Here is a 134,283-nt window from a genome sequence, read left to right on the forward strand (position 1 = left end):
TATGATTTTTCTATGAAGCTGCCTTCAGAAAGGTATTGGAAATGCTGGCACTTAGGCTGGAAAGCCTACGTACTGCCTTCCTTAAGGACACCTTACTCCTTAGCTTTTGTCCTTAGACCAGACAGTTGTTTTCAGATGTTGACCAGATTCATACTTCTGTAGTGCTGCACTGGAATTCTGTATAGGAATACGGCTGGAGGGATTGACAGCCTTAGGAAAACATGAGGTGAAGACATAGACCCAGTTATAGATCAGTGGGGAAAGGAGCAAATACAGAACATTTCAAAGCATTTAGTTCTAGCTAGAGTCCCTCCCCAGCTTTCCTGCAGGCCCCCTTTAAGTGCCAGAAAGTTGCTAGAAGATCTCCCTGGAGCCTTCTCTCTTATCCAGGCCCAACAACCCCAACTCTCTCAGCCTGTCCTCACAGGGGAGGTACTCCTCTGATCATCTTCATGGCCCTCCTCTGGACCCACTCAAGCAGCTCCATGTCATTCTTGTGCTGGGGACTCCAGACCTGGATGCAGCACTGCAGGGACAGAATCTCCTCCCTCGACCTGCTGGCCATGCTGCTTTTGATGCAGCCCAGCATGCAGTTGGCTTTCTGGGCTAGGAGTGCAACACTGCTGGCTTATCTTCAGCTTTTCATCTGCCACCACCCCCAAGTCCTCCGCAGGGCTGTTCTCCACCCATTCTCCGCCCAGTCTGTATCTGTGCTTGGGATTGCCCCGACCCGGATGCAGAACCTTGCACTTGGCCTCATTGAACTTCATGAGGTTTGCATGGGCCCACCTCTCCAGCCTGTCAAGGTCCCTCTGGATGGCCTCCCTTCCCTCCAGCGTGTTGACTGCACCACACAGCTTGGTGTCGTTGGCAAACTTGCTGAGGGTGCACTCAATCCCGCTGTCCGTGTCGCTGACAGATGTTAGATAGCCCTGGTCCCAGTACCGATCCTTGAGGAACACCACTTGTCACTGGTCTCCACTTGGGATTCAAGCCATTGACCGTGACTTTTTGGGTGCAACCGTCCAGCCAATTCCTGATCCACCGAGTGGTCCATCCATCAAATCCATGTCTCTCCAGTTTTTAGACAAGGATGTCACATGGGACAGTGTCAAAAGCCTTGCACAACTCCAGGCAGATGATGTCGGTTGCTTTTCCTTTACCCCCCATCGCTGTGACCCCATCATAGAAGGCCACCACATTTGTCAGGCACGACTTGCCCTTGGTGAAGCCATGTTGGCTGTCACCAATCGCCTCCTTATTTTTCATGTGTACTAGCATAGTTTCCAGGAGGATCTGCTCCATGATCTTGCCAGGCACAGAGGTGAGACTGACTGGCCTGTAGTTCCCAGGGTCTTCCTTTTTTCCCTTTTTAAATATGGGGGTTATGTTTCCTCTTTTCCAATTGGAAGGAACTTCACCAGACTGCCACAACACTTCTCAAATATGATGTGCCTTAGCAATTACATCCGCCAGTTCCCTCAGGATCCGCGGACGCATCACACCAGGTCCCATGGACTTATGCACCTTCAGGTTCCCTAGATGGTCTCGAACCTGATGTTCTCCTACAGCAGGCAGTTCTTCGTTCTGCCAGCCCCTGCCTGTTCCCTCTTTGACTGGGGAGGTGTGGCTGGAGCACTTGCCAGTGAAGATTGAGGTGAAAAAGTCATTGAGTACCCCAGCCTTCTCCATATCCTGGGTCTTCTTTCGTATCTGGACATTTTTTCTTCTTTTTTTCTCTAAATATCTGACTTGAGTAACATTCCACTTGAATGGAAGAACAGTCCTTTTAGGGAGGAACATGCTGCTGTACCTCTCCCTTTTCACTCTTTACCATCCCATCACCATGGTGAATTTTGTAGACCGTTTTCTATTACAAGCCTATGCTCAAAGGCTTGGCTAAACAGAGCATCTGCTCCAAGGTCTAAAATGGAGATAGTCAAGACCCATCCATTTCCTGCTGGGTGACAAATCAATGATTTGCCTCTAGTGCCTGTTTCTGCCCGTTGTGAGGTGCCGCCTGTATGTATATGTTGTGAAACTGTAGCAGAAACAGCTGTTTTGTGGTACTGTCGGATAGGAACAATGCAGGATGAAAAGCTCATTTAGGGCACACATTCACGTTGTCAACCAGCACTCCAGAATATTTAAGTTTAGGTCAAGCCTGCAAGCTCCCTCTGAGGAGATTATATTCAACTTGATTCACTACAAAGAAAGTGCACGCTTTTGTGTCACTTGAGTCTGCTCTCAAGTGTTTTTTCTTTCTAGAGAATACCGTTTCAAGGTCTAAATTTCTAGTATCAGCTGATCTCAAGCAATGCTTGTTTGTGTCCTGTCTCCCCATGAGTAAAAGCTGACGACTTGCTCCAATTCCTGTCTGGCCCTCCCTTCTCAGAAGGCTTCTCTATGCTTTCAGTTTAGGGAGGTTTGTAATATTACAAGCAGGTCAGGGCAGCAGTCATTTCAGCTTAACCACATTCTGCAGCTTGTCTAGCAGCCTGTTTAGATGATTCCAAAAAGTGAGGCCATTCCCTTCTGAAAAATCTCTTGAGTGGGTATTAGGTAGGATTTCAAAGTACAGGGCCAGAATCCTGTCTGGGGTAAGCAGGCATAGCTCCACTAATTTCTAATGGATCTACATTGAATTGCATCAGCTGAACATCTGGTCCACATTTCACAGAACCAAAGCCATTAACCCATCCTGTGTCAAACACGTTGGCCTGAGCATTAGGCATCTGAAAATGCAAATGCCTCGGGCTGGAGTTAAGCTGAATTCTTTTTCTGAAACCATGTTTGCTTTGTGTTTCTGTTAATAGTGATTTTATTTTGTGGGAAGATGCTCATTTGTGCATTTTTATGCATCAGGCTGTGTTGCCCTTTCAGAGAGAGCTTCCTCTGAAAGAGTTAATAATTTCAACCTGTTTTCAGCTGGAATGAAGAAACTGATTCCTCTGTGTCCCTGCTTTCTATTCTTTTGTTGGCCTACTTCCCTCTGCTTGCATTTTGTATTCCTAATGCCATGAATAAATAAGGACCCAAGGATTTAGAAGGTGGTACAGCTGTAGCCACTCAGAAAACTGAACCTCTGAGGCTTGTTCTGCAGCTCTAACAACTGCCAATATGTGTGCTCCTGAACTCTTCTAATAACATTTAACTGGTACCAAAATAAAATTCACTTTGCCTTTTTTATATAATGTTTAAGTTTTTTGTGCCTCTGCCCAGTGTCTCTTCACTTGGCTGCCTTTGTCTTTTAAAGCTCAGTTATAAGCCCTTTAGGGCAGGGCGATCGCCTCCCGGCTGGTGGAATAAAATGGTTTGTTACAAATTTTTGCACAGAGGAGAAAAAAATAAGGGAAACAGGGATCTGACCTGGCTAAGGGTTCGTCTTCGCTAAAGAATTGCAGCACAGTGAAACTCCTGTCTGGCTGTGATCCTAGATCCTCTGATGACTTGTCATTAATAATGCACACTAGACTTTTATTTGTAGCGCTGTGACTCCTGAGGGTGTGTGAGGGAGCTCTTTATGTGCTTTTTTAGTCGGAGAATACATCCAGTCTGGGTGAAGAACAACAGGCATTGGTAACAAGCTTGCTCTGGAGGATGAATATCTTGAAAGAACAAAGTCTCCAAGTATTCTCTTCCAGGAAAGATGATTTATGTTGTACCCATGGCCTTCCCTCGTTATGGCTCTGCTTTTTAGAATAAAAGTAATGATTTTGTTCTGATGATGGTTTCATTTCACCAAACTTGCTTTTGACTTAGAAGGTCTTTTATTACCTTCTTAGCATATGGGGTGACGTGGTTTTTTGCACAGGATTCCTGCGATTTGTATCTGGCTGTTAGACCTGCCCAAATAATTTCCAATTAATTATAGTTGGCAAGGGAGGTATTGAGGTACATAAATAATGTCTGGTAAAGAGCATATCTCGTGATGCTGCTTCATTTCTCTGCTTCTCAGTTTCCTGTCTTGTAGGAGTAAAAAAGTCTGCATAGCAGAGGGTAAGATTTTTTAAAATGCCTTAATTTGGCATCTAATTTTCATTTTCAGGCTCACTACAGTCTTGCACAAACGTAGAAACTGAAACAGTTGGTCTTCAAAAAAAGCTGCAGGTACCTTACACTGGTCCTAAATACTATTTTAGCCTTGACAGCGTTTAGAAACCTGTAGGCTCAGACATGATCCCATTTTGCAGCTTAACGAGTGAACATGGATCAGGCAAGCTTTGGTACCTGCCAGAAATGTCACACCAAATGGACTGTTCTAGTACAGGCTAGGTGACGTGATAGTAAGTCACTGTAACGTGGCTGAGCTCCTGAACCGCAGGTGCTGGGCTTAGGTGCAAATTGCAACAGATTCTTTTGAAAATTTCATTCCCTGCCTAAATCATTTGGGCTCTTCCTTTAAAGAATTCAGTGATAAGCTTCTTGTGTATATCTGTATTTTTATATGCAGCTGTATCCCCATGCAGTTTGACTCCCTCTCCTCCAGTATCTGTGCTGCCTGCAAGTCTCGAGTGTGATCTCTGCAGGCAGAGGCTGCTCTCCGCAGGGTTTCTCCCAGCCCTCTCTCTAGTCTCTAGGCCTGTAACATTCCCATCATGGTTTGTTGTACACGGATCACTAAGCAGTTTCCTTTCTCTTAGGGCACCTCTGTTCTGTGTCGAAGTGAATCTTTGGCAGCTCCTGTGTGGTTGCTTTCCTGCTCCTTTGTGTGCACAGCCCAGTAAATAAAGAGGGGGATGGAAAGCACGTTGTAAACGTGTTGACAGCTTTTGAAGAACAAAATGGCCCCTGAAAACCGCCTGTCTGCCTTCCCCTTCTTGTGCATGTTTTGGCTTTCTTTTCTACCATTTTCTCCTTTCTCTTTTTTTTTCTCTGTCTCTCCACACAATTTTTTTACACTCGTTTGACACTCACTCCTCGTTCTTTTAGTGCTTGCTGCTCTGAAAAGATCTCCTTTCTCCCCTATAGTCCTTCTCATTTCTCATGCAGGGGGAACGGTTTCAACTCCTATGCAGGAATAAACGAAAAAGGGATGCATTCTGTTTCTGAGTGTATGTCAGCTGTCTGCTTGTATTAGTTCTCTACCCATTCTTCTCTCTCACTCTAGGTACCGTGCTTTTAGAAAGTATGCCAGTGTTTTTCTAGATGCTTTTGGCTGGGTAGAATCTGTACCTGGAAGATTTTTGTGCTTACTGATGCTAGCAAAGGAGGTGCAGTTATTTATTTGACATCAGTTATTCAAACAAAAAAAAGGAACAGAATGGTGCAATATCTGGGCAACTCTTCTTACATTCTTTTCAAGCTGAATTTAGGGCCCCTAATTCTAGTTTTATTCCTTCTTGTTGAAAAGAGGCTCTCTGTGTTGTACTTACAAGTACACGTGCCTATCTGATTTACTGGAATTGATAGGCAGGTCTGTCCCTTTGTATGAGATCTGTCCTTCTGGCTTTCCCTTTGCAGGTAGGCACAGCATAACCACTGAGATCAATGATCCTGCATCAAAACTGAATTACCGTTGTTTTGATATGGATGGCTGTGCGAGAACTCGGTCTCATCTGTTACTTCAGTTAGGAGGAGACCCAGAGGAGGGAGCCCTGTGTCTCAGGAAAACAGGGATTCGTAGGCTGTTGGAGAGGAATAGGATTTCCATAAGGGACATTGTCCTGGCTCACAAGCCTTTCACCAAACCCTTCTTCAGCAGCTGGATCCGCAAGGGCACTGTTTGTATATGACTAGGGAAAGTGCTCTTTTTCTCTCTCTTCCTATATTCTCCTTTTAGTAAGGATGTGCTCTCATATATTCTCAGTCCATGTTTAGGTCTGTACTTTGTTTGGGGTTTGGAGGTTGTTAGGATATCTATGACTTGTTCCTGCATGTAGGAATTTCACAGCCTCCAACAGCTTCTCCAGCACTAGTCTGGGATCAAGCTCATCAGGCTCCACTAGCTGCTTCTCTGCTCAAAATGCCACATGGGTTCCTCACCAGAGCTTGCTTGACACAATGCCTCAGCACTTTGTGCAAGGTGTATGAAGATGCTCTACCTACTGCCTTCCTTGCTGCTGCTGTGTCATGCTCCCTGAAGCCTTTCTTCACTTTGCGTTCTCTGTGTGTGTTCTTGGTAGTGCTCTATATGAGGGATCTTTGAGAATTTATTCTGCAGGGGTAAATTGTAATCTTCCTTGCATAATCTGTGTTCTAAGTTCCTAGGTAAAGCATCATTCTCTAAAATACTTCGATTGGGATAAATTAATAAATTTTAGCTTTGCTTGGAAAGGGAAAGAAGCTAGCAAAGTTTCCAATGGATGGTAACAACACTTCTGTGCACGGGGGAAGATGATCCTCCTCTTTCAGGAGATGTGAGATTTCAAAGGAGGGAAGTTGCAGTATTTGAAGAGGAGAGAGAGAGTGCGGATTTTGGAAAACAATTCTCTGCAACAAGGGCTATTTTAGAAGAGGAAGTTAATCGGTGGGAGGTCATGGGAAGCAAAAAAGTAGAAGTAATCGCCTTTAACTGTATCAACACCTGAAGTATCGTGTTGAAAACGCGAATGCTAGAATTTTAGTTAATGTTTTTACTGGTTGGTAATGCAAGATACTTAGTGTTATGGAAGTTCCAGCTTATGAGTGGTTTGGCCAAATTAATATTGACTTTGAATAAAGTAAGAGAGACTTTAGAGTCAGGCCAGACACTGCCCTTACTTCTAGCTTTTTACAATTTTCTAACTAAAAATACTGTTATTGTATCTCCATATAGCACAGTTTTCACCAGTCATTTTCAGCAACTGCATTTTGTATTCAGGATATTTGCATTTTGTGACTTTGTATGTTTAGTCAGCATGGCTGATTCTGATTTCACAAGTGTAAACTGGAATCTGTTTCAATGATGTAAATCGATTTAAACTCCAGTGTTTTAAAGGGAGAGATTCTGCTGTAAATCAGAATCTGATTTCAATTTCATGTTCATACCTTATAAAACCTGGCTTGATTTTTTTCTATTGTATGTCTGTACACTGTGTCTAGCATTGTGCGTGTTGAGAGGTCCCTGTTAGGTAGGTGGAGATTCTTAGTTTTGCTAGCAAGGTATGCATTTGCAATTTAGTAAGACTTAAAATGTCTGAAACGTTTTGTTAGGGAAAGGCATACGGTAGGTATCACTGTGTCTTCTGGAAATTAGGTTCTTGCAGTTCCTTGTGAGATTTTTTTGGATTCCGTTCTGTTCAGAACTCAAAGCACACCAAATTTAGCATCTTGTCTCATAAACCTTCCCATACATTTATAAAAGTTGTAGTGCTTATGTGAAAGGCTATGTTTATGACAAATCTGAGTTTGTCTCCCTGAGTGCCTTTGAGTTATGAATTGCTCGGCTGTTTGTCCTAATTGTAGCCTTAAAACAGAAGGTATTGGGGGACTTAGGAAGATGCTCCCAGCCATGGAAGGAACACTTTCACTGGGGATTCTGATTTCTCTCAAAATTTAAGCTAAACTGACACAAGAGATTTTTCTCCTGCTGCCGAAACTATCAATAATTTAGGATGCATGTACTGCAAAGCACCTTGTTTTTGTGGTTTGTGCTTTCTCTTAATGTCTCTGTGCTGCTGTCTGTCTTGTGGGCATGTGTAACTTGGCTTGATATGTACTTTGTTTATCCATGTTGTCACGTCCCGTATAGATACCGTTGGTGATGGATGGATGCTGCGGTTGGATTTGCTCATGTCTTTCTGTAGAATGGTGTGTTTGGAGTTGTCTGGATAGCCCTTCCAGTACTCTGTTGTTTTTTTCCCCCTCACTCTCCTTACTTAACCCAAGAGTTATTATTTGTTTGTGTGTACACATGCACAAAAACACCCCAGCAGAGACTCAGCTCATTTCTTTCTCCCTATCCATATCTTTTTTTTTTGGTCTAAATACAGCTTTTCAGAATAAATTTTGTTGCATCAGTACAGCTGTTGTGGAAGCAGAAACTATTGAAGAAGCTTTTAAAAGTAGGTGTGTGGAGTGAGTATGTATTCTTGGGTTGGTACTCGAAGTATTCAGTGTTGCTCCTTTTGGAACCAACTATAAGGAGGTTGCTATTTAAAAATCTCCTCCTTTCAGTGTAGTTACATGAGGTTTCTGTGCCTCATACCTCTCTATGTGCTGATGGGCTCTGCACCTGACTCCTGGTTCACCTACCTAGGATAAAAGGAGAGGTTCCTCGGGGTCAGCCACTCACCTGCTGGAGGTTCTAGCGGGTGCCACCATGAGGAGCATACTGGTTTCTTGAGGACCCTCTCAAATGTATTTTACTGAAGATCAACTATATTTTGACTGCCTTCTCCAGTTTAAATTGGTGACCTAGAAAAAGCTTTTGATCCATTCACATCCACCTTCTAACAACAGTGTGGGATTAGAAAGTTCTGTTCTTAGGGTCCCCAAACTGGCTGAAAGGCAGACTTGGCCTCCCCACCACGCTGGTCACAGCAGTGGGCAGCTGAGGCAGGTTGGGCACTGTTGCTCTATGCAACAGCAGTTCCCGACCAATGTTCCTCAACGCACAGCCCACGGGAAGCCCCGTGCCACTGCAATTAGTTTGCCAGTTGAGTTTTCCATGTGCTGTGAGAGAGGTGTCTTGGCCAGAAATCATTTTCAGAAATCTAGTGGAATTGTGGAGCTGTCGTTACTTACCCATTCGCTGCGTCTGAATGAGCCAAGTGAACCTGCAGTTTGAGGTACACCCAACCTACCATTTGTGAGGAATAAATACACGAAAATGGGCAACCTTTTTAAACAGCAGTGATATTTCTGTAGAACGTGACTGTATGAGTAGAAAATTAACATCTTTAGTCTGTCAGCTCTGGGAAAACAAGAGCTAAGGCTCATTAAAAGTTGTTCTCACAAGGACCAGGAAGATCGTGTTTCCCAAGCTTTCATTTTCCCAGGGAGAGGCTGAGACAGGCTAGTGACCAAAGCACAAGGCTGGGATTAGATTTGAATCTGCTTTCCAACCAAGTAATTTAACTCTGGGCTTTTTTGTGTAATATGGAATAACATCTCGAGCAGTTTGAAATTGTTGGGTGGAATGATCGAATAACTGCAAAATATTTGTTATGTACAGAGTGAAACCCCAACTCCAGATCTGCTTGTGTCCTCAGCCAAGTCAGCAGCTCAAATCCTTCTGTTTCTCATGAGCTAAGACAAGATACCCTCACATTTAAAAAGTCTTGGATCGGGATTTCTCCCCAGCTTGGAGATCTGTTTCTTCCTTTACTTTTTTTTTTTTTTTTTTCTAAGAAGAATAGGAAGCATATCTGAAATCAAGTGATCATTCTATTTTTGCTCCTTAACTTTAATTTTAAAATAGGCTATTTTTAAGTTATTAGATCTTACGCCAGACACCCAAATTGTGGTTAAGAAAGGAGGTGAATGTCTGGCATTTTCCAGCACACACGTGGCCATATCTAACCTAAAATGAGAGTCACCAGTCCTGAAAGGCGGTGGGGAGATGTCGGCAAGCAGCAGGAACCGTGTCTGAGCCCAGCAGCTTGTGTCAGGTCTCCGGAGGTCAGACCACAGCGCTTTTTGTGCATTCGTCTTTCTCCCCCTCCCTTTTCTTTCTCCCTCTCCATGTGTATTTTGTCTCCTCCTCCTGTGCGTGATCTCCACTCTTCTTCCTCCCCTCCTCCAGATCGATCGCTCGATCGCTGGCCGAGACCTCCAAAGGGCCGGACACTTTGTGGGATCGTCCTTGTTCCTCCTGCGTGTACCGAGTCAAGGGTATCTCTTTGCAGGCTTGGAGGGATGCTGTTACTCCTGGTGATGTGATTGCATAGCAACACAGCAGCGCAGGGCGGTGGAGGAGGAGAGGCAGGGAGCGTGCAGACAGCAGCGCTCAGCCTCAGCATGCATCCCTGTCACAGGGACTCCTTTGCTGATTCACAGAGGCAGCCCCAGTCCCTGCTCCTGAAGCCTGCCGGCCGCTGGCCCCGCGTCTCAGACCTGGTGGACTCGGAAGGTAGGCCATGACAAAATTTGTTTCCTGCTCGGATCCTGGCTGGTCTGGAAAAGGGGAAAATATTGATGGATGGTTAACCTCGGAAATATGCTCTTTGGGCGTGTGTGTGTGTGTGTGTGTGTGTGTGTGTCCCTTCACAGCAACACGGTCCATGTATGTGCAGGTGAGGAAACTTGTAGAGATGAAAAGAGGGGTGTCAAGGGGGACACAGTGGGAACAAAAGAGGTGACCAAGACCGTTTCCACAAGGGAGAGGCTGGAAACCAGTAAGAGGTGCAAATTCCCAAGGCAAACAATAGTAGCCAGCATCCTGATTTCACCAGCTTTGATTCTTTGCACCCTGAAGGCTTATTTACCCCGGCAGTGGTTTTGCCTGAGCTGAAGGACTGCTTTAGACAGGTACATGGTGGCCTTCTAGCATCTTCCTGGGAGGATTAGACAGCAGGGCAAGGCAGGGACACAAACATTTCTCAAGTAGTAAGCTGGGATCAGACTCTAGCAGCAGCTCTGCCCTTTTTCTTCACTAGCTTACCCGGTCCAGCCTTGCTCCTTTATGTGTCCACCCTCCCCCAGCTTCTCCCAAATCCCTTTCACTCACTCCTCCTCCTCTCTCAAGGCCTTATATTGCCACCGCTGACCTTCCCCTTGATGTGGGCAGCCCGTACCGGCTGCAGAACCGGCCGCAGGAGGCACGGGACCTTTCCTGCTCCCCAGGGCTCAGCAGCCTGCCTCCCTCTCCATGCCAGACAGGGCAGCCTGGGCAGTGGTTCACCAAGATTTAGTGCCACTTTGCACAGCAGATTATTACCAGTCCCCAGTCCAGCCCATTCCCTTCAGTCTTTGCTCTGGCATGGCATTGCAGGCATAGAGCTCTGCTGGTGGAATTGCCAGCATCGTATTCACGGGGTCTCAATGCTGAGATTGCCCGTGTGTGGTGACAGGGGTGTGGAGCAATTACTCCCACACTTTTAAATGCTGTGGTGTCTGTGGGAGAAACCGCTGTTTGTTTGGGTTTTGGTTTTTAGTGTTGAAAAAAAATGTCTAGTTAAATCTTTGTCAGTCTGTGTTTTACCTGCCCTAATCCAAGGTCCTTCACACCTTCTCTCCTTCTGTTGCTCACCGATCTCTCTGGAGCCATGAGAGTTCTTGCTTGATTATTCTCTCTAATGGCCTTTATTGCCTGCCCATCGTGCCCTACAGCAGCACGCCGTGCGAAGTTCCAGCCACAAGGCTCAGTCACTCAGGGAGGGTTTCTGTTTCTGGCAGCCACGTGCAGCGCGTGTGCCTGCCATGGCTCTGGTGCCATCTCACATCTTCCCCTGCCTGTTCCCCATGCTGAAAGCTGTTCTCTCTGCTGCTGCAGGAATTGCCCAGGCAGTGCTCTGGTGGCAACAAGCGTGTGATGGCACTCTGCAAAGGGACCAGGCTACAGACATGTAATTTCAAACTATCTTGTTTTGTACCACTGTGCCCAGGAACATGGGTGCCTGGAATGCTGGGATGGGAAGACATTGGAGTAGGCGCTGCAATACGATGCTGTGTTCAGGTCCTTTTTTTAACTGAAGAAATTAAGATAAGGACTATCTCTCTCTGGATTAATACCTGAGACAGATCAATCCTACTCACTAAAAATGGCCAGGACTTGTAACAGTGAATGGGGTTGCTCAGGTTGGAGTGACTCTTCTCAAAGCTAAACAAAGTGAGAAAGGGAAGGGATCAAATGAATCAGAAAAAAAGCCCTGAGTTCTGGAGATGTATGGTGAATTTCTGATTACAATACTATTTTCAGAAATATATTCAATGCTTCCACTTTAGGCTGGATGCCTATAATTAAATCACTGAAAAAGAATTGTTAAGTCTCATGAAACAAGACATACTGGCCAGAAAGAATTTAGTCTTCAAAAAACCATAATTTTCACATGTGTGTAAAGATCAAACTGAGCTTTTCAGAATTGAGCCAAAATAGCTCCATCCTGTTTTCCATTGCTGTTTCCCTTAGCATAAGAATAAGGTCGCTCTGATACATCTCGAGAAAGGAAATGAAATGTGACTTCATGTGGCACACAGCCTGCTTATAAAATGCCTGGTCTCAGAAGGCCAGAGAACCCTGTGTTTTGACTGGGAGTTTATAATAAAGACAAGCTTGTTGGGCGCAAGGCAGAATATTCAGTACAGAGAAATAGATATTAGTTTGACACTAAGAATGAGAAACAAAGCGTCAAGGAAGTCAGAAGTTAGCACAGCATTACCTTGGTTATTGCTGTGTGCTGGATGTGCTCTTCCCACTATTGCTGATGAGTTATATAGCATGGCAAATGGGTGATGTGTTTTTCACAATGCAGCAAGACTCATTTCCTGCCTCTAAGAGCAGGGAAGGGAAAGCTCAGGTTCTTAGAGGAGAAAGACAAAGACAAGACTTAGGATTTTTAGTGGGTTTAAATAGGCTGGTTTCAGGCCTACAGGACACGACTGAGTCTCTGAAGAATTGGGTTCAAATTTTATAGTTGTTGCAAACTTCTTTTGGTCATTGAGCAAGTTATTGCCCACACCTCCCCGCCGTGCTGACCGTTTTGGGAGGCTGGAGGATGTTTGCTGCTTCCCCTGCTCCTTTTGTCTGTCAGGTCTATCAGACAGCAACTTCTCTGTGTCCAGCACAGCGGGGCTGTGTGTTATAAGTTATTTTTAAGCAGAGAGAGAGGAGCATTCAGTTCTGCATGGTCATGTTGTGGGCATGCACCCACACTCACCTGGTTAGCTGGGGACATCATCGTCCCAGTTTCCTGGTGCAAGACTAACGGGTGAAATTTTTCAGCTTGAGTTTTTGTGTGCATGTGTGTATTCTTTTGCTTGGGAAAACGGAGAGCGAGCCATCAGAAGAGATGCTGCTTCTTTATCGGGACCCGTGGCACCTATTTGTCCATTGAATTAAAATAACATTTTGGTTATGAGCTCAAAGTCTAAGTAGTCATTTAAGAATGCATCTCATTAGGTAGAAGAATGCCCCACTTCACTCACCCTCAGTGAATAAGTATCTTCCACTTGCTGACTACCATATACAGCAAAGATTTTATGTTACTTCTTAAGGACAGCTGTTTAATTGAAAAACCCTTCACTCTAATTAATGAAAGGGACCTGGTACTTAGGTGGAAGTGCAGCGTGAAGCCCAGCTGCAGCGTTGGCATCTGGGTTTTTTAGCCCTTGGATTTTGGGGTTGTAAATGCCTGCTCATGTGGAAGACTGCTGATTGATAGTCCTTTTCCTCTTTCCTTGTACACAGGAGCAAGTGAGAACCAAGAGACTATTGGGGTGATTTTTTTTAAGGAGTGTGTTTGGGTATTTATTCCCGGTTTGTAAAGAGATGAAGACTAAGGGCCCATGCTCTAAGAGGCAGTTGCGTTGTTTGTACGCTTGATCCCAGTGGGACAAAGATTTCTTTTCCTTCTCTCTTGCCAAACCTTGAACTAGTGGGGTCTTGGGAGGTAGGTCTGATGGCCCTTGATCTCAGGCTTAAACTATTTACTTACACGTGCAGAAAACAATTTTTGCTGGGAAAGGATGTGATACTGTGCTGTCGAGGGAGTCCTGCTGTCTGCCAGCTTGGGAATGCTCCTTTTGTTAGCATCTACATGGGAGCTGAACTTTGAAATATCCACAAGCCTCCCACCTTTCTCCTTAAAGGACACTGAGCATGCTGAGCTAAAATGTTATTACTTCTCTTGTACAGTAAGTTAAACAACAACAAAGCCATTAACATTTCCAGCAGCAGGGAATGTGTTTGTATTTCCATTCTCCCCATGGGATAACGGCTGAGCTGCCTTGCCTCAAAATGTTGCCATATCTTTTCCTTATAGGCCAAGATCTGAAGTGGAAAGTTTCAGCCTGGAAAGAATGTTTTGGAGGAAATTCTCAATTCAAAGCATAAGCCTTGTGATCAAGAGACCTCTTGACCTACATGCTGTATTTGCTGCTTTTATATGTGGTAGAAAGCTGGAAATTCAACATCTGACATTGGACTCCAGCTTCCATGGCAGGTCCCTAATTCTGGGGGTTACCTTTAGTGATGCAGGTCAGCTGCAGTATGAATTCCCTTGATGTCTGGGAGAGTTTGGATCGGGGTTTATATCAAGAGGATTTTAAACAAATGCAGCAAAATGGCAGAAATACACTGTGCAGCATGTGCGCTCGGAGCAAGCTGTCATCTTACTGTTGGCTGGGATGGAGAACAGATGCTGCAGAAGATGGGGCATAGCCTGTGCACCCGAGCGCTGCCTCTCCAGCCAGCCAGTGTTGCTGCTGCAGCAGGTCTGTAAGTAGGAAGAGTGCAGAAATCAGTGAGCAGAGCAGTAAGTTACGTGGTAGAGCTGAAGCAGAACTGGTTGAGCAAAGACTATTGCAGCTGCGTTTGTCAGACTGCCTGGAAAGCAGTACAGTGAGCCAGGCTCTCCCGTGCTCAATTTGTAACAGGTACAGCTCATGCGGGAGGAGGAAAAAGGCAACTACTTTGTTTTGATGCCCAAGCATCCAACTGCTGAAATGTAACATCAAGATTTTTGACTTTCTTATTTTTCAACTAGAGGATCATCATGGTCTCCAACAAGACTAAACAGTTGTGGTTTGATTACTAAAATGTTTGGAAGCTGAAACACAGCACTGTGAAACATCCAATGCTTCGTTGCTTTGTGTACTAAGAGCAGAGGCAGGTGTTGGGTGCTTTTCATGTGGGAGGATGCAAAACAGCATCACATAACGACATGGTACCTGATCCTTCTGAGGAAGGGTCTGATCACCTTTGGGCCTGGAGTGAGGACCTCTAGCAAAGAACAGGTGAGACACACTAGTGGGAAAGGTTTCACTCCTTGCTCTCTCCACTCTATGGGTGCAGTGCCTCAGTGCCTGCTCTGCTGTGACTATAAGACTGATTCTTGCAATGTTCGCCTGAAGAAATTCTCACCTGCTTCTGCTCACATGGGCCTTGATGTTTTTCCTTCTTGCACAGAAATGTGCCCAGGGGATCAACTTTGCTTTAAATCTCGTTGGATTGCCTGAGCACATTGCTCCCTGAGTCCTCCAAAGGAGGATTTTTCAACTCCTTTTCAAGTAGAGGCTTGTAGTAGGCTGTGGAGCTGGCGGTTTTAGTTGCCAGCACTTAAATCTTTTTTGGTCGATGTTGTCCCTTGGCTGTAGCACACTGGGTTTCCAGCACCAACCTAGAGCAGAGTGCAGAGGGTGAACCCTGATGTGGAAGAGGCAAGGTGGATCACAGGTTCAGTTCTTGACAGGCATAGGCAGCTGGCAACAGACATTTAGCCACTAAGCATCTGTAAAACATCTACTCCACACGTTGCAGTGCCCAAACTCAGTGCCATTCTGAAGCACTAAAGTGCAAGAGTTGGAGCTGTTCTATGTGCCATGGCAGAGGAGCAGAGCAGATTAAGAGCATTTCTCCTTGCCTCGTTCCTGTAATAGCAGGGAATTTGGCAAGGGATCATATGTAGCTGTTGGTTTGCAGTCATGCCTCATCATCTGATTGTCTCTCTCTCCCACTGAACGCACTCCTTTGCACTGGCAGCTGTACAACTGAGTTATTTCCATGTTATCTTGGGTTCTCCACATTTGGGCTTTGTCTTTGCTATTGCAGAGTGGCAAAGAGCAGCTGAGCCATTGCCATCGAACCTGCAATAAGGTTCCTGTGTCAGCAAGATATTACACAGGACAACGCTTGAGGTGGTGGCCTTTGCTGGCACTTAGCTTTCCAGCTTGGTCTTGTTCTTTGACCGCTGCCTAAACAGACTTTAGTTCCCTTGTGCCATGGCCCTGTGTCCTGACAGACCTTGTTACCGCTGAAGCAGTTGAGGAACCCAGCACTCGGGAGGTCAGGCAAGGGCTGGTCTTATTTCCGTAATGCTGGCAGAGAGCATGGAGACACACCCCATCCTACACGTGGATACCCGTCGGACATGGCTCACCCGTCTCTGGCTCCAGAACTGCACCTACTCTGTGCATGGAGACTTGAGCAAAATGCAGTAAGACCAGAGCTAGTGACCTTCCCAGTATTTCTCCCGTTCTGCAGCGCAGGTGGAAGTAACAAGAGACCAGGCTGCACTGGGAGGACTGGGAACGGAGGGCCCCTGTGTGTGGTGTTGGAGGGCTGGCTGAACCCGCCTGGCTAGCACACATCACTGCAATTACATTGCACTGCGCTGCAGAACAACTGAGGCCTCAGGATGGCAGCTTCAATGAGACATCGCAGAACCTCATCGGCAAAAGCCATGGATTTCCCAGTGATGTGGTAAAGCTCAGTGGCATTCCCCTCTGATGGAGGCTTTGAGGAAAAAATAACTTTTCATGCCCTGAGACTGAGCCTCATCTAGAGGTCATTTCAAGGATCAAGGATAGCTCAGACCCCAAATAGCCCAAGCACTGGAGGAATAGGATGTAGTGTTACCTTCTGTCAAAGACAGAAATCATCCACTGTACCCTTGGAGTTACATGAGGTTAATTTGTCCTGTGAGGCTGGGGGACTTTGAAGACCCTGGAATTTGTAATTATTAACGTGTCCCAATAACCCTGCCTGCAAGGGTAAAGGTGCAGGGCAAGGGTGCTGCAACACACAGTCTGTGATGTGCATTTGTGCAAATAGGCAGGAGGGGCAGAGGACAGGACCTTGGATTTTCGGCATGTTGGAGAGCTCAGCACAGCCTGTTCTGATGGAGAGGGAGAGAATTATGGCTGTAGAAACTGCTAAGGGATTAAAAAAAACCATAACAGGATAAGCTGTTCTCTTAATATGTGTAATAGAGGGGGGGAGAGGCAGTGAAAGCTCAGGCAGGGGAGTAAGGGCTGTGAAAGTGTGAGAGATGGGCAGTGTGTACCAGGGCCTGGGGGCTTTCTCCTCGCCTGGCTGTCCAGCGTGATTGCTGGCTGTGCAGGTCGCACTGCCTCCTCCTGCCCTGCCAGGACCAGGCAGGAGGTTTCTCAGCTGGCCCAAGTGAGCTGGGTGTGAAGGAGCCAACAACCTTGTTCCAGCAGCGTTGCTCCCTCTGTACCTTGGAAGCAGCCCCATCTCCACTCGGACATGAGGTCTGGCTGCTGGAGCCAGATGACAGTTTCCTTCTAAACATAGGAAAGCAATCACCAAGGTAGGCAGCGGGTTGTGCAGGAGACAGCACAGTCCTTCAGCCTCTTGGCCCATCAGAGGCGGTATTCAAGCATCACTCTTGATTTGCTCATCTGACCTCAGATGTGCTGAGTCCGGTCTGGGCAAAGCCCTGCGTAGTGTTCACAGCTTTTGTACGTTAGGTCTCCACCCTGCTGTGAACATGTTGGTGCTCAGCTGCTTTCATGGCACTGCCATTGGCCAAATGCAGAGTTGTGGGGTTGTGCTTCAGTTCTAGAAATTTGCCAGACTAAGTAAATATTACCTTGTACTGTTTTCTCTGGGCTTTGTTTTCTCATGGCTTTCTGTAAAGCTGAGATGATGCTAGCAGTGGGATCAATCACTGATTTAGCTTATTCAGAGTCCAAGCAACAAAAAGAAGCAGTGTTGTGATGAGACGTTGCGTTTCCGATCTATAGGATTGAGGAGGGACCGCTGCTAACTGGCTTTATGGGTCATACAGTTTTAAAAACAAAATAAAAAAGGGAAATTTATAACTCATGAGTAAAAAGCCATAAAAAGATAGCTGATAGTGTGAGATGCATGTATGGGAGACTGAAGCTCTAGGTAATTTTCCTTCTGAACATAAAAGGAAAAAGTGTGTTTGAAAATGTTGACATATGAGGATATGTCTATTAAGTCTAAACACAAGTGGTGATGGCAATGAGATCCTCTCTCCCCTCTTCCTTTAAACTCTGGGCATCTCCTGTAGTTCAAGAAACCCAACCCTTTTGAAAAATGCAACATAATCTTTGGGACTCACTAACACAGGATATCGTTACAGCAAATTGTATAACTAGATGCAAAAAGAGTTGAGTGTTTAGATGAAAAAAAGATTGCAACATTAATACAAATATATACTTTTTAAAAAAGCATCCTTTTAGTCTTCAGCCCTCATGAAGGCAGCAGACTAGGCAGCTGGGAAGGGGGTCAGCTCCATAGTGAGGTGCAAGCTGACCGAGGGACTTTCATGCCGCTTTTCAGGTGCTCGTGCTCAGAGTTGCCTCCATCCCCATGAACATCGGTTCTGATGCAGCCCCTGGTGATGCAGGAATGGCCCTATGTCCTCCCACGATGTCCTGAGTGGCACGTCATAGACCAGGCACAGCACAGCAGCACTGCCCACCTGCCATCTCAGGTAAGAGCTGGGTCTGGGAGCCGTTCTCATGGCAGCTTTTTGCAGTGGTTGCAAATGTCTGTGGAGCAGACTGGGGCCTCTGTTCCTGGTGGCAGGTAAAGCTGTTAGCTCCAGCCCCCCAACAGCTTGAACTTAATGAAAGCATTAGCTATCCTCAAGCATTTTGGCTGCAAAGTGTTTCCCAAAGTAGAGCAAGAGAGAGAACCTGCAGAGCTGGATTTCAAGCTTCCTTCAAAATAAAGAGCAAGAGGCCACCATTAACAGCTCTTGTGTATTTAGTTTGTTTCACTTTTTCCCTGGAAACTTGGAAGAACCTCAGTTTTTGCTGAAAATGTAGGTTTCTAACCTTTCTGGTTGTAGAGAAGAGCTTGGAAATTAGCTCCTGGCAAATGTTGTAAGGCAGAGGAGTCTGATCTCTTTCAGACTAGTTGTCTTGAGGAACAGAGAGTGGGTGGCCACACTGTTGGTCTCCCTCCTCCTTCTCCCAGGGTCTCTGAGCTGACAGGCAAGGCTCCACACTGAAGCTGGGCAGAGAGTTGAAGGTCTCCAGAATCCCTGGGTAAATGACAGGGCAGAATGGAGGAGAACAGAAAGATGTGCTGGTGGCTGTCTGCAAAGCTGCCTGTGCTCTACGCCGAGCTGTCACAAGCTGGTTTAGCACCTTGCCGTGAGACACCCAGGACAGCATGGCTGGGGGAATGCTGCCTCGGCTCTGCTGGAGCATGGCTTCCCCTTTGCTGCCTGTAGCTGTTGGCCCCAGGGTACCTCTCACCTGACAAGAGACTGGTGGATGATGCCAAAGTTTTCCTTTGGTGCTGGCAGTATTGTTCTCAGGATGAACGAGGTCCCTGTCTCTGCCTTTTCCTTTTTCATCATGCTTCAAACATGAAGAGCAAAGCCTGAGCCTGGGGGTCCTGCCTGCCATGGTTTTCCATCAGCCTGGACCCATTCTGCCCCAGAGAGCCAGGGTCTGCAGGAGGAAGGTAGAGCTGTCTCCAGCATGCAAGCATGAGGCTTGTGGCTGGGCCAGGCTCTTGGTAGCCAAGTCAGGGCTTATTGGCCCTGCAGTGGCTGTTAGGTAGCTGCTACCAGGCCAGCACATGGTGGTTAATGAGCAGCGTGGCAATTGAAGGGAGGAGGGAGAGGGATAGGAAAAGATGAGCAGGCAAATACGCTCCTGAGCTGCCTCAGCAGTCCAAGCCTCTATGAGGGAGTCAGAGCCCTGTGGGGTTTTCTGGGAGAGGGGAGGTGAGCTGGGGCAGGATGCCCTGTGGGACCCACCACCGCTATAGCTGCAAGATAGCACACAGGGAGAGTGCAAACATTCTCAGCTCAGGTCATACCCACCACTAGTGGGTAGTCCTCGCCTGAGCCTACTTTTCTGCTGCATGGACACCAGTGTGTTGGGTGCTGTGTACCAGCTGGCTGCTGGGTCCTGCAACGTTAAGGACAGCCCGCCTCATTCAGAATGTCTGCTGTGCCCTCCTCACACGTGTGGGTGTTGCCACTTAGGAAACAGTCTTCCTCTCTTGTCCTTGCTCGTCCTGAAAGCTGTCAGGGCAGGCTGCAGACAACCCATACTTAGTTGTGCCCTGACCTTGCTGAAGCCCCCTCCTCCAGTCTGGGAACTGATCCTGCATCTGTCAGGCCTGGGAGGTGGTGGGCAGAGGAGGCTGGCTGTGCCGGTCCCAGAGGGAGAGACAGCAGCAGTCAGATGTGCAGGCAGGGAAGGAGGGGAAGAGAGGAAGAGAGACAGGGAGCTTTTCATTCCCTCCCTGTAGGTGGAGGAGAGCATGGAAACAATGCTGGGCAGCAGGACTGTGGGGGGCACAAGGAGCCAGCCCAAAGCTTTCTGGCAAAAACAAACTATTTGCACCCCGTCCAGGCAGGCAGGAACATCTGTACTGGCACCCAGCGCTGAGCTGGGACACGTGGGGGCAAGGAGGCATCTTTGGCTTCTTGGGTGTTAGGTCTCAAGGACCTGACTATTTACTTTCCGGGTGGCCAAAGCTTGCTGGGACCATTCCATGGGTAAATCTTTTGCCTGGCAAACACCCCTGTCTGCCCTGCATGTGCTCCAGCATCTGAGGGCAAAGTCTGCACTGATCACCCCATCCCAGCCCACCATCACCTTTGCCATGTCCTTGCAGAGATGAATCTTCCCCAGTGCCCAGAGCAATCCCTCTGTGCACAGCCAGCTTCCCGCAAGGGGCTTTCCCATGCCGGGGTGCCCTGGAGCTGTGATGGCACCACCGGGGTTAAGACAGGTTGGAGGCTGCTGGAATGCCACCGGACAAAGCTGGGATTGAGGCTAGCTGCGAGGCACTGCCGCCCCCCTCCAGATTCCTGGGGGGTCAGTGCTCAGGGTGCCCTGCTCTGCTAGGCACACGGCGCTTTCCTGCTTCCCTGCCGGGTGCTACCGGCAGCACCCGGAGGGGTGGGAGGCGATGCCCGCTCCTCCGGCAAAGCTGAGCGGCCCTGCGGTGGATCTGTGGCTAAGCACAGGTAGATGCGCCTGCCAGAGCCCTCGTGAGTGTTCTGCGCCTGAAAAATAGAGCTGTTCAAGGGTGGAGCGGGAATGCAGATCCAGGCTGCCGCTGCTGGGGCTCTGGGGAAGGAGCGCTTAGGGGATGCTCACAGGGAATGCGCTGCTTTTTCCCTCTGCTCGCTGGCAGGGATTTTGTCCTATGGGAGCAGATGTTCAACACCTGGGCCCTGCTTGGGCACTGTCACTGGCTCATCTGCTGGGCATGGTCTGTGAGTTGTAGGCTTGGTGGGCTTTTAACTTCTTAAACAAGGCTGGGAGGACTGTGTTGTCTGCTGATCTGTGCTGCAGTTGCACTTGCACCCAGGTAAAGCTGATCCCCTGGGATAGAGGGGTGGGCTGGAGTGTTCCTTGGCACCACTCTGAGGCTAACCTACTTCAGTGTCATGAGGATGAGTATTGATTTTTCTACATGCAAGCAGCAGTTTTAGCTTAAGCGGTTTATTGTTCATGGCCCCAAGACTCCTATGAACTCTGTTGGGTGATGGTTTTATCTGTTTTCTTGATGCTCCTGGAGCGGCAGGATGGGGAGGCAGAGAACAGCCTGGCATTAGATGGTTTTAGATTAAGCAAACTTAGCACCAGTCTTGGCCATCATTTGATTTGTCTCTGAGAACTGGTGTGGAGGGGGTATTGTTTTAGCTATGTGGCCAAATTCCTAGTCTGTTGGTTTCATCCTACCTATTCTCCTTGGCTTGGCTGGATCTGTCCCCTGGACACCTCTGGGAGCCCTTGGATAGGACAAGTGACAAGTGTTTCACGCTTCCCTTGGAAGAGCTGCTGCTTTCCCCCAAAGGTGGCTGCCCTTCTCTGTCAAAGGAGTGCCTGTTGTATGCACCGTTTGGATTGGTTGATTCATCACCTGGGGATAATTATCACAAATGTGCTCTAATATCAAAGCAGCATTAGATCAAAATGCTGCCATTTCCCCAACAAAGTGCATCAGCGTCTCACTTGAGGAAATGCGATGTGTCTGTGTGTTTTGCACAACAAACTATGTTTTTCAGAGAGGAAAGCCCCTCTTACTCACCGAGTCCTATGTGAGATGCTTCTAGTCCTGCTGGTGTGTGTTGCTACCACCAGGAAGTGCAACGATGCCTTTGCTGCCATCACAAGCAGGAGCATGATACAGTGCTAAAGGCTTAGGAGAGGATTCTTTCTTCCATCCATGGCAGATTTTTTGTCCAGGGATCAGCACCCAGTTTTCCAGGCTGTGCAGTGCAAAGAGTGCTTCCTTCATGTGGCTGGGTTAGGATTTGCTGTGTCTGCTACACAGCCTCTCAGAGCGTCCTTCCCACTACTGCTCATTCTGGAGAGGTGCAGAGAAGAAGCAGCACCTGTGGAGGAGAAGCGGCATCTCAGATTCGCTGTGCAGGCAGGGCATATCCTTGTGCTTCTGTAGAGGAGCAGGTGGCAGCTCCCAGCACTGGGGATGGCATAAAGGGGGTTGGCAGGTCCCCTTGGGCCCTAGGAACAGCAGTACCCATGGTGCTCGCCTCTCCTCAAAGCCCAGCAGCCCTGTGTTGGTGTGGAAAGAAATCACTGTTAGTCCTGCAGGGACAGTGACACAGAAGGGGCAGCTCTGATGTAACACCTAGCAGTGAGGTAAGTTCATTGTTGGATAACTGAGGAGCACAGAGATCTTGTAGAACAGGAGATGTGCAGTGGGCTGTTCCTTCAGTCTTTGCTTTTAGTGCTGCTGCAGTTGACACTGCATCCTTCCTCCAGGCACGGCCACGAGCTTCCCTGGAGATACTAACAGACCCCTCCAGGAGCAGGGCAGACCCCTTGCAAGTTGAAAAGCCAGACAGGGTCAGAACAGAGAAGAGTAGGTGTCCGCAGGCAAGTGCCATAAGCGCTGGGCAGCCATCTCTGGATGCAGTGTGGTTCTGTTTCTGCCCAGGTTGAAGCCTCACAGGATGGTGCAGGATCTTCGTGTGTAACCCCCAGGGCTCTGAGCGGTGCCACTGGGCCCCAGGCCCCTCTGGAGATGAATCTTTGCTGGAATGAGATCAAAAAGAAATCCCACAGCCTTCGGTAAGAGTCTCTGGCTGGAGCAAGCTCCGGGGTTGGCCTGGCCTTCCAGCCTTGCCTGCTGCATGTCCTTGTCATGGAGGTTTTTGAACTTGTTCGCTTGATGAACCACATGAATTCACGGTGACCTTGGCTCAGTTTCCACTCTTGTCCACAGACCTCCAAGCCTTTCCCCACTGTGCTGAAAAGCATCCCCTCCATTTCCACCCATCCCATCCTCCTCTCCCTCCCCTCCTTCACTCCTGCTTGCTTTCTGCTGCTTTCTCCATCCTCTGCCGCTGCTGTTGTGTCTCTTTTTGCCCCACAGCTTTGCCACCACCTCCTCTGCGCTTGTCCATTTGTTGGGAGCCTTCTCCACCACGTGGGGGGAAACACGCCTTCCAGACAGACCCTCAGAGGTTGCAGCTCCACAGCCAGCATGACAGAGAGCTTAACTGGGGCGTGCTAATTGTCTCCTGCCTTAATGCGAGGCTCCTGGAAGCTGCCCAGTCATGTTAAATGCTGAGCCAAGACCCTTGTGCTAGCCAGAGCACAGCCCCGACCCACAGGCAAATGCAGAGCGACTCTGTCCTCTGCTCCGGGCTCCATCGTGATGAGTAGTCTCGGAGTTCCCTCTCCCCAATGCCTCCATGCTTCACCCCACATGGCAGTGCAGTGCCTGTGCTGGCTGAGGGTCACCCACAGCCCATGCTGAGACATGCTGCCAGTCACCAGTGGGGGGAGGTTGGTTCTGTGGGTGCCCCAGGGGTTGCCACCCCTGCTGCGGTGCTGTGCCTCCCCTCACCAGGGAATCTGCTCCTCTCCTCTCCTTCTGGCCACCACCCTGCTGTCCTTGCTCTCCTGCCAGGGCTCGGCTGGAGGCCTTTTCTGACCACAGCGGGAAGCTGCAGGTGCCTCTCCAGGAGATCATAGACTGGCTCGGGCAGAAGGATGAGGAGCTCTCAGCACAGCTGCCCCTGCGGGGCGATGTCCTCCTGGTGCAGCAGGAAAAGGAGACGCACACGGTAGGTTCCCTTGTGCCTACCCTGCTGCTGTTCACTGCTAAGACTGAGCTGCAGGTGGGCAGCCCTGCCTGGGACCCCTGCCTCGTGTCACTGCCCATGCCCACAGCCTATCAGTGTACCAGTCCTTGCCCGTCTCCATCTCTACTTCCCATGGAAAGGCAGAACCACAGTCCCGTAGCAAATACCCTTGGCATGTGACAGGCAGCCCGTCTTGGTTTAGACAATAAACCTGCATTACAGCCTCGAGTCATCTGCAGGTGCTGCAGCTGGCAGTGGGGCCCATCACTTCTCTCCTAGTTTCTTCCTTATGTGCTATCTCTGCAACAGAGGAAGTTGCCTCTCACTGGCCTCTGCTTTTGGGATCCTGGGGCCTGAGGAGGTCAATTGGTCTAAAGGCGACCCGGTGGTCCGGACGTGAGTGATTCCTGCAGTAGCACACATTATTATGGTATCCGAAACTGGGGTAAACCCAGGCAGATCAGAGCTTCCTGCTTCCCTGATCAGAGCATTTCCTTCTCGCTGCCAGTGGCTGTTGGGCATTACCTGTTTTTACCTTGAAAACAAAACTAAATTGTTGCTTACTGTTGCTGTCCCTCATCCTTGCTGGAGCTAGCCTCTTCCCTGGCACACAACCTCTTCCCTGGCACACAAATAGTTGACCCAGCAAACAGCACCAGTGAGGGGCTGCAGCTGGAGGAGAGGAGAGGACATCCTAAACCAGCCTGCCTCCAAAGTCTGCCCTGGCAGATGTGCTGCTTTGGGGCATCCTGCTGTTCCCCTCCTTGCTCCTCCAGCAGCTGGACCTGTGGCTGAACAGCTGCTGGAAGGACTGTTTGCATGACCATGCTCTTGCTGCATGAGTGAGGAGCACCTCCAAGCAGTGCGTGTGAAACCATCATCAATAAAGCAGTTCCTTTTGCGCAGCCCTGGCTCTACAGACCCTTCTGGGCTCACTGATCTGCCTGCCCACTCCAGCAAAGCTGTAGTCCAGACTGCTACAGGAGCCACCTTCTTGCAGGTGGTCTTCCCTGAACTGCAAAAATATTTCTTTGTTAACTTCTCTGTGTGTCTCCAGGGAGGTTTGGGTCCTGAAGTGAATAAATCACTGCAGCCCTCGGCAAGGGGGGCGCAGGGGCATGATTCTCCAGCTCAGCCTGCTGTCTCATCTCTATGCTCTGCTCTCCAGGCTTTCATGGAAGAAGTGAAGTCTCGGGGACCATACATTTACTCTGTTCTGGAGTCAGCACAGGCTTTTCTTTCCCAGCATCCATTTGAGGAATTAGAAGAACCAGCTTCAGAAAGCAAAGGTCTGTGGAGATCCCCCTTCCCTGTTCTCCCATAGCACAGCTCCTCCTGGGCTGGACCACAGACAAAGGAGTGGAGGTGGTTGCATGGCACAAAGTGGCACATCAGTGCTCTGCCTCACACCATCACACACCAGGCTGTTTCCCATCCTTTGGCAAAGGCCAGACCGGCACGGAGCGGTGCTTCTGTCCCAGGTGAAGGCAGAGGCTGCTGGCACAGCCCATGACGGAGTGCATCTCATGAGATAGTGTCAGATGTGCTCTGGGGTAGGCTTTTAAAGAGCAGCAGGGCTTCTGTCTGTAAGGACAGCCAGAGAGCAGACAGGGGTCTGTGAGCAGGCTGGATACCTAGAGGAGCTGGTGCAGCCATGAGTACTACTATCACTTGGTTTCACTCCCTTTTTCCAGTTCTACCTACATTTTTTTTATGTCCCTTTTCCCTGCCCTCCCTCCATCTCTTGCCCACTCTCCTCTGGGCTGGGCTCTCATTTTTGCTCTCTGTTCTGCTTCTGCTTTGTCTTCACAGATGTTTCTCCCCGGCACCGAATCCAAAACATCAGCCGCTTTGTCTGGAAGCAGGCGAATGTGGCCAGTGAGCTGTGGGAGAAGCTCACAGCCCGATGTGTGGACCAGCACCGCCACATCGAACGAACGCTGGAGCAGCTGCTAGAGATTAAGGGGGCGATGGAGGAGCTCAGCACGACACTGGACCAGGCTGAAAGTATGCGTGAAACCTGGGAACCCATTGGGGACCTCTTCATTGACTCCTTGCCAGAGCACATCCAGTCGACCAAGGTACTTCTGGCTCTGAGAAGGTTCCAGCCTTGGCCCCAGAGGTGATGAGATGCTGTTTCCCGGAGGGCAGTGCTGTTTCTCCTGACTGCTTAGTCCAGTGCAGACTTGTTACTTGGGGTCTCAGGGGCCAAGTCCTCCTTCCGGCAGCCCCCTAGCTTTGTGAGGGTGGATTTGGCCCATAGTGTCCTGAGCAATTGGCTGTGCTGAGCATCTTTTCATGCACAGACCTTACACAGGTACAGCAGCTCAGCATAGGTGAGCCATTGTCCACGTCACACTTCTCAGGAGATTTGAGATTTGAGTACTCTCCAGCCTCCTTGTTTGTTTTGGTTTTTTCTCCCCTGCTAAGGCACCCTGTGGGAGGGTTAGTCAGCAGCGTCTTGCCAGCCACTAGCCCACCCTAACTTGTAGCAGAGGAATCAGATCCAAGTCCTGAATGCTCACCTGCTTCTTTTCCTTCTTCCTCTACCCTGTGCCTGTTCCCTCGGGCACTGGACTCCAGCTGTTCAAAGAGGAGCTCTCCCCCATGAAGGATGGAGTGAAAGTGGTCAATGACCTTGCGCACCAGCTTGCCATCTCAGACGTTCACCTGTCCATGGAGAACTCCCGTACCCTGGAGCAGATCAACACACGCTGGAAGCAGCTGCAGGTGGGAAGGAGTCAGGACCAACCTCTGCAAATAAACCACAGGTGGGAGGATGCTGGGGAAAGACTGCCACTGCTGAGCTTCAAGGATGATAAAGTAGGGCTTGGCATAGCAGAGATGGTATAGCTGGTGTTCCTGGAGGAGGAGAGCTCAGTTCAGTGTGAGGAAAGTGGCTGGTAAATCTGTAGAGGTCTTGAGCAGGAAAAAGCAATGGGAGGAGCAAAGGAAACTGTCTGAGGAGAGACAGGATCTGATGAGGGGGTCAGTGCTAGCTGTGGATATATGGATACAGGTGAGCTGGAGACATGGCCTGTGCTACCTCAGCCTGTGGGAGGAGGTGTAGAGGGCTGAGCAGACTGGTGAATGCAAATACCAAGGCAGGCGAGAAAGGAGGAGGACCTGTGTGCTGGGGCATGTCTGAGTCCATCCACAAGCCTTTCTGAATGTAGTGTCAGTCTGAAATGCCTGATAGGCTGCCATTGAATTCTTCTGTCCCATTCTCCAGACCTCCATAAATGACCGTCTGAAGCAGCTCCAAGATGCCCACCGGGACTTCGGACCAGGCTCCCAACACTTCCTCTCCTGTACGTGAGCAGGTCCTCCTGGCTTCCCGCCACGAGGCTGCCTCTGCAGAGCGGTTTAGCATGGGCTGTCACGCAGGAGAATGGGATGCAAAGGCCTGTTGCTGAGCCCAGAGCCATGCATGCAGCTAGAAAAGGGGCCAGGACAGTGCCTGGCGCACAGGAACCAGAGCAGGAGGCACCTCCCAAAGTTATCATTGTGCGACATCAGCTTGTGGGACCAAGGGTGGGACATAAATGTGGTTCCCCTTCAGAGCACAGAGCTGTGACACTCGCAGCAGCAACTCCTAGGTAATGCTGGGACTATGCCAGCCTCAGAGACTGGGTGGGCAAGACAACAGATGGCAGTCCTCCATATCCCATGTTAGTCATTCAGAGGCAAAAAATGTGCACGTTAAGGAGGTTTTCGTTCATGTGGTGAGGCAGAGGGATGCTGTTCCTACAGACCTGGGCTGCTGCTGGTTGATGGCCCTCAGGCCTGCAAAGGATGGGCAGCAGGATGTGCTCTAGAGTCTCAGGTCTGCCCTCAGTAATGCTGAGCCCTGCAGGGTCTCCGGATGTCAGTGGGGTTTGTTGGCCTGTTTCTCTGCAGAATGTGTCCTCCTATCTGAAAGGAAGAGCAACTTTTCCAGTTGCTGGCATTGATAAGCTGCCTGTGACAAGGGAAAATAGCTGAGGGTCATAAAAGGGCTTCAGGAAGTGTCTTCTCCTGAGTTCTGAGCTCAGCCAGATTCAGAACCCCTGCCTCTGGCAAGACCAGAGTCTTGTGTCTCTCCTATAGGCAGCATCTGCTTGCCTGCTCCAGCCCCCCCAGTTGGTGATTTGGGAAGGCACAGCCTCTTCAGAGGCCCCCACCTGCTGGCATAGTCCCACTGAGCTCTCATCAGAAACAGTATCAACCTAAAGGAGTGTTTGGTGTTGATTTGACAACTGTGTCTCTCTCCTTGCAGCCTCTGTCCAGGTCCCCTGGGAGCGAGCCATTTCCCCCAACAAAGTGCCATACTACATCAAGTGAGTGTGCTCCCAACCACAGCCCATAGTTTTCTCTTGGCCCAGTGGGAACAAGAATTTGGGACAAGTATGAGCAGGGTGCAACAAGCAGATTGGTCTGAGCATTGATCTCCAGTGAAGCGAGTTGCCCCACCTTTACTTGCCTGCTGAGATTCCCCAGATGAGGGGAGACACTGGCTGGAAGGAAGAGGGGCTGGCAGCAAGTTGGGGCATCCTTCTGTGAGCATCTTCTATGCTGCTGTGGCTGGGGAGTGTGCGTGCTCACTGGGGTGCAGCAGCCCCAGCATTTGCAGGCACTGGGAGACTCAGTCCCAGGGTTGGCCAGGTCCTTTCTTTAATCTCTCACGGCAGCTGCTTAATTCCCAGCTTGACTATTGGTTTCCTTCTGTTTTCCTTCCAGCCACCAGGCCCAGACAACATGTTGGGACCACCCAAAGATGACGGAGTTGTACCAGACGCTGGGTAAGGAGGCTGCCACAAAACCACTCGACAGGCATTTGCCTTTTCACAGCGTGGGGTGCTATGTGAGATCCCCCCAGCCCACCTGCTCCCCTCTGTGGCATGGGCGCCCCCAAAGCAATGGGGTGCAACCCCCTGCCAGGCTCTGCCCCTCCTCCTCCCCCATGCACTCTGCTTCAGCTGGTGGAGCTGGGTGTCTGGGAACTGCAAGTGCTGCTTCTTGCCCTGGAGATAAGTGTGTCAAGCTGTGGTTTTATTCTTCTTTTCTTGTGTTGTTGCAGCGGATTTGAACAACATCAAGTTCTCAGCATATCGGACAGCTATGAAACTACGACGGGTGCAAAAAGCCCTGCGGTGTGAGTGTGGGAAGTATTTCCCTCCTGCTGGCTCTCCCTCCATAAAGGCATTAAACTAACACAAGCTTTTATCAGCACATCAAAGGCAGGAGCCCACCAGGGGACAGGTAGCTGAGGGGAGAAGTGCTAGGAAGATGAGACTGGCTGGAAACTGAGCAAACCCACTGGTGAGGTGTCTGTGTCAGCACCTTTCTTTGTAGGCTTAGAGTGGAAATTCCTCAAGGGCAGGTGTTAGTCAAAGGAATTTGAGAACAAAGTGGTCCAGCTCAGGTTACAAAGCTGTGGAATCAGGCACAGGCTCACCCAGGAGCTCCAAGGGAACCCAGAGAAGCCGTGGATGCAACTGAGAGCAGAAACAGACTCGCTGGCAGGGGCAGAGAGGGCTGCACTACTTAAAGAGGAAGGGAGCCAATAAACCTGACTTCTGCACTGTTGGTAAAACTCCAGTTAAAAGGAAGTTTAGTAGCCAGGTGAATATGATGCAAGAGGAGTTCAACACGATGCGTGGCTATCTGAGAGGCAGCTGCTCCTTGGGGGAATTGGCAAGCAGGCAGGTGGGAATCTGATAGATGTGGCATCTGCAACTGCTGGAGCGGTTTGGGCAAGGCCTCCCGCCTAGGGCTCTGTCAAATTGAAGCAGCAGCAGGATGAGGGAAAGCCTCCTACTGAATTAATTGTTCCCGACAGGGAGGAGATACAGCCAGGTGACAGTGGGGTCCCAAGCAGACCTGTGTTACTTGATGTCTTGTGAAAGGCCTGGAAGAAGGCAATGAATGAGGATGAGAGGAGTTCAACCCTGGCTGCAGAGTAGTTTCATGACTGTCGTGGTTTAAGCCCACCCAACTGCAACAAAGCTCGCTTACTCCTACTCCCCCACCCATCTGTGGGATGGGGAGGAGAAAATAAAACAAAAGGCTCGAGGGTCAAGACAAGGACAGGGAGGGCTCACTCATGGGCAAAAGACAGACTCGACTTGGGGAAAACAACATCAGTTTAATCTATACACCACGAAGGATAACAAGAAATGCAGCCAGATCTTAAAAACACCTTGCCCACACCCCTCCCTTCTTCCTGGGCTCAGCTCTGCTCCTGGTTTCTCCAACTCCTGCCCCGTAGTGGCACAGGGGGATGGGGAATGGGGGTTGCAGTCAGTTCATGATGCATTGTCTCTGCTGCTCCTTCCTCCTCAGGGGGAGGACTCCTCACACTCTTCCCCTGCTCCAACGTGGGGTCCCTCCCAGAGGAGACAGTCCTCCATGAGCTTCTCCAACATGAGCCCTTCCTATGGCTCTGCAGCTCTTCATGAACTGCTCCACCGTGGGTCCCTTCCATGGGGTGCAGTCCTCCTAGCGACGGACTGCTCCAGTGCGGACTTCCCTTGGAGTCACGACCTTCTTCAGACACAGTCACCTCCTCCAGTATGGGGTCCTTCATGGACTGCAGGTGGGCATCTGCTCCACCGTTAACTTCCGTGTGCTGCAGGGGATCAGCCTGCCATCTCACCACAGGGTGCAGGGGAATCTCTGCTCTGGCACACCTCCCTCCATCCTTCTTCACTGACCTGGGTGTTTGCATAGTTGTTTCTCTCACATCTTCCTCCTCTCCTCTGCTCCCAAACAAAAACTTGCCCAACAGATTTTTCCCCTCTTAAATAGGTATATTCATAGAGGCGCTGATTGTCTTGGCCTTGACCTTGGCCAGAGACAGGTCCAAATTTGAGCTGGAGGAGCTTTTAGAAGCCTCTTACAGAAAGTTTGCTCCTCCCCCACTACCACCACCCCACCAGACACAAACCCAACACAATGACACTGTGGTGACCAAGCTGTTCCATACCTGATAACGTTCAGGGCTTACATAGTGTAAATGGGAGGAAGCAGCAGTTAGTTGCCACCCCACAATGATGTCCATGCAGCACAGAAATACCAGGCGTGGTGAGGAAAAGGGCAGAGAGCAAAGCAGAGCCCTTCCATGTGCTTGTGCATCTTTGGTTGCCCTTCTTTTGCATCTCAAATACTGCACTGACACCTTCTTCCCAGTCCAGAAATGACATGAAAGAGCATGAATAAGTGTTTCTTGTTCAAGACATACTTGAGAAGGGCAAGGAGGCTGCCAAGGCAGCTTGCCCGTGATGAGGGGTTTAGTGGAGTGAGTGGCCATATAGGAAAGAGGCAGTGTGGGACCCATCAGAGCCATATGCAGTTATGGTCAGTGGGGATGTGAGGATGAGTGGGAGTGGTACTCACTGGTGTGTGAATTAGGGGTCCCCAGCACACCTGTCAGCAGCTTTGGCGGGAGAAGGAAGGGCTTTTCCATAGAGTGAAGTTACAGTTTGGAAATGGCATGTGATCCCCTGAGCACTGAGACCGTAAATCGTCTCAGAAATTGAAAGACTTTCAGGAAAGAAAGATTGCTGGCTGCCAAACATAGTAGCACGTACAACCTGTGGCCATAGAAATCTGGAAGCAGGATAGCCAGGGTAGCTTATGCTGTCCTAGCCCCGTTCTAAGTTTGTGCTTCAACTCCTGCTGCCAGTCAGAGCTGGAGACAGGACTGCTCCACCTCTGGGCAGCTGCTTGTAGGGTCTGTGTGGCTCTGTGCCCCCTCACCTCCCCACGCCAGCCCTGCAGGGACCCAGCATGTGCAGAGGCCGCCTGCGGCTTCACACAGTGAAGGGTAGCCTTTCGTGGGCAGCGTTTTCGTGGCCATGGCTGGCCACAGCAGCAGGGAAAGAAGGTCACACAGAATGGTGGCTCAAGTTGACTATAGGTGGAGATGTGGGTGTTTTGGGAGGGGTTTATGGGTGGGAGAGCAATTCTGGGAGCTGTGCCCAACCTGCCAACATCTTCCCCACTGCAGTGGGGCTGAGACTGCTCCAGGGCAGGGCTGTGTCTCCCTCCTCTTGGTTTTAACCTCTCCCATTTTCCTCTCTGCCTCTGATCCCTTTGCCTGTGTTTTCTGCGCAGTGGACATGGTGACTCTGGCCACAGCCTTGGAAATCTTCAATGAGCACGACCTGCAGCCCAGCGACCGGGCGATGGACGTGGTGGAGGTCATCCACTGCCTGACCGCCCTCTATGAGAGGCTGGAGGAGGAGCGGGGCATCCTCGTGAATGTGCCACTCTGTGTGGACATGAGCCTCAACTGGCTGCTGAATGTCTTTGACAGGTACCAGTCCCTTGGCGTCCCCCTGAGCTGTGAGCCTGCCATGCCTGGAAGGAATCCTCCATGCTGCTTTTCCAGCTGGCAGTGCTGCAAAAAGGCCCTGGCCACTAGGGAGGGGGCTGCCTGGTGCAGGCTCGCCTTGCTGACCCCCTTGCATTAAAAAAACCTCCAAAACATTCGCAAACCTGTGCAATATCTCACCTTGCAGTGGCCGCAGCGGGAAGATGAGGGCTCTCTCCTTCAAGACTGGCATTGCATGTCTGTGTGGGACAGAGGTCAAGGAGAAGTTCCAGTGTGAGTCTCCCATCTCCATCCCCCAGAGCCTGGTGTGAAGTAACCTGGGGAAAGTGGGAATGCTTTTGTTTCCTGGCTTAGCCCTTCTTTGCCCCAGAAACAGCAGAGAAACAGCAGTGACTAATCTGCTTGCATTGCTACCTCTCCCTCCTTTGGTCTCCAGAACTACACCACCTAAATTAGGAGGCGTTTTTGTAGACCGACTGGTGCTGTGGTGATCTTGCTTGCACAGCACTGTAAGGAACAGTGCAGTAAAGGCAAACAGGAGATGGTTATCCAGTGCTTCCCAGAAGGAAAAAACCTGGGGGTGCATGTCTGGGAAGTAGGTTTCAGATCGATTAAATGAAACCCCTTTCCACACTGCGTTTTAACCATGGTACTCTGCCATGGGATACTGCAGAGGGGTTAGCATAGGAAGTACCAAGGGGTTAAATAAAGGGACTGGGCAGATTCATAGAGCATAGGCCAGCTGTGGCTTTTAAAGAAGTGATGTATATAACATCTGTCTCAAGAAGACTCTAAATTCCTGGTTATTGGGAGCTGGAAGGATACTGGTAAAGATTATTTAATCATAGCTCAGTTTTTCCTTCTGCTCAGTTTTTCTCTCTGCTGGAGACAGGCGGCGGGGCCTCTGGTCTGATCCACACACTGCTCCTTCATGCCTTCGTCCTGCCTGGTGTGTCAGGGGATCAGCTGTGTCTCTAACAGGACTATGTGTCTGTCCTGCTGGCAGATCTCTTCAGCCAAGTGGCGAATGCTGGGGGACTCTGTGACCAGCGGCACCTTGGCGTCCTCCTCCATGAGGCCATCCAGGTCCCACGCCAGCTGGGAGAGGTGGCGGCGTTTGGGGGCAGCAACGTGGAGCCCAGCATCCGCAGCTGCTTCCGCTTTGTGAGTTGGGTGCAGTGGCCCTCTGCAGCAGCCGTGCTGGGGAGAGGCTCCTGGAGGTGGCAAGGAGCTTGCACCCCATCACAGCTGGGTCCCAGCTCTGAGCAGCCCCTTCCTTTCCCCTCCCCAGAGCAATGGGAAGCCTGCCATTGAGGCATCCCAGTTCCTGGAGTGGGCCAACCTGGAGCCGCAGTCCATGGTGTGGCTGGCCGTGCTTCATCGGGTGACCATGGCTGAACAAGTGAAGCACCAGACCAAGTGCTCCGTCTGCAGGCAGTGCCCCATCAAGGGCTTCAGGTAAGGGTTGTGATATGGGACCTTGGCCCCCAAGGGAAGTGCATGATGTCCTGCAGGAGGGAGCTGAACTTGCTCTGTGCTGTTGGGGGAACCTAGAGCGCTGCAGAACCAGTGTTTCAGGCAGGTCAGACCAGGTGCCCCAGCAGAGGGGAAAGTGTAAGATGCTTTTCTGGGGACTTCCACCATCGGCACTGCGGGTTCAATGAGAGCAACACAGACCACCTCTGGCCCCTGCTAAGCTCTTCCTGGGCTCCCAAACAATGTGTTTTTGCAGATTCTCACTGCCTCCCTACGGCCTCTTGATCTCTCCAGGTATCGGAGCCTGAAGCAGTTCAATGTGGATATCTGCCAGACTTGCTTCCTCACTGGGCGAGCCAGCAAGGGCAACAAGCTGCACTACCCCATTATGGAGTACTACACCCCGGTATGAAGCTGGGATGGGCTGGGAGGGTCTTGGCTCAGAGCAGGTCCCTGTTGAGGCAGCAGCTTTGCTATGTTTAGGCTGATGCAGCTGCAGAAGTGGATCCCTTGTATGGTTTTTTTTTTCCCCCTCTGCATGCTGGAGGTTGCCTGTGTCCCTGCTGTTCTGGGGCTTGTGGTGAGCAGGTTGCATGGCACCCACCAATGCCTAGCTCAGCTTGTGCCAGGCCCTGTGACAGGCTGACAGAGCTGCTGTGTGCCCTCCTTGCTTCCTCAGTTGTGTCTGCCCCTCCCTCCACCGAGCTCATGCCCAGCCTCAAGGGACTTCTTTCCTGTGGATGTTGACCTGTGGCCCCTCACTTTCCATTGAGCAGCACCTCGGCAATGTTTGTGTCTCTGCAGACCACGTCCAGTGAGAACATGAGAGACTTTGCCACAACGTTGAAGAATAAGTTTCGGTCCAAGCAGTACTTCAGCAAGCACCCGCAGAGAGGTTACCTGCCCGTCCAGTCTGTACTCGAGGCTGACTTCTCCGAGACGTGAGTTGGCTGCGCCCTGGGCTGTGTCTTTCGACCCTGCCTTGATACGTGGGCTCCACAGATGGAAGCAGCAGCTCAGCTGCAAGACAGGGCTCCTGTGGGAGGGCTGGAGGGAGCACTTGCCCCGGGGTTGATATGGCACCTAGTACTTGGAGGAGCAGAGAATTTAGTCTCCCTTTCCAACCTGTCACTGGCTCTTCTCAGCCAAGGCGAGACCAGGGCAGCCTCTTCAAGTCCTAGCTTTGAGTGAGGACTGCCAAGCCTCGCTGACCGGTGTGTGTCTCTTCCAGACCAGCCTCCTCCCCGATGTTACCGCACGCCGACACCCACTCCCGGATCGAGCACTTTGCCAGCAGGTATCGCCATTGGGCATTGCTGTCACACCGGGGCACAGAGCGTGACTCCAGTGGGCGTGGAGGGGTGTGTGGGCAGAAGCACTGTGAGCTCCTGCTGCCTGCAGCCCCCTCCACACTTCCCAGCCTGCAGCCTGGCAGGCAGAGGCTGGCTGTGGAGGCTCAGGCTGCAGTGCTGTTGGGAAGAGGCAGCTGCCAGGGCCAGGCAAACCTGCCTGCACCACTTCGCTCCTGCATGGGACACAGCTGATGCCTTGCACATGGGCAGCAAACACCATGCATTTGACAGAAGATGTCTTAGATGACATGAAGGTATATGCCTCCGTGTACCTTCCTGGTCTTCCCAGTATGAGCTGCTTGGTTGGATTCTCACTAAGCAGATCCCTCAACGTCTTGTTCTGCCTGTGCACTCACCAGTGCTGCTTGCAGTCTTCCCATCGCTGCTACCTCGTGGTTTGTAACGCCTCTGCCCTCACCACGAGTCCAGGCAGAGTGGGGACCCAAGGAGCACAGGGAGCCTGTAGCTCAGACCCTAGGCTGGACCTGGTACACTTTCACCCCTTTTCTTTGCTTACACCAGAGGAGGCTGACACGGCTGCATGGCAGCAGCCCTTTATTCCAGAGACTGTCACCTCAGAGCAGCAGTGCATTTTGTTTTCTAAAAAGGCAAAACTCTCTAGAGCCTGTAAAGAGGGGCAGATTGGGGCAGATTGGCTGAGAGACGCTGCCACAGAGGGGTCTTGCAGGGGCTGCCGTAAGTAGGGTGCATTGAGCAGACATTCAGGGTCTCTCTGACCATATCTCAGTCTACTTCTCTTTCCTCCAGGCTTGCACAGATGGAAAGCCAGAACTGTCCCTTCTTCAATGACAGCCTGTCCCCTGATGATAGCCTGTGAGTTCTGCCTCATTTCCCCCTCTTCATCTCCTGCTAAGTCAGGGCTCCTGTGGCTCCATTCCTGCCTAGCCAGGGCACAGAAATTCTTTCCTTCTCCGCTCTTATGTGTCCGAGGCTCTTGGGCACCCACAGCTACCCAGGGTTGCTGAGCCGCTGCTAAGCTTTAAGCCTGGAGCAGCCAGAATGAGCTCCCATGTGAAACCACCACCCTCTGGGCTGTCCTTCCTCAAGGGCACACAAATCCCACGATACTAGTGTTCCTCACTAAGGTGTTTCTCCACCTGCTGCAACAGGGACGAGGACCAGTACCTGCTGCGCCATTCCAGCCCCATCACCGACAGAGAGCCTGGGGGCAGCCAGCAGGTCCAGGGAAGCCTCAACATGGATGACAAGGGAGAGCTGGAGCGAATCCTGGCCCACTTGGAGGATGAAAACAGGTAGAGGCATGGGCAACTCCAAAAGTGGAGTTTATAGCCTAAGGGAAAGGGACTGGAGAAGCGTGGCAGAGCTCGGAGTGGAGCCAGGTGATAGCTGCTGGGGCTGGAGGTAGAGATCAGAGGAGCTGAGTGGGCTGGCTTGGAGGGTGTCTTGGCTGAGCCCTAACACCTTTATAGCAACATTTGGTGAGGGTGTGGTCCCCAAGGAAGGGAGAAGACTCTGTTCTCTAAAATGTTCTTGCCCCTGTCCCCAGAACCTGTTCCCCTTCTGAACCCCAAACTGGTTGAAGTGAGCCCAGGACACTGCTGTCTCTTTTGTCTCTGACCCCCTTGCAAACAGTGGTGCTGCTGCTCTGGACCACACAAGGTGAGGTTCTAGCAGGGCAGATTGGCTCAGCAGGAGGTGATGCTTTCCCTGCCCATTCTCTCAGCCTTTTTGGAAGCAGTTGCATGTCTTTTTGTAAACCACCTGCGTGAGGTAGAGCTGCAGGCTGGCTGCCCTGAGGTGCAGGGACAGAGTCCCAGGAGCATGCTGATCTTCAGGCTTCACATGTGGCAAAGCCTCCAGGAGTGTTTTGTCTCTGAGTCATGGGCTATCCCCAGTGCACAGCTGCAGGGTGTTTCTAGCAGTCTAGAAAGGAGAGCGGTGATGCTGACCTAGGCTATCTTGCAGGATTCTCCAGGGAGAGCTGAGACGTTTGAAATGGCAACATGATGAGGCAGTGGATTCTCCAACCTTGGCTACAGGCTCCACTGAATCAGTGCAAGACCCACGTAACGATGAGCTCCTGGCAGAAGCACGAATCCTCCGGCAGCACAAGAGTCGCCTGGAGACCCGCATGCAGATCCTGGAGGACCACAACAAGCAGCTGGAGTCCCAGCTGCACCGGCTGAGGGAGCTGCTGCTGCAGGTACTGTCAGAGCAAGGATCCAGGAAAGTCCATCTCTGGGGTGGTCTTTGCCTAAGAGAGCTGGGGCAGTGGCAGAAAGGGATGGTCAGAAAGGGGGGAGGACAAGGACAGAGGATTGTGACAACTCCCCTTCTCTCTCCAGCCTCCGGCAGAGTCAGATGCCAATGGTTCAGCAGCCTCTTCCTTGGCTTCATCTCCACATCAATCTGAGGGCAGCCAGGCGAAGGAGAAAGAGCACAACACACCTGACACCGAAGCTGCAGGTGAGGACTGGGGCTGGGCTGAGCTCTAGGCCTGGCTCCCTTGGTTCAATGCTGCATCCTGGCATCCTGCAGAGGTGCTGGCTGGTGAGGCGGATGCCTAGAGAGCCTGCTCACTGCCCCCCTGCTCTCTTTCCTGCTGCAGACGAGGTGGAAGCCAAAACCCAGGAAGTCAGCGTGTGCCTGGAAGACATCATGGAGAAGCTGCGGAGCGCCTTCCCCAACTCTCGAGGTACTCGAGTGAAATCCCCCTCTCTGGCCTCTTACTGCTCCCTCAGATGAGGTATTCCCCATGGAGCCCCGCCCCGATCCCAGCTTCCCTGCGACAGCTGATCCCCCACAGCACCTACAGCCAAGAGCTGTGCTGCTGCGGCACTGCTGGGACTGGTGTGTGGCCTGGGCACAGAGAGGACGAGGAGGAGGTTTCATACCTGCAAGGAGAGGTGATCAGAGCTGCCAAGAGTACAGATCAACTAGATCCCCTCAGATGAGCTGCAAGGCATCCTGCAGCCTCCTGCCCTGCTCAGGATCCCACACCCCAGGGGTTTCCCCATTGCGAAGATGGACAGATCCGCCAGCATCAAGTTTGCTGCAATCACCTTGAGGCACCTCCTCTCTTCATCCCCGTCCGGACCTCTATCCAGGAAAGGTCAAGGCCCTAGTTACCTGGCGAGATGGAAGCAATGGTGCGAGCTCTCCTAGTTGCTCATGGATGGCTCTCCCTAGCAGGGATGGGGACTGGGGGATGCGTGTGTGGATGGTGCTCCACTCACCCAGCGGGTTTTGGTGTTGGTCTTTCTGCTGTCCCTCTGTGCTCCAGCCCAAAAGCAGCACTCGGTCCCTCACCCAAGCTGCCCATGCATGTGCTGGGGGGAGATGTTGCTTGGTGCCAGCACTAACACGATGTGGGGGAGAGCTCCCCTCTGCCATGCAGACATTTGCCTGCTTTCTGCCATCCCTGAGCAGGATCCTCCTGGCTCTGCAGCAGCCCCATTCTAACCAGGTGGCTCCAGGTCCTCTTTTCCTGACCTCTCCATTTCTCTTTCAGGTATGACCTCCCTTATCTAACACCTCCTATGAGCCAGAGGCTTCTCCTAACCAGATACCTGGCTGCTTTCCTCCCCCTCCTCTTCCTGCCATGCTCCCTGTGCTGCAGCAGACCTCACACGGACTCTGTCCGAGCCAATCGTGCAGGATGCTTGCCAGCCTCAGAAGATCTCAGGGGAACATAGGTTATGCAGGAGCAGGACTGTGGCCTCCCCAGGAGGCTGGATCAGTCACTCGGCGACAATGTCCAAGCCTGGGTGGAAAGGTTCAGAAGAAAGAACTGAAGTGGTGAAAGCTGCCTGTCTCCCCTGGTGCTCACAGGCTCTTGCCTTTGAGCGCAGCCCTCGGGGGATGCAGAGCTCAGCATCTGGCTCCTCTTCAGTTGTGCCCAGGAGCCACCCAGTTTTTAAAAGAACTCTTTCTAACAGCATCCAGTTGCCAGCCTTATGGATTGAACTCTCTCTGCCACCCAGGCACATACCATCTGGTGGGGAGAGTCTGCGAGGTTTATGGAGTTATGGAGTCCATGTTAGAGCTTCATCCCAGCTAGTAGCCTTATCTTGAGGGGGTCTTTCTAACGGAGCCTTATCATTTAATTTGCGTATATTTCTATATATATTATATATATATATATTCTGTACTTAAACAGTCTGATGGGCTCACTCCATTAAATTCCAACACTGTAAGTGCAGCTGCCCTTGACTTTCAGTCCAGCCCAACATCTGCTCCTGTGGGGACAAGCACCTTCCCTGTTGCTGGTGCTGCCTTGGAGCAGGGCTGCTGCAAGGGGAGCTTAGCGGAGGGCCTGATGGGCAGCAGGTACACTGTCTCGCCTGGTTTCCTGGGGAGCTGTGCCTTTGCTGTGGCACAGAGGGCCTGTCCTGCCTGGATCTGGCTCCATCCCTGAAGAGCCTTGGCTCCCGCAGCCACCCATCCCCACAGTGCTGCGGGAAAGGGTTTCTCCAGCCATAGCTCTAGCTCTGGGTCCACCAGGTTGTTGGGCTGCCATGCAGGACCATAGCGGTATGGCCGGGCAGCCCCGCAGACAGGGCACCTCCTTGATTCTCCCAAGGAGCAGCTGCCCTGCTGCTGTCCCCCAATTTGAGCTGGGCTGAGGGGCTGGAGACACTTGTTGGAAGCAGGCGGGTCCCTCTGGGCAGTGGAGGAGGCTGTTCTGCAAGCTGGCAGGGTAGCTCCTGGTCCCAAAGGCTCCTTCAGCCTGGCTGTCTCGTGTTATGTTGAGAAAGGTAGAGTCAGGTGCTGTTGGGTGCCCCAGAGTGGAGGCTGAGATGGCCCTGGTGCTCTGGGGCCACAGGCTGTGAACGGATGAGATGCCTGAGCCCTTGGGGCACGGCAGGGTGCAGGCAGGGCTGCACGCTGGTGTGAAGCGCCCTGCCCAAAACAGAGCTTGGTGTGAGGACAGGGACGGGGCTGTTGTTGCTGGCTGGGATGGGATGTGGTAGTGAGCTGTTTGGGGAGGTTGGGACCAAGGCAGCATGTGGGGGCGCAGGGCTGTGTGGCTGCCTTCAGTGTGCTGGCAGAGGTGCAGAGCAGTGCCCACACTGGGGATAAGGTGGTGCAAGCCTTATGGCCGGGTGTTGGCGGCCTTGTGCTGTCCAGTAGCAGTGGTGCAGGTTGCTGTTCACCCTCACCCCCGGGTGAGCGACAGGAGTGCAGTAGCAGTGGCATTGGTGTTAGGCTGGCTGTAAGCACGCTGTGTGTGTCAGGCTGCTTGATTGACCACATGCCAGCCTGCAAGACCTGGCTGGCCCCCCCCCCGTTATTCCAGTGGCAGGATGAGGGGAGCATGGGGAGGAGTGAAGTTTTGGCCTGAAGGTGAGGCCAGGAGTTCCCAGCCAGGGGGGGGAGCTGGAAGAAGGAAAAGGCAGGACGAAGGCAGAGCTGCTGGCCCCAGTGCTAGGTGTGGGGAGCAGCGGTGGCCAGACCGGGTGCTCGGGCTGTGTTTGGGAGCCAGGATGCAGCAGGGAGGGGAGCAGGCTGGCTAATGCTCTGGTAACCATGTACCGTGGTGCTGCTGTCCTCGCTGCTTTGCGCCATCTCTGCTCTGGAAAGAGAATAAATTTGTATTTATACTGAGACCCGGACTGATGCTCTGGTCTCTTCTATCCGTGCAGCTCGGCTGAGCCAGGGCAGCTCCTGGCACTGTGCCATCCTGGCACTGCTCCTGCAGGGCTGCTGGGACACAGATGTCCCTGTGCCCTGTGTCACCCTGGCTGTCCACACCATTCCAGGCAGAGCAGTAGCTGTGAGTAGAGCCCCAGGCTCTCAGTCACAGGTGCATCCCTCAGCCTTCCTTTGGCTTGTTCCAGCAAGGTCTGCTCAGGGCAGAGCAATGCAGCACCCTGAGGGCTGGGACTGGGGATGTGTGGACAGTCCCTCTTCCTCACTCAGGAACTTCTGCCGTAGGAAACCCTTCAGCCCCAGGAAGGATGTAGGCAGTAGTGGGATGCTGGGCAGGCAGTCCTCTCCCTCAGTGCTTTCTCTCTGGAGCCCCACTAACTCTCCAGTGCCCAGAGGTGTCTGGGTGCCTCTGCCTCAAGTGCTGCCCATGTCCCTCTGCTCTCCGTGGCACAGTGAAGGGCTCAGCTGAGGATTAGCCCAGGGCAAGGCTGGGGTGTCTCAGGCCCTCCCTGCCACACAGGGTGCAGCCCAGCCTCAGCTGATGGTGAAGCCTGCCCAGGACTGGTACTTGCAGGGCTGGACCTGCTCTCACCCCTGCCTGGAAGGGCTGGTGGTGCTGGGCAAAGGCCTGACACGGTGATACTGCATCTGAGTACGGTGACAGCTCTCACACAGGAGAGATTCAGGAACTTAAATGGGGGTGAAGTGCAGCCTCTTTAACTCCCCCTCACAAGGGTAGAGCAAAATACCCCCTCCCTCTGCCGCAGGCTCCAGGGCAAGGCAGGAGGTGAAGCTGGTCGCGCCCAGGAACAGATCCAGCACATGGTACCAGGGAAGAGCTTTTATTTCTCAGTCAGCAAAGCTCAGTGGGGCCCAGTTGTGTCGGGGCAGGAGGCAGCAGGTGCTGCTGCACAGCGGGGCTGGTGGTCCCGGTGGCAGCAGGGTGAGGACAGCATTGTTCCCGTGTCACCGCAGGGCCAGTCCTCAGCCCTGGGGCTCCCTCTCAGAGTACAGCAGCCCCACTGCCTGTGCTGCGCCACCTTGTCAGTGGTCCAGCAGCCTTTCCCCCATCCAGGGGTAACTGGCCCTGCTCAGGACTGGCCGTGCCCCAGGGTCATGGCCCCGAGCTCTCTGCTCTCACTTCACTGCCCTGCTGGATGTGTCACCCCTTCCCCGGCTGCTATGGGGCAGGGGGTTACTTCTGCCCCTCCACCCAGCTCCTCAACTGCTCTGAGTGCCCAGCCTAGAGCACTGCCCCAGGGGCAAAGCTGTCAGGGCGTGGGGGAGCGTTGCCTTCCCCAGCGTTTCATCGGCTGCTGCCTGCTTGCTGCTCCCCACAGCTCCCCTCTTCCAGCGCCTCCCCAGGTGTTTAGTCCTTCAGCTCCAGGGGCCCCAGCCCCTCAGTGGGGGTCCCCAGCTCTAGAGCTCTGCCTGCTTCAGTCCCAGCCATGCTCCCTGTGCCAGCTCCCTCTGCCCCACTGGCTCCCTGCCCGTCCCCCCCTGCCTCTGTCCCCATTGCTGCCTCACATTGCCCTAAAGTCAGCTTTTTAATCTCTGATGCTGGGTTCTCTTCCTCTTTGTCCTCCTCCACTTTCTCCTCCTCTATCTTCTCCTCCCACTCCTTTATTTCTTTCTCCTCCACTTTCTCCTCCTCTTCTTCCTCCTTCAATACTTCTTCCTCATCTTCCTCCTCTGCCCTCCTCTCTGCTCCCCAGCTCTCTGGCTCTGCCCCACAGTTGCCCAGGTTTGCTTCTTCCCTCAGACCTATCCCATCCCTTGCTTCCACCTCTGCAGGTTTCCTCTGCGCTGCTTCTCCTCTTGGTGCTGCCTCTTCACACCTGGCCCTGGGGTTCCCTTGTTCTGCTTGGTCAGCCCCTGGTTGTTCTAGTTCTTCGGTCCTTGCACCCCACTCCCCCTGCCCAGGGGTCTCCAGGAGCCCAGCCTCACCCTGGGGTACCTCTTCCTGCAGCATGGCCCCATTGCCCACCTCCTTACTTTCCTGCCGCTCGCTGGCCCGTGGCCTCTGGGGCAGCTGGAAGAGCCCCTGGTAGCGCTTCCGATCCTCCACGTGCTTCTTCCTCATCCTCTCACCCAGCTGCTTCAGCTCCTTCTTCACAGCGGCTGCCATAGAGGGGTCGAGGTGAGCCACCCGCAGGAAGTCTTCCCGTGCCTCCCGCTCATTCCAGACAGCAGCGTGGGCCTTTGCCCGCTTGAAATAGGCCTTGGCGTTGTCTGCCAGGAGAGGAGAGCCCCCGGCGGGGGTCCGGCAGCTCAGGGCCACCAGCCACAGGAGCTGGAGACCCTGGGAACCCAGGGGACATGGAGCACAGGTACCATCATAGGTAAGGGAACAGGAACGTGGGGTGGACACACTTCTTGTAGGTCGGGGTACCGTCATGGGCAGGGTGACCTGGGCTGTGCATGTGGCACCATGGGCCACAGGGGACATGGGGTGCAGGGATCATCATGGGCAAGGGGAACCATGGTAGGCAGGCGTATCTGGATGATGTGGGACATGATGGGCAGGGGGACCTAGGGTATATGGGGTACAGGTGCCACTGTGGGCAGGGGAAACCAGGGACATGGGCCCTGTCAAGGGCAAGGGGACCTGGGGCTCGGGTTCTGCAGCGGACATGGGGATCCAGATGACATAGGTACCATCACAGGCAGAGGGACATGGGATGATCATTGTCATGAATGAGGGATCCAGAGGACAGAGTCCCCAGGGGCTGCAGGCACAGCAGGGGGGGTAGGATGCAGGGCATGGGTACCATTGTGTTTCTGGAGGAGTTCCGTTGTGTGCTCCAACACCTCGTAGTATTCTCCCAGCTCCAGCTGGCACTGGCAGTAGTTGAGCACCAGCGGCGTGACCAGGCTCTCTAGCTTCAGCCACCCATCCTCCCATGGCTTCTCCTGCCCCGGGGAGCCACAGTGGGTGGTTCACAGCTGTGGTCAAACGTTCCAGGGCACCAAGGGCCCAGAGGGGAGTGCTTTGCTGAGAAAACCCAGGCAGGGATGACAGGAGGTGACCAGGTCCTGCTCACCTTGGCCTGGAGGTTCCTCAGGCAGATGACAGCCTCCTGGTACTTTGCCGCCGCCTGCCCAAACTCCTTGTGGAGGACGAGCCTGTTGCCCTCGCGGTGTAGCACGGGCACCGCTGCCAGCTTCTCCTCCTTGCTCATGGCCCAGGTGTCACGCTTGTACGCTGAGGGCTCCTCCACCTGCACAAGCAGTGGGAGCTGAACTGCCTGCCCTGGCTGTCCCCATGCTGGCAGCCCTTCCTGCCATCCCCCTTACCCGGAACAACTCCATGATGAAGATGAGGGGCTGCGGCGTCCGCTGCAGCTCATCCAGGTCATCATAGCCTGTGCTGTGGTAGTCAAACATGTTGCCCATGCCACAGCGGTGCTTCTGCCCTTCCAGGGGGTCCCGGCCTTCTGCAATCCTCCGCATGCCCCTGGAGACCAGGGCGTACATGCCTGTGTGCTGCAAGAAGGGGGAGCACCCCGCTCAACCGCATGGGGCCAGCCTGCACCCCCTTCCTCTGGGGCCAGCCCCCTCTGATGCCCCCCCGCCACCCTGCCCCGTGCCCCCTTGTGCTTGCACCAGGCAAGGCTGGAGCATCTCTGGGGTGCATGGTCCTGTGCCCTGGATCTGCAGAGAAGGAGGGGAGTGGGCGCTCACGGGCCCCTCACTCACGATGGCATCGCACCAGAACTCGGCCACCTCCCCAGCTCTCATGGAGCTGAGCAGCGTCTCCCAGATCTCCAGCTTGAACATCTTGCCCACGATGATCTCCATGGGGATGCCAGCTTCCCGGCTGTCATCAATCACTGTCCGCTCAAAGTCATCCTTCAGCGTCTGGAAGTGGAAGGTGATCTGCCCCAGAGAAAGCTCAGTGTTGAGCCAGTAAGGCACCGCAGCGAGAGATCGCTGTCCCCTTGCCAGCCCCGAATCCCTCTGCCACAGGGCCAGGATGCAGGGCCAAGCCTGCTCCTGGAGAAGTGCTGGTTTGATTGGCAGCTCTCCATCCGCAGCAGGAGATTGTGCCTCCTACCCACTTGTCTTAGACAGCAAGCAGATGGTGGAGTGTCTTAACACCCATCAATGCTGTATCTTGCTGCTCTATTTGGATCCCCCTTTATAACCCAGTACACAGAGCGCTCCCACAGCATGCACCAGGACCTGCTGGAACCCACACTGATCTGCCCAAACCCATGGCCTGGGGAATCTTGCAAACCCCCAAGAGCTTCATGTTGGCACCCCTCACTCATTTGACACAAATCAGGAGAAGCAGATTTCCAGCGACCCATCGTGGCCGCTGAGCTCCGACTGCCCCAGGACAGAGGGAGGAGGTTGGCAACAGCCCCAGTGCAAGGTGAAGGCAGTGGGCAACGTCCGCCATCACATGTGGCTGCCTGTGACCGAAACAGCCCTTCCTGCACCCCCCTCGCAAGGGATCTCCTGGAGATGGGATCTCCCTGTACCACAGACCTGGAGCTCAGCTTGTGAGCAGGGAATTTAACCCTAACGCGCAGGGATGGTGGTGTTGGACCACTTCCCTCTCCTAGGGCTTTGGGGCAACAACCAAGACGACTTACCTTGCTCCCATCCTGCAGCTTCGGCAGCTCCCCTCGGCCTCCATGCAGAATCTTCTTTTTGACCCCTTCTACATTCAGCAGGTAGGTTTCCTCCATCACCGCTCCTGCCGGCCCCCAGGGGCAGGTCACAGGCACATGCACACAGGTACACTCTGGCCTTTCCTGAGCTCCACGTCCTCCTCACACCATCTCCTTTTCTTCACTATCTGGAGACACACATCATCTCTCAGGGCTGCTGCTGGCCTTCTGCTCTCTGTGCTGGGGGCAGAGCTTGGAAGCCTTCTCCCCTTCCCCTGCCCTTCGGGCTGTGAGTGGGGCGTCCACAGTGCCCTCCGCTGCGTTCTGGAACTGCCTTTCTAATCCTCTTCCCACCCTGCCAGGTTAATCTGGGATTTGACTGCCTAGTCTGTGAGGAATTAAAGAAACTCCCTGATCAGGAGGGCCTCGTTCCTCCTACAGAGTGACAGCTCACGGGGTCCCCTTCGCATGCAGTCCCCCTTTGACCCAGCCACACAAGGAGCATTTCAGTGAAGAGCCCAGCAATGCTGGTGTGAGCCCGAGCCCGGGGCTGTGTGTGGTCAGGCGCAAGCTGGCAAGAGGCAGTGCTAGTCTGTGCTCAGGAAACCACAGAGGAACAGACCAGGGGTGGAAACAGTACTTTATTGAGTCTGGTTTGCAGACACAAGCATTCCTCAAACACAAGAACAACCTCCTACCAGGCTGCAGTCCATCAAGTCCAAGACTCAGTAAGATGCAGAGAGCCACACGCAACTGTCCCAGGGAGAACTAAACACCTCTGGGAAAATGGTGCTGAATATTTACAGTAAGTCCAGTGTTTTGGCTGCTCTCACAGGCACAGTCCAATTCTTTAGCTCCAACAGCCAAGCCCAGCAGAATGCATGAGAGCAGCTCTGGACACAGAACCTCTAGCACTGCCCAACAGGCAGCAGAGGTGTGTGACTAAGGCAAAGACTTCAGCGTGGCAGATGAACAACACTTCCAGCTCTGCTTGCAGGTACAAAGATCCAGGCCTGCTCCTCACTTCTCCATGAGTGACTCCAGCTGCTCCTGCAGGGACATCATCTGGGAAAGGGGAGCGAGGCATTACAGTAAGGCACAGCTGGGACTCCTGGCAGCTCCAGCCCAAGCACGTCTGTGTTTCTGCAGATCTTCCACCTACTCCAGTGGGGGCTTTGGCTGTACATCACAGGGAGCCACGCCTGGGCACCTCTGGGGCAGAATTCAGCACTGCCCACAAGGGGAAGCCACACAACAGGAAACTGGGAGTGGGAACCGCCTGCCTTGGTACCTGGTTGAAACCCAGCAGAGCTGCCCAGGCAGGAAATCTGCCAAGATTCTACAGCTACTGCCTTTCTTGTACACGGGTGCTCGTGGGTTTCTGTGTCATATTTTAACCCAGGCAGCAATCCTAGAAGCCTTGGACTGCTGACTAGACTCACTGCTGCAACCGACCCCTTTTCCTTCCACCAGCTGCTTTGAACCCCAGTGTTACAGGTCAGGTGTGGTTGTACCTCAACTGTAGTTGCACGCAACAGACGAGGTACAACCGCACCTGACCTGTAACACCCGAGTTCAAAGCAGCTGGTGTGGTACAAGATTCAGGAAACTGTCAGAGGCCAAGCCTAGAATCACGTTGTGCCCCAGTCCTTCCCACTCCACTGCAGGAGTTTCCTCACCTGCTGCTTCTCTCGCTCTTCCTGCTGCTTGAACTCATCCAGCACAGCCTGGAGACGGGTCTGCAGAGACAAACACGCCAGACCACAGTTATCAATGTGTCCTCAACTGAATGGGTGTGGGCACAACATGCCAAAAGGTGCAGCAAGCCCCAAGCTGCACTGACAACCAGCCCCCTTATCTCCTGCAGTTTCATAGATTGCTTTGCCTCCGTGGGGAAATGCTGGAGTATGTACAGTCACACCACAATTATTTTTAACTCAGCAGGCAAAAGCCCCTGGCTTTTCCAGGGCAGCAGCTGAATCAGTCTGCTGGATCTAATGGCAAGGCAGTGCTAAGCAGAAGATCCCAGGAGAGCTCTCACCTTGAGGGCTACGTTCTCCACTTTCATGATGAGATCTTCCTGGCGCTTCCTCCTGTCCTGGGTCTCCTGCAGTTTACTTTTCAAGTTGTCAATCTGTTTCTGGATCCCCATGACTGGAAGAGAGAGCGAGCTCAGACCCAGGGCACAGGCAGAGCTGGGCAGTGCAGCCTGCCTGGCACCCCGGTGATTCTGCTGCACTCTGCCACCCACTCACCTATCTGGTTGGACCCCTCATTCTCCTGTTGCTGCCCATCAGACTCATTCAGCTTGTCCTGCAGCTGCCTCTCCAAGTCCTCCTCAGTGTCCATGATGTTCAGGTCTTCGTCGTCATGATGATCCCTCTCATCTTCATCTTCACTGCTGCTGCTGATGTCATTAAATATCTCCCGCAGTTCATCATGTTCTAAGGGGGGTGCAAAAGGCGAGAGGAAAAACACAGCTGATGACCTTCCAGCACCCTTTGTCTGCCAGGGACCATGTCAGTACAGGGTGCCCGTCTCAGGGCCCTCTCTCCTTCGCTTTGGTTAGAGCTCACCCCAGAGAGAATGGGCCCAACTGATTACTGAGTGGGCAGAAAGAAAACAACAGCCGTCCCCACTGCACCTGAGGAGCCATGGCCTTGCTTATGTCCTGACATCCCTGGGGAGGAGATGTCCAGGCTGGTGAGTGAACCGTGGTTGTCTACTTCTTTTGTTTCATCTTCAGCAATGACTTCCCAGCCTGACAGCAGGAACAGATGAGTCAAGGGAAAAAAGAGGCACAGGAAAGATGCAGTATGACAAAAAAAATGCTAAAAACTGCAGGAGATCACTGCCCCTCCAAAAAGTCTGGCCTTGTAGCTATGGATATCCAGGATTAACCACCCCAGCCCCCTTTTTTGATGACTTCTCCTCTGCTGTTACATAAGTTTCTGCTCAATACAACAGTACTATCCACAAGGAAGGTCGCCATGAAGAAACAATGAGCTTTGAACAAGGCAAAGATGAAGACCCAGAACTTCAGTGCCTCTTGCGTGCTTATCTCCCAGTCTCTCACACCCAAGCAAAGCTGAACTTGTCTCTCCTTTCCACAACCCCCAGGTCACACAAAGTGTCCTGTACCCAGCTTGAGTTTTTGTTTTTTCCTAAAAGGATACGGACACTGACAGCTTCGGCATCTGTGCTCAGCAGACGCTTCACTTCTTTTTCAACATCAGGAGACTCAATGTACTGGGACAGAGAGGGGAAAGGGAACAGAGACACTGTTAAATGCCTTGTGCACACTGCTGGTGCCGGTCAACTCCAACCCTTCACCTCCAGACAGAATCCTATTTCAAGCCTCTCTTCTCTTATGCTTTCTGCTCATGCTCACCCTAAATATAATTTATGCACCTCCAGAAAGCAATCCATCTTTTTTGTACAGAGCTCCTTGGTGGGTTGTATGCTCTCACTTTTCTACTACTACTTATGAAATAAGACTTTCTGTGTGTATGCAGAAAGTCCTTGAGGAGCTGTTTCCTGATGGATGGTCAACTCAACTCCTTCCTGTCTCACTCAAAAGAAGGTTTAATTTTTCACTCTTAAATTACCCAGGAAACTTAACGCAGTGACATCAAATGTCTCCTGTGGGCTATAAGAATGTTTTAAGTAATTTGTTTCCCAAATGTCATGCAAAACAGCACTGTGTTCTGTTCTCAGAAACTGCAAAGCAAAGAACATGTCTTCCCAGCTTCAGGGTGCTGCATCTCCCCAACACCTTGCCTGGCTTGTGCATATGCACAGAGACAGTCCCTGAGCTCCATCTGTTGTCACTCCCCCAGCTGAAATGACAGTTATTCTATTTGCAGTGTTGCTTGTTGGGGAAGTGAACGGGCCATGCATAGAGAGAAGATTTCAGCTGGGGAAGCAGGAATGAGTGAAGCTGCATTTTGATGCGAGTCTTCCCTTCTTTATGAGCAGGAAGGGGTACGCAATGGCAAGGCAGCTGCAGGAATGGAGTCCAGCAGTTCTCTGCACAGAGGATTTTTCCCCTCAGGAGCATCTTAGAAAACACGGAGGAAGCACCCAAAGAAGTGTTTAAATCTGCTACCCTCCCGTCACCCTCACCTTGGGCAAGGAAACATGCGAAGCAATGTTAAGAAATCACATGTTTTCTGGACTAACAGATGGTTACAGCTCTGATGTCTCTGCCTTCCTACCCCTTGGTTATTGCATCTGCATCCGTGTGAGAAGCAACTCACCTTCTTCTTAGCTGTCTTTCGGAATCGTCTCTTCCGTACGTTTTTCAGGGGAAGAGTGACTGTGATAGAGGAAACAGATTGCACGTGTCAGGCAGATGGCCTAATGGGAGAGCTGTGTGCCAAAAGGGAGAAGGTCCCTTCAGGAACAGAGAGAGCACTGAGAATGAAGCAGCAGCACAGCCAGGACATGGCAGTGGTGAGTGCCCTCCCCAGCTGATGGGACACTGAGGTGGTGGGATGGAAGGGTTTTCCACTGCCTCTACTCACTGCCATGGTTCCAGATGAATTTCTTCTCTCTGTCCTTATCCTTCTTCTTGTTTGCCTTGGGGTCAGTACTCACAGTTTGCTCTTCCAAAGGGGGGTAGAGATCACCATCCACAGTGCAAACGAGCATCTGGAATACCCACATAAACATGAAGGGTGCTCATCATTACGCAAGGACAAAAGGATGTGAAACCTTTTCTGGAAAATGAACAGTGACTGCCCACTGTATGTTGTGAGCCAAAGAGATTCATGGGCATGGGACATGAGAAACACGGTTTCACACCCAGCTCAGTTCATATCTAAACACAGCAGTAGTTAACCTGTTACAAGGACAATCACATTTCACGCTTCAGAATGGGGATTTCTAAAGACCAAGCAGAGTGGGGAATTTTAAACTGCTAATACTGTGAGAATACAGAAATTTGCCACGTTACACTGGGTCCAGCTGCCACAGTGTACAAGGGTTTTCCTGGAGAGGGGAGCAAGGAATTAAGCTGTTGGGGTAGGCAAGAAGGACAGCCCATACCTGGCAAATATCCGCTGTCTTATAGAAGGTTTTCTTGTCAATGGTTTTTAAGCTCTCGATGATGCAGGGCAGATCTACCAGCTTGGCCGCCAGCGGCACCCGGTCTACGCGGACAATCCCATGGCGCCCATCCGCTGCGGAAAGCCACGGGACAGGTTAGTGCTGTCACTAAACAGCTAAACTGAGCAATACACTCACGGGAAGCAGAAATTTCAGGGGAAAACACATGCAAGTTGCACACCTTCACCAGTGGACAGTCAGAGGAGTTTTAAGATGGCCTGATCCTGCTCACTCACCGTGCAGCTCAATGGTGAGCCTGTCCTTCAAGTTGACATTCCCGGACTGTACCGCTCGCCGCACAGTGGAGGCATATTCCTGGGAAGGTTGGACAGACTTACATCAGGATTGGGTGTGCTTCCTCGGAGAATCACCAAAGTCTTCTGTCCAACCTATCCAGCTTTAAACACCTCGTCATGGTTTGAGCCCACCAGCCGGCAACAAAGCCCCACGCAGCCACTCACTCACCCCTACCTCGTCCCCTGAGGGATGGGTAGGAGAAAACACAACCAAAAGGCCCGAGGGTTGAGACAAAGGACAGGGAGGGCTCACTCACCTGTTATGGTCACGGGCAAGAGACAGACTCAACTTAGGGATAACAACATCCATTTAATCAACAACCACCACCACCAAGGCTAATAAGAAATACAATCAGGTCTCTAAAAAACACCTTCCACCCCACCCCTCCCTTCTTCCCAGGCTCAGCTCTGCTCCCTCTTCCCCCCCAGCAGCGCAGGGGCAGGGAATGGGGGTCACAGTCCGGCCGGCACAAGGTGTCTCCGCTGCTCCTTCCCCCTCAGGCAGAGGGGCCCTCGCAGCCCTCCCCTGCCCCACCGCGGGGTCCCTCTCCCGGCAGACATTCCTCCGCCAACTGCCCCAACGCGAGTCCTTCCCGCGGGGCCGCAGCTCCCCAGAACCCCCCAGCGCGGGTCCCTCCCGGGGCTGCCGCCCTCCCACCGACGGGCGGCTCCAGCGCGGGCTGCCTCGGAGCCACGGCTGCTCCGGGCCCGGGCCCTGCTCCTCCGGCCTGGGCTCCTCCGCGGGCTGCAGGGCGACCTCTGGGCCACTGCTGGGCTCCAGGGGCTGCAGGGGCTCAGCCGCCACCCCACCGCGGGCCGCAGGGGAACGTCTGCTCCGGCACAGCTCCCCCTCCCCTTCCTTACTGACCTGGGTGTCCGCAGGGCTGTCTCTCTCACATCCCCCTTCTCTCTCCTTCTTTCACTCTTAAACAGTTATTCCCAGAGGCGCCACTGGCCTGGCCTTGGCCAGAGACGGGTCCGAATTGGAGGCAGGGCAGGGCTTACAGATGCCTCTTACAGGAGCCACCTCTGCAGGCTCCCCCTCTGCTACCAAAACCCCACCAGACACCAAACCACCACACACCCCTGCCATCCTGACCCTGAAAAACAACTGCAAGAGCCACAATGGAAATTGCACCCTTCTAATACCATGCGTTAACCCTGTGGCTCTGCTATTCCCGGTGCCCTTCGCAGCCCCCAACAGGATACAGCTGTGCCAGTGGTGTCAGGCCCCCCGACAGAATACCACAGCTCCAGGGGAAGTTACAGCTCCCCTCACCAAGCTCTCGTGGTCTCAGCAGGACCCAGTCTCAGCTTTCCGCATCTAACAAACAGCATCAAGGGCACTGACAGCCACAGTCACTGAAGACCCAGCACTTGCTAAAGCTCTATCCTTAGAGAAATTTCCTCCCTAATCCTCTAAACTGCATACTGAGCCTCCTGCTCTGTGTCGCAGGAGCACCTCCCAAGAGGAAGCCATGGAAAATCTGTTCAAGGGAGTGGGAACGAGCTATCCAAGGCCAAAACCATCCTGCTTCCACGTCCCTCGCCAGGTCTGCACATTTCCCACTGACTCCACCCGCCTTGCTAAGCCCGCTCCCGAGGCCGGTGCTCGCCAAGCAAACGGGACTGAGCCGCCTGTGAAACGCGGTGGCAGCCGCCCCAGCTGTACCAGACCGATCGGCCTCTTACCGGCGGCAGCCGCAGCACGAACTGGCTCTCCAGCTCATGAGGAGCATCGTCCTTGCCCTTACTCATCCTTTCTTCTTCAGCTTGGAAGACAAGATGCAATCACCTCGTCGCCAACAAGGCTGCTACAAGGTAAGCCCAGGGCCAGCCTCTTGCCCAGCGGAACCGGGGGGAGCCGGGGCCTTGCCGGGGCTGCGCTGCCGTCGGGATGACACCCCCGGCAGGGCCTGTCCGGCGCCCACGGGCGCCCCCACCCCAAACCTCGCTGCCAGAACCTCCCCCGGCGCCGCTCAGCCGCTGTCCCGAGCGGAAGCCAGGCCCGGTGCGCCGACACAGGCTTCCCCCGCGCCGCCCCTTCCGTTCCGCCCGGCGCCGGGGGAAGGGTGTTGGCGGCGCACCAAGCGGCGGCCGGCGGCGGCGGCGGCGGCCGCGCTGCCATGGGGGCCGCGGGCGAGCGGGCTGGTTTCTACGTGGGGCTGGGCCTGGCCCTCGCCTCCAGCGCCTTCATCGGCGGCAGCTTCATCCTCAAGAAGAAGGGGCTGCTCCGGCTGTGCCGCCGCGGCCGCGCCAGGGCAGGTACCGCCGCCCCCGGGCCGGGGCCGCGGAGAGGGGCGGCGGGGGGTCTTAGGCTGGCGGCGGGGGCGGCGGGAGCGCGCCGCGGCCCGGTGCCTCCCCTGCGAGCGGCCTGTCGCCTCCGCCGCTGGCTCGTGGGCCGCCGGCTCCGGGGCTGCCATTGCAGCTGCTCTCCCGGGGACGCAGCCCCCGGCTCGGCAGGCCGCGACGGCTGCCGCCCGGACAGTCCGGCCAGCGCCGGGCCTCGGCCGCCCGCCTCTGCGTTTGGGGGCTTTTTGGCCTAAAGTGTACTTCTGCCGCGGGGGTAGCCAGCCACCCCGCTCACGCGTTCCTGAAACTGCTGTCTGTCAAACGTGGGAGGGCCAGGGGATAAGATCTTTGCGTCTGGGGTAGCAGAATCGCTGTTTGCCCATGTCTGGGTCAGGCAGACCCGAGGCAGCCTTGCACTTCGGGGAGATCAGGCTGCTCCCGCTGGCTTCTCCGAGGCGGTTCTGGCAGGATAATGAACCTTTTGTGTAGCTTCATCTGAGGTTTCTTGTTACTCTTTCTTCCTTACTTAGGGCAAGGAGGTCACGCCTACCTTCAAGAATGGCTTTGGTGGGCAGGGCTGCTGTGCAGTAAGTAGCCACACTGAACCTGTCGGATGGCACACTTACGAGTGTGTTTGTCATTGTTTCCAGTTGCTTTCATGTTTTATTATGATTGTTGTTTGACTGCTTGATTTTTATCTGAGTGTCTGAGGCTGTTGTTGATCTAATTATAACTCTAAAATATTCTGAAGTCTCATGTATTACCAGGTTCCTCTGCTAAATGGGAGTTAAGGAGCTGGTCTAACTGGGTTGGGTAAAGTGCTTCTGAAACGGGCTTCCCAGATGATGTAGTTATAACAGCATATCCAGCACCATGGGTTTAGTGCTACAGCGATTTCTGCAGCTCTATTTTACACTTTTCAGCGTTAATAACCAATTGTACTTGATTTACCCTTTAAAAAGCTGTAAAATCTGTTCCAGAAGAATATGACTTAGAAATATGAAACGAGTCAAAACTCCCTTCAGCTTTGAGGACATTATGGAAATATTTTTCTGTGGTTACTGCTCAGCTGCATAGCCCCGTGAGACTAAGGATCACCACATGTAACCACAAGCCTTCTCTTCCCAAGAGAACGTGTATCAGGCTTCTGCTTGTTCTTGTTGGTGCTGTTCTTTCCTGGTTGCGTGATATACCTTGGAGAAACACGGGATGCTCAGGTGGAAACTGAGGCGCTCTTCTGACTGCACTGAAACTTGTATTATGTTGAAATGTTCCTACTTGGATGCTTACCTGACAGAGTTTCTCTTGCAGTGGGAGTTGGAGAAGCAGCAAATTTTGCTGCCTATGCCTTTGCCCCTGCGATGCTGGTAACTCCGCTGGGTGCTCTAAGTGTCCTTGTTAGGTAAGCGGCCTCGGAAAGACCCTTTCCCCGCCTACCACCCCTTAGTGGTGAAAGCAGTTGCTCAGCTTTCCTCTGTCTCTTCCCTGAGGTACTCCATCTCTTGGCCTAATGGTTTTTGGCTTTTTTTACTACCTTTCAGTGCAGTTCTGTCTTCCACCTTCCTGAATGAGCAGCTGAACGTTCATGGGAAGATTGGCTGCATCCTGAGTATCCTGGGCTCCACAGTGATGGTGATCCATGCTCCACAGGAAGAAGAGGTTTGCAGCCTCGAGTCAATGGCAGAGAAGCTGAAAGATCCAGGTACTTAAATAAAAGGGGTCCTGTCAACTTCAGGCTTGGAAATGACAGTAGCAAGTAGGATACAACTTGGCTAGATTGGGAAGGACTGAACTAAAGGTTAATTGAGCTGCTTCTTGTTCCGCACACCAGTGAAGGAAACATCCCCCTGGGTCCAGGATAGCTTGTGAGTTGCCTTATGGGGTGGGAAGAGGCTGAGGTCTCCACGCTCTAAATGTGAAAGTTTGGTGACAGTCAAACAGCATTTAATGCACATGCTCAGAGTATTCACACCTTATTAACTAGCTCAGAACAAAGGGAGACAGGTCGGCTTCTGCATGGCTTTGTAGGACTGTTGAGTCCTTTTGACCCCAGATGAAAGCAGCAGACGGGAACCCCACTTTGCAGAGAGGGGTTCTGAGTGGTGCTCCCAAGTCACACGGTCTGTGCCGAAGCAAGAACGAGAACTTGGGTCACTAACAGTTACCAAGTGCGGTTTTATTGTACTGTCTGTGAGGTATTGGTGAAAAAAGTGAAGAGCATGGGAATTAGCTGCAGCCATCAGCCGAAGTGGTTGGCCCATGGCAGTGCCAGGATAGGGGAGGGAATTCCTGTACACTGGTGGGTGGCAGTGGTGTGGCTGAGGGAAGACGGCGGAGGAACTTCAGGCAATGATGAACAAGTGACTCAGAGTTATGCCTAAGATCAGGTAGTCCTGATATGTATGTTAGAGGATGAATCAGGTTGCAAGGATATGATTTGGGCAATAGCATGAATGGCAGAGTAAGCCACAGGAGATGGAAGAAGGAAACGGAGAAGATCAAAGCAGAGTAACAGGTAGATGCTGCTGCTCATAAGAGGGAGTGCTCTGGCAGGGCCTCGCCCTCCTGTGGTGTGGCACTTTCCTCTTCATCCCACCACAGCCTGCAGAGTTCAGCTAGGGCTTCCCAAGCTTTCTGCCACCCTCTTGGGCCTCCTGCAGAGCTGTGTCCCCTCATCTTCCTGGTCAACAAGCCCCCCACCTCCACTAGTGCTGTAGAGCCTGGCTGTGCCCCTAACCCTTCCAGCACGGGCAGCTGTGTCCCCTGACAGGATCGCTTGTGGGGCAGGGCTGTGATCGGCACCGTAAAGAGCTGCTGGTGTCTCTGCAAATTCGCTCGGGCTGGAGACCAACTCTGCTTCCTAAGCCCGGTCCCTGCAGGTGGAGGCTAAAAAGACAGACTGATGGGGCAGTGACCCACCTGTCCTTCACCTCTACTTGCCGTTCAGTTACATCTGTCACTGGTGCTACTGTCCTCAGATAGAGCTCTTTAATTCTTCTTTCCCCAAGGGTTCATTGTATTTGCCGTGTGTGTCCTGGTGAGCTGCCTTCTGCTTATCTTTGTGGCTGGACCCCGTTACGGACAGAGCAACGTCCTGGTTTATGTTCTGGTCTGCTCTGCCATCGGCTCACTTTCCGTGTCCTGCGTCAAAGGCTTGGGGATTGCCCTGAAAGAACTGTTCTCTGGGAAGCCAGTCCTGAAAGAACCACTGGGCTGGGTGCTCCTGGTGTGCCTGGTGATCTGCATCAGTGTCCAGATCAACTATCTGAACAAAGCCTTGGACATCTTTAACACATCTGTGGTCACACCCGTTTATTACGTGCTGTTCACCACAGCAGTCATGATGTGCTCTGCCGTCCTCTTCAAGGAGTGGCAACACATGGTGCTAGACAACATCATTGGCACCATCAGCGGCTTCCTCACCATCGTGTCTGGCATCTTCCTCCTGCACGCCTTTAGGGACATGCCCTTCACCCCCGATCTCCTGCCCCTCTTCCTGCAGCAAGGCAGGGCAGACCTGCATGCCTCGTGGAGGAGTGCGGACAGACATCAGTCATGTCAGCACCGGCCTCTTCTGCCCTCTGAGGACAAAAGCACAGAGGAGGAAGAGGAGGAGGAAGGTGAAAGCTTGTGAGGAAGCTTCTGAACTGCTAGCGTTCTGCTCCCACTGCTGAGGAGCTGCACTGCAAGGCAGAACACGCTGCCTCAGCTGATGCTAGCTCCTGCTGCGCTAGCAGGAGTTGGCAGTTACTGTCTGCTTGTGACCCGCGACTGCCGGGAGGCTGACAGGGACAGGAGCCTCCTGTGGCTACACACAGGAGCCCTGGGAGCTGCCCAGTTCCTGAGATCCAGTGCCTCTTCACTGTTCTTTCACGTGAAGGATTGATGCACCCTCGTCAGGACACAGGCTCCAGTTGCGCAGAGGCAGCACTAACACAGCGCTAACCCTTACTGAACGGGAAGACCACACGTTTGGGAAGGCCTCAAAGCATTTTTTAAAAATATACTGAGGTTAAGTTACAAAATAATCTAACATGGTGCTAAGATTACGCAGAGAGAAGATGGATATCTCGCCTTAAAGATGACATACTCAGAATATTAATTAAAAAATTCCTCTGTCAAGTACTTGTTTTGCTCACTCTGCTAGAATTTATTTACAGATTCACATCCAAAACTAGAAAACTTCAGTGGTGCTGCCATGTGCTGCCGTGGCTCTTGCGGAGGGACCAGCCTCTTCATGCAGTGTCTGCTGTGCAGGTTGATGGATCACCCGCGTACTGTGTTTGTCAAAACCCGATTTGCTCAGTTACTGAGTGGCTAGCGATACCTTTGTACGGAGAGCTGGGCCAGCGCTGAGGCATGAAGGATTACAGGGGCAGGAAGAACCATGTGTATGCTCAAGAGAAACTCAAGCTAGGGACAGGAGAGGGAATCACTTACTCTGGGAACAGGAGTGACCCAGGAGTCTTTAGCTATTGAGGTAAGTTTCTGAAACATAACTAGACAGCTGCGTCCTCACTTATGGGGGCTTCTGTCTGCATCACTCTGTTTAACACATCCCGAATTTGTTCCCAGGAAGGCTGCTGGCTACAAACCACCTGTGCTGGGAACTCACACGCCCTGCCCAGCCACGCACGGCAAATGGACGTGTGCAGAACTGCTTTACCAGCTTCCTGTAGAGCTCCAAGCCACTGTCAGTGAGTCACTCCCGGCTTCCCAGAGCCACGCTGTACAAAACCACTGCTGAAACGTTATGCTGCCTCTCCATGGAAAGAGAGCAGATCAGCACTTTGTTGTTTTTCCAGTTAGAAGCTCCTCTCTGTGTCCCGGGGGCAGAGTTCCAGAAGACGTAGCCATAGGCCTCCCTCCAGTGATCTCCACAGGTAAAGGTGCATGAGGTTATAAAGTCGCTGGTTACTTATTTCCTACGTTTAGTCTGTCTAAAGAAACTACTCCTTTACAGGACAGCAGGAGCTGTTAACCCATTGGGGAAGAGGAGGAAAGGCTACAGCCTCTCCCAGAAACGAGTTTGATTCATGAGACTAAATTAATGGAGCAACAAATCAGAATTCAGAGATCGTCTAGCCAGAAGACAATTGCGCCCCCTCCCTACTAATTTTGCAATAAATAGAATCACTGGCAAGGAGGGGAAGTGACAAGAAGGCCAGATTTTCCATTCTCAGTGGTCATCTACCTGAACAAAGAAGAATCTCATGTTGAAAATTGACCCAGTTAATATTTATTACATTGACATGGGGAAAGCAGTTAACGGAGCAAGTCAGTACTGACAGGGCTGTGCTGCAATTTGAAAATTTATCACCTGGCCACATGAATGATTTACGTATGGAAGCCTGAAAGAATTTTCCAGGAGTGACACTGCCTGGGATGCTCACTGTGCCCAACAAGCTCTTCTCACTGAAGGTACCTGTGCCAGCCTGCACAGCGATGGCACCTGCAGGACTCGTCAGCATCGACCCAGGAGGGCTCATTTCGCACAGCACCAGTTAAGGCAGCGGTCGCGGGCTGGCCTTGCCCAGAGCTGAGATTCCCGTCAGCGCTGGGAGCGACCCCCTGACACGAGCGTCACTGCCCCTCCGTCCAGCTGCGTGGGTGCATTCCAAATGCTCCCTGCACAGCACAAAGATGGCTGCTGGCCCACAGGGCTGGGAGCAGCACATCACCTTGAGGAGGAGTGACCATGCCTCTGTCGCGGGCTCTCATCTGGCTGCAACTTCCCCGAGACTCATATTTAATTAAATCCTAAACCCCAGAGCTTCTCCTGGTTCATTCAGGCGGCAGAGTGACCAGGAACTGGCGTGGCCGAGGGCCCAGCCTCGCAGGCGGGCCGGCCGGTGTCCCTCCGGGCACAGGTCCGGCTCAGTCAGACAGGCTCTCCGAGAAGGCCGACTTTGTCTTCTGCGTCTGCTCCAGCCGGTTCAGGATGAACTGGCTGGTGTCGATGAAGCGCTCCACGCAGTTCACAAAGCACGTCTCAGCCCGGCTGTCCAGCTTCGGGCCCGGCTTGTCCATACACTTCTCCTGCGCACAGCAAGGGACACGTGGGTCCCGCCGCCCCGCACGCCGGCGCCGTCCCTCCGGGTCTCTCTAGCCCGCGGCCACACCGGCGTCACCCCCCCTCGGGAACCCCATCCTCTCGGGCACACCTAGGCCGCCCCCTCCCACCCCCCCCCCCCCCCCAGGGCTCTTCCCGGCCCGGCCCCCCCTTCCCCGAGAGCCCCCCGGGGGCTCACCAGGGCTGGGGCTGCTCCCACGGCGGCTCCATTTTGTGCCCTTCTCCCTCCTCCCCCTGGGGGCAGGGGTCAGCGCGGCACCCCAGCCCGCCCGCCCGCCTGTCCCCGCACCGCGACCCGCCCCCCGTCCCCTCCCGCCTCCCCGGCCACCGGAGCCGGCGGGCCCGCCCGCGGGCCGCCCGTACCCAGCAGAGCTCGGTCATCTGGTGCACCAGCTGCTGGAAGCGCTGCTTCTGCGTCTCCACCTCGATGAAGCGCTGGAGCTGAGGGTCGGCGCCGCCCAGCCCGGCGGCGGACGGCGCGTCCATCTCCCTACCGGGACTGCCGGTGCCGCCGCGCCGCGACCTTCACGCGCCGCGCCACGCCGTCGCCGCGCATGCGCCGCGCCCGCCCCTTCCTCGCGCACCGCGCATGCTCACCCATCCGCCGCGCGCCCCCTGCCGGCGAGGCGGAGCGGGTGGCGGGCGGCAGCCAGGGAGGCCGGAGGCGCTGGGAACCGTTTATTGTGCACAGGCCCGGCCCGCCGCCGCCTGCGGAGCCCGCCGGGGCTGGCCGGCACCGGGGCTGGGCGGGACCGAGGCCGCCAGGGTCCCCGCCTCTGTCCTTGGCTGTGAGGGGGCCCCGCCGGTGACGGGGGCCGCGGTGGCAGCCGTGAGGGCCCCTCGGGCCCCTACGTGCCCAGGGAGTGGCCAGTGAGGTGTCCGTGACAGCGGTGCTGAGGCACCGTCCGGTGCGCAGGTCTGCCCTGGCGGGCGGCGGAGCAGCACTGGCCCAGCAGTACCGGCCACCGGCACCAGGCAGGGGTCAGCGGGCCGGGCCGGCCCAGCCCGGGGTCAGGGCTCCTCGTCCGTGATCTCGAGGATGCTGCCCAGCAGCGAGGTGAAGGTGGGGCGCTCCTCAGCCTTCTGCAGTGCGAGAGGGGAGAGCCCTGCTGGAGCCTGCTGCCTGCCCCCCCGCTCCCTGGGGAGCCACGCAGCCGTGTCAGCCCCCGCAGGGCAGCTGGGGGTGATCACGGGGGGGGGGGGGGGGGGGGGGGGGGGGAGAGCAATGTACCTCATGCCAGCAGCTGTACATGATGGCGTAGACCCGCTCTGAGGCCTGCTGCGGCCGGTAGAGGCGCAGGCCTTGGATGACGTGCTCTGTTGTCTCACTGTTATTAAACCTCTCATAAGGCATCTTTCCCAGAGAGTAAACTTCCCACATCAGAACGCCTGTTACAGGAAACAGCAGGGACGGTTCATGGCATGGGAGCACCCGTGCCTGAAGGTAGTTTGCAGGGGAGCTCACTGTTGTTGGGGCACCCTCTCTTCCCAACCCCCGAGTCATTAATGCTGTGCTCTTACCAAAAGCCCAGACGTCAGACTTGCTGCTGAACTTGCTGTACAGAAGCACTTCAGGGGGAGACCACCGCACAGGAAACTTTGACCCCATGGAGCTTGTGTATTCGTCATCTAGAACGTACCTGCAGCAGATAAATGGATCAGGGTGCCTGTCTTGGATTTCACATTTCGCTCCTCCACGCAACTGACCAAGCCCAAAAGGAATCGACAGCTCTCAGAGTGACCAGAGGTTGCACTCCAAATGGGTTTCAACAGGCAAACATGTCCCTTTGCAAACAAGTGTATGTTAGTCAAGACTGGGGAAAGGATAGAGTAATACAGAAGCATAGCAAAAAGGGGATATGCAGAGAAAGCTGCAGGCAGGAGACTTAGAGGTGGGGGAAAGAAGCAGCAAAGAGAGGGGTAAAAGGGACCGGAGAAGTAAGAAAGGGGTGGTGGAAAGTGGAGAGGCAGAAGGTTGAGCCAGATAGATGAAGCGGAAAGACAGGAGAAGACAGAGGAAAAGCAGAGCTGGAGGATGGTGGGGAGAAAGACTGAAGTGTAGAAAAGACTGAAGGAGATGGGGGATTGAGACAGGAAGGTGACACAAGACGTATCTACCAGACCTGGAAAGCCCAAAATCCGATACTTTCACAATTCCTTGGTCATTCACCAAACAGTTGCGAGCAGCCTGCGGATGGAGAGATGGAGGCAGTCACCCCTACCTGCTGCTGCCTCTTCCATCCCTCCGGAACTTCATCTCGCCCCCACCCACTTAACACTTTGCCTCACTTTGTCCTGCAGGTTCACCTGGATTGGGGCAAGCTACAAAGTCCTCAGCAAAGATAGCAAGAGAGGCCTCCAGGCATCCTGTTGATCTACGGAGAGGTGACTTCCCTGGTGGGATTTTGCCTGAACAAAGCTGCACCAGGGGGAGATCAGGTACGACACCTAGCAGGACTGCAAGCCGGCAATGCCAGCCCAAGGCCTGCCAAACAGCAGGCTCAGCTTTTCATGGGAGTCAAGAGGTCCCTTTTCATGTCTGAGCCAGCGATGCTGCCTGTGCTGCCTAATGCAAACCCTGCCCTAGCCAAAAATGCATTTTCCATCCCCTGCCCTTTCTGCAGTCTCTGCTAACTCCCTGCAGAGCAGCGACTTCAGAGCATCCTGCCCACCCTTATGTGGGCGGGGAAGCTTAGGGGGATGATCTGCAGAGAAGGCTGCAGAGCTGCCTCTCCTCATGTTGAGGAACTAGCTGGACCCTGTGCAGGACACGCTGTGGCTGTCACTGAGCTGGAGATGTGTCCTCCAGCCACAGCCCTACCAGGTCTCGGTGCAGAAACTGCTTGGATTCCAGGTACTCCATAGCTTCACAGACGTCCTTGCACATCTCCAGCAGCTCGGCTGGCTGGAACCGCCGCCGAATTTCCCTCAGGAAGTTCAGGAGGCAGCCGTTGGCCATGTACTCAGTGATGATGAAGATGGGACGCTGCTTGGTGCAGACTCCATAGAGCTGCACCAGCTTCTCATGAGACAGGTTCCTGTGTGGGGAACAAGAAGGGCAATTCTGAGCATCTAGAAGGCCAAGCAGCAAAAGAAGCATCTGGGAAGAAGGAGCTGGTGAAGGGAAAGTGCTCCTGGCCCAGCCAGCGGTGGAAAAGCTCACGGGGGAATCAGCACAAAGGCAGTAGGTTCTCACACGCATTTTGCAGAGCATGAGGCTGCTTGAGACTGTTCGTCCACACCACCCAGGAGAGCAGCCATTCTGGCAAGGCATATCCAGCACTGACCTGCAGGCTGCTCACCACTTACATCATGACTTTGGCTTCATCGATAAACTCATCCTCTGACATGGAGCCCTCCCTGATCATCTTGATAGCAACGTTGTACTGGCCTCTCCATTTCCCGTACTTCACCACGCCAAACTGCCCCGTCCCCAGTTCCTTCAGGAAGGTCAGATCCTTCGGGTCAATCTCCCACGACCCTAGGACAGAAAGTGTGAGTGTAACGTGGGTGCAGGTGACCTCCCTGCAGGATGCTCCCAGTCATCTGATCTAGCAAGCCCAAGAAGAGCTCACAAGCATGTGCTGCTTGAAAAAACATCCAAAAAAATCCATGAAATCTGAGACCTGTTCCTCTAGGGGATGAGGAGCAAAGTAGCTTGTGGTGTCTCTTGGTCAGTACTGTCACCAGAGGGCCAGTGAGTGTTGGGAAGTGATTCCTGTGAAGGCTGTGAGCCCTGCTGCCATGGGACAGCCAGGATCCCAGCCCCAGAAAGCTACTGTTGATAGAGACAAGCCCTGCAACCAGGGAACCATGAAGTAGCCCAGGCCAGCTTACCGTAGCCAAGGCCAGCTGTGGAAGGAGCACTTTTCTGATGCTGAGACACGGGGTACTTCAGTCTGGATATGAGCCCTGAAACACAAAAAGCCAGATTGCCACACCACGCTTACCCACCCCATTGCAGCAGGGAACACAAGCCTCCTGCCTGCAGCCCAGGATGGTGAGGATACTGTTGTGTCAGTAACAATACCGCTGGCCTCACTCCGTCTCCCAAACACTGACCAGCAGAGTTGTGCTGATGGTATGTGATGAGCTCCGGGATTGTGTTGAACAGGTGCTTCTCTGCCAGGTAGTACTGGTTCTGCGGGGTGCAGCATACAACGTAATGGCGGATCGTGCCTTGGGGGTCTCTGGAGAGACAGTATGTGGGGTCAGCAGCATGGGGAGGACAGGCGGGGGGTGAGGGGTGCCTGGAGGGACCCTCTGAGGTAGGAGGAAGCTGTTCTTAGATCCACTTACACAGAGGACTTGGCATAGACGGAGACTGTGTATTTCCCCGTCTTGCTGGTGGAGTCTCGGACAATGAAGCCCCCTTCCTTACCCTAAAACAGAAAGGGCAGGGGGAACAGGGTGGTTGTGGAGAAACTTGAAGTGAGTGAAGATAACAGCATGGCTGGAGAGGGTGAAATAAGTCAGAGGAGTCCATGCCTGGGGGGCCACCTCCTGAAGTGCCTTCCAGGAGGAGGTCATGTTGGGGTACACATGATTCCTGGGGCTGTTGGGGCGACACTCGCCTCCCAGTGCAAGCCAGGCCTGGTCCGATGGTGGACACAACATGACAGCAGCCCATGGAGGGCTGGTGTGTAGAAAGGACCCAGCCTCGGGAGTCAACACTTACCTCCTCTTTCAGCAGCTGCTCTGCTTGGCTCCGAGTGATATTCTTTGAGTACCACCTGAAACAGGGACACAGCCATCAGGGAGATCACCGCTGTGCCCAGCTTGGGCTGACCCTGGCCCAGCCAGGACGGGCGGTGCCAGGAACAGGGCAGAGATGGCTGTCATAGGGCCAGAAGCTCTCAAAGGGCGTGCAAGGGGGAGAGCGATCCAGATAGGCTGGGCTCGCAGGCTGCGTGGGTTAACAGAACTGAATGTAAAAAGTCTCTGACCAAGGACAACTTGCCACATCCCTTCACTTTCTCTTACTCACTCAAAGATCTCCAGGGAATTGCTAGTTTCAGTGACATAGTTGCTGGGGATGTATCCTTCCCTCCTGCAGAAGAAAAGGGGCTGGTCACACACTGATGGAGGAGGCCAAGGGGAAAGCAGGTTCCTGTCCCAGAAGGCTGAGTAGAAATGGGCTCAAAAACCTTGGCACAAACCCATTTGGGTTCATGCTCGGGGAGGGCTGATACCACAGCCCTCTTCAGTCTCCCTCACCCTCCTCACGGGCCATCCCCCGTGGGAGCCCGCACACAGGCAGGCAGCCTGTCCTAACCCCCGCGATGCTGAAGAGGTGCGTTTGCCCCCCAGTGCCTTGGCACCCCAAGAGGGCACCATTATGGGGCGAGTGCCGCAGGCAGTGGGAGCTCTTACCCGTTCTTGTCACGGGCTTTCCACCAGGGCAGGTGGCTTTCCTCCAGGATGAAGTACTCCTCGCCCTTCTGCAGTTGCAGGTCCTGTGCATTCATCGGCACGTAGTTGTAGAGGGCCACCACCTTCTTCATTTCTCCTGCTGTGCTGGGGGCTGGCTCGGGAGGCAGGGGCTTCATCACCATCTTCCCGAGCGAGGGAGAGCATGGGACACGGTGAAGCTGGCAGACACACTGTTTCCCAGGCAAGACCCTCCCCAGGCCTGGCAGGGCAGTGGGCTCAAGCCAGGTCAGCACATCATTCATCTCAGCTCTCACATCTATCTCCACCAGGAGACCATTCCCCCTGCAGCGCTTTTTATTGCAACCTTGGGGATATATATATATAGATATATATATATACAATATATACACACCTCCTTGGAGACCCATCCTCACAAAGTATAAGTGTTTTCTCTCTACTTTTTGGCTTAACCTTGACTCCTCCACCCTATATCAGGGCTTCTCCATCCTCCCAGCTCCTCCTTGTGAGGTCATTTGACTTTCCTCCAGGCCTTTGGGCTCCATCCCTTGTCAAGCTCCTTCTCCCTTAGGGCACCATCCCCCTCCAGAGCAGAGCCCTGGCTTGTACATCTCTGAGCAACGCCCTGTCAGTCATTGAGCGTGTTAGCTTTTCCCAACCTTGGGGCAAGCCCACATGCTGACGCTGCCCCTACCTGGTCCTCCTCAGGAGTGGGGGGAAGAGGCTTCTTTGTCTTGCGATGCGACCGCCCAACTTTTAAACCTTCAGAACAGAAAAAGGACTAAGGTGAGAAGAGATCCCCGGCGTCATGCTGCAGTGGTCCCCAGGGGCTGGGGACGGGGAAAGGGGAGGGTGCCTAGTGTCTTACTGCCATTCTTGCTCTCCAGGATCTGACAGCCCATGGCATTCTTGGCTGTCTGGGAGCAGCACAGGTACTGGCCGTCAATCCAGAAGCAAGGGTGATACTTCTGTACCAGGTCGCTGTTGTACCGGATCACTGTGGCAGAGGAGGGGAGATGTATGTGACCCAAGGCTGCGTCCCCAGCTCGCTGCAGAGCTGTCTGCTCCCTGAATGCCCATGATCAGCCCCGTTATACGATTTCACCCTCTGCTGTGCTACTGATAGAGAGTCACATGTGGCCCTGCTGCTTGGGTTTCCCTCAGCCCATCGCTCGTGTTTTGGTGCTGCAGCTATGCAAACCCTGTGCCACAAAACCCTTAGCTCAGGGAGGGCCCGGCCTTTCCTCTCAGATTTGATCAAAGCTCTTCAGCAGCTCTGCAAAGGGGCACCAGCACGCCTGGAGGGCCACAGGTCCTGCTGTGACTGCCCCTCCTGCCAGCCGAAATGTCCAGCAACCCCCGGGCTGCTGAGGCACACAGTTCACAGCTCTTTTGAACCTTTTTTTTTTTTTTTTTTTCAGAAATGGGGAGGGAGGCCAGTGCTGTGCCTGGTTTGTCCATGGGGAAAGCAGGTCACTGTCACCATCCCCTGCCTGCTCAGAGACTTCCCTCGCTGGGAGACTGCTCCCTCTCCAGGCAGGCACCGACCAGCTTCCTTGTGCTTCTCAAGCCAGAGGGACAACTGGACGTGCTAAACACCACTGCAGCACAGTGCTGGCCCACAGCAGCTCCACGGGGTGCAGAGGGCCCCTTCTCTGGTGGAGCAGGACAAGGGCATCCTGACAGCAAAAGGCCAGCATTTCTTCTCCCCTTTTGCCTGTGGATTTTACACGGGCTTCAGCTGCCACAACAAGCCCCCTCCTGTCGCATGGAAGCGGAGAGAGGGCTGGCTGCCTGCTGGGACAGAGCAGCAGGGCTCTCGTGAAATAACCGACTTCCCCGTTATCAGCCTGCTCTGCTTCCGCCTCGCTCAGGCAAACTTCCTCGTGTCAATTTGAGCAGCTAATCTCACCTCACCAGCACAAAGCCACAGCAAGATACACATGCACCAAGAGATATACACAGGCAGCTTCAGCAGATTTTGGCCGACTGCAGACATGCGAGTCCCTCCGCACAGCGCTGCCGCAACACACTCTCAACTCGAGCAGGTAGCACGCACACAGCGGAGTGTGTTAGTTCAGCAGCACTGACGGAGGCTTGGGGCAGGCTGGGACACGCTCCCTGGCTTTTTGTCTGTGTTTCCTAAAGCACTGGGGGCCCTACCCTCTCCTTGTGTGCCTGTACGGCTGTGTGGCCACATCTGCTATTTCCTGTTGCCCTCAGTAACTTCTGAGCCTGCTTGAGCCCATTTGGAGCAGGCTTGTGAGAGGGCAAGAAGCCTCAGCCAAGGTGGCTGCAGCGCTGCAGAAGTCTCAAGGTGGCAGAGGTGAGTGTCCGCCTCCCCTGGGCGGGAGCGGCTGGTGTCAGCTCAGGAACGTTAGGGAGCGTGCACGTGAGGGCACGGCCTTAACGGGCCCTTGTCATGGCAGAAGCTTCTGACCAGCTCCTGCTCTTCCGTAGGCACGGGATAACGGAGCCACGGGATAGCAAGCCCCTGGAAACGCGGCGCTCCGGGCCGTGCCGCGTGCCCAGCTGATGGTGTGTGTTTGCTTCCCGAGGGAGCCACAGAGCCCCCAGACTCACCGCTCTTCAGCTGGTGGATCCAGCGTTTGCGCAACTCCTCTGTCGGGGAGAAGACGTAGAGGGGCCCTTCGTCATATACCACCTGCAGAACCACATGCTTCAGCGCCCCAGCTGGGGGTCTCCCGGGGAGGATGGGGGGAGTTGAGGCTTATGGCCAGCCCGAGCAGCCGGTGCAGAGTACAAGCCGTGCCGGTGTGTGCTGGCCCCGCTGGTGCTCACGGGACCGTGGCAGAGAGGTTATAAATAAGCCCCCTCCCCCGAGACTTTCCACTTCCTTCTCTGACTTTCAGTGTGTCGGGGGCTGAGCTGGGTGCCAGCAGCGGCAGGCAGCTGGGTCGGGGGCTGAGCTGGCAGCTATCAGCCAGCATCCCTCCAGCATCAGCCAGGGGACCGAAAGGGGCGGGACAGAGCTCAGAAGCAGGTTTCCATCTAAGCAGCCCCCTTAAATAGAGCTGCCCAATTCCTCAGGGCTTGCAGCGGCTCACCTGCCTGCCCCATGAATTACAGACAGCAGCAGGGCCTCCCCAAACGGCTGACTGACACCTGGCACGGGGGCAGCGACGCTGTGTTTGGCCCCAGGTCCCTCCAGGGTCTCCCCCCCCCCCCCCAGCACCCTGCAGCCAGGCAGAGGGAACTGGCAAAGGAGGTGCAGCAAGGACTCACCTGGAAGGGGTAGGGGAACCGCTCAATGATTGAGATCTGCTCCATGTTGTTGTAATCCTCTCCTTTCCTCTGGAAGAGAGAGGCAGAGATGGACATTGGCACCTTACTGCTCGGCTGCTGGCATCTCCCCTGGGACCCGCAGCCTTTGGCATCCCCCCGCTTTTGTGTCAAGCTGGACCCCTGGTATGGTATGGGCTGTGGGTGCAGAGCCCCCCATGCCAAGCAGGGTTGTCCCCCATTCCCACCACCCCAGGGCAGGGTAACTCTCCCTACTTCCCCAGTGAGGGGACAGGGAGACACAAGCAGGGACCCTGGGACCTTCCTCACCGGGACCTGCCGCTCAGGCGGAGGGTTGTTTTCAGGCACCACCGTCTCCACACAGGTGATCTTCTCAATGTCCACAGAGCCCTTCTTACTGCCGCGGCGCTGCGAGAGACACGGACGGTTTGAATGATGACCAAGAGGAAGACCTGGGCAGAATCAAGCCAACCACTGTCCCCATCCAACCACCCCTTGGGCTGCGTGCTGGCAAGGGACAACCGGTGACCCGTGGGCACTGCCATGGCGCAGCCCCTGTGGCTGCCGACTCACCCCCCGCTCAAAGTCATACTCGTAGTAGGACAGCTTGCTCTCCGTCAGCAGGAACAAGCGCTTCTTGAAGTTGAGGGGAGACGTTTTCTTCTTCTGCTGCGAGCGCTTCAAGAAGATGCTCTCCAGGATGACGCTGGCCATGTTGGCCCCCCGGCCTCCTCCGCACCGTGCTCGCTGGGTTGCTGCGGGCAGGACCACACCAACACAGTGCTTGCTCAGCTGAAAACCTGCCAACTGCTGGGCTTCACTCACGCGCACTCTCCCCCCTGCCTGGGGGGCAGCCAGGGGGTGCTGGGACCCCCACGGGGGGAATCAGCTGCAGACGTGTGCAGGCAGGTCAGCGTGGGGTATTTGCGATGTGACCCCTCCCGCCTCCTCTCCGACACCAGACTGTGGACCAAGCCACCACCCAGCCAGCTTTGGCTCCCGCCGGATGCTGGAGGGGCCCCCGGGTGTGCAGACCGACAGACTGACACAGATGGCTGGAGAGGGAGGGAGCCAGGGAAGCTGTGAGAAGCGTAGCCCTGGGGAGGAGCACAGAGCCTGAGCAGCGACACCCAGCAGGCTCCCTCCTCCCCTACAACGTGGTGCATGTGTGTGTTTGTGTGGGCTGTTTCCTCCTGCTGCACCGCAGGCTCTTCAGGCTGGGGACCTGCTGACTTGGCAGCGTGCAAGGGAAGGCTGGAGGAAGCCAGTCCCTAAAAAGTTGTGGGTAGATCCTGGCCCTGAATAGCTGCAGTGCTGTGCTGCCGAGAGCACAGAGTAAGCCCTAAAGTCATCCTTCCCCTCTGCGGCTGTGGAGCCTACAGGAGCGCAGGGATGATGCTCAACCCCCTTTCCTCCCCTGTAAGCAGTGCTTGCCAGAGGCCAGGCTTGAAGGGCTGCCTCCAGCTAGCAACCAGAGGAGTGAAATCCTCCGCCAGCCCTCCTCAGTGAAGCTCCTCTCCTGACTCTCTTCTCTGGGGATGGTCCAGGCAGGAAAGGGCTCAGATGAGCGCCTCGCGTCCCACTGCTGCCCTGCCTTCAGAGGGCTGGAAATCCGCCTTGGCCCATCTCTTGGAGCAGCCCATCCATCTCGCCTGGTGCCCCTCCATGCTGCACCTGGGCTCTGTGATACCCAGATGGTTCCAGCACCCCACAGAGCCACGCAGCTGGAGCTGTGGGCTTCTCCTCCTCTGAGGGCTGTAACCAACACCTGACTCCAGCCTGGACCCAATGGGGAGACAATGAGCTACGGGGAGCCACTGCTGAACTGTGATCCCCTGGAGCTCGCCTCCAAGTCTCCTGCCCCAACCACCTACGTGCCCTGCTTGCCCTTCACCTCCACCTTGGTCCCTTTTTTCTCCTACAAACACAGCTTTGGAGGGCAACTTGGGTTTCCCTCCCCTGCTGCTCGCAGCCTGTCTCCTCCAGGGCAGGCTCAGAGGTGGGCCAGTCAGGGGTTGGGCCTGCCCATGGGTAGCCCATCCACTCCCCCCACGCAGGAGGTAGGCGTTGGCTCACCTACAACAGATATCAGGTGGGGACCAAAGATGCCAGGAGTTGGTCCCACCTGCTGTGCCTCTCTCCATGGCATACCCCAGCCCAGGGGCAGGAGCAGGGGTGTCCCCCCATCCGCTGGCAATGCCCAGACCCTCCCAGCACAGATCCTGCTGCTGCAGTCCTGACCCTGCCCCACTGCAGTGCCTATAGCCAGAGAGGCTGAGGACAAGCAGGGTTCCCCCCTCCCAGGGTCTCACCTTCCCTCCCCTTGTGGCCCTCATGGCTCAGGCTTTTCTGGCTTGTTTGGGTGGGTTAAAAAAACAAACAAACAAACTTTAAAAATGAGTCATCAGAGCCTTTCCAAAAAACCAGCAGCCTCTGCTGGCTGATCCAGGCCCGGGGAGGAGGGAACTGGGGTCCCGGCTGGGGACAGGGCAGGTGGTAGCCACTGACCACAGACTGCTGGTGGGGTGGTGGGCAAGCCCAGAGGGACCCCAGCATCCCCCTGTAGCCCCATGCCTCAGTTTCCCTAGCAATAAAATGTGGCTGCCGGTACCATCCCAAGAGCAGGAGGGCTCCCATTGCTCACCCCCAGCACAGACACGGTGGCTGAGCAGAGTGGTCCGGGGCTCCAGGCCATCCCAACTGCAGTGCCGGGTCCCCAGAAGCTTTACCTTGAGTCACAGCAGCTGGGTCACCACCAGCAATGCCAGGCAGATGGGACACGTCCTCGCTGTGTCCTCTGGGACAGCACCACCAGAGAGGAAAGGACGATGAGCATCTCAGTGGGCTGTTCTGCCCCAGCATGGCATAGCTGCCCTGCCCCCCAGCACAGCCTCTCTGTCACCAGTACTGCCTCCCTGTCCCTAGCATGGCACAGCCTTCCTCTCCTTGGCACTGCCAGTGGCCCCAGTCTGTCCCTGCCTGTCCTTCGGGGTGGTGAGTGCCCCGTGGGACTCACACCCGCACACTGCCGCACTGTGACAGCAGAGGTGGCGAGTGGGTGGGTGGAAGCATGTCCCCCCCCTCCAGCTCATGTGACTTCCTGCCACTGTCACACCTCAGCCAAGTGTGCTTTGACACCACCATCGCCGGCCCCGCGCCACGAGAGGTTGTGCCCCACCATGGTCCTGGAGCCAACCCCCACAGGCTGGCTCCCTGGCCCCTGCCTGAGTCCTGCTAAGGAGCCACTGCTGGTTGATGGGGGGCTGCCAGGGGGCTGGCATGCGAAGGGCAAGTGCAAAGGGTGACAAGGTGTCTGGGAATGACAAACTCCACAGCCCCTGTGTTTCAGGTGCAGCCTGGAGGGTGACAAAAACGAAAGGTGGGAGGGACAGAGGAGAGAATCTCCCACATGGAAGACACCTGGGACCAGACCCAGAGCGGCACCCCAGCAGTCCCCAGTGCAAAAAGCATGAGCAAGGAGCAGTCAAAGGCACTGTCGGCACCCTGACCCCCCTGCTCTGGAGCACCCCTGGGGTCCCTGGCACCTGCACACCACCCTGATCCCAAGCTCTGCTGCAGCCCCAGAGGCCCTGGCACCCACACCCCACCCCACCATCCTGCTCTGCTGCACCCCCACGGCCCCCGGCACTGTAGCCCCATGGCACCTGTCCCACCCCCAGCCAGATGCCGCCTGCTCAGAGCTGGCCAGGCTGCGGGACAAGACTGCGCCTTCTCAGCTTGGCTCACCCACAGCTTGACACCGGGACGGCTCTCCTGCCCCTGGCAGGCGTCATGGCCCCTGGCGCCGCCGAGGAGGCGAGCAGAGACGCGAGGCCACAAGCCGGTGCCCCATGGAGGCCCTCCCTCCAGCCACGCTAACGGGACCGCGCTGGCACCCCGGCCACCCCCGCGTCCCGCTCCCCGCCATGCCTCTCCCCGTGCCACGCGGTGCCGGCACACGGCTCCCCCGGGCCCTCCGTGCCCCAGCGCACTCACCGAGCCCTCCCGCCACCGCGGCGGCCAGCCGGGGTCCCGCTGCGCCCACCGCCCTGCGCCCGCCCCGAGCGGCCCGGCCTGGGTGGCTGTGGCGGCGGGGTGGCAGGCAGGCACGGCGGGGTCGGCCGCGCAGGGAGGAAGGACGGGGCCGGTCAACCCCACCCTTTCAGTTCCCCTTTTTTTTGGTTTCTGACTCAAAAGCAGCAGCTGTGTTTCCTTCTGGAGGCAGCCGAGCCACCTCCATGGGGCTGCCGGGGCTCGGGCTGCGGCCCAGGCCTGCCCCGCACGGAGGGGAAGGGGAGCCTGGACACGGCGCCAGGGCTGCGGGGCTGGGCCGGGGGCACTGGAGTGCAGGGCCGGGGATGGGGCTGGGGGCTGAGCTGTGGGGCGGGCGGGGGGCAGCGCCATGGTCCTGCTGGTGGCTGCCCCTGCTCCCCGTGTCTCACACCCTGCGCATCCCACAGATCCCCCCCACGCCCTGCCACCCCCACTGCCACGTACCCCCCCAGCCCCTACGCACTGCACCCTAACTCCTCCGCGGCCCCCCCCCCCCCCCGCAAACCCCGCACCCCCGAGCCCCCCCCCGCACCCCCGCCCCGGGCCGCCGCCCAGCTCTCCTCCCGCGGGCAGGGGGCGCTGCGCGCCCAGGGCTTGACGGGCCGCCTGCTCTCCCTGCGCCCCTCCTCTCTATGGTGTGTGTGTGTGTCCGTCCCCCCCCCCCCCCGCTCCCATCTGTTTCCGCTTCCGGGGCGCTCCCTCTCTGCGGACGCGGGCGACAAGATGGTGGGTACTGGCGGTACTGGGCTTTGGACCCGGCTCCATCCGCTGCCATCGGCCCCGGCGGCGGCTCCCTCCGCCCGGCTGAGGCGCTGGCCGCTGTAACGAGTGCTTGGCCGGCGGCTAGGCCGGGGCGGGGCGGCGGGGGGAGGCCGTAGGCCCGGGATGGTGGCGCAGGGCCTCCCCCAGGGGAGGGGAAGGAGGGCCGGGCTGCGCTCGGCAGCGGCGGGGAGAAAGGCCCCCGGAGCGCGGTGTGGTGTCTCTTCGGCTCCCTGCGCGGCTCCTGGCCGTGCTGACCGACTTCTCCTTGCCCTTCCAGGTGAACGTCCCGAAAACCCGTCGAACCTACTGCAAGAAATGTGGCAAGCACCAGCCGCACAAAGTCACGCAGTACAAGAAGGGGAAGGACTCCCTCTACGCCCAGGGTAGGGGCGGCTGCGCTCCGGAGGCTCTGGGGCAGAGCCCGGGGGAAGCTGCGCGGGGCGCGGGTGGCCATGCCCCGTGCCAGAGTGAGGGCTGTGGGCAGAGTGCGCGGCTGTGGGAGAAGGCGGAGATGCTTCTGATCGGTTGTGCCGCTCCAGGCTGGGGTCTGTGAGGGTTTGGTACAAGTGCTAGTGGCGCTTGTAGTGTGTCTTGTTACCTAAACAGCTGTTTCCTCCTATAGGAAAAAGACGCTACGATAGGAAGCAAAGTGGCTACGGGGGCCAGACAAAGCCCATCTTCCGTAAGAAGGTGAGTGCTGCTCCTAGAAGGAGGACCTGAAGCTTTCTTGGCAGTCCATATGCCCAGCAGCCTTGTGGTGGTCCTGGGCTCAAGCCATGTTATGGCAACTCTGTGCTGGTGGTGCTGTCCGGGGAGTGCAAGTTCCCCGTCCACATCTGCTCATCTTCCCTGCTGCTCCGATCTCGCGTAGGTGCTTCTGTTTTTGCAGGAGCAACACAGTGTGTGTTCGCAGAGCAGATTCTGCAGGGAGCCTTGATGCTATTAGGGGAGCGGGGTCTTACTGGAAGGGATAATTTTAACGAAAGGAGTGTGTTTCTCATTGCTCCCCAAAGGCAACGAGGGCAGCAAGGGGAAAGGGAGCCTGCAGCTTGCTTTCCTTGTGTCCTTGAAGTGCCGGTAGTTTATCACTGAAACTGCTGGGTTTGTGAGGCTCTGCCTAGTGAGGCTGCCTTCCCTGACAAGGGTATGATAGAAGCGAAGCGTGTGCAGCTCCTGGGGATACTGCAGAACACCACATCGTGTGCTTGCAGTCCGCTGCCTGCAGGGAAGTCCATGTGGCTGCGGCAGTGAATGAGAGCTGCTGCGTTAGGCCTTTCCTGAGAGTCTCAAAGCAGCAGCGGAAGGGCAGCAGCGCATTCTGCTGCAGATGAGTTGCAGAAACCTGCTGCTGTCATCCTTCCTCTTCAGTGTGGATACCTGGACTGCAGTCTTGCAGCGCGTTTTCCCTCTGTGCTTCTGTGCACCTCCTGCCAAGGAGCTGCAGGTGGGGGCTGAAATCTGTGGTGTTTACAGCAGGGAGGCAAAACCCGATGAGCTGATGTGTTACAGTTTTTGTGTGAACTCTTTGACTTATGCTTATAGAGCTACTTGGGTTGTTGCTGGAAAGCTCTGGTGTCCCGCTGGTGAAGTCCAAGTATTCTTCCAGCAAAAAGAAAAAAAAAAATGAGATAGCAGTTTTTCAAGTTGATTTTCTGCCAGGAAGTGGGGAGACCTTGCAGAAAATGCTTCTGCAAGCAGAGTACACAAAGCAGCTGTACTGCTCTTGCAGTTTGGCATTGTGCACCTGAACACTGTCGTACCCATTTCTGTTTCTTCCCAGTCAGCATTGTATGGATGATTGGCCGAGGCTTATAACCAGTGGTTACAGGTCTGACCAGCTGCTACAGTAGCCTCTCACCTTGGGTTCTTCCCTCTGTAGTCTTCTGGGTTTCATCTGACTTCTCAGTAGCTGCAGGTCCGCATTGAGCACACTGTGTCTGCTCCTTCCAGGGCAGGTCTGTAAGTTGTGCTGCTTTCAGGTGTTTTTTCTGCCTGGCTTTCTGCTGAACTTCTCCTGAGCACTGTGCATCTGTTCTCCCACACTGCAGAAGCACGTGTTCCCTGGTACGTTCACTGGCAGAGACGTTCTTCCAGCATGGCTGATCTCTGCAGGGGACCCACTGAATGCTTTTGTCACTGTCCCTTATTGTGAAGGTACAGATCCGCTGCACTCCGGTACTGATCCTTAAGTTGCCTCCTTGTTTTTAATGGAGGGAGCCCAAATCTGTTGGTAGTCTTTTTCTTTCCACTTGGAGAACAAGCTGCTGAATCTTCAGGAGTGCAGGCAACAAGCTTTTTCTGAGAGCAGCTGTTTGTCTGCTTGTGGGCCTTTTGTTCATTGCATTGACAGGCTCTGCTCCTCTACTCCCAGGCTAAGACCACGAAGAAGATTGTGCTGAGGCTGGAGTGCGTAGAGCCCAACTGCAGGTCCAAGAGGATGCTGGCGATTAAGAGGTGCAAGCACTTTGAGCTGGGAGGAGACAAGAAGAGAAAGGTAGGTTTGTGTACAGTGAGTGGCTGAGAAAGGGTGGCAACATTCCGTGGTGAATAAACTCGCTCTGTCTCTTCCTTCTTACAGGGCCAGGTGATCCAGTTCTGAGGTCCGTGCTGCTCGTTGTTATGGACCATATTAAAGTATTTGGAAGTGACCTGTTGCTTGGTTTTGAGTACCTTCCCTTGGTGGTGGGGTGGGACTTGCAAGTACATCAACCCAGCAGGAAGGTGTTGCTTGCAAAGCCGCTTAGTAAGGGAACGGTTTGTAATCCGAAGGCTTTTGATAAAAAACCTGCCAGTGGCCGGGATCTCGTTGCTGTGTTACGAAGGGGTGTTTTAGAATATACCTAGAGCCTGAGGCTCTGATGGGGTTTTGCACCAGTGGCTTCTCTGTGTGAGCGTTGTGCTGCTGCTTTTTCTTCAGCCTTGTTTAGGAGCTTCCATGGTAGGAGGCTGTCTTCAAAAGGGCCGCCTCTAACCTTCTGCAGTGTGTTTCATTTAAAAGAGTTCACATCTATTGTGGCAGTTCCGTTTCAGGAATACTGTGGTGAATTTGATGAAGGAATTGATATGGTAGATGAAGTAATGGTTGAAAAAAAGATACAGAACTGCCTGAGTAGGCTTTTTTCCTCTCCAAGCCCTAAGGGGCAACACATGAGCAAAGGCCCTGGAGCAGCTCTAGTGGGTTTAGTACCAGGGATGTCATCAGATGAAGTGTCACCGGCACCATTAGGTGTTACGACCTGTGTGCGGTGGCTGTGAGTGTTATGGTAACTCGGAGACAGGAGAGGGACAGCTTTGTGCCCATGGTTCCTCCAGCTGCATGCTGTCACACTGGAAGGGATGGCGTCAGAGGCCTCAGCTGCCTGCTCCCCGTGTCTGACTGCTGTTGACACCTCTTAGAATTTTCCTTAAAAGAAAACGCTTGAGCACAGCACTGAAGTATCAAATGAGCAGTGACTGATGGGCAGCTACCGAGAGCGTGGTGCGTTACAAGAGCCTGCCCCGGGGTTTGATGGGATCATCCACTGGAGGCAGCGGCATGTGAGCAGGGAGTTACTGTCAGCAGGTGCCAGGAAGGCAACACAAGGCTCTCAAGAGTAACTCTCTTGCGGAGATAGAGCTGGGGGATGGAGAAAGGCCTGTTCCTATCTTCACAGGCACTGAGAGCGCCCAGTTACCGAACAGGTAACAGAATTTGTGTTTTTGCTTATTCAGTAGTGGCTGATGTGATTGGCGTTTTCTGACTCCTGCTGCTTAAGCTGTTGGCAGCAGTGGCTGTGGCCTCTGCCTATTTGATGGACTGTATGGCTGCATCGTGTCAGCTTTACTGCGTGCTGTTTGTAGTGATCATGACAAATGTCACAACAAACTGGTGACTGGAACAAACAGGCCTGTTTTCTAAAACCTGCTTTAATGTCAGATACCATGCTGTACTCTGTACAGGGGAATTAAGAAAAAGCTTAGCCTTTTAAAGGGACACTTTAATCAAAGCGCTTCATCACAGAGATAAGAACAAACCAGACATCCTGATTGTGTAGCAGTCAGAAGAGAACATACTTGTGCATGATGGTTGCATAAGTGATTAAGTATCCATCTCCTGTCTCAGAAGGACCTGTGTTCAACCTAAAGGCTACTGCCAGCAGTGGAAAGAAAGCACACAGGCATTTCTGGAAGGCAGCTCTCTGAGGAAGGGGACGCCAGTGGCGCTGTCAAGGGTGGAGAGGGAATTGTCATCTAACGAGAAGTGACAGCCACTGGTGAGAGGAAAACTCCTGGGGTAAGGAGAAACCCTCAAAAGCTGAGTCCTAAGGCAAGATACTTACATCACATCTATACTAAGCAGGCAGCTGTCAAGAAGGCAGTTGCCAAGAAGTGCAGTGATTTAGGCCAGTCCCTGAGATGTCAGAAGGTGTAAGTAGGTGTCCGTGCTCCGAGGAGAGCGTTGGGTTTCTTCAGCAGGGGTAGGAGCCGCTTTTCTTGTTCTTGGACTGCATGCCCCAGCCTCGCAAAGCAAGAGCAAGGCAGCCGGGGTGCGTTTCCCTGTTGCCCCTGAAATGCTCAGGGAGAGCTGTGAGAGGATGCACGTATCGTCCTTTGCATCTCTTTGGTCGGCAGTGGCAGTGGGCACTAACAGGAGCTGCTGCCCTGCTGGGACCCTGCAGCCCCTTGGAGAAGGAGTTAGGCGAGATGCCAGAGAAAGGGTAAACAGAAGAGCAGCAGCACCCCTTTCTCTGTTACCTCCCGGGGACGGAGTGAGGGGTAGTTGTCACCTTAAGCTGAAGGTTCGGAGTCCACCGAGAAGCACTTGAGTAGTGAATGCCTCAGGAGAGAGCGAAGGTACCCGGCTTGGAGGAAGGAGGCAGGCTCCTTGTGACAAGAAGCTTAGGCAAGCAGGCTTACAAAAAGTGTCTGTGCCTCCTATAGCGCTGCTACTTTCAGCAGCACGGTGCCTGTTGGGTTCACCTCTGCACTCAGGGAGGAGACCCAGCTGTAAACCCCCCAGTCCCTGCTGGCTGGCAGGACCTGCCGGACAGAGCATGCTGGGTTGCAGGCTAGCCCATTGCCGAGGAAGGTGAGGGGGAAGGTGAAGTTCTGGGGTCCCCCAATCTCCTGGTGGTTCAGCACTGCCACGGCGTAGGCTCGGCCAGACAGGGGCCGCTCCCACAGCTGAAAGTTCTTGTCCTGCCAAGGAGAAAATAAATCTGGGGCTTATGTTAGCGGAGGCAGAACTGATGGGTCTTCATGCCTGGCTGTTTAAGCAAGCTTCAGGAACAAGTGAGCTCACTGGGCTCCTGTTCCCAAACCTTGAGCACTCCTCTAAACCCCTTATCCTCCCAGTGCCCCCTTTCTGAGGAGGCTAGCTGCCTGTGCCCCACACCGCACCACCAGCCCAGTCCTGCTGTACCTTGGTGATCTGGTATCCCTGCTTGCCCAGCGGATCCTGGTTGATGGCAATCACCTCTTTGTTCTGGAGCAGCCACTTGGCCTCAGGGCTAATGTGTCGCAGGTCATTGGACATGAAGAGGGGAGCTGCCATAATAGCCCACATTGCCATCTGAGTCACTGCCTGGTCCCAGCTCAGCCCAAAGTTTCCAATTACCAGCTGTGACAAGACAACAACAACGCCTGGTAATGCTCCCTGCTGAGGAGAAACTGCGGCCACCAATCCAAGCACTGGTAAATAACATCCAAGCACTGGTAAATAACATGATGCTGAGGGTGTGACCCCTATTTGGGGACTGGTTAGATAGGCTGAGTGCCAGTAGCGGGTCCAGCTGGTTGGGAAAGGCAAGGCATGACTAGCGTGGCAATTTAGGATGAACCACTGGTGGAGGTAAAGAAGGATCCTCAACTGTCTAAGCAGCGTTTATGAATCTGCTTTTGGATGCAGCTATTCCTTTCTTGCAGTGCTGGCACTCAGCAGTGTTCCCTCTGGTGGGAGATCAGCACTTTGGAGACTCCCACTGCCACACCTGCATTTGGAACTGGCACTGCTCGTAGAGGCTGTGTTACACAGTGCTTCCTTGGTACCACCTGGAGCGGTAGGTCTCTTTCCCTTTCCAGCCAGGGACCCTCTCATTGAGTTCCTGATCCTAGGGCCCTCTCAAGAGCCCTTCCCCTCAATGGTTTTCCCCCCTCGATCCTCTCCCTTCCCATCCTTCTCAACCTACAGCTGAGGAAAGGATTTTTTTTGCTGGTGCTGCAAGGGAGGTGGGCATTGCCCTACTTGCCATGTCAGGATCGTTCCAGCCCCCTGGCCCAGCTATCTTCACAATGCTGTCCTGGTGAAGTGCTGTCCAGTCCAAGATACTCTTGATGCTGTTCCAGGAATCGTAGACATCAAAAAAATTCCTCCAGTGATTGCAGTACTGTTTGATCTCCGTGTAATTGGGCTGCCCAAACAATGAGTGTGATTAGTCAGGGAGCCTGGCTGTACAAGAACAAGACTGTACACAAAGCTAGACTGGATTGGGGATTATTTGGTGGAGAACTATGCTAACGCCTTCCATCACCAGCTATCTGGATGATCTAGTGCATTTTGGTTCCCCAGGATGCCTTGTGCCCAGTAACTCCAGTCTGCCATGCTCCAGACAACCCTATTGCTTCTCTTGGGAGACTAGCTGTGGCCACCTAGCTCTGTTAGGAAATTCCTTTGAGCACTATTTTACTGAAGGTGTGATGGGGCCAGAGGGATTAAACTGCCCTCTCAGTAATTACTGCCATTTCTGGGGTTTACACTCTCTGGTGACTAATGCATTTAACTGCCAGTGGGAGGGCATGGCACCACCCCGTCATGGTGTCGAAATCTGTTGGTAAACAATGGGGAGAATTCCTATGAAATAGGCTGTCCTAAAGTCTGTCTCCTGGTCCGTAGAGGTGACTGTAAGGCTGAGTCTGCAGCACTCTGTGTCCAGGGGGAATATCACCAAACCATCTGCTAGCTGCATGTCTCCATTGCCAGTGTTTTGCTACTTGGTTCCTTGGAGACAGAAAGCAGATGGGTGTTGCTGTGATCTTTGCATGCTCCAGCTGGGCTGTGCCTTCCTGCTGCAGGATCCTGCGGAATTCTTTTCAGCAGAGTAATGACTCACCTCAGGTATACTTCATGGCTCTAGAGGAAAAAGTGCTTTTCCTCCACCTTACAGTCTTGTTCTCTGTCGGACCAGAGAGCAGGAAGTTTTTCAGGAGGCTGTTTTGCAGTCTGAATGCTTTTCTGTTCTTCCCACCTTCAGCCCCAGCATAAGCCTTGAAAAACACCACTTACCTGCTGCACAGGCCTCAGGTAGAAAGGCCACTCACAGGAGTACACAATGCTCCTTCCAGTCTTGTTCAGGGCCAGGGACATGTGCCTGTAACCTAAAGGAAGAGGACAGGCAGAGGTTAAACAATCTCCTTGGTCAAACACAGGAACTAAACCAATGCCACAGGTTCAGGTTTCAGTTCAAGTCTTGCAAAATCAAGGCTGAAACAGCACAGGGAGGACAGGGGAGCTGACAGTCTCCTGCCTCCCAAGGACAGGTGAGCTTCTTCACAGCTTTGCTACAAGTCGTGGGCAGGCTTATTGCTCCGAGACTGCTGATCTCTGAACACACAGCCATGGGAAGAGGCAGCAGTTTTGCTGTATGGCATTTTACCCTCTAGATACCTGGGAAATACAAGTTGGTGTCTATCAAGCTGCTGGATACAGCTTTGCTGGGTAGTGTTGCAGGAGTATGTTCTTAGGAGGCGTTTGTGCCATATGGGCTGGGCAGGAATGGAAACACACTAGGGTTTTTCCTGCCATCGTCCCCAGACAGCCCTGTGAAGTCCCTTTTAATCAGCAGAGAGGGAACAAAGAGTTTGCTCTCTACCCTGGAAGCGCTTCAATGCAACTGGGTGGTATCTGGCTTACACGCAGGATCCAACAAGAGCTTTCAGCTCAGCTGTCAGTCACTTATGGTGCCGAGTTGTGCCTCTGGCTGCGGCAGCTGGCGTATGCCCCACCAAGTGGCTTCGACTAGATTGTCACTTGGGCAGGTTCTTGTTGCCAGGCAGAGCCAGGCCTGCGTGCAGGACTCCTCTGCCAAACACCGTGGTGCTGACTGTGCCAGCAGCGAGAGCCCAGTCAAGAGAAAACTGCCTTCCGAGCTACGTCATTCTTCCCACAAATCTGGGATTTCTTTCCGTGCGGAGAGGCTGTAGCCAAGCCCCCTTGGCACAGTAAACTACTGAGCTTTCAGCTAACTTGCCAGCCTGTGTGCAAATAACTTCTGAACTGGGATTTACACTGGTGTGCTTTAAAATGAAAACCCTAATAGGAATTTCATGCCAGAATTACCTTCATTTTTTTTCTGTTAAAAGCCTTGATAACTGCCCTTTTTACAGATGACACAAACTGTTCCAGCTTCAAGCTGATCCATGTTGACATGGCCTCACCAAAGGGATGAAGGGTTAAGTGTGTGAAATATTTTGAACTCTCCAGTAAAGGCAGTGCAGAAGTGCAAAGCCTCTGCTTTGTTACCAGCTGAGGCAGCAGTCTGCAGCGAGCCCCCAGCTACACAGGGGACGTTTCGGTGCTAGGCGTGATGTGGTCTCTGGTGTGAGAAAGCTGCTTTTTCAAGCTGTGCACCACAGCCTGTGAGCACCTGGGCCACCAACACTCACTACCTTGGGCTTGGCAACAGAGCCTCGTACCTGCTTTTGTAAGCAAATCCCTGAAATGAGTATGCTCAGGGAACAGAAACTCCCTGGAGCCCACCTCGGGCCCAGAACTGCTACTGCCTGCGGAATATTCCCACCCTGTGGCGCAGCACTGCCTCGAGCCCACACGTACCTTCTGCCAGCAGCTCCAATGAGCCGGAGTTGCAGCCGTCAAACTTCAGCAGGTCTACGCCCCAGGAGGCAAACGTCTGGGCATCCAGGTCATAGTGGTTGTAACTGCCAGGGAAGCCAGCACACGTCTTGTTCCCCACATCGCTGTAGATTCCCAGCTTCAGCCCCTTGGAGTGGACCTGCACTTGCAGACAGACAGACAGAGGGCTGGGGATGGGTGGCCGCGCAGCAGGAGGAAGCGGAGCTGGGCCAGCAAGGGAAGGGGAGCCAAAGCCCCGCTCTGGCACGCAGGGCCTCAGCCGAGCAGCCACGCAGCCGTTCCCCACCCCGCCCTCCCTCCCCTCCCCTGCTCCCAGCGCGGCCACGGGTCGGGTCACCGACTGCCATCGCTGCCCTGTGCCACGGCGGGCGGCACTCACGTAGTCGGCCAGCTTGGGGATCCCGCTGGGGAACCGTTTTGGGTCAGCCTGGAGCCTGCCGTGCTCGTCCCGCCGCGGGGCCATCCAGCAGTCATCGATGCAGACGAACTCGTAGCCCGCGTCCCTCCAGCCCTCGGCGGCCATCACGTCGGCCATCTCCATGAAAAGCCGCTCGCTGGGCACAGGGAGGCAGCATGACCAGGAAAGAAAGTTGAGAACGCGGCAGCCCGGTTTCTAGCACCGATACGGCAACCGCCGACACGGCAACCGCCGTGCCGCCCCTCCGCCACGGGGCCGCGCCGGCCGTGACCACGCAAGCGGCAGCGAGGTGCGGGGAAGGCGCCGGCACGGGGGTGAGCCTGGCTCTCTGCCACGGCATGGAGAAGGCGCACCGGGTGCCAGGGCCGCAGAGCATCGCTCCGGCCCGGCTATCCCCAGCCCTGACACCCTCGGGGCCGGTACCCGCCACCCCGCTCCCGGGGCCGGGCGCCGGGGCGGTACCTGACGCAGCGGCGCGGGTCGGCGGCGCAGTCGGTGCCGCAGAGGAAGCGCTCCCAGTGCAGCCAGCCCATCGGCGGCGTCCGCGCCAGCCCGTTGTCCAGCGCCAGCGCCGCCGCCAGCGCCGCCGCCGCCGCCAGGGCCCAGCGCAGCGCCCGCCGTACCGCCGCCATAGCCGCCGCCGAGCCGCTACGACGATGGGCTGTCCGACTAACCAATCGCCGCGCGGCACTCGCTTACCCCCTCCGCCAATCCCGGGGCGCGGGGCGGCCCGCCCTCTCTCCGGTAGATCACGTGGAGGTGGTCACGTGAGCGAGGCGGGAGGGCGAGGTCGGGCCCGGCCCGGCCCGGAGCTGCCCGCTCGGTGTTGGCGCTGCCGGGGGCGTGTGGGCCGCGCCGCGCCGCGCCGGGCCGGGCCGGCCTCGCCTCCCCGGCTGCTGCGGCGAGGCCCTCGTGGGGCGCTGGAGGGGCTGCGCCCGGCGCTGCAGCCTCTCCGTGGGCCTCCTCCTGCGGCCGGGCGCGGCTCTATAGCAGCACGGCCCCGTGCCCGGGCTCCGGAGTGCCGGTGGTGTCCGGGGGGACCTGGGGGGGGGGGCCTGGGGCTGCCGTGAGCACAGGGACGGTGGGTGTCTGCGCGCTCCGTCGTGTCAACGCCGACCGTGTGAGCGCAGGGTCCTGTGGAAGGCGGGTTTGTTCACCACGAGCCCGGGGCTGGTTTTGGCTCCGGTCGCCAGCCCTGCCTCAGAACGTCCTGTGAGCAGCTCCTGAATGAAGCCTCTGACGGCACGTTCCTCCTCAGAGCGCCTTCTTCCCACTGTTCTGTCTCCTCTGTCACCACTACCATCTTAAGCCGCCTGGGTTCCTTCACCGACACACCACCACGTTCATCTTCCTCGCTTTCCCTTCTACCTTGAGCATTACTGCTCCTTGACCTGGTAACTTGTCCAACATCAAGGGTGGAGGAGGGGTTTGGTGCTCGCGTGTTTCTTCAGACAGCATCTTGTGGCCTTCTTGTCCTGGCTGCGCTGGGTGTTTGAAGCACAGGGCACTCATGTGCCTCGGCTCTACCGTGAGCTCAGGGTGTTTTGTGGTTTTATGGTTGGGAGGTAAGGAAGGGGAACGGGGTCTCTGCAGAGCCTGGCTCTCCTCTTGCAGGGATCCAAGGATCAGAGTGAAGCTTGGGGCTGGATCCAGTGCTGGCAAGAGGCCAATACAGAGAGCAGGGTATGGCCAGGCTGTTTGCTGGCACCCTGCCTGCCTGGGGGGATCCCTGAGGGGTCGAGACGAGAACCTCTGGGGACGGGCGATGCTGGTGACAGCAGGACCCAGAGAGTTGTAAGGGGCACCTGCATCCCAATCATTGTCTCTTTGATGAACCCCAGATTTAGTCCCTGTTTTTGCAGGAGTCACACAGCTGTGAGCACTGCTGGGCCTCACCCTGCTGCAGATCCCAGCATTGGCAGCATGTGTGGCCTGTCAGGGGGGCATGGAGGCTCTCACTGCCAGGGAAGCAGTGGGAGCAATGGGAAATGGGAAATAAGAGCTGATTCTTCCCCTCGTTCATCTCCCCCAGGGCTGGACCAGCCCCTGCAGCCCCACAGGAGCTCTTGATGTGGGCCCTGCCTCAGCAGGAGGAGAGGAGCAGGATGGGACCACTGCAGGGCTTGGGGCACCACAGCGTTGGGCTCTGGGTGCCGCTGGTGTGTGGGGCCATCGAGGCATCTCGCTAGGTGTCCTCCCATCCCTGCTCTGGCGCAGCCAGGGAACAAAAGCTCTTCAGAGTCCATGGTTTGATAATTGCTCCTTGTTTCAGTGCTGGGGTCCTCCCCCTGCCCCTTGAGGGGCTGAAGCGCCGAGGCTTCTCAAAGTTGGACAAAACAAGCCACTTTCGGGCTGGAAAACCTCATTGCTTTGTTTTTTCTTGTGCAAAACCACAGCCCGTAGCCGGGCAGTTATCCCATATTCCCAGGGCCTGGGAACGCTGCGGGGCTGATCCCTGCTTGTCTCCGGCCTCCAGCCCTCCCTCACTGCCCCTTCCCAGGTGTCCTGCCTGCCCCTGGGACTACCTGGCGCACCCCACGCCCCCTGGGCTGGGGAGCATGTGGTGTGCCCCGTGGCCTGCCTGGCTGGCTTCCCCTGGGCGGTGCAGGCTGGTCCCGAAGGGATGCTGGCTGGGGCCGTGGGGTTTGGCAGGGCACCAGCGAAGCCCCTCTGAGCAGGTGGAGGTGATGGGCTGTGGTGGGATGCTGCAGCTTAGGTGGCAGGGGCACACTGGGGACCCAAATGCTTCTTGGGTCCTGGGGCTCCTCTGTCCAGGGTGCAGTGATGGCAGAGCTGTGCCGAAGGCTGGGGCGCCATCACAGCCACGCCGCCTGAGCGCCCTGTGCCTGGGCCTTCCCTGGGGTGGAAGGATCCTGCCCCCATGGGGCCAGCCACGGTGGGTCTGCGGTCCTGCGACGGCCCTGTGGCAGGGCTGGATCCCAGCAGGGTACGCTGCCAGTCCGGCTTCTGGAGCTTTCCTCGTGCCTTGGTTTCCCCAGCTGTAAGGAGCAGCCTTGGCCCACTCAGGACTGGCTGGCTGACGAGCTTGGTATTTTCTTTAAAATAATCTGTGCCTGGGCCACGTGTGGATGGCACTGAGTGCTCGGAGCCCTAGCAGAGCTGTCGCCTGTTCTTGCTGTATTGAACTCACCTGGCTCTGAACCCGGGGTCCTGAGCAGTGTGGGACATGTGGTCCTGTGGGCATCGCTCCATCTGGACAGGGTGGTTTGCTAAACCTCTGGCAGTCAGTATTGCCCCAGGGCAGCTCCAGGCTGTGGGTGCAGGCAGGAGGCCCTGGTGAGGGAGCGGGGGAGGAAGAGAAGGTTTGGTGCCCCAGTGCCGCCATGCACAACGGCAGAGCTCAGCTCCAGCAGGATCAGGCCCTCTGTGCTTGGTGGCGTGGGGGCCTGGCTGGTGTGCCATCGCAGTGCCCGGCCAAGGGCACATTTCGAACTCAGCCCCACACGGGTGGCTCAGGGAGCCCTTTGGGCTGGCGAGGGATAAACCCTGTGTATTCCGGTGGCTGCCTGGCCCTGGGTATGCTGTTGGCAGGCTGTCGGGAAGCTGCCAGTGCTGATGATGCTCATTTTACTGTCTGTAAGTCCTGTTAACCCAGTGTAACTCCATTAACTTTCATTTAAACCAGCAATTAACTTGACCGTGGCTGTTGGTCCTGTGCCCACAGGTGCTTCTTGTGGTGACTGGTACGCACCCCCCAGCGCACAGCCTCAGGTGGGAAATGGAACGCTGACTCTGTTGGAGGGCTGTGGACTTTGCTGGGGGACAGAGCCACCTGGGCTGGCCCTTGGCCATGCTGCGACCTGTGGGAGGGTGTGGAGCTCAGCACCCCTGGCTTGGGTGTTGCCACTGTCCCTAAGATATGAGGGACCCACTGGAGCTATGTGCTGGAGGGCAGTGACAGCTCTGCAGCTGTGTGGGTGTCCCAGTGGCTCCCGGTCCAAACTGGGCTGCTGGGAGGAGCAGGGGCAGGGGCTGAGTGCCTCTCCTGACCCCAAAACTGCTCCTGGGGACACTGGAACCACAAGGGTCTGCAGGACTGTGGGGCAACACTCCCCTCATGCCTTTGTTAGTGCAGTGCCAGCAGCGAGGCCCCCCCACCACGTTGCTGCGATGAGCATATGAGACCTGGGGATTTCAGCTCAGGAAGGACGTGTTGGGTTTTTACCATTTTGTTTCTTCTGGGGCTCACCAGTTCCCAAAGCCGGGTGGCTTAGGGCTGACCACAGTGTTTGTCTCCAAACAGGCGCTGAGTGCCCAGACCTGATGTTTGGCAAGGGAGAGAAAGGAGAGCAGGGAGCGAACAAACTGGGCACACCACACTGGCGTGAAACAGCTCCCAGCTGTCCCCTTGGCCACGTCCTCTCTAGGTTTGGGGTGGGGGCCGGAGCAAGACTTCTGGGGGGGTTTGGTTTGTCCCATCTAAAGAACAACCCCAGTACCAAACCAGCGTGGGTACACCTCACTTTCTCTCTTCCCTGCCATAGAAGACCCTGATGGGGCCGGGCGGGCGACAGGGCTGCGAGGTACCAACAGAGCTGGTCTGTGGAACTTGGCCAGGAGGACAGAGGGAGATTGATGTTTGCTTGGGCGCTCGGCCCTCAGCTGTGGGCTCTGCCTGCCCCTGCACCAGCTGGGGACAAAAGCGCTGGCCCCGGATGGCACAGGGCTGGCGTAAGCCCCCCAGGACAGCTGGCAGCTCTGTGAGACTGGCGCCCGCCCAGCAAGCCAGCACGAAGGGGCCGTGCAGGGAGGCTCGCCTGTCGGGATGCTCCCCCGTGTTCGGGTGTCTGAGCTCCACCACAGAGCCGGTGCCACCCCCCGGCCCCACATCTGCCCCAGCTTGGGTCCTGTCCCCTGGCCAAGCCTGGATAGGGTGGAAAGGAGCTGGGGTGACCGCAGGGAGTACCCCACAGAGCTGGTGGGGGGAGAAGAATGATAGGGTTTGGGTCTGGGAGTTCACAGGAGGCTCCTGCCTGGCCCTGCTGGCATCTCCCACGCGGGAGATAAAACCTGACAGGCACCACCAATTATGTCAGAAAAATCAACCGTGGAGGTAACCATATCTGTGTGTAATTGCAGGTCAGGGCTCCTGTCCCCACAGGGCTGTTGTGCCCTCGTCCCCACATCCCTCCCTCACATGGGGGGCCCTGCTGGGAGCTGGAGGTGGCTGCAGGGTCCTTGGGAGAGACAAACCCTCAGCACACCACTGAAAATCCCAGAAAGGCTTTATTTGCGTATGAAGATTGATGCTGTTTAAAAACCCATTGCTGCTAGAAGGTGCCTTGGCCACCCGGCACCTGCGGGAGCTGCCCGGGCGCTGGCACCTCCCTGTTCAGTGCTGCCTCGGTGGGCCAGGTGCTGGGTGAGCTGAGGAGACGAGGCGCACCCCTTCCTCCACCTCCGAACAGGGCTGCCCCAAAAACAAGCCTTGAAAGCCTGACCTGTGCACATGATGGGGCCTCACGGGGACCCCCACAGTGGGGAGGCATGCACGGCAGTGGTGGTGGGATGGAGCTGGCTCAGCCTGTCCTGGTGGGTCCCAGGCTTGACCTGGGGCCAGCTCTCCTGGGTGCAGCTGAGCGCTCTGTGGGGTTCAGGGGGCGGGGGATATGGGGATTTGCTCCTAGTGAGTTGTGGGAGGGAGAGGGTGATGCCTGCCCGAGGAGTAGGGCCAAGGCACCATGGTGGGGTTTTCTGCTTGGGTCTGGCTTCAGCAGGTAGTGCTGGCCTCCCATCCGTGTCCCCCTGCCCTGCAGGGTCCCTTCTGCCATGACAGGCGGCTCACCGGGGCTCTCGCTGTGCCATGGTCCAAGCACCATATCATCCAGGGAAAGGGGCGAATCCTGTTTCCATCCTGCCCTGCCTGGAAGACCCTAGGCCTTCTCCTGTGCCTGGGGCCATGGGGAGATGGACCCCACAGGGCTGCAAGACCCTCCGGACTGGCTGTGAGCAGAGGGAAAGGAGAGCATCAACACATTTCTCTCTGTAGGACCTTTATAAATGTCACCTACTGCTTTTATTTCCTGCTAAGCACAGAGGATATCCAGGTCTGGAGGGCTGCAAGCCTTGCTGAGCTTGTCCTGTCAAGGTTTTGGATACTCTCCTCTCCAGTGGAGAAGCAGTGGGGGTGAACCCGCCTGGGATACGCTGTGCCTGGGTGCCGGGGTGGGGAGAAAGCTGGGGAACTGGGCGGTTTTCACTTCTGGTCTCTGCTGGCACCATGATGCCATGGGAATGCAGCAGTCTGGGGATGCCACCACTCACTCTGCTCCTCCAAAGGGATCGGCCAAGCTGCCTCCACTACTTTCATCCCAAAAAGTCTCCCTTGGAAGACGGGCTGTGGGCCCTACCCTGCAGGTAGTGCAGTGCCAGCTCCCCAGTGCCAAGCGGCTCCTGTCTGCAGCTGCAATGGCCGTCTGCGCCCCTTCACCACCAGTGGGAGTGGGCTTGCCTGCCGCCTGCCCCGGGCCTGGCATCTCCTCAGGGCCTCCTGCCCAGTATCCCTGTCACAGTCCTGCCTGCAGCCGTGGGCGTCATGGGCAGCCTTGGGCTCTACAGGGAGGGAAGCATCCCTGACCTGCTGCTTCGTTGTGTGTTGGAGCCGGCTGGGGGCCAGAGGGGCCCCGTCCATTGCTGGGCTGGGGGCTGTGGGGCCATAGCCAGCACCCCACACAGTCCGGGCGCAGGCAGGGGCGCTCCCTGGTGTTTCCTGCAACCAAGCTCCAGGCCAGGGGAGGAGAGAGGACTGCAGCCTCTTGCCTGGCTGCTCGTGGCCTATGGCTCAGTGATGCAGCCTGGGAAGCAGCAGCCTGACACAGAGTGTGCAGAGGAGGAGGTGGTTTGGCTGGGAAGTGGTGTTCCCAGGCCACCAGCTATGCAGCATCCCAAAGTACCAGGGGCTCCCCTGTGCCATGGTAGCGCAGCATCCCTGGGTTCCTGGGGCTCCCTCCAGCAGCACAGCATCCCTGGGTACCACAAGCTCCCCTGTGCCCTGGCAGCACAGCATCCCCGGGTACCTGGGGCTCCCCAGCATCACAGCATCCTTGGGTACCCAGAGGTGACACCATGCAGGAGGCAGGAGGGGTCTCTCTCTTCAGCTCACTGTGGGGACCTGGGGTTACTGATCCCCCCTCGGTGCCCCAACATCCAAAGAGACACGGGGGCTGCCTTATGTCCAGGCTCCAAGGTCCAGCCCAGCTGTGCCGCTGCTCTGGGACAGAGGGAAGCACGGTTCTGGCTGAGCTTGTGGTGCCTAGGCACACTTGGGGAGTCAGACTGAGATGCAGTCATGCTTTTCCAGGCCTCAGGGCACCGAGTGGATGTCCTCCGAGCGCAGCACTTTGTAGATGACCCAGTAGAAGACGTTGAAGACCAGGAAGGTGAAGGGGAAGACAGCTCGGGAGATGGTGTCGATGCGCTTGGCCCGGTCAATGTAGCGCCTGTGGAGGCTCTCCCCTTCCCGCAGCAACATGCTGGCTGGGGAGGGCCTGTAGATGCCAGGGCTCTCCCCAGCCCCGTCCTTCGGCTGCAGGCAGTGGCCCAGCCCATAGCCTCGCAAGTAGAAGCGGCTCTCACGGACAAGCTCTTCCTCCTAGTGAAGGAAAAGGCTGTCAGCCGGGGCACCCCGTGGGCACCAGTACTGCAGGGCGAGCAGGTGCTCGTGGCTGCATGTCCCACAAACCTCCCCCGCTGACCAGTACCGTCACGTAAGTGCCCAGCACAGGGTTAGGTGCTTTTTCAGAAATCCCGAAGCGCGCAGGCAGAAGCACAGGGCCGGCAGGCTGCGGGCAGAGGCAGGCAGCGGTGTGTGCGGGGTGTGGGGGCGAGCACTGACCGACTGCCTTGTCATCTGGCATGTGTTTTAAGGGTGCATGCAAGGGCAGCCCCGACCCTGATAGCCTGACCCTGATACCCTGCAGCCTCCTCCCAACTCCGGCTTGGGAAGCCCAGCTCTCCAGCAGCCAGCGGGATGGGGATGAACAGGGGCAGGGGGAGATAGACACATGGGGGTGCAGGGCACAGGGGTGCAGGGTGCACTGGGGTGCAGAGCACATAGCGGCGCAGGGTGCATTGGGATGCAGGGAGCTTGCGGGTACAGGCACTGCTGCGGCAGCTGTTTTTGCTGCGGGGTGGAAGCGTGCCTGTGCTGGTGCATAGGAGGGGGCAGGCATCTTGCTGGGGTTAGAGCTGGGTAGGGGTGCAGCAGCCTGGCTATCATCAGGGCTTCAGGGCCTCCCAGTCCCTCCAATGGCCCAGACCCCCGTTTCCCCTCACGGCTGCTTTGGTGGGGGCTGCCCAGTGCAGCAGAAGAGGGAGGCTAAGAGACTTGTACTCCTTGCCAGTCTCTTTGCCCTTGCTTACCACATTTCCTGATGCTGGCAGGGGGCTGCGGGCAGGGTAGCATGCCCATGAGGCTGCGTGCCCCATGATCAAGCCTGCAAAAGTGCCATGAAAGCCGGGTGCCTGCCCTCACCCTTGGGTGGTGGCTCACTGACATCGCTGGAGGCACAGCCCTGCTCACCTTGCACCCCTCTGGTACCAGTGCCTCCGCTCCTCCCCGCTGACAGCTGTACATCCTTAGCAACTCGCCTTGTCCTGCTCTTTTATCCTCCTGGGAGTGTGTGTGGAGGGGTTGCATGCAAAGATTTGGCAAGGGACCAGCACGCCAAGCCCGGGCTGCACATCTGGCTTCTCACCAAGCCCCCAGGCCACTCAGTCGCTGTGGCTCATCCCCTCTCTGTCCCACCAGTACCAGATCCGGCTGCAGTGGGTCTCTTCTGCCAGGGCGTGCTGCAGGCCATCCCCTCGCCTCACACCATGCCCACACATAGCCTGGGTGCTGGACCAGCAGTGCCCTCCAAACTGCGGAGAGCAGCCTCCTCGCTGAGGTCAGCCTGCACAGGCGCTCAGCCGGCAAGGGGGCTCTCATGCGGAGAGCTTGCACCCTGGCATCTTTATTTAACTCTGCAATCCGCCAGCTAAGCAAGATTTCTCAGTGGAAAGAGCAGCAGCAGCTCAAATTGCTGAGATTAGTTCTCATTTGCAGTGGAGTTTTGTCCCCCTGCCCCAGGCTGAGCGCTTGTGCCCCTCCTGGGAAATGCAGTGGGGGGGGAGCCAGCGTGCCCTGAGTGCTTTGGGGAGCAGCAGCTATTCCCCTCCCCAGCCCGGGGAGCCTGCGGGCCCAGGCAGGGTGTTTGGGGGAGGAGATGGCAAACTGTGAGGGCTGGTTCTCCCAGCTGGGTCTCTGTGGGCTGGGGCAGCCCAGGGGGTGCTTACCGGGGGCCGAGGCCGGGTGCAGAGAGCTCCCTGGGCCTGGCTTTGTGGCGTCTGGGGAAGGGATTTGGCATTGGGCTGCGGCACCCAGGCTGGGCTGCATCAGGCAGTGCCAGTACAGGAGCTGTGAGCAGCGGGGCTCTGCTCCGGTCTCTGCCCAAGCAGCAACCCGGGGTGCTCCTGGCTGCACCCAGTGCATTGCCAGTGGCGCCCCGGGGTGGCTCTGCAGCCTTCACCTCAGGGCAGGTGCACTTCGGTCTGTTTTAAGCCGCCAGATGGTTCCTGGGTTTGGCAGAGGCTCTCCCTTCTTGCCCTGGTTGGGTGGGTGTCCATCTCCAGGGGTTGGTGCTCAGGGGCTGTGAAAGGCAGGGAGCAAGGCAGCATGCTGGGGGGAGCTGGGAAGCCTCTCCCAGTGTCCAAGGGCTGATGATGGCAGATGAGAGGCTTGGGGCAGCCCAGCTGGGCAGGGAGGCGAGGATGTACCAGACCTGATCTCCTCCCTGGGGCTGCGGTCACCCCCCAGCCTCTCCCTGCCAGCCTGGGAGCCTGCCCTGCCCCACCGCTCCTCCCTACACCTCGAGCTGCGAAGTGCCCATGTGCCCTGAGCAACTGCTCACGTTGGATTTACTGCAGGCAGCTGCCAGTGCCTCAAACCTGCCTGTGCCAGGAAAGCTGGGCAGGCAGCACCCTCACCCTGCCAGAGGTGTGGGCATGGCCCGGGGAGCTGGGCAGCAGCCCAGGAGAGGCCAACAGCCTGCCCCAGCATCACTCACCCCTCAGCAAAGGGGGCTTCACTGCTCCTGCTTTACAGAAGAAGAAACTGAGGCACAGAGCAGGGTTGTCTCCAGGGAAGTCTGCTCCATTCCCATCCCTCTCTCAACTCTCTTTTCAGTCCAGGGAGCAGCAGCTCCATCCTACGGGCAAATCACTGCCTTGCTTCTTCCATGGGCCCTTGCTGGCCCCTGGGGCTGGCTCCTGGGGGGCTTGTTTTGGGGAGGGGGGATGAGGCTGGCCGGGGGTCGTGCTTTACCCAGGAGCTGGAGAGCTGCGAGAGCGTTGCGTAGGTGTGCTCGCCGCCGTGCCGGCCGCTCAGCTGCCGCAGGGACTCCAGGCTGGCCGTCCCGCTGCTCAGGCCCTTTTGGCATCCGACAGTGCGCACCAAACAGAAACAGGACAGCAGGTGACCGATGGCTCTGCCCTGGCCCCAGGGACAGCGGCTCTGGGTGCCAGGATGGGGATGGCGGGGACATGGGGGCTCTGTGGGGAGAGGAAAAGCTCCCCCAGCAGTGCCTGGGCACCGGGATCTGCCTTCAGCACGTGCCGAAGGGATTTGTCTGCACAGGGCGCTGCAAGCCTGTGTGCTGTGTGCATGTACGTGTGTTTTCCACGGAGGTCTGTTGCCTCGCGGTGTGCTTATGGCAAGAAAACGAGAGGGGGGCAGCCACATGCTTTCCCGAGCATCTCGCAGGCCTGATGCCTGCGCCAATGGGCTGATGGAGGGGAGGGCTGTCCTGCGAGCATGGAACCCTGCCTCTCCAGGCCCTGCTTGCACTCTCGTCTGCAGCCCAGACCCTATCCCTGGGTGCCACCAGGTCCCCTTGGTGCTTCACTGCCCTGACGCAGCAGTGAGCCCTTGTCACCGCTACAGCACAGTGAGGAGCCCGGGTTTGGGGCTGCAGGTAAAGGGAAAGGCTATTTCCCCCCACCCTCACTGTTTATTTTTCTACTTTTTTACAGGGTGCAGAGCCCGAGAATGTCCCAGCAGGAGGAAGACGGCACCCTGGGTGTGTTTGTGCTGACAGGGCCTGGGGACCCAAGGGTGCTGTGCACTGTGCTGCTCAGGCAGGCAGAAGGACTACAATGCCCACGGGTCCCTGGTGCGCCGCAGAGGCCAGCCGCAAGCCCTGGGCAGTGGTACACAGCCCGGCACCGAGCCCTGCCCTGGTGGCTGCTGAGAAACTGGCCCTGCAGCCCCAGGGTGTCCCTTCAGCGGCTGAGGAGGGGAAGGCGTCATGACAGCGGTGGCGGGAGGGACTCACCATCCTCTGCCGCCGCTGGCGCCGGCGCAGGCGCATGAAGTCCTTGTGCTGGCGGGAGACGAAGTTGACGGCTGCGTACTCCAGCAAGGCGGCAAAGACGAAGAGCAGGCACACGGCCATCCAGATGTCAATGGCCTTCACATAGGAGACCTGCGAGGGCGAGAGGGGGCTCAGGGACCCGTTGCCCCCCCACCTCGCTCATCCCCCCGCTGCCACCTTCACCCTGCTGCCAAGGGGCACAGGAGCCCTTTCAGCTGGGACACACGGGCCAGAGCACCGCGTTGCTGCTCGGCACACGTGGTGCCCCAGCCGGCAAGGCTACGGAGCCAGCCGTTCCCGAGAGAAGGCTGCCCCTGACCCTGGGGCGCTGGGGCTGGCCGTGGCAGTGCCCCGGGCAGGCTGCAGCGCGGGAGCCCGGCACGGAGCCAGCACTGACCTTGGGCAGGGAGGCACGGGAGCCGGCGCTCTGCGTGGTCATGGTGAGCACAGTGGTGATGCCCAAGCCTACCCGGGCTGGTGCTGCATCCATGTTGATCCAGAAGGAGACCCACGAGAGGATGACAATGAGCAGGCTGGGGATGTACATCTGGATCAGGTAGTAACCCATCTGCCTCTCCAGGTGGAACTTCACCTCGATGCAGGTGAACTTGCCTGCAGGGAAAGACAGCCCCAATGGGCAAGAGGGACCCCCGGGCCATGGGGGGGGGGGGGGGGTGGCAGCGAGTCTCTGGGGTGTTCACCTGTGTTGTAGTACTTGGTGCAATAGCCCAGGTCCTTCTCATCCCTGAGGATGAACTGCGGGAGTGTCAAGCCCTCGGCCACCTGCACGGCCTCCTGCTCCTCCAGCCACTCGAAGATGAGGTCATTCATGGTGTAGCCAACTGGAGGGGATGGAGGGAGCAATGGAACAGGGACACACACCCCACCATTCATCCCCACCCTGAATGACTGCTCCTTCCTGCTCAGCTCCCTCAGAAGCAGGGAGATGCCAGCCTTTGGAATGGGATAGGATGGGACGGGATGGTGGGGATGAAGCATAGCTTGAACCCCCCTAGTTACTCACAGCTCTCCAGCTGCATGGTACATGTTTGGATGTCCATGGGGAAGTTCTTGAGGTCCATGGGGCAGGACAGGATCAGCGTCAGCCTGGAGGAGGCAGAGGAAAGGAAGCGGTTGCTGGGTGCTGGGGCAGTCAGGGGGAAAAGCTGCCCCATGGGAGGCAAAAGGAAAGCCCCATGTCCCCACTTGGGCAGAGGAGAAGGGTTCTACCTAATGCTGTAGAGCACATTGCCATTCTTGAAGATGCGCAGCAGCTTGTTGTCGGTAGTGACCTCGTGGAAATTGGCCCCTTTCTCGTTGGCAAAGAACAAGTCTGGCTTCCAGATGGAGTCGAGCATGGAGGGGTCAAGGTCGAGGGAGTCATCAGGGTACTCATGGTAAGCCAGGCGGGGGTCATTCCACTGCTGCCTCAGGAATACGTTCACCCGGTAGTCCTGGGGCAGAGGGCACTGCATCAGCTGGGAGCACCCCACAGTGCCCAGGGAGGAGGAGGAGGAAGAGATGGCGGAGGAAGAAGGATGGAGGAGGAGGAGGAAGGGGTTCTCTTGGATGAGGCTCAGCCCTGCAGGTGCTGCCTGTCTAACACTAACCACGCACAGGGCAGGGGCAGCTCAGAAGCCTTCTCATGCTGTCAGAAGAAAGGGAAATCAAAAAGCCAAAGTCACAGCAGCAGAGAGGAGGAGAAGGAGGAGGAGGACCAGTAGCTGCTGCCTGCAGCATTCCTTGCAGGGCTCTGTGGCCCTGGGGAGAGTTGATGCGATGGTTGATGGTATTAAGGTTTTGCAGCAGGATAAATAGGGAAATTTTAGCGCTGTGGCTTCCACAGAGGAGTTCCTCATGCACCCAAGGAGGCTGGGGATGGTGGGGACACAGAACTCGCTTGCATTGTGTGGTACCTGCCAAGCCTGTGAACAGCAGGGAGCTACTGCCGGCTGCCTTGCTCCAACCCTTTGGGATGTTTCTCCCAGCTCAGGCAAGGGGAATGTGGCTCACACAGCCCAGCTCAGGTTAACTGACCCCAGAAAAAGCCACAGCCATTTGCTGGGGCTCTGCATGTCCCCACTGCAATGCCAGGGCTGGCTCTGGAGAAGGGCTCACAGGACCCCTACAAGCATGGCCATGAGCTTGGGCACCGGGACCTGCACGCTCCGTGGCAAAGCCACCGCCAGCCCTGAGGTGCTGGGAGAGGAGCCCGTCGCGCTGGTGAAACCCTCACCATGGTGGTCTCAGTGACGGAGCCGAAGCTGTTGATGAAGATGTTGCATGTCACGTTGACGGGCGGACCTGGAAAACAATGTGAAGCCTCCTCTCGCCGCTGGCTGGGGAGACACGTGCACTGCACAGGCACATGAGGGGATGCCGCCTCCTGCATGCGCTGCGCGGATGAATGCACACGAGCATCCCCCTGCCCGCTGGTGTCACCCCCCTAGTGTGTCGGGGTGAACCCCAGCACACCCTGCAAGCACTGCAGCCGGCCACGCTGGCAGGCAAAGCAGGCACACTCAGGGCAGCTGTGACCACGGGAGCAGCTGGGACTCTGGGGAGGGTGTTGGGATGGAGGGATGTGGGTCAGGGTCCCGCTCCAACACCCGTACCTGCCCATTCCCTGGTTTTGGGCAGCCATAAGTGTGGGTCTCTGCCAGGTTTGGGAGCCTCACAGCCTCCCCTTACCTTTGAAGTTGGGTCGAATCCGGGCGTCATACCCTGACGTTCGTCCCATAAGCTTGTCGAGGAAATCTGAGGGTGACATGGGCTGGGGCGAGCTTCGGGAAGCAGCTTTAATCTCCTCCCGCCCTGAGACCAGCCTGCGGGGCAGAGGAGGCAGGTTAGCTGCCTGCTGGCACCAGGGGTCTGCAGGCACATTTCAGCACCCCGCAGGGATTGCCAGCTGTCGGGGGAAGTGGCTGTGCCTGCGCCACATCCACTCCAGCGCCGAGCCAGCGTGCTGACCCTGGGACCCCTTCTTCCTTCTGCTGTGATCCTGGCGGCTTACCCCCTCGCCTGCCACAGCCTGTGCCACGTGCCCACGTTTTGCCTGTCCCTCTGCCAGCAAAGCCCCTGCCGCCGTGTCCCCTGGCATGGCATTCGGGGCCAGGTGCCTCCCGGCTCCAGGGCTGCAGTGGGGACGGGGTGCAGCGGGCAATGGCCTCATGCACAGCCGCTGGGCTCTGTGCCGGTGCTGGAGGGGGAAAGCAAGAAGGGTGCCTCCGAGGTTCAATCGCCAGCCTCGGCTTGACTTGCTGAGCACACGTCCATACACACTGCCTGGCACAGACTCGTGGCTTGGGGGGCTTGGGGGGCACAACACCCCCCCAAGCCATGGGCTGGCCTGGTGTGAGTGAGGAGGTGCTCGGGAGCACAGCCGGAGTTGTGACACCTTGCCAGGGGCCAAGACGATGTGGCAGCAGAAGAGCAGCAAGCCCATCTCCACACCGTTTGTGGCACAGAGCTGACATGAGCTTTCCCACGCAGCGCTCACAGCGATGATGGAGACTTATTTAAACTGACCTTGGAGGGGATATTTTTGTGAACACATCTTAGCCTGCCGGTTTCTCTCCTTCTGTCAGTCTATAATGATCATTTCAAAGAACAATGAGAGACATTCGCTCACCACATTGCCAGGCATGTGGCTGTGATGGAGAGGAACTAGCCAGAGACCTCCGGACACAAAGGGAGCTTTGAGGACTGCTGGTCCTGCTGCACTCTGCCTCATAACTCTGCCAGGTCCACACCCAGGTGGGTCCTGCTCCTGCTTGGCTCTATAACCCTGTTACCACAAGCAGAGGATGATGCTGAGAGCTGGGACTCCCTGGGGTCTTTGTTCCTACCTCCTTGTTCCTACCAACACACCTTGTTCCTATCTGCTCTCTGGGGAGTGGGATTCATCCTGGAGGGGCTTATGGCCATGCTTGCCAGCTAGAAATGGCCACAACAGCCACCCCAAAATGAGCCAGCTGGGCAGGTTTTCCCTTAATTGGAAACGGGCAGCAGAGAGTACCTGAGACTGGTCCTGGCCAAGAGCAAAAGGCTGGGAGAAATTCCCCCTCCAGGAGCTGCATTAGAAAGGTGCGTCTTTGGAAGGAGGGCTGTGAGAGGCCAGGGTAACAAGGAGTTAAGTCAGGCCTCTGCTTGCCACATAGCTGTGAACCCTGTCCTCCTCTGCCAGAGAGGAGGGTGAGGGTTCTCCCGTGGAGAACGCAGGAGGAAGGCTCCCTTGGCCCCGCAGGGCAGCTAGCTCCTTGAAGAGGCTCAGCTAACTGGCCAGGCAGCGGCAGATCTGCAGCCCCAGCAACGCGCGGACCTTGGGGACTGCAGGGAGTGCAGAAACGCCCCAGGTGTAGCCACCTCCAGCGGCACCACCGGCAGGGCCATGGTGGCACGCAGCCCCTGGGCACAGCCCCTGGGTCCCAGCTCTTCTCAAGGTTTGGCTGCAGCTCCCCAGTTCGGGCACTGGGTGCCCAGGGGGACCCTGCCACTAACCTGGCCCAGGCGCTGCAGGGCCCTGGAGCTCAGAACCTCCGTGGAGCGAGGGAGTGGTGGGGCTGGAAAACACTCACGGCTGCCTAGAAATGCCACTCCGAGACAAGCAGTTTCTGCATGTGAAGCGATGACATTTTGATACCATTTCTCCCCTCCCTGCCACAAACGCTGCAGTTCCCCCCTGTGCTGCTCCAGCTGTACTGGCCAAGTGGTGGGAGGGGGAGTGGGGGCAGGGAGCAGGCTCAGCCCAGGGGTACTGCAGCCCCCCAACCCCTCCCAGCCTGGCCCGCTCTCCCCTGCACCCCACCTTGTCCCAGATAGCACCCAAGGTGGCCGGGGAGGAAAAAAAGGGACCTGGGGGCTTTGGATTTTCCACCCAAGTGGGCCAAGAGTTGTTTCCATGGGACCTGGGGCACCCACGGGCAATGCAGGGGCTGGGTCAGGGACTGTCCCAAGCGCCCCCCAAACACCCTGAGCCAGGAGAGGATCTGGGCATCACAGGGGCTTTGCAGCGCTGGAGAAGGAGCTGCCTGGGCCATCACCCGGCTCGGCTCGCTCCATCTCCCACCGTGGCAAGGGTCCCTAGCTGGCCTGGGGCCAGGGTGACCACTGGTGACCCCGCTCTGGAGCAGGGGCTACTGGGGACAGGCAGAGTGCGGCTGGGACTGGAGGGGGAAGGTCTGGTGGATCGCCGGGGTGCAGGGTCAGGGTCCCGCGGAATGGGGGGGGGGGGGGGGGGGGGCGAGGATAGATTTGGGGGAGCTCTGGCAGCCTGCGGGGAGGTCCGGGTTGGGGCTGGGAGGGTTCTGGCTGTGGGCAGAGCCCCTGGAGAGAGGTCCGGATCGGGGGGGGGGGGGGGGGGTGCGGGCTCCTCCGGGTCCGCGAGGGGATACCCGGGGTCCCACTGGAGAGATCCCTTTCCGAGAGGGGGTGATGGCCGGGTCCCGGCGGGGCTGCGGGTGGCTCCTGGGGGGTGGGGGTCCGGAGGAGGGGCTGCGGGTGGAGCGGTGGGGAGAGCAGCGGCCCCCCGCAGCCCCCCGACCCCCGAGCCGGGGGGGGGGGCCGCCCCGCCGGACGCGCAGCGCCGAGCTCCCGCGCCGTGCGCTCACCTGAGCGGGCCGCGCCGGGGCAGGAGGCAGCCGAGGAGGAGGAGGAGGAGGAAGGCGAGGGCGCCGGCCCGGAGCGCGCCCATCCCGCCGCAGCCCGCAGCCCCGCCGCCCTGGGCGCACGGGCATGACCCGGCCGGCGGCGGCGGCGCCCCCGCTCCCGCTCCCGCCGCACCGGGGCCGCTGCCGCCGCCGCCGCTGCCGCCGCCCCCCGCCCGGTCCCGCTCCTCATAGTCCGGGCGAGCGGGAGCCCGCCGCGGGGTGGGCGCCGGCCGGCTGCGGGCCCCGAGAGCCGGGCGGAGCCTCGCCCCGCCGCGGCGGGGAGGAGGCGGGCACGGCGGCGGGCGAGCCCCCCGCCGCCGTGCCCGCCTCCTCCCCGCCGCCTCGGGGACCTCCGCCGCCCCGTCGGGGCTGCCCTGGAGCCGGCGGCCGCCCCGGGGGGGGCTCCTCGGCCCGGGTGCTGGGGAGGGAGGCAGCTCCCTGCGGGGTTTGCGAGGGTCCAGGGGCGCAGCGGGGGCGGGGGGTGCGCGGGGATCGAGGGGCGAGCGGGGGTTTGGGGAGGGGGCAGGGCTGAGGGCTGCGCCGGGATCCAAGGATGTGCGGGGCTGCGGGGTGCTCCGCGGAGGGGGGGTGCGCTGGGGTCGAGGGCTGTGCAGGACGCCCCGGAGGTACCGCCCGTCTGAGCGGGAGGGGGCGGCCGGGAACGGCCGGGCCCCTTCCCCCCTCTGCCCGGCCTGGCGGTGCCTGCCCCGGGGCTGCAGCTCAGGGCCGGCCCGTGGGCAGGCTGGGGCACAGACCGCGGGGCGCTCGGCCCTCCTGCTGGGACCCCTGGGCTCGTCTTTCCCAGCGGCTCCGAGGATAGGCAATCCTGTCCCTCGGTAGGGGCAGGTAAGCTCCTCGCAGAAGGCAGGATGGACAGTCATGTCTGCGTGATGCGGGGGGCTGCAGTAGGTGCCAGTGAGAGGGAAACCGAAGCAGAGGGAGGGGATCCGCTTCTTAACCAGGGTGGCACAGACAGGGCTGGGACTCGGGCTGCTCGGCTGCGTCTGCCCTGTCCCCTGGGGCCACCTGGCCGAGCTGCAGTTCCCTCTGGTCCTAGGCAATCTGTCAGTAATTCGCGAGAAAGCAAATAGTATTAAAAGAAGAGAAAAGTGCAGAATAAATGATTCCCGGTGGGTATGTCATTCAGCTTTCTGTTCACTCTACTGTGGCGAGCTCATCTTGTTTATTTGGATTAATTACAGCTTGGTAGTGGCTAGGAGCTGCCGTAGGAAGCCATTGCTGCAGGGGTCCACAGAAGAGGATCTCAGCAGAGAAGGACGAGGGCGTCGCGCCTGCTCTCCCCAGGGCAAGTGAGGGGCTTGGGTCTGCGCCAGCTTCTCTTGGCCAGAAAGCCAGCACAGGATCTTGAGAGCTCCCTGCTGAGTTTGCTGTAGGGAGGCAGCATGAGTGAGGGCTGGCTGTGTGAAGCTGAGCCTGGGGGCCTTGTCCAGTGCAGGGGAGAGGACAGCGGGCTGCAGGCAGCAGGCACTTAGCTGCAAAGCAGCGCGCAGCAGTCCTCATCCCCACTCGTTGCCTGTCCCAGCACCTGGAGCTGGAAGAAGTCTCCTCCAATTACTGTTGCCATTAATGTTTACTGGGGCCGCGGTGCTGGGAGGCGCAAGGCAGGATCTGGAGCCCCAGGGCACAGAGCAAACACACACTGCACGACAGCTCCTCTTCCAGCGACTGTCCGAGCTAAGTGGACCTGACATGGTCAGGAGGAGGGGAGCCAGCCACATCCTCTCCACCCTCTGGGGAAACTGAGGCACCCGCGTAGTGTATCTACATCTGCTGAGTGGCCCGGGGATGGTGGCACTGGCTGTGGAGCTGGTTCTGCAGGCAGCCATGAGCACGAGCTCTCAAGATAACCAGCTACGAGCCTCGGCCACATGTGCTGCAGTCAGCAGGGCACCATCGCTGAGCTAGCAAGGCCCTCGCAGAGGCTGGTGAAGCCAATGCAGCACCGAGGCTCCCTGATGGGCAGGGCTGCGGGGAGCAGTGCAGCCGTAGCCCTCCTGCCCACCTTGCAGCTCTGCAGGCAGCCGGCACTGTAGGAGCAAAGCGGTGCTGAAAATAAGCTCTGAGAAAATGAAGGCAGCGAGCATCCCATCGGGAAGGCAAAGGCAGCACTGATTTGTTGCTGCCCGGTTCGGGGGGGTGGAGCAGGAGCTGCAAAAGCAGAGCCTGGCTATGCCCAGGGGACCCCAAGCGCTGCACTGCATCCCGGCCAGGGGATTTTTGGGAGTGACAAGAACAGGCTTCTCCCCCATGTTCCTCAAATCAGAGCACGAGGTGTTTTTTTCTGCGAACAGCAAAGACGCCAGCCAGCAGGCAGCTGCCAGCGATGGGCTCCCGGGGGCAGGCATCCACTGCCAGGCTGCCCTGCGGCCGCTCTCCCCAGGGGCAGCAAGGCCGAGGGCAGGCAAGGACCACACCATGACCCAGGGTGTGGGCAGTGGCTGCCAGCCTGGTGCAGTCCCCAGGGCTGGCATTGGCATGGCCCTCTCTGGGGATCCCTCTGTCCTTGCCCCAAAACCATCCCTGTCAAAGTGCCAGGCTCTGCTAATGGCAGAAACGCAGGCAGCAGAGGCTGGGCTTGCTAAGACAGGGAGGAAGACACGATTTCCCTTTCCCTCCTCTATCTCTGAGCCCACATCAAACTGTTCCCCTGGGGCCAGACTCTTACCCACCACAGATCTGCCTGGATCCAGAGCCTGGAGGAGGGCTGTGCCAGTCCACACCACCTGGAGCTCGACCCTTCTCTGCTGCTCTGCCCCCGCATTGCCACATCTCTATATTTAATCCTACCCAGTAAACCCTGTAGTGCATTCACAGACCGCACAATTCTGAAAGGCTGACTGATTCAACCCCTTGAAAACAGGTTTGTTTGGTTGTTTCGTTTTGGTTTTGGTTTTTGGTGGGTTTTTTTGTTTGTTTGTTTTGTTTTGTTTTGTTTTTTTCCAGAGAAAAGGTTGAGAGGTGCTTAAGCTCGATTTTGGGATGAACAGTTGCCTGTGTAGGAGGGGGGCAGTTTTGGGACGAACAGTGTTGGGAGGCAGTGGGTAAAGGAGCATACTTTGCTCTTCTTGTAGGACCACAAAGCCCCCCTGAGCTTGCCTGCTGGCAGCCCTGCTCAGGGGGCCGGGGGCCAGGATGCTGCTGCCCACGCTGCTCCTCGGTCTGTCCTTTGGAGTCAGCTCTGAGCTTTGCCTTTGCCCCAGCGCCAGGAGAACCTGCAGCACAAGGAGGGGCAGAAGCTTCAGGTGGGCACAGGTTTGTGGTGGGCTTTAAGCAACCCGCTCCAGCTTCCCTCCAGCAGGCTCAGAGGGTGGGGGTTCTGGGGGGCGGTAGATAGCTGCTCAGAGTCAGTTCCTGTTTTGGGGGGGTCATCACATGACTCTTGTGATTAGTCAGAGGCAGATGCTCTAGGAGACTGCTTATTTTAATTAGACAGCACGACACAGCAGGCACCTCCCCTGTCTCCTAATTTCCTCAGGCTTTCCTTCCACTCTTCCAAGGCTCCCAGCCAACCAAACCGGCTCTGGACTTCCCTCTCTCTCTTTTGCCCTGGGACTGGAATTTTTTTTGCAGAAACCAAGGTGTGAAACAGCGACGCTGAGTGCAGAGGTCTCTGCCAGCCAGCCAGCATGCAAGCGCTGCTGTGCGCTTCTGCTCCGTACCCATTGCTTAAATGCTTAATGAGCGCTGGGGAGCAAAGCGCTCCTTGTGAAAGATTCACAGCCTCTGTGCCTTCAGTTTAGGGCTGTGCCACCTCTCCTTTCCATTTTTTAATCCTCTGACCGGTGAAATCAAGGGAAAGAAGACACAGTCTCACAGCTGTTTCTAAGGAAAGCAGCAAAACAAATAGGAAAACCCCGTGTGCCTGCATTCGGGGAGAGGACAGCCCCTCCACCCTGGGGTGGACACGGTGGCAGGCTCCCCCCAAGCAAACATTTTGAGGTGTGTAATTGGGTGTGAAATTAATGCCAGGGAAAACACCCTCTCAAGTGTGGCTGTGCATTGCTGCCAGCCTGCAGCTCTCCTTGTCTGCCTGGTGTGTACCCAGCTTGGGTGCTTTGTTCTCATTTAATGGCACAGTCATCTGGTTCCCCAGTGTCATGCTGGTCCCCACCTTTCCCTGGAGAAGTTGTATAATGGGCTGAGGGTGCTTTCCTTTCCCAGCAGGAGCAAAAAATCATGTCAGGGCGATAAATGCATGGCTAAGGCATGAATAACTGCAGTGGTGCCTTGGCGGGGAGACAGGTCCCACTGGCACCAGAGCATGGGCAGAGAGGCCAAACCCCACCAAGTCTCAGCAGGGCAAGTGGGCACTGGGTTTGGGTGTAGGCGCCGGGACAGGGCAGGTTATCCCCTCCAGTGGCCCAGGAAGGTCATTGGGTGCTGAGAGGATTTGGGGCTGCTCCTAGGAGAAGGTGGCATCGAGGCATGAGAGGAGGGGACAGGATGGAAGTGGTGCTGGGGAGCCCAGTGGGTGCTTGGTGCTTATCTGGCAGTGTCAGGGGGACCCAGTGCCTTGCCGAGCTAGGCAGGGTGACCCAGAGGAGATTGCAAGGTAAAAAGAGACATTGGTCCCTACTCCAGCTAATGTCACTCCACGATTTTGTGGCGCTTTTCCAGGCTAAAAATACCCCTGCTGTTGGTGCGGTGCAGGGTGGGTACTGTGTGCAGTGGCTGTGAAGCGATGCTCCATGCTGCGGGACTGGCCAAGGGCAGCCGGCTGGTGGGGCTGGGGTGGACCTGCAGCGGCTATGGGGCTGACCCTCCTGCTCTCCGAGCAGCCAGGCGCAGAGGTCACCTGTTCTCCTGCTCCAGGGTGACCTGGCACCTCTCTCCAGATGCAACCACTCAGCCAGCAGTCCCCAAAATACCATGTGCAGAGAGAGCATCCTCAGTGACCTCCCTGAGCTGTGTTTCAGCCCGGCACTGGGTCCTTTGTGGATCTTGGAGGGTCACACTGGTTCATCTGGGTGCTCCTCAGGAGCTGTGGTCAGGATACACCGGCTCCTCTGGGTGCTCCTCGGGTTATGTCTGTCCCGTTTGGGGACCAGCCTGGGGGTGGGATGCTACAGCAGGGCTTATTTCCCCAACGAGGGGTAGTGAGGCCTGAGGAGCTCAGCCCATCAATGTGGCTGTGAGGCTGTTGCACGTGCTGAGGAAATGTGCCCCCAGCCCATCTGTACAGCTGAGGGGAGTGGTGTCGGGCTGACCTCACCTGTCCCTGTGTGTCTGAGCTGCTGGGGAGCTGAGTTTGGGACACGTGAGCAGGTGGCCGGAGGGGACAGGGTTGGCAAACCTCTTCCAGGCTTGGAGGCAGTCCCAGCACAGCAGGATCTGGCTGGGCCAGTTGCATCCACCTTCACCATCCTCTTGGCCATGGGGGGCAGCTCAGCCCTGTGCCACTCTGCTGTCACAGGCAGCTCACTCAGAGCAGCCTTGGGGCATGTCATGCTGTCCTGGGGACCGCTGTGACGGAGGCCACGTGGGCAGAGCGCGGCTGCCGTCGGGGCCAGACGCTGTGCCGGATGGGAGCTGGATGGGCAGCCAGGGGAGGGCCAGGGCACGTTGCAGCAGCCGCTCAGCCGGTGGCCGTGCAGCTCGGTGCTGCTTTGGGGAGCTCTTCTGTGCTGCGTTGGTCATCACCTGCACAAAGGCTGCCCGAGCCCTGCCCAGCATCCTGGAGCCTTTGGGCATCCTCCATGCAGGGTGGGGAGCGTGTTTTGGATGTTGCTGTCCTGAAACATATCAAAGAAAAAAAGAGTCCAAGCTTGTTCTTCAAAACCAACTATCACCTAACAAGCACTTATCCTCATGTGTGTAACATATTTCTGATATTTTATGCAGGTTCTCAAGGAAATATTTCGTGTCTGTTCCCCCCATCATGTACTGTCAGGGGACTCCCACCCCAGCCTGAAGACGTGGCCTAGATGGTCCTAACTTGCCTTTTCCCATCCATGGGCTGCAGACCTTGCACCTCCTAGCATCGATGGTGTTCTGCTTTGAGTAAACTACGTGGATCTAAGTTGCAGACAGAGCAAGTGTGGAGGGAAGTGCAGACAGAGGGAAGGCTGGCGCAATGGTACGGCTGATCCCATGACCTTGGCAAGCCAGGCACGATGAAGAAGGAGATTTAATTTAGATAAGTGTCAAGTGAGACTCTTGGGGCAGCAGCAAAGCCTGGCACAGATTCCAAAACCCTCAGTGAGCGCCTCGCTCCCTAAGGGTGACGTGGCCCTTTGTAATCTTCATGTCTCTTCTCTTTTTCCATGGGTCACCCCTTTTCTGCCTGCCTTGTCCCCAAATCGCCCCACAGTACAGGCTGGTTCCCTCCTGAGGCTGAAGGGTTGCATGAGGGGAATTATAGGGAGGGAGCTTGGACTGGAGCAGAGCTCTCTCTTGGCTGAGGATGCTCCCATTCTGCTCCCAGAAACGGCCCCACTTGGCAAGGACGGTGATCAGATGGGGTTGGGATCTGTTGATAGGCTGCAGGAAGCAGTGCTGGGGGCGACAGCACCGGCCTGACCCCTGCTCCGGTTGCCTCCAGCATTTCCAGTTACTTTGGGGAAAATCTACTGGATTTTGACACTGCAAGACCCCCCAGCCCCTAACCTCTGCCTCCACTAGGCACACCCCACTCCCCCCAGCTCTTTGCCCTGCCTGACCCCAGGAAGGAGAGGAGCTACTATGCGAAATCGATGCTTTGGCCAGTGCCGGGCTAAGGGGTGTTGTGTCAGCAAAGGCAGGTGGGGGATGTGGGACAGGGTCAGTGTGGTCCCTCAGTCTCCTCCCAACGTTGGGGTACCTGGCTCCGTGCATCCACAGCCACGGTTGCCATGGCGATGTGCATCCCTCGAGTGCTTGCGGAGTTTCATTAGCTCTGCTGTTCTCGCCTCCACGGCTCTCTTGCCCTCGGCCCCAGCGGTCTCCGAGCACAAAAGCGGAAGGAGATCACCGGGAGCAAAACATGCGGTAGCGTTGTGTGGCATCAACCGCAGGCTGCCCGCCTCAGCCTAATTGGACAGGAGTTTTTTTTTTCCACTAGAGACCCCCGGGAGGGACAAGTTTGGAAAATGAAGCATTACACATCTGCAGCAACAGGCAGCGAGCAGGGGGAAGAAGGAATAAGAAACCAGCCCTGCTGCCCTCTGCCCTCCTGCTGCTTCCCCCCGCCCAGCACAGCCACTGTGGTGGAGATGAAGGATTTGTTTAATTAGACGGCAAATCCTCCCGCTACTGCACAGATGCAAACAGCTGTGGCTCAGGCAGCAGCTGCTTCTGGGGGGGAATCTTGGCTGCAGGAGCTGGGGTGTGGGGCCGCCGTCATGAGATCTACATCCCACAGAGCTGGTGGGTGTCACAATGCCAGCAAAGCTGCGGCTGGGGTGGGGACAGCATGCTGGGTGCCACCCTGGTGGTGGTGGTCATGTGGCTGCAGAGGATGGTGGTGTGAGGAGCCTAGTGTGACCCTGGGTTTGCCCCATTACTCCTTCCTTTGCCTCCCACACTGTTAGGGGCTCCAAGGTGGCTGTCCTGGGGTCCCTGCTGCATTTGGGATCCTGGCAAAGGCATCTCGTCCACCCCCATGTCATCGCCTTGCCATCCCCAGGGAGCGAGGCTGATCCTCCCTGTGCAGCTGCTGGCATGGAGGGGCTGCACAGCGGCACCACCTAAGTAGGTGTAACAGCCGGAGCACTGAATGAGTCCCCCGTCCCCAGAGCCACCCTGGGAGAGGAGCCTGCGTGGTGTTTGTGGGTCCTTTCCCCCTGGCTCAGCGGCAGGGGGGACACAGGAGGGTTGTGCGACCGCCCTTCTCCAGACGACTCTCCGAGAGCTGCTTGCGTTTGCAAATCTGGGGGGAGGCAGTGGGTGCCGGGTAGGAAATATCTGCATCCCTCACACCCATCTCTTGGTCCTGCCAGTGGGTTGGCTCTCCAGGAAACGCTGCAGCGTGCTCTCTGTGGCTCGGGCACGAGGCGCTGTGACAATAATGCCACCCCGGGGGCTCTCACTGCTGTCCTTTTGCTGCCCAGCCCAGCTGTCACTACCCAGTGCCCACTTGCTCGTCCCTTGGGAAAGCCCCACCGCAGCTGGCATCTGCTGGCCGTGGGAAGGGTCCCCACCACAGCAGGCATCTGCTGGCCGTGGGAAGGGTCCTGCAAGTCCGGGGACGGGCTCAGAGTGGCTGGGTCAGCCCCTGTCCCCTGATCCCTGGGAGGGGCATCACCCCCAGCACACATGGGCGAGGTGGGGCTGGGGCTGGCATGGAGGGGGTCAGGAGGAGAAGTATCTTCCCAGGCTCTGGAGGGAAATACAGGGGAAAGCTCCCTCTCCAGGTAGAAATCCAAGACAAAATACTGTGGGCACAATCTCCGCTGCTCAAGGACTGTCCTGGCTAACCCAGGACCCCCCTCAGCATTGCTCCTCCTCCTCTGGGCTCAGGCTGGGTCAAGTTAGCATCTCCTTGTCTGTTTGGAGGCACACAAATCCAGCTGAGCCTTTCAAAATGGGTCCCATGGGCAGCAAGAAATAAATGAGGGTGCCCCAGAGCTGAGCCTGGCCCTGGCACTGCCTGCCACCTGCCCTTACAGAGCTCGCTCCAGCTTCTCAGGGGCAAATAGAAACAGAGTGATCCTGGGCTGTATTTGCTCTTCTCAAACACCATTGGCTCCAAGGAGGCAGAATGACATTTGTCTTTCCCTTCTAGGATTTGCTGAAAGGTAAATGAGAACAGTTCAAGAATACGACCCCATGAATGGCAGAGTGAGAGAGTAATGAACAGACTGGAGAACATCATCAGCGTGAGGTGTCTGTTTACCCTCCTTTAGGAAGAAAATCAAGGAGAAAGGCAGTGGATGTGAAAGGCAAATATTCTGGAAAATCAGCCAGGGGAAAAAAAAAAAACAACACACCTTCTCCCAAACTAACCCGGGGGGATTTGCTGCAGTGGGCTAGGAGTTTGGTGAGAATTTGGGGGCGAAATTAGAAACTAGAATAAGAAAACAGTTTGGGCCAGCATATTATCCCAAATTTCTGCAGCAAATAACAGGTCTATTCAGTGGTAAAAGGAGCAGCGAGCAGCCAGCGAGCCCTCCGGCACCTGGGCTGCCTCTCACATCAGCTGGGCCCTGGCTTGTGCTGCCAGCAGCTGCCTGTGCCCTTGACTCCCCCGCAAGGCACGGGCAGCCATGCCCGCACACCTGCGCTGTGTGGCCCTGCCGCCCTGGGCTTCACAGCCCGCAAAAATGGGGGGACAGCGGGGCGGCAATGGGGCTCCGGCATGCATGGCCGCTGGCATGCCAGCCGCCCTTCCCTGAGCACAGCTGGGGGCCAGTGGCTCCCTCTGCCCCCCAAGGCTCATGGCTTCTCCTACACCAGCGAGCCCAAGCACAGTGCATGGGCTGGACAAGAAGACTTTCCAAATTTTTAAACTTGGTATTTTGAAAAAACCCAGGCTTCTGCAGGGGAAAGCATCAGCCAGGCACACCAAAAAGGAGGCGCAGACATCTGTTCATCTTCTCTAAGGAGCGACTAGGTGGGGAGGTGAGCTCAGCTCGGGTGTAGTCTCAGCTGCCCTGCATTTATCTCTAACCAGTCAAGACTGATTTAAAAATCACACACACATTTTGGACAGATAACGTATGTGTAGGCCAGCAGACACTTGCTACCCATTTCTCTCATGGTATTTCTGTACACTTGCTGATCTCCAGGATCCAGTGAGCAGTCTGATCTCTGTAAAATCCTTACTGTAACAGACGTTTTGCTTGTCCCACCAGTTCTATGTGGATGTCCCAGATTTGTCCCCCAGCCTAAATTGTATTCACACTCTTGAACAACTCCAACTTTCACAGTCAGAACTGCAAAAAGATAATAATCTTCCCTCACATATTCCCTTTCCATGTCCTCTCAGCTGCCCTGCACCTCTGTGGCTGCTGCTGTGGTCCCAGATAAAGTCTGGCAGCTGATGCAGGCAGGAGATGGGTGCTGGTGCCAGGGAGGAGGGCTCTGCCCCAGGCTGCCTGGCAGGACTTTGTCACATGCCCGCAGCCCTGCTTGCTGGAGGGGGCCCCGAGAGCCTTGGAGCATCCCTGGGGGGCTCAGGGTGTGGGACCCTGCTGCCGCCAGCCCCCGTGCCCAAGGCTGGTTCCCATTGCCCTGCCCTCAGCTGAGCCTGGTGAGGGTTTAGCCTGCTCCTCTCCCAAACAGCCTCTGCCCTTCCTCTGTCATCCTGCGACACTGGCCTGTCCGTCTGTCCTTCAGGATGCCTCCCCTGTCCTCTGCCAGACTATGCCAGCTTCTTCTTTTTTTTTTTTTTTTTAATTTAATTTTTATTAGCACATTTTGTAGCCTTGCAGCAACCCAGGAATACAAATAGGACAGCGAGTGCAGCCAGGCCTGGGCAGTGGCGAGCAGGGCCAGCTCCAGCGGGCGTCCTTGGCACCGCCAGGAGGAGGCAGCTGGAGATGCTGCCGGTGCCACCACAACCTTCCTGCGGTCGCCGTCTCCTCTCCGCTTGGATGGGGCTGCCTGGGAGAGCAGGAGATTTTGCACGGCAGGAAAATTCCTGGGCATCCCTGGCCACAGAGCTGCCCTGGGGCACTTGATATCAGGACATGCCTGGGGCTTCCCAGCCGGGGTGTTTTTACCTGACTGATGAGTGAACCGAGGCGGTGAGGTGGGTGAAGAAGGACAGTTAAAACTGACAGCAGATAATGAGAAATTCAGCATGGCCGGGGAAGCGGCTGCCTAAGAACAGCAGCAAGGTTCTCAGCTGTGACAAGATACACCGGGATTTCTCCCGCTGCCCCATGTGTAATGGATAAGGGTGCTGCACGTGCCGTTGGTGGCTCCTCTTGGGTGTAGCAGGGCAGTGTCTGCATTTTGGGGGTGCAGGGTGGAGGGGCTTTCTGTGTTTCGCAGGGTCAGCACCCACTGAAGTGTGTGATTTTGGCCACCATCTTTGAAAACCCAGCCCCATGCCCAGGTCAGTGCAGAAAATGAGCCCGTGGGGACGCAAGCAAAGAAGTCTGGGGGGGGGGGGGAAAATCCTCCCTGAAACTGTGGGCCTGCGGCAGCTGGGAGCAAGCAGGAAACCTTCTCCCAGCTGGCCCCCGCTGCGACTGGCCTCTCTGCTGCCTCCCAGCTCACCCTGGGGAGAACTGCCCACGTGTCCAGTGTGTGCCAGGGGGCCAGGGCAAGCAGGAGGTTGTCCCATGCCATCAGTGTGATGGGAGTGGGTGTGACAGTCTGTCTGTGGTGATTACGGGTGAGGTGGCTGCATATGGGGACAGGGAGCGGGAGGATGCTTTGGTCCTCTGCCCCATATGCTCCTGCTTGCTTTCCCATCTTGCTTCTTTGCGGTAATGTGGTGGAGCATTGCAGATCAGCAGTGCCCGTGTGGCTCTCCCTTTGCCATTGCTGTCACATGCTTGTCCCCCCAGCCCCAAACTTGCCTTCCCCATGGCCCAGGGAAAGCCTGAGTCTGAGCTGCAGCTGTGAAGCACCGAGGATGGAAGACAAAAACCCACAAAGAGGCCTTACCGTGCAGGGTGTGTATTTAGAGGTGTACGTGTGTATTTTCCTCCAAATACTTCATTTTGGTGCAGCCTGTTCCAGTGTCTCAGTGCAGATGGCAGGTGCCTGGGGAAGGAAAGCCCTCTCTGTGTATAGCTCCTGGCATGCCTTGCAAGGGGCAGCATGGCAGTCCTGGGCTCTATTAATGCAGGCAGGCAGCTAAGCCCTTAATTGCCCCGTGAGGGGTGATTTTGGACATAACTGGACGCTGCCCAAGAGTCAGAACAAATTGCAAGGTGATCTGTATTGATTTATAAGCATGTTTATTTTTACCAGTCTGGCATGGCCCTCTCCTGGCTGGCAAACAGGGATGCGTTTCCCTTTCCCCTCCTGAGAAATAGCAGCATTTTCTCTGTCAGGGACAAGCAGACAAGGCTGGCAGGCTCCCTGTAGCCGCATGCTGCCCTCAGGGCCTCATCCAGGAAGGGGCTGAGCTGCAGGATTGCTCCAAGCACGGGAAGCATGTGGTTACACACTGAGGATTTGCAGGAGAGGGTCTCACAACCTCTCCAACTGAAATGCAAAGGGAAAGGGATGCAAGAAGGCCTTTTCATCATCCCCTGGCCACACATACCCCTGGGGTTCTGCCCCTCACAGCGCGGGCGGATGATGCAATGTTTGGGGTGCGTTGTTGGCCACCCGCCCAGCTGCTCGGTGCAGGGTACCCATCGTGCTGGCATAGGAAAGGCAACCCCAACAATTTTCCCACATGTTTTCCTCTCCCTCAAGCCTTAGAAACCCAGGGAGGGGATTTTGCCCTTTTCCCCATCTCCCTGTTTTGCAGCTCCACGCTGGAGCACCCCCAGGAGTACTGCGGGGAGATGGGGCGGTCCCTACCGCCAGCAGGTGATGCTAGTGGCAATGCCTAGGGGTTTCCATCCCAGAAGGGAAACGCTTGCTGGCAAACAGTATCAAATCACCAAGAATTTTAAGTCACTTTGTACAGAAATCACAGTCCCTCTTAGCTGCCCCCTTTCTCCCCCACGGGGTAAAGCTGCTGCTCCCACCCAGGGTGTTCAGAAATTGCAGAGTTGGCAAGAATGGAATTTCTATGGAAAGAAAAAAAAAAAGGGCTTGTGTTTTTTCCCCAATGTATTTTTTTAAAAATATTGCATTATATTTTACATGTTTTATTTATGGGGGTTTTTTATGTCATAGTTTTTCCTCCTGGTGGCCAGGGGTCCCCATGTGCAGCTCTGGGGTGCAGACTGGTCCCTGCTGGTTTCCAGTGGCCACAGTGGTCATTACCAAAGGTATGATGCAAGGCTGTCACCCTCCCGTGGCCATTACCAAGTAACTGTGGCTGGATGACATCACTGCCAGGCCACCTGAGTGCCACCCAGAAGGCTAAAGGAGGTGCCCAAGGACGCCTCCCACAGCGGTGGCAGAGGCTTTACCTGCTCTGTTGTCCCTCACCAGCCCTTCCCATCCCACGGCTGGCTGGGGACACTGGGCAGCCCTCTGCTGCCCTGCCTTGCAGTGGGAAACGGAGACAGGGAGTGGTGCTGGGAGCAAGGAGCTGGGTCCCACTGACATGGAGTGGAGCAAGCCACCATGAAGTGCTGGCAGCATCTGCACAGCTGCCCAAGCGGTGTTTCCCCTCAGCCCACCCGTGGGCAAGCCAAGGGGGTGGCTATTTGGGTGGGCAAGGATGGGACAGGGATCCCCACAAGGTGGCCCACCCTGCTCCTGGCCTGCTGCAGCCCAGGGACCCCCCAGCCCACCAGCGTCCCCAGCCCCAGGGACAGCCAGGCCCTGCCACCTCACTGCCTGGCACGAAGCAGGGCATTGAGTCACACAGTGGGGCTTTGTGCACCCCGTGCCCGCCAGGAAGGAGCCGGTTGCCCTCTGCAGGCTTCCCCGGCCCTGTGCTGGCTCCGCAGCTGCAGCACCCAGTAGAGCTGGGGGCACCCAGGGGAGCTGTGGCACCCGTGGGACATGGGCCACTCAAGGGAGCTGGGGTACCCATGGGAGTGGGAGCACCCAAGGGAGCTGGCTCCATCTGCTGCAGCCCTGGAGCCATACCCGTCACGTGGGGACCCCACAGCTGTGCCCACCCGAGTGCCATTCCACTGTGGGGCTCAAGAGGATGGAGAAAGTGGCCACAGGATTCCCATCAGAAGGGGGAAAACTCCCAGTTTGGAGCCCCAAAGCTGCAAAGCAGGGCCCTGGGACATGGGAGCTCCCATTCCCTGCTGGCAGGTGCTGGAGCACCAGGGAGGTGACCGAGGGCGTCACTGCTGTCCCGTGGGGCCGTTCTCCCACGCTGCCACAGCGGGCAGCCCGGGGCAAACACAGCCCAGCCAGGCGCGGGGGGGTCCCCAGAGCCACCGACAAGGGGACACCTCATGAACTGCCCCCCCCCCCCCCCAAGCTGCTCCCTTTCTTTTGCAAAAGTCTTTTCCCCCAAAAGCCCTGAGCAGGGCCGTGGGGTGGCTCTGCCCACGCAGCCACCAGGCACCCAGGAGCTGGCAGCCAAGGGGTGCTGCTGGGGGGGGGGGGGGGGGGGGGGGAGCGGGAGGGGCGGGTCCTGTCCCTTTAAGGAGGGTGGCTGTCACTCAGAGAGCCCTTTTCTTTGCTGGAGAGCGGGACAGGCACCCAGAGGGGGAAATACAGGGCTCGGGACCGCCAGGCAGGCGAGGGCTTCTGCAGACAGCACCAAAGCAGCTGAGCGGGCGGTCGGGGGAGTTGACCAAGTCCAGCGCCATGGGTGAGTATGGGGTGAGGGTGGCGGGCACCCAGAGAGCTGCTGCTGGTGCCTCTGGGGACCCTGTCCCAGAGCAGAGCTCCCTGAAACTTTCCTCTGGCACCAGTCAGGTCCCGGTGGCCCTGGTGTGGCCAGGCCGGCCATGGGAGCTGACGGGGGAGGGTGTCTCGGCATAGCAGGGGTGGCGTTTTCTTTCCCAGAGCAGTTTTCTGTCCCTGTGTCCCTGTCCCTCTGTGCTCACGCGCTGTTTGTGGGGACAGATGCCATCCCCACAGCTGGTCCCAGTCTGAGCCCTTGCCACACTGGCTGGAGACAGGAGAGCTCCTGCCAGGGGCTGACAGGACCTGGGATGTGCAGGCAGGGCGCTGAGACCTGCCACAGCTTACGGCCACTTGTATGCCAGCAGCCTTGGGAAGACGGAGGCGCATCTCGTGCCCCTATTTCCCTATGGGTACACCAGAGCTAATACTCACAGGCCCAGCCCCCAGGGCATCGGGGTGCTCTGTTCCCAGGGGTTCCACGAGCTGCCAGCACCCTGCCTCCTCCTCCTCCTCCTGTCTGCAACATATTGTTTGGCTCCCACAGCAGCTGAGCCTGGGTACAAGGCCCAGGATTGTGCAGCACAAGGGCTCTTTCCCTCCTCCTTTCCCCTTCCCAGGCTTCTCCATCGTGGCTTCCCAAAGCCTGAGGGGCTGGGGCTGTGGCAGGGAGCCTGACAGGCCCTACCGCATCCCGGGACCCTCAGTCCCCTGGGCACAGGGCACTGTGCCCCAGCCCCGAGCATCTGCCACGCCACTTGCCAGGTGGCCCAAAACAAAATAAAAAGGGCATGTTTGGCCCAGCACCCCACGGGGTGCCCAGGGCCATCGCTGTGGGTTGCAGTGAGGCTCGGGGAGCAGCGCTGGCCAAGGACGAGTGGGACCCCCCCCGGACTTACCGCATCCAAGGCAAACAAGCAGGAGGGGCCCCAGCACTCCCCCATAGCGCTGCCTTTGTTCCCTGTTTGCTCTTGGCAGGGGGCAGCCGCTGGGGCGTCAGTGCCAGGACAATCCCCCATTGTCCTTGGTGCCACTGCACGACCTTGCTCCCAGTGTGGAAGGGAGGGCACTGCTGGCCAGGACCCCACAGCTTTCTTGTCCTTTGAGGGAGGAGATGAGCACTGTGGGATCCGTGGAGGGAGCGTGGGTTTGGGAACGCTTCCCACGGATGCCTTTTTGGCATTCAAGGCACAAATGCTATGCCCAGGCAGCTGCCATGCCTGGGACAGTGGGGTGCTGGAACCCACATCTTGGAGAAGGAGAGCAGCCTCCCTGTGCAGCAGTGTTGCACAGCCAGGGTAGCAGGTTATCGCAGCTTAGCTGGAGCCAAACTGATGATTCAGAGCCAGATGCCGGTGGATGCAAACCCACCTGGCTGCCCATCCCCAAACCAGGAAGGAGAGTGGCTGGCTGAGCACCCCCAAACCCAGCCCATCAGCAACTGGAGCTAAATGTCCTGCACGTTAGAGCCCCAACGTGCAGAAGGAGCCGATGCCCACGGCCCCATTGCTGAAAAAAAATCCAGCATTTAGGCAATCCGAGCAGCATGCTGGCACGTGCCCTCGCTTTCCCTATCCACACACAGGTACACGTGCCCTCTTGCCAAATACCTGTCCTGGAGGACTCAAGCTATTACACAAGCGCTGACGTTCGGGGAACTAACACGGCTCCTCTCCATAAGCACATCTGCCCACGTAACAGGGCTGCTGCAGCCCGCGCTGCCAGGAGAGGGAACAAGTGCACCCCAGCATGCCTCCTGGAAGGCAGGGGTGCTCGGGGTGTGTGCTGACTCCTCCTGCGCTGCCCCAAGGCCAGGCCACATTGCTGGGTCTCCACTGGGGTTTGTCTCTGTGGAGGTGCTGGGTTTCCCTCTGTCTTCCATGGCAAAGGAAAAATGCAGGCAGCTGACGGTGCCGGTGCCCACAGCTGGGCTGTGCTGGCGGTGGGGAGCCCATTAGCAGCTTGTTTGCTGGGTCCCACCGGCGTTATGCTACATCGCCTTCTATTGCCGTCTGGTTTTGCACAGGTCAGCACAGCTGGCTCGCCTCAGCTCCCTGTCTGCTGCACACCCAGGGGCTGCCTTGCAGCGCCGGTGCCCCATGCTGTTGTCACCCCTTGTCACTGGGCATTCTTGGGTGTGATCCTGCCCAGCTGCTTAAAGAGCTCTCAGAGAAGCTGCTGGGTGTGGGTCACCAGCAGCGCAATGAATGATTTCTGGGTTTTCCTCCAGCCTGCTTCCCTCCTGCCACTGGGCACCTTCCTCCCCCTGCGCTTGCCTGCTCCTGAGCTGCAGGCTCCGAGCACTCCCCATCCCACCTCACCTCTCTTCTCCCTAGGTTTGCTCGAGTGCTGTGCTAGATGTCTCATCGGGGCACCCTTTGCCTCGCTGGTTGCCACTGGCTTGTGCTTCTTTGGGGTAGCGCTGTTTTGTGGCTGTGGGCACGAAGCCCTCACAGGCACCGAGCAGCTAATTGAGACCTACTTCTCCAAAAACTACCAGGACTACGAGTATCTCATTGACGTGTAAGTACCCTGCTGCAGTCATTGCCCTCGCGCTGGGACCCCTCGTGTCTCCATCTCGCTCTGTGCCAGGAGGAGGTGTCCGGCCAGGCTGGCTGGGGCGATGCTGTCACCTGGGCACTGTGGAGACCTCAGGCTGCATTTGCCGTGTGCCGGTGCCACAGCTGCACGGCAGGGTCCAGTGGCCACTTGTTTCCATTTCACGCCTGTTTTTATCTGACCATCGCTAGGTGCCCTGGCTAGTGCTGGACCTCTGCACTGGGTAGGTATGGAGGGCATGGGGGAGCCGGCAGCAGCCCACGGCCTTGTTTACCATGGCTTTGCCCCTGCTCACGCCTCTTGTGGCTTTGCCCTCTGTTTCGGTCCCCCCCGGGGTGGCACAGGGAGGGTAAGTCTCTGGAGCCAGGCTGCCCTGGCCATGCCACGTGCAGGGCTGAGCTCCCCAGCACCACCCCGGCACCTAAGCATCCTCGCCTGCTCCTCTCCCCGGCAGCATCCACGCTTTTCAGTACGCCATCTATGGCACGGCCTCCTTCTTCTTCCTCTACGGAGCCCTGCTGCTGGCCGAAGGCTTCTATACCACCGGCGCCGTCCGGCAAATCTTCGGGGACTACAGGACCACCATCTGCGGCAAGGGCCTCAGCGCAACGGTAACTGGGGGCCCGAAAGGGAGGGGAGCGCGAGGCCCCCAGCGAGCTCACTCATTGCAGCGGGTGTGTCAGTGTTTGGGAAAGTGGCTAGGACATCCTGACAAGGTGATCTTAACTGGGGTTTGGCACCCCTTCGCGCGCCCGCAGCGGGTTTGCCACGCTCGGCGTGGCTGAAGGGCAGGAGACTGTGGCCGTCCGGGTTTCGGGGTATCCCAAAGGGAAGCGCAGCCCATCTGACCTCCCCCAGGCCTGCCGCAGCCCCTGGGGACCGCAGAAGCTCAAATGGCCAGATTTAACAAAACCGCTTCATGTTTAAGCACGGTCAGGGAGAGCCATGAGCATTCTCATGGTGCCGGCCGCCCAAAGCTCGCTGTCACCCAGTGCCCCTGGGGTTGTCCTCTCCGTCGTGCGTGGGGACCGTGACAAAGTGCTGGCAAGGAGAGCCTGTAGCCTGGGGGAGCGGAGGGGGGCGGCTGCGGTTCCCTCGGGGGCTGGTTGGGGTGGCACCGTGGAGGGAGGGCAAGAGAGCCGCATTTGCACGCCAAGGTGGGTTTTGCAGCTGCTCTCGCACAGAGGCCAAACCCCACTTGGCTGCGGCTGTGGTGATCCCCCCCCCGAGACGGGACGTGGCAGCCATCCTGCTGCCGCCGCCGGTAACCCCGTGCGCACAGAGCTGTGCTGGTGCTGGCCCTGGGAGCTGCAGGGGCGCCCGGTCGGGGCTGCTGCTCCGCGCTGGCTGCTTGGGGATGCACCGGGTTGGGCGGGCAGTGCGGGACGGGATGCAGGCAGCATCTCAGTCCCCTGCCTGTCCCACGCCGGCTCCTGCCTGGGGACCCTCGCGCTCCCCTGTCTGTGTCCCTGGCCGCTCGGTAACCACGGCTGTGCCCTGGCTTGTCCTGCCCCTTGCAGTTTGTGGGCATTACCTACGTCCTGACCATCATCTGGCTCCTGGTTTTCGCCTGCTCTGCGGTGCCTGTCTACATCTACTTTAACACTTGGACCACCTGCCAGTCCATTGCCAACCCCAGCAAGACCTCAGCCAGCATCGGCACCCTGTGTGCGGATGCCAGGATGTACGGTGAGTGCCAGGTTCATCACCCAGGAGCCAGGGCTCAGGGCAGAGGGGATGGAGGAGAGGGCCCAGGTGGAGAAGGCTGGGATAAAGGAGGGGCAAGTGCTGAAGAGCCCTGAAACGCTGGGGCGGGTGTGACACACGTGGCTGCGGGAGGCTAAGCAAGGCAGCCAGCTGGCCGCCATGCCCGGCTCACCCGGCTCCCTGCATCTTACCAGGCGTCCTGCCCTGGAACGCTTTCCCCGGCAAGGTGTGTGGCTCCAACCTGCTCTCCATCTGCAAGACCAGTGAGGTGAGCACCTCCCACCACCCTACACGCTCTCCCCGCAGTGGGTGGCCCAAGCACTGGCCTCCCCAACTGGCACGTAGGACCCTAGGAGCTCAGCCCCCCTCTTCCCTTGCAGTTCCAGATGACTTTCCACCTCTTCATTGCGGCCTTTGTGGGGGCAGCCGCCACGCTGGTCTCACTGGTGAGTCGGTGCTCCCCCTGCCCGGCCATTCTCCTCCGCTCAGCGAGGATGTGGGGGCAGAGGACAGTGGAGGTGGTGGGCACGGACATGGCAGAGCCTGTGCTCGTGTCATTTTATGGCACATAAGTGCAGACAGCAAATTCAGGCCATGAGAAGGTAGAGGTGGCCGATGGAGGGGATCTGAGACCACCGGGGAGAGGTCCTGCTGCCCACACACTGAGTCCTCTGCCTTTCCCTGGCTCTCCTCTTGCTTTACACCAGTGACAAGACACTGTGGTGTCCCGCTGGTGCAGCGGAGCCACGGACTCCGTGGGCCAACTGCTCTGTTGGGGCGCTGCACTGGGAATGCCACCTCAGGCATACACCAGTGAGGCATCCCACCCTGCTTGCCTTCCTCACCCGCGGGGGCTTTGTTTCTCCTCCTCCCCTCTCGCTCACTTTCTTCCTACCCACAGCTCACCTTCATGATCGCCGCCACCTACAACTTCGCCGTCCTCAAGCTGATGGGCCGAGGCACCAAGTTCTAGCCTGCTCGGCAGAGCCCAGCCAGACCAAACGCCCTTCTTTTCTCTAACCCCGAGGCTTTAACACTGCAGCCACCTGACACCAGGTCTCCTGCGTTAACTCTGCCTTCGCTGCTGACTCCCCTCCTCTTCCTCCCTCGCATCCATCGTGCTGAGCATGACCAGGAAGGAGAGCTTCCCATCAATGGACACCTCTTTATGCACTTTTCTCTCTGCTCATCCATAACCGGTTCTCTCTAGGGCCAAGCCCATCAAAACCAGCCAGAGAAAAGGAGGGACTTAATCCAGTGTCCCGATGTTGCCTAGGGATGAGCAAAGGCCTTCATGCTCCTGGGAGGAGGAAATTTGTGTAGGTTGGTCCATGAGTAGCAAGAGGCTACCTAGAGAGAAAAGGAAGTTGGCCCAGTGCTGGTACCATTGCTAGAGACTCTCCTGGAGCTGTCTGCTGTCACCACCCGTGGATGGAGCATAAGAGAAGGATTTTTTTTTCCCTTAGCCAAAGCAAGATGAATTTACTCCAGATTGCCTGCTGCAGCCACGGCAAAGGGAGTTCAGGGCAAGGATCTTCCCATTGCAGAGAAGAGAGTGCTGACCCCGATGCTGATAAAGCCCTAACCCAGCTGTCCCTATTAAAGCCTAACGGAGTTTGGTGTCTCTGTAGACAAGGCGGACTCTTGGCTTTACCCTCCAGGCAGCAGAGAGGCGGCAGATAGGTTTGACCGAGAGGGGACAACTCTGCGATGTGCCCTGGGAGTGTAAAGCCAGAGCTGTGCCTCTGTAGGCAGGAGATGACCCTCTGGACTGTGTGCCTTCACCCCTCTGCCCTGCAAGCGCCGCACTTGCCGCACGCTCTCGCCCCTTCACCATGGTGCTCTTCTCTGGGGTGACATCTGCTTCTCTAACTGCTGCTGCGTTGGAGAGCTTGATAATTTTCTCACCCATGTCAAACGTAACTTTCCCTTGACCTGTCCCCCTCTTCCCCTTGCTTTTTTTCCTGCGTTTCCTGCAAGTCAGGACAACTATCTTGTGTCTGCCAGGGCGGGAGGGACTTGGCAGCATCTCGCGTCCAGCCAAAACCCATGAAGAAGTTGAGGAGGGAAGAAAAGCGACAGTTTGGGTGTCACAGGGTGGAAACACAGCCTGTATCTGCAAACCAGATCATTTCTGGTGCCAGTTCAGGCTTTTCCCGTTGAGGGGGGCAGTGGGGCAAGGGGTTTAGTGGAGGTTGTCTCTCCCCATTATTGCTGTCCATGGCAGCTGGAGGAAAGCCCTCTGGCTGGGTAGCATGGGTCCAGCCAGACCCGCCAAAATGCTGTTTTCAGTCCTCCCTGCCAACTGGTATCTTGTTTTGCTCTTCCTTGCCTCTCTTTAATGCTAATCTTTGTGTTTATTTATTGGAGAAACTACTTTCAGTGGCAGACTGTAGCTCCATTTTGCATGGATTTTTTTTTGTCTGTATTATTTTATTTTTTTTTAAGTGCCAGTTTCAGCAGGGGCAAGGATAAAAGAGTCAATCTGCTGAACAGAGCATTTGAAGGATCCTTGCTGCCAAGAATGCTGAAATAGGTTGGCCAGGCTACCAACGCACATGGGGTGGGGAGAGGGGAGATGCCAGGAGGGACGGCAGGGTGGGGAGAAACCAGTCAAGATCTGGAAATTCACATCGATGCTATCTCTCTTGGGGGTTTGCTGGGATTTTTTTGGTATCCATTTAACAAAAAATAACCAGATTCTCCTTCCCACTCTTGTCCCCAGACCCCGAACACCCACACACGCACACATGTCCCCATGCCCCGAACACCCACACACATACACACATACACACACACACACACACACACAAAGAGAGTTAATCAACTGAAAGTGTTTCCTTAATTTCTGATCTAGAATTTCAACTTGTTAACAAGCAATAAAGGAGCAAGTTTTTAGAGACTTATCTTACAAGATGTATTTTATAAAAATTAAAGAAAATAAATTAAAATTAAGAACGTTCTGAACAAGACATACATTTGTCCGTCCATTTGTTGTGCTGGCTTTCCCACCCCACCAGACTAAAAAAAAGCAGGGAAGAAGAGACTGCAGAGGAGAAGGTCCCAGAGGAGTAGTGCTCACCAGCCCCATGTGTGGGTCAGCAGCCCCTGCGGGACTCTGCCCACCCTTTCTTCCCACCCCAGCCATGAGGTACATAACCCTGACTTCAAAATCTTTGTTCCCAGCTGAGGAGCCCTTAAAACCTCTATTTCTCCTCCAGCCACCCAGGTGAAAGCAAGTAGGAGCCACTTGCTAGTGTTTGGTGATGTGCCGCTGCCCTTTAATACTCAGCTTACATGGTGACAGACTCTGTCACATCTCCTAATGTAGCACCTACAGCGTGACCACTGCAAAACTAATCTGCATGCCGCAAGCAAAGCTCACTGGCTCGCATCAAGCAATGCACATGGTACGAGAACGTCCAGAGCCACACAGGATGAGCGGTTCTCGCTTGCAGAGAGCCCTGTGTGAAATACAACGGGCTTGTTCAGGCATGAGGGCAGACTTGACTCTTGCAGGGCCCTCCCTACGTGTCCTGTCCACGCGCTCTGTGGGTGGCTGCATGCCATTTGCCGCTGGGTCGTTAACAGTTTGCACAGGGCTGGTGCGTGGGGACGTCGTTGGCTGCTGCCTTTCTGCCCCTGGTAACACAAACACTGCCCTTAGACACACTTCCACAGCAGCGACTTAAAAATTATCAGTTCAAGTGTTGCTTCTCTTGGAAATTCCCCCCCCCAGAAGCTGTGCTCAGGAGCCTGCGGGGAGCAAGGTCACAAAGGGATGCTCCCAGCCCCATGCTCAAACCCCGGCACCACTCCTGTTTGCAGCAGATCTGCCCGAGAGGCAGATTTCAGGCACGGCTAGGTGCCCATGAGCAGCAGGGCGGGCTGAGAGCCAGCAGCCTGTTACCTACCCACAGCCAGCACTCTTGCTGTTCTTCCCAAACAGAACTCTAGCCCAAATCCCACTCTCCCCTCTCTTCCCCAGCTTCAGGCCCCTCCGGTCAGGCAGCAAGGCTTTGCATGCAGCCCGGCTGGGGGAGGTTTAGCTCATGCATTGCTGCTGCCCCAGCTCAGTGCACAGCTGTGCCTGCACCCTGGCCTTGCCCCAGCTCACAGAAACCCGTGGGGCTGCAGCCAGCATCAACGGGGCCCTTTGTTCCCTGCGTTCCCAGATGCCATCACCCTCTTCTCCCAATGCTGAAAAGGCCCTGTGTGTGCACGATCAGCCGCCGCGCAGCAGCGAGCCCGGGAACAAAACACCATCTCTTTCCCCTGGCAGCGACTGGTGCCCCTCGGCCAGGGTGAGGGCTGGGGACAGCAGCATGAGGTAGCGTGTGAAAGCAGCCAGCACGGCCAGGACACCGGGCGAGTGCGAGGGCTGAAGGTCACAGGTAGCCTCTTGCTGGGTGTGCCCTTGGCTGCGCCCTGCTGTCACCCCACCTGGGGGACAAGGGACCTGCCCTCACAGCTCCCTCACTGCGCAGCCGGTGCCCTCCAGGAACCGGCGGAGAATAAACTCTGCCTCGTAGCAAACCACGTCCCTGTAAACTGGCCCATCAGGCGAGCTCCGAGGAGCTGCGGCTGCAGTTGGCTCCCGCAAAGGCCGGACCGGAGAAGGGGACCCCGGAGCAGGTGTGTGTGTCCCCCCCTCCACGGGCTGCCTCACCGGCCCAGCCCCTCACCCCGTGCCCCGCCGCTCCGGCGGGCGGCCCTGCGCCGCTGCGAGCAAGGGGCACCGGGCAGGGAGGCCCGTGGACAGCGAAGCCAGAAACCTCCCGCGGGCGGGGAAAGGAGCGGGGACGGGATGGCGGCGCCCAAGGGTGCTCGCGTGGGGGCGGCCGCACGCCCCCAGCCTCTCCGCTGGGGCGGCCCCGAGGGCGAAGCCCCCGGCGGGCTGAGGCTCCTCCCGGCCGCCTCCCTCGGCCGGGGCGGGGCCGGCTCCCGCATCGCCGGTCCTCCGTCTCCTCCCCGCGGCCGCCGGCCGCACGGCGCCTGCCTGGCCCCGGCCCCCGGGCCCCGCCGGCTCCCCGCCGGCTCCCCGCCGCCCTGCCTCCCCGGGGAGCCCGCCCTTGCGAAGGCACGGCTCCGCCCGAGGGTGCCCTGGGAGCCCCCGCCACGAAGGCGGCCCCCCCGGCCGCGCCTCACGAAGGGCGGCTGCCGGCTCCCTCTAGTGGCTTCGTTGACATCGGGCGCAGCCCTGCCAGGGAACAGCGAACAAACGGCAAATCAACATTCAGGTGCTGCCACTCAAAAGCCCGTGCACAAGCCCCTGGGCCGCACAGCGAACTCCTCCGAAGCCGCCCAGGCAGCGCAGGCAGCCCCCTGCCCTGCTCCCGCGGCGGGGGCTCCCCGCGGGAAGAGGCTGTGCGGGTGCGGGGCAGAGGCGGGCCCGTTGGCGGCCTGTCCGGTACCGGCCCGGGGCAGAAGGCAGGCTCACCGGTGAGCTTGTCGTCTGAGCAGGGGAGGAAGGATGAGCATCTTGCTAGCATGGCCAAGACACTACACAGATGTTGGAAGTTTTATGACCTGGCGGTTTGGATATTTTACGACCCGGCCCAATTAGTGTGACTGCTGGGGTGAGGCAAAGGGATTATAGCCAGAGGTTGTACCAACCAGGCCGGACACAGGGCCCAACTGTCAGACATTGTACCAATACCAGAGGAGTCCACATCTGGCTTTCCTCCCCCTGCAGCTGACTGCGCTATCAGCCTGCCAGGTGCCAATCAGCACACAAGATATGGCTCAGTCCCACCTCGTCAATAGCTGTAAAATTAGTTTTTAGAATCCTCTGGTTTGAAGGTGAGAAATCCAACTACTGGACGGGTTGACAGCTCTGGACCTCTCTCCTCCCCAGGCAGGGTCGCCTTCTTGGTGAGAATCGCGATGCTTAATCATTTTGCTCACTGTAGCACTTACTCAACCCATGCTTGCTTACTTAATCTATGCCTGTTTATTGTAGTGCTCACTTGTTGTAGTGTATATATAGTTAATGGTAGTCAATAGAGATAGACATTGCTATTTTGGGATGGCATTTATATTTGTGTGAGACCGTGCATTCATCAATGGCAATTCTGAACTTGTAACACCTGTTGCCTTAATACATTACCTATGCTTACAACTTTGCAAAAACGTTTCAGTGAAAAGTCTCCGAGAGGGCTCTGACAGGCAAGCATTGACTCTAATACAGGCCTTGTAAATGGGCCCAGTGAAAACCCTTTGAGTGTTCTGGGGGAAGATTAATAAGAACAAAAAGGGGCTCCTCAGCTAGTGGTTCTAGAGAAGATTTCCGTTTCCTCAGCCCACCAAGCAGCTGCACAGCCTTGCAGCTGCACTATCTGGCCCAGGGCAGCAAAATCCTCAGGAAAGCTGTGGGAGAGAGGGATGGATGGGACCAGGAGACTCCGCACCACTCCCCCTGCTTTGCAAGCACACAGGGATACCCTACAGCACCTGTTCCACATGGAAGCAACTCACTGCTTTCCTTTGGAGACACTCCTTTGCCCTCCAGGGAATCCATGCTCTCCCCAACCCACGACAAAACCCACCGAGCCCTCTGCTATTGCTGGCAATCTCAAACTGGGGAATGAGGGAACAGCCTCACAGCTCCTGCCTCTGCTTACAGACATCTCACATCAAGGGAGTCGGTGGTTCTGATGGTTGGAGACAGACACTCGCTGATGTGAGACAGTCTCACCCAACCCCCACGACTCCTCCAAGGCTGGGACTGTCTCCCACTAGGTCGCATCGACTGCTTTCAGCTGTGTTTTGAAACGGCTGAAGTAAGATGCTGGAGGCCCCCAGATACCCCAGCCCTGTTGGGGATTAAAATAGTTTACTTGTAGAATATCAGAATTAATTGTGTAACCACTTAAATTTAGGCTGAATCGAAACTTGTTTGACTCTAACTAGCATGAGTGACTTCACTTAGCGTGTGGTAAGGAATACTAGTCGTTTAGCTCAAGTAAGCTTTACATGGAATGAACCACTTTGTGTGATTTAGTATAACACTCAGCATAACTCGCTTAGCATGAGTAGTTAGATTTACTGAAGCCATAGACCAGAAGTAGTGAACTTGTGCTGAACTTAACATGTGAAGGGAGGCCTCAAGACAGCTACGTACTGGGAAAAATAAGGTAGCCTCATTCTCAGCGGAAACTGCATCCTGCAGAAAATACGGTGCCCATATTCCCAACAGAAGCTGCATTGTCAAGATAAGAAAAGATGGAGACAGAAAAAGCATCCAATGAAGAAAAAAAGGACCTCAGACCCAAATATTGTTACTGGACTGAACCATCACACGAGGGGAGCAAAACTTAGACTGTAAGAGTATAACTGCCCTAGGATTTCTTTGTTCGGGGTCCCTCTTGGAAGGTCCCAGCTTGACCTGAAACAAACAGGTTCTGTGGCAGAACCTAGGGTCTGAACTCTTCTTTACAGCTGTGGGCCAAGACTGGATTCAGCCGCACCTAGACTCCTCTCTAAGAGGAATTTTAGAAGGCAAGGGGGTCGAGTCTGAACCTCGTGACTTGGCAGAGGGTGTCCCAGGACCCTTCTATAACAAGCCTACATTTAAAAAGCAGGATTTCCAGTGATTTGAAAACCTGTGCTGCCTCTGGAAGCATGAATAGGCAAGCAGACATGGGAGAAAAAGAAACTAAAGAGTTCTGCCAACAGAAACAGCAGGCACAGACTCTGCGAACGCAGTGAAAGCCTCCCAAAATAAGTGACCATCCTGGCAGGACAGCAGAAGAGAACAGTCTCCATATGCTGATTTCTGTCTCAGCATCCTGTGGAAATCATGCCTGGTTACAACCCCCTGGAGCCCGAGGGACCAGTTCCAAGATTGCAGGAAGAAATCAAAGTACCTGGCTCGCTGCTGAGAGCCCAGGCCGGAAATTAAAACGTAGTGACAGAAGCAAGCAACGTGGAATATTTCAGTTAGAGTGTTTTCTGCTACACGCTTGAAAAGACAAGACTGGTCACTGGATTCAGCTGATAAATAATTTATATTCCCTCAACTACTGGTCTAGCTAGGTACACTCAGGAATAACCAACCCCTTTGATCCCTTAGTGATTTCTCTCTGCCAGATGCTATAACCAACCCAGTTCCACACCCCTCAGGAGAACAGAAGCAGACTTGAACTTTGATAAACCAAGAAGGCAGCCACTTCCCAAATTCGCTTGAATACATCCATGGTTTATTTGCTTAAATAAAAGTAGAATCTCCGTTTTACAATTCCAGTTCTGTAGCAATAGCGACAACCACAGCAGCATGAGTGGACACAGCGAGGGGATGGCTGTGGGCACTGAACTTTGCAACAAAGAGTTCAAAATCCTGGCTCCTTTGGAAATTGTGCGTATGATTTAAAAGAAATTAAACAAATATATGGTACTATACTCTTTTTTTTAATGGATTTTTAAACCACGTAAGCATAACAAAATAGGGTTTTTTTAAAAAAAAGTCAACAATCCAATGTCTGTTAGGAATAAAGGATGCTGTGTAACAGCCTCCAGCCATACATACCGTCTGCACAGCCTGTGCACAATGAGGTTTGTGAGCTTCAGTATCAGCACCAACACGCACCTAGGGTACTGCGAACAGCGGGCAGCACCCGGGCCTCCTGCCCCTCGGCTTGCTCCATCTCTGCCCTCTCCCACAGGAGGTGCCAGCCCTCACACAGACCCCACAGATCCGCGCTGGGGAAGCAGCGGTTCCACCTGCAAGGAGCTCCCTCTGCAGCCCGCTGGCAGGGCCGGGCAGCGCACAAGGGCCTGGGCGTGTTCTGTCCCTGGGCCTCTGCACAAACCAGCTCCAGGGGAACGCGTCTGTTCGGAGATGTAAGTCAGAACCACAGGTCACAGAGTCTGGGATCTTGAAGGAAATATGAAGCAGTATTAAACTGAAGAAAAATCTAGAGGCCTGAGGAGGTCAGACATTGGTAAATAAACAGTAACTTTAATATCCTGTAAAAATCTGTTGCACCTACAGAGGCGGAGCCTTCTCTTATACCTCAGGGGACCTGGTTTTCCAGAGACCACAAGGACTCCCTATATTTCCCCGTGCATATGAGTGTTCAGCCCTGTTTAGAAATCAGATCCCTCTAAAGCACTTTGCATTAAAGCTTCAGTCCCTTCCACATGTGGCTGCCCTGCAGAGGAGGGCAGGGTCATCCTGAGCTTCCCCAGAGGAGGCTCCTTGCATGTTCAGAGACTGCTTCGCAATGGGGATTAGCTGCTATCAGCCAGCATGAGGGCAGAGACTGCCCTGCTCTAAAGCACAGCATAAGTGAGGCTGCTCGGTTTGAGCTACAAAATTTACCATCCAGTAGCTCTCACAGTGGGAAGTGGATTCAGCAGCTAGCAGGTGGGTACTCGGGGACGCTCTCCCGTGGCAGCTCCTATGTGCTTATGGGCAAAGTCATAGTTTTGGATGAACGCTTGCACGGGAAGTTGCAGGACACGAGGTTATAATGGTAAAGACAGCAGTCAGCAAGTGCTCATCCCTTTGCTACGCAGATAGCTTGTGACTAACACCTAGCAGGGGGCAGGAGCTGGGATCAGCAAAGCCTGGCATCCTTTCCTAGCAGGTTCCTTGCCTGCCCCCATACCATTTTTTCAGCCACCCTGAACAGAGGTGGAAGCAGTGCAGCTCTCTCCCCAATGGACTGAACACAGCAGCCATTAACAAAGGCCAGTTAACTGAGCGGGCATCCTCTACCGGTGAAGTCTGTCATAAGAATTACAGATAAAACATACTGGAGTCCCCATTACAGAGTAAGGGCCAGGACAATGGCACGAGCTAACTGTGCTCAGCAGCCCTGCACCTGACACAAAGGTGATGAAGTGAATGGTTCTGTGCTGCAGCACCCAGCTGGGAACATCCGTGCTGAAGCAACGGAAGACACCGATCCGCCAGCTAACGAAGCACAGTGGTCACCGGCCCCGCACACCGCGCGAGGGACTTAACACCTGACCGCGCGTGACTCCCCCAGCCACCTGCACACCTAGGAGACATCCCACCCACCTGCCATCTGGCCTGCCAGTGTGTATCATCTGGACATGGTGATTACTTGTAACAGAAAGCAACTGAAGTCTCACATTCCAGATCTCCTGAGTAACTCTAGACCCTTTGACACAACAGGGCGAGTGTCCACATCAGCATTTTTCATCCAGGGCTTCAAGGTATGAGAAGCAAAATTCGGTGTTGAGCCTCCACAAGAGGGAAACATACATTAAACAAGCAGCAGACAGTCTCTTCACAAAATAACACTCATACAAGACAAAGTTAGAGGTGAGGAAAAACAGACCAGAAACAGACCAGGCAGCTACAAAGAAGCGATGCTGCCACATTCAAACACAGGTCTATCTCTCCTTTGTATGCTGCTTCAGATCAGAGCTCTAACAGTGCTCAGCACAATCCAGTCTCAGGACACAATGCACTTATCCCAAGCAACAGATGCACACGTCTCAGCCACTCTAGTATTGGGCATTCTCACAGTCGCAGGGGCTAGAGTCTCTACAACAGGTTTTGTTCCGTATGCTGAGCAGACTTTCCTTTGGCAGTAAGATCATGAGTTTAGTGGGTCTAGTGTTCTTGTGTGGTTTTTTTTTTTTTTGGGGGGTGATTTTTTTTTTTTTTTTGAGTTCAGGACTTAAATACTTCAAAGAGTGTCTAGAGCGCTCTCAGCTTTGTTCTGCAGGCAGTTCTTGGTACAGATCAGACCACTATTGTCTTTAGTGAATTTAAAGGACTCTAACCCAGTCCTTTAAACCTGCTAAAACAGGCAGAGGTGGAAGCAGGACTACACTCGCATGCTCTTTTAAAAGCTCGCTCCTGCAGATACATGCTCTGTGCCTGAAAACTCCAGCCAGAATGCAGAATGTGAGGCTGCAACTTCCCAGCGAGCAAACCACCTATTGTCCTTGTGGCCACTCTCCTCAGAGTGCCCCAGAGCTGCCCGCCCTTATTCTGATCCATCTGCCAGCTCGAGCGACATTCCCAAAGCAGCAGCCACTCTCTCAACAACAGGAAGACCCTGATTTGGAGCTGGAGTGCAGGTCAATGCTGTGGCCCAGCATGCAGTGCTCTAGCTGCTCCTCCACCGCCAGCACCTGTCGCACAGCCTCCTCAAAGGCCACTGCCACATTGGTGTCATCCTTGGCACTAGTCTCCAGGTATGGATAGTTACCGTTTTCCATGCACCAGGCCTGGGCCTCCTCTGTGCTCACTTGTCTCTCGAGTTTGTCTATCTTGTTCCCCAGGACTACAAACGGGAAGTGTTCAGGGTCCTTCACGTCGGCATAATAGACAAACTCCTTCTGCCAGTTACTGAGGTTCTCAAAGCTCTGCCGGTCATCCACACTGAAGGTCAGCAGGCAGCAGTCTGCTCCCCTGTAAAAGGGAGTTCGCAGGCTCTTGAATCTCTCCTGTCCCGCAGTGTCCCAAATCTGGAGGGTCACAAAACGTCCATCCACCTCCAGGTCCCGGTTTAAGAACTCCACACCAATCGTGTGGAAAGCCTGCGAGTCAAACTTGTTGGTGACATACCGGTTCATGAGGGAACTCTTCCCAACTCCACCATCCCCAAGAAGAATGACTTTTAAGAGCAGGGACTTCCCACTCATTGCAGCAGGATGGAGGGGCGCAGTACCAAGGCAATCTGCAGCGTTCAGAAATAATATAAAATAGCTATTCGACTCATGGATTCTGCAGAAAGTTGCACAGGGAAGAACAGAATATGGTATTTCCATCCCCACTTCTGAACAAGTTTTGTATATAGGAGGTAATTTCTTATTAGACAGATTAGAGCTGGGAACTGGACAAGCTTTCAGGCACACAAGTCCTCCATCAGGTCCAAAACAGAAGCAGCAGGTCACCGCTGTAAGTGCAAGGTGAGAACAACTGCTGAGAGTTTAGCATCAATTATACCACTTTTGGTGAAAACTCTGTATCTGAAAGCTTGTCTAGTTTTTCCAAACATACCATTGCTAGTTAAACATCTCTTCTGGCCCGTGTCCTCAGGCTATCACAGAAACAGCAAAATCACCAGGGCCTTCCTTTCCACTGTACAATCACTAGCCAAGTAATTCCTCCTACCTGACTTGCTCTGGCAGAAGGATGTAAAAGATGTTCATCAATACAAGTCATCTGGCAAACCAGTTCTTCATCACCCCAAGAATGCTGACTCACCTTACAAGTGTGGAGCTGCGCGTGATCTCTACAGCTCGGAAAGGGGTTTCCCAGGCACAGAGACCCAGCTTCTCTGCTGCTCTTTTCTGGCAACGTTTTTCACAGGCCAGTCTACTGGGGCACAGGTACCAGTTCACATTGCAACAACCCCGACACCACAGGTCTCTTAGTCAGCAGTCACAAGAGAAAGGCCAAGTGCTAACCCAGTCCTCCTCCTCCCAGGGACATTCTGCAAGCAAAGGTAGAGGCCTGACACGGAACAAGAGGTTTGTTTGGCTGCTGTCTGTACCGTACCTGCTCTAGAAACACAGCGCTTCTGTCTCCAGGATTGTCCAGGGGCCACCTTCCTCCACCATAACAGTCACTAAAAAAGAAACATCAGTCAGCGAGGCTGCCAGAGCTGTGCTCGATGCACTGCTTTTCAATTTGTAATCTTCACCCAGGCTGGAAGAAGAACAGCAGAGCTTTAGGAAGCTGAAAGTGCAGTACTGGTGGCTGGAATAAAACAGGCAAGAACAAGGCACTGAGGAAAGTTTCCCTTGCCCTAAGTAAAATGGAACACAGCCCATTTCTGACCAGGGCAGAGCCCCTGGGTGCTAAAACCAAAATAAGAAAAGACTAAATTGAAGGAGCTCTGGCATGAGCGCACAGGCTGTGTAACCCATGTCTCCCCTCAATCCAGGGCACATCAATAACTTTGATCTGCTTGGCCTGCCTACCACACACTCTGGAGTCTGATCTGAGGATTGAACATGTACCTGAATCTGGTAACCGGAAAACTCAGCTAGCTGGCAAGAGCCTGATATGAAGAGAGATGGGGTCTGGCTTGCTTACACCTGCTACCATCATTCCTGGGAAGGGTGGGGACACATAGCGCTGCTTATTGAGGACACCAGCGGACCAACCTCCAACCCACTGAAACAGGAGCATTCGACACCGCTCAGACCAGCGCTCCTATTCCTTCCAGGCCAAAACCCATTTTCCATGTTAATTGCAGGGGGCCCTGTTCAACTTCGTTTCTGCTCTTTTTGTAACTCTTTCAACCCATGCTTACCACAAAGCGAAAATCAGGAACTTCTGCTTCTAGTTAGTTTCTGTGGAAAGTGCAGAAACTAACTAAAGACTCACCAATTTCACTTCCCTTGCACAGAAACACCCCAAATCAAGCACGACTGAACTAACTTGATGGGCCATGGGACAGCTGAGAAGCATCTGTGCAACGCAGTCGTTCTAAAGGAAAGAACAAAATGCAAATGTCACAAGAGACAAACAGGAATTGCAGCATAGCTCCCTGGGGCTGGCAGCTTCGGGAAACTCTCCCCTGAGCAGATGAGCTACTCAAAACCCTTGCTCTTCCTTTTCCAAATCCTTGCCGAGGGGGGGGTTAAGGTGGTCCCTGCCCCCTGTCACCAAAGCCCTTCCTGACACACACCATCAGCCCTGAGAAGAGTTTCCGTTCAGAAAAGGTTTGTTAGCCAGTGGCTAGCAGGCCTCTGAAAAATGACTAATGGGTTATGCTGGGCTACTCCAGAGCCCGGCAGGTCAGCAGACTACTGACAGACGTGACACAGCCACGGCACCGATGGGCACGTTGCCACCCATGACACCAACGTTAGCAACGCTGTCTGCAGCCCGCGTTCACCGATTAACCCTTTGCAAGCTGTTCCGGAGGCTAACCTCGACTTGCAGCCGCCAGCACCTGTTTGCAGATAAAAACAGCGCGGTGCGGGCGTGGGAGCCACACGCTGGGCGCCCCCCTCCCCGCTCCCCAGGTCCTGGCTCCCAGCTCGGCAGCAGGCAAGACCCTCCGGCGGGCCCTGGCCTGGCCCCCTGGCCCCCGCCCGACCCACAGCCGGCCCCTCAGGCCGGAGCGGCCGAGGAGCTACCCCTCGCGAGGGGGACGCGGGGCCCCCCACCGCCCCGGCGCGGGTGGCGGGGCCCTTTGGAGGGGCCTGGGGGAAAGGGACAGCCCGCCAGCCCCGAGGGGTGCCTGGGGGCCGGGGGAAATGGTGCCAGCCCCGGCAGCCCTTACCTCCCTCCGCGCCGCCCTCACCGCCCACCTGACCCGCCGGGCGCAGGTGCCGGCTCCCATCGCGCCTGCGCAGCGCACGCGCCCTGCCGACGGCAGCGGGGCGGGGCCAGGCTTCGTCCCGCCCCGCGCCTTGCGGCGGGGCCGCCGGGCCGGGCGGTGCCGCCGCCGCTGCTGCCGCCGGTGTCCCCTGGCTGCCCCCTGCCGCCACCCGCCGGTCACCGCTCCTGGCCCCTGGCTGCCCCCTGCCGCCACCCGCCGGTCACCGCTCCTGGCCCCTGGCTGCCCCCTGCCGCCACCCGACGGTCACCCCTCCTGGCCCCCGCGCCGCCCTCTCCTGTCGTTCCCCGCACTCACGTCCGCTCCAGTCCTCTCCCGCCCCCTCACAGTCCCCTCCCGTCCCCCTTTTGTCACTTCATTTCCCCCTCCTGCCACCCTGCTGCCCCCACGCCGTCTCCCCGCCGCCGCCCCGGTGCTGGGAGGGCAGGTGCAGCGGGACCCCCGCCCCTGGTCCAGCGGGCAGTGCAGGGGGGTGCCCTGTCGCAGCGGTCGGGGCTGCCATGGAGCCTGTGTCAGGCCATGGCACCTCGCCACCAAAAGTCCCCTGCCTGCCTGCAGAACACAGTCCTCGACACGATGTCATCACAGCCTGGCGGCGGTGGCTGTCCTCAGCCCCCTGCATCCCCCCGCACCTGTTCGGGCGTGCTTGGAGGCTTGTCCCTCACCCTGCTGGCGGGAGCCCAGCTGCTGCAGGAGGGGGACGTGCAGAAATAAATTAACAAGTGCCCCAAATGGCTTCTTCCTGGTTCCACATTTTAGGACTGGGGGTGGCAAATGGCTGGCAGCTGCCTGAAGGAGTGCAATTTCCCCCACCTTCATCATCACCCGTAGGACCAGGAGGAATAACGTCTTAAAGAAGGAGGTTTCTGGGGAAGAGCAGTAAATAGAATCACAGAATCCTTTGTGCTGGAAAAGACCTTTAAGATCATGAAGTTCAACTGTGAACCTCACACTGCCAAGTCCACCACTAAACCATATCCGTAAGTGCCACATCTACATGTCTTTTAAACATTCCACGGATTGTGGCTCGAATACTTCCCTGGGCAACCTTTTCCAACGCTTGACAACCCTTTCTGTGAAGAAATTTTTCCTACTGTCCAATCTAAACCTCCCCTTGAGGTGCAACTTGAGGCCATTTGCTCTTGTCCTACCACTTGTTATTTGGGAGAAGAGACTGACACCCACCTCGCTGCAACCTCCTTTCAGGTAGCTGTAGAGAGCGATAAGGTCTCCCCTCAGCCTCCACTTCTCCACACTAAACAACCCCAGTTCCCTCAGCCGCTCCTCACAAGACCTGTTCTCCAGACCCTTCACCAGCTTCGTTGTCCTTCTCTGGACACGCTCCAGCACCTCAATGTCTTTCTTGCAGTGAGGGGCCTAAAACTGCACACAGTATTCGAGGTGTGGTCTCACCAGTGCTGAGTACAGGGGCACGATCACTTCCCTACTCCTGCTGGCCACACTGTTGCTGATACAGGCCAGGATGCTGTTGGCCTTCTTGGCCACCTGGGCACACTGCTGGCTCATGTTCAGCCAGCTGTCAACCAGCACCCCCAGGTCCTTTTCTGCTGGGCAGCTTTCCAGCCACTCATCCCCAAGCCTGTAGCTCTGCATGGGGTTGTTGTGACCCAAGTGCAGGACCAGGCATGTGGCTTGTTAAACCTCATACAACTGGCCTTGGCCCATCGATCCAGCCTGTCCAGATCCCTCAGCAGAACCTTTCTGCCCTCAAGCAGATCAGCACTCCTGCCCAACTTGCAAACTTCTGAGGGTGCACTCAATCCCCTCATCCAGATCATTGATGAAGACATTAAACAGAGCTGGCCCAAATATTGAGTCCTGGGGAACACCACTTGTGACTGGCCGACAAAACTGGTTTTAACTCCATTCACCACAACTCTTTGGGCCCAGCCATCCAGCCAGTTTTTTACCTAGTGAAGAGTACACCTGTCCAAGCCATGAGCAGCCAGTTTCTCCAGGAGAATGCCGTGGGAAACGGTGTCAAAGTCCAGGTAAACAGCATCTATGGCTTTTCCCTTGTCCACTAAGCAGGTCACCTTGTCATAGAAGATCAGGTTAGTCAATCAGGACCTTCCTTTCATAAAGCCATGCTGACTGGGCCTGATCACCTGGTTGTCCTGCATGTGCTATGTGCTATGGCACTCAAGATGATCTGCTCCATAACCTTCCCTGGCGCTGAGCTTAGGCTCACAGGCCTGTACTTCCCTGGATCCTCCTTCTGACCCTTCTTGTAGATGGGCGTCACATTTGCTAACCTCCAGTCAACTGGGACCTCCCCAGTTAGCCAGGACTGCTGATAAGTGATTGAAAGTGGCTTGGTGAGCACTTTCACCAGCTCCCTCAGTACCTTTGGGTGGATCCCATCTGTCCCCATAGACTTGTGTGTGTCTAAGTGGTGTAGCAGGTCACTAATCATTTCCCCTTGGATTATGAGGGGTTCATTCTGCTCCCCGTCCCTGTCTTCCAACTCACAGGGCTGGGTACCTGGAGAACAACTTACTATTAAAGACCGAGGCAGAGAAGGCATTAAGTACCACAGCCTTTTCCTAGTCCTTTGTCACTGTTTCC

General features: G+C 56.0%; 10 protein-coding genes across 16 annotated transcripts; 3 read left to right on the top strand and 7 right to left on the bottom strand.

Moving 5' to 3' along the window:
* The first annotated feature begins 18,179 nt into the window (after positions 1-18,179).
* DRP2 (dystrophin related protein 2) lies at positions 18,180-38,546 on the top strand. Its single transcript, XM_009949884.2, has 23 exons — positions 18,180-18,287; positions 22,736-22,869; positions 23,714-23,870; positions 25,057-25,177; positions 25,701-25,969; positions 26,472-26,618; positions 27,121-27,199; positions 28,147-28,207; positions 28,608-28,669; positions 28,948-29,022; positions 31,986-32,187; positions 32,393-32,478; positions 33,212-33,369; positions 33,497-33,663; positions 33,976-34,087; positions 34,486-34,622; positions 34,913-34,978; positions 35,802-35,867; positions 36,164-36,307; positions 36,981-37,218; positions 37,361-37,481; positions 37,624-37,710; positions 38,527-38,546. Exons 1-23 carry the CDS (start codon positions 18,180-18,182, stop codon positions 38,544-38,546), a joined length of 2,817 nt encoding a protein of 938 aa, XP_009948186.2.
* Positions 38,547-41,910: 3,364 nt separating this feature from the next.
* Positions 41,911-45,364, bottom strand: LOC104345437 (aryl-hydrocarbon-interacting protein-like 1). The gene is made up of 7 exons (XM_086470678.1): positions 45,269-45,364; positions 44,367-44,546; positions 43,965-44,153; positions 43,712-43,888; positions 43,439-43,580; positions 42,615-42,899; positions 41,911-41,918 (listed from the first exon to the last, which is right to left on the bottom strand). Exons 1-7 carry the CDS (start codon positions 45,362-45,364, stop codon positions 41,911-41,913), a joined length of 1,077 nt encoding a protein of 358 aa, XP_086326804.1.
* Positions 45,365-45,909: 545 nt separating this feature from the next.
* On the bottom strand, positions 45,910-52,563 carry TAF7L (TATA-box binding protein associated factor 7 like). 2 transcript variants are annotated; one of them, XM_086470008.1, is made up of 11 exons: positions 52,384-52,563; positions 50,632-50,710; positions 50,336-50,469; positions 49,813-49,939; positions 49,546-49,604; positions 48,463-48,535; positions 47,931-48,047; positions 47,542-47,730; positions 47,328-47,440; positions 46,966-47,025; positions 45,910-46,351 (listed from the first exon to the last, which is right to left on the bottom strand). In XM_086470008.1, exons 1-11 carry the CDS (start codon positions 52,447-52,449, stop codon positions 46,307-46,309), a joined length of 1,062 nt encoding a protein of 353 aa, XP_086326134.1. In that variant the 5' UTR covers positions 52,450-52,563; the 3' UTR covers positions 45,910-46,306. The 2 variants fall into 2 exon arrangements, with proteins under 2 accessions (XP_086326134.1, XP_086326135.1); XM_086470009.1 differs by having other exon boundaries at positions 48,463-48,540; positions 49,545-49,604.
* Positions 52,564-52,817: 254 nt separating this feature from the next.
* LOC104340577 (magnesium transporter NIPA2) lies at positions 52,818-58,750 on the top strand. Of its 3 annotated transcripts, XR_015183772.1 has the most exons (7): positions 52,818-52,956; positions 53,514-53,570; positions 54,295-54,385; positions 54,525-54,685; positions 55,992-57,463; positions 57,559-57,866; positions 57,947-58,750. XR_015183772.1 is itself a non-coding variant. In XM_086470007.1 (5 exons), the coding sequence occupies exons 1-5, from the start codon at positions 52,818-52,820 to the stop codon at positions 56,615-56,617; spliced, it is 1,074 nt and encodes a 357-aa protein (XP_086326133.1). In that variant the 3' UTR covers positions 56,618-57,517. The 3 variants fall into 3 exon arrangements, 1 of the variants encoding a protein (XP_086326133.1); XR_015183771.1 differs by having other exon boundaries at positions 57,559-58,750; XM_086470007.1 differs by lacking the exons at positions 57,559-57,866; positions 57,947-58,750 and having other exon boundaries at positions 55,992-57,517.
* Position 58,751: 1 nt separating this feature from the next.
* TIMM8A (translocase of inner mitochondrial membrane 8A) lies at positions 58,752-59,542 on the bottom strand. The gene is made up of 2 exons (XM_086470010.1): positions 59,420-59,542; positions 58,752-59,022 (listed from the first exon to the last, which is right to left on the bottom strand). Exons 1-2 carry the CDS (start codon positions 59,540-59,542, stop codon positions 58,861-58,863), a joined length of 285 nt encoding a protein of 94 aa, XP_086326136.1. The 3' UTR covers positions 58,752-58,860.
* Positions 59,543-60,067: 525 nt separating this feature from the next.
* BTK (Bruton tyrosine kinase) lies at positions 60,068-68,432 on the bottom strand. The gene is made up of 18 exons (XM_086470006.1): positions 68,285-68,432; positions 68,021-68,119; positions 67,694-67,762; positions 67,031-67,112; positions 65,316-65,444; positions 65,142-65,209; positions 64,430-64,611; positions 64,044-64,106; positions 63,735-63,789; positions 63,356-63,438; positions 63,119-63,246; positions 62,894-62,968; positions 62,366-62,537; positions 61,878-62,094; positions 61,180-61,244; positions 60,578-60,696; positions 60,288-60,445; positions 60,068-60,139 (listed from the first exon to the last, which is right to left on the bottom strand). Exons 1-18 carry the CDS (start codon positions 68,423-68,425, stop codon positions 60,068-60,070), a joined length of 1,977 nt encoding a protein of 658 aa, XP_086326132.1. The 5' UTR covers positions 68,426-68,432.
* An 8,782-nt stretch (positions 68,433-77,214) lies between these two features.
* On the bottom strand, positions 77,215-82,424 carry GLA (galactosidase alpha). Its single transcript, XM_086469785.1, has 7 exons — positions 82,255-82,424; positions 81,754-81,928; positions 81,336-81,513; positions 79,788-79,879; positions 78,754-78,915; positions 77,928-78,125; positions 77,215-77,704 (listed from the first exon to the last, which is right to left on the bottom strand). Exons 1-7 carry the CDS (start codon positions 82,422-82,424, stop codon positions 77,441-77,443), a joined length of 1,239 nt encoding a protein of 412 aa, XP_086325911.1. The 3' UTR covers positions 77,215-77,440.
* Positions 82,425-89,116: 6,692 nt separating this feature from the next.
* LOC104351753 (glycine receptor subunit alpha-4) lies at positions 89,117-98,856 on the bottom strand. 2 transcript variants are annotated; one of them, XM_086469786.1, is made up of 10 exons: positions 98,774-98,856; positions 95,856-95,989; positions 95,401-95,468; positions 94,395-94,618; positions 94,189-94,271; positions 93,866-94,006; positions 93,562-93,776; positions 93,126-93,275; positions 92,117-92,221; positions 89,117-89,404 (listed from the first exon to the last, which is right to left on the bottom strand). In XM_086469786.1, the coding sequence occupies exons 1-10, from the start codon at positions 98,854-98,856 to the stop codon at positions 89,117-89,119; spliced, it is 1,491 nt and encodes a 496-aa protein (XP_086325912.1). The 2 variants fall into 2 exon arrangements, with proteins under 2 accessions (XP_086325912.1, XP_086325913.1); XM_086469787.1 differs by lacking the exons at positions 92,117-92,221; positions 98,774-98,856 and having other exon boundaries at positions 95,856-95,970.
* Positions 98,857-113,107: 14,251 nt separating this feature from the next.
* Positions 113,108-118,385, top strand: PLP1 (proteolipid protein 1). The gene is made up of 9 exons (XM_086470679.1): positions 113,108-113,111; positions 113,767-113,911; positions 114,732-114,924; positions 115,377-115,669; positions 116,160-116,316; positions 117,226-117,394; positions 117,607-117,680; positions 117,793-117,858; positions 118,314-118,385. The coding sequence occupies exons 1-9, from the start codon at positions 113,108-113,110 to the stop codon at positions 118,383-118,385; spliced, it is 1,173 nt and encodes a 390-aa protein (XP_086326805.1).
* A 9,669-nt stretch (positions 118,386-128,054) lies between these two features.
* RAB9B (RAB9B, member RAS oncogene family) lies at positions 128,055-131,680 on the bottom strand. 3 transcript variants are annotated; one of them, XM_086470235.1, is made up of 4 exons: positions 131,638-131,660; positions 130,788-130,835; positions 129,606-129,969; positions 128,055-129,075 (listed from the first exon to the last, which is right to left on the bottom strand). In XM_086470235.1, exon 4 carries the CDS (start codon positions 129,038-129,040, stop codon positions 128,435-128,437), a length of 606 nt encoding a protein of 201 aa, XP_086326361.1. In that variant the 5' UTR covers positions 129,041-129,075; positions 129,606-129,969; positions 130,788-130,835; positions 131,638-131,660; the 3' UTR covers positions 128,055-128,434. The 3 variants fall into 3 exon arrangements, with proteins under 3 accessions (XP_086326361.1, XP_086326360.1, XP_086326359.1); XM_086470234.1 differs by lacking the exon at positions 131,638-131,660 and adding an exon at positions 131,666-131,680 and having other exon boundaries at positions 128,055-129,969; XM_086470233.1 differs by having other exon boundaries at positions 128,055-129,969.
* Positions 131,681-134,283: the final 2,603 nt, after the last annotated feature.

The sequence above is a fragment of the Leptosomus discolor genome, chromosome 9 (genome assembly GCF_034619465.1).
Source record: "Leptosomus discolor isolate bLepDis1 chromosome 9, bLepDis1.hap2, whole genome shotgun sequence".
NCBI lineage: Eukaryota > Metazoa > Chordata > Aves > Leptosomiformes > Leptosomidae > Leptosomus > Leptosomus discolor.

Bases quoted from the DNA above. Each gene is read 5' to 3' on its own strand.
- DRP2 (XM_009949884.2), top strand. From the start codon at position 18,180: ATGCAGCCCCTGGTGATGCAGGAATGGCCCTATGTCCTCCCACGATGT. The intron at 23,871-25,056 runs GTAGGTTCCCTT...TCTGCTCTCCAG, and splicing joins AGGAAAAGGAGACGCACACG to GCTTTCATGGAAGAAGTGAA. The intron at 26,619-27,120 runs GTGGGAAGGAGT...CCCATTCTCCAG, and splicing joins CACGCTGGAAGCAGCTGCAG to ACCTCCATAAATGACCGTCT.
- LOC104345437 (XM_086470678.1), bottom strand. From the start codon at position 45,364: ATGGAGGAAACCTACCTGCTGAATGTAGAAGGGGTCAAAAAGAAGATT. The intron at 43,889-43,964 runs GTAAGGGGGATG...CTGCTTGTGCAG, and splicing joins TCATCATGGAGTTGTTCCGG to GTGGAGGAGCCCTCAGCGTA. The intron at 43,581-43,711 runs GTGAGCAGGACC...TCCCCGGGGCAG, and splicing joins TGAGGAACCTCCAGGCCAAG to GAGAAGCCATGGGAGGATGG.
- TAF7L (XM_086470009.1), bottom strand. From the start codon at position 52,449: ATGAGTAAGGGCAAGGACGATGCTCCTCATGAGCTGGAGAGCCAGTTC. The intron at 50,711-52,383 runs GTAAGAGGCCGA...CAACCTTCCCAG, and splicing joins TCGTGCTGCGGCTGCCGCCG to GAATATGCCTCCACTGTGCG. The intron at 49,605-49,812 runs GTGAGTAGAGGC...CCTCTATCACAG, and splicing joins ATTCATCTGGAACCATGGCA to TCACTCTTCCCCTGAAAAAC.
- LOC104340577 (XM_086470007.1), top strand. From the start codon at position 52,818: ATGGGGGCCGCGGGCGAGCGGGCTGGTTTCTACGTGGGGCTGGGCCTG. The intron at 52,957-53,513 runs GTACCGCCGCCC...TTCCTTACTTAG, and splicing joins CCGCGGCCGCGCCAGGGCAG to GGCAAGGAGGTCACGCCTAC. The intron at 53,571-54,294 runs GTAAGTAGCCAC...TTTCTCTTGCAG, and splicing joins GTGGGCAGGGCTGCTGTGCA to TGGGAGTTGGAGAAGCAGCA.
- TIMM8A (XM_086470010.1), bottom strand. From the start codon at position 59,542: ATGGACGCGCCGTCCGCCGCCGGGCTGGGCGGCGCCGACCCTCAGCTC. The intron at 59,023-59,419 runs GTACGGGCGGCC...TGCTGTGCGCAG, and splicing joins AGATGACCGAGCTCTGCTGG to GAGAAGTGTATGGACAAGCC.
- BTK (XM_086470006.1), bottom strand. From the start codon at position 68,425: ATGGCCAGCGTCATCCTGGAGAGCATCTTCTTGAAGCGCTCGCAGCAG. The intron at 63,439-63,734 runs GTAAGTGTTGAC...TTTCTGTTTTAG, and splicing joins AGCAGCTGCTGAAAGAGGAG to GGTAAGGAAGGGGGCTTCAT. The intron at 60,140-60,287 runs GTACATTGCTCT...CTCGCACTGCAG, and splicing joins TGTACAGCTGCTGGCATGAG to AAGGCTGAGGAGCGCCCCAC.
- GLA (XM_086469785.1), bottom strand. From the start codon at position 82,424: ATGGCGGCGGTACGGCGGGCGCTGCGCTGGGCCCTGGCGGCGGCGGCG. The intron at 81,929-82,254 runs GTACCGCCCCGG...CCCTGTGCCCAG, and splicing joins GACCCGCGCCGCTGCGTCAG to CGAGCGGCTTTTCATGGAGA. The intron at 79,880-81,335 runs GTACGTGTGGGC...CTCTTCCTTTAG, and splicing joins ATTGGAGCTGCTGGCAGAAG to GTTACAGGCACATGTCCCTG.
- LOC104351753 (XM_086469786.1), bottom strand. From the start codon at position 98,856: ATGGGCGCGCTCCGGGCCGGCGCCCTCGCCTTCCTCCTCCTCCTCCTC. The intron at 94,007-94,188 runs GTGAGTAACTAG...CATCCCCTCCAG, and splicing joins TACCATGCAGCTGGAGAGCT to TTGGCTACACCATGAATGAC. The intron at 92,222-93,125 runs GTGAGTCCCTCC...GGATGCCAAAAG, and splicing joins GCCAGCGGCGGCAGAGGATG to GGCCTGAGCAGCGGGACGGC.
- PLP1 (XM_086470679.1), top strand. The intron at 117,681-117,792 runs GTGAGCACCTCC...CTTCCCTTGCAG, and splicing joins CCATCTGCAAGACCAGTGAG to TTCCAGATGACTTTCCACCT. The intron at 117,859-118,313 runs GTGAGTCGGTGC...TCCTACCCACAG, and splicing joins CCGCCACGCTGGTCTCACTG to CTCACCTTCATGATCGCCGC.
- RAB9B (XM_086470234.1), bottom strand. From the start codon at position 129,166: ATGGAAATACCATATTCTGTTCTTCCCTGTGCAACTTTCTGCAGAATC.